This window comes from Oncorhynchus kisutch, linkage group LG24 (genome assembly GCF_002021735.2).
Source record: "Oncorhynchus kisutch isolate 150728-3 linkage group LG24, Okis_V2, whole genome shotgun sequence".
Taxonomy (NCBI): Eukaryota; Metazoa; Chordata; class Actinopteri; order Salmoniformes; family Salmonidae; genus Oncorhynchus; species Oncorhynchus kisutch.
In genome coordinates this window covers 11,746,435-11,890,613 of record NC_034197.2, presented here as the reverse complement: position 1 = coordinate 11,890,613, position 144,179 = coordinate 11,746,435, and the positions used below count along the sequence as shown (strand labels likewise).

At 43.6% G+C, this 144,179-nt stretch overlaps 4 protein-coding genes across 17 annotated transcripts; 3 read left to right on the top strand and 1 right to left on the bottom strand.

Annotated features, from left to right (window-relative positions):
* The first annotated feature begins 30,152 nt into the window (after positions 1-30,152).
* On the top strand, positions 30,153-48,202 carry LOC109869220 (kelch-like protein 21). 3 transcript variants are annotated; one of them, XM_020459203.2, is made up of 5 exons: positions 30,153-30,338; positions 39,119-40,243; positions 44,926-45,337; positions 45,602-45,674; positions 45,851-48,202. In XM_020459203.2, exons 2-5 carry the CDS (start codon positions 39,169-39,171, stop codon positions 46,175-46,177), a joined length of 1,887 nt encoding a protein of 628 aa, XP_020314792.1. In that variant the 5' UTR covers positions 30,153-30,338; positions 39,119-39,168; the 3' UTR covers positions 46,178-48,202. The 3 variants fall into 3 exon arrangements, with proteins under 3 accessions (XP_020314792.1, XP_020314793.1, XP_020314791.1); XM_020459204.2 differs by lacking the exon at positions 30,153-30,338 and adding an exon at positions 33,863-33,954; XM_020459202.2 differs by lacking the exon at positions 30,153-30,338 and adding an exon at positions 38,743-38,937.
* A 1,849-nt stretch (positions 48,203-50,051) lies between these two features.
* On the bottom strand, positions 50,052-57,124 carry LOC109869123 (telomere zinc finger-associated protein-like). Of its 2 annotated transcripts, none has more exons than XM_020459009.2 (11): positions 56,978-57,124; positions 55,747-56,559; positions 54,818-55,128; positions 54,508-54,625; positions 54,203-54,295; positions 53,275-53,361; positions 52,978-53,132; positions 52,688-52,824; positions 52,255-52,419; positions 51,959-52,047; positions 50,052-51,819 (listed from the first exon to the last, which is right to left on the bottom strand). In XM_020459009.2, exons 2-11 carry the CDS (start codon positions 56,494-56,496, stop codon positions 51,178-51,180), a joined length of 2,547 nt encoding a protein of 848 aa, XP_020314598.1. In that variant the 5' UTR covers positions 56,497-56,559; positions 56,978-57,124; the 3' UTR covers positions 50,052-51,177. The 2 variants fall into 2 exon arrangements, with proteins under 2 accessions (XP_020314598.1, XP_020314601.1); XM_020459012.2 differs by having other exon boundaries at positions 54,818-55,065; positions 56,978-57,090.
* nol9 (nucleolar protein 9) lies at positions 56,971-67,210 on the top strand. Of its 5 annotated transcripts, none has more exons than XM_020459017.2 (13): positions 56,971-57,188; positions 58,131-58,685; positions 58,881-59,103; positions 59,302-59,432; positions 59,607-59,748; positions 60,774-60,870; positions 60,970-61,067; positions 61,257-61,418; positions 61,612-61,867; positions 62,092-62,206; positions 62,404-62,578; positions 62,774-62,907; positions 63,193-67,210. In XM_020459017.2, exons 2-13 carry the CDS (start codon positions 58,179-58,181, stop codon positions 63,313-63,315), a joined length of 2,163 nt encoding a protein of 720 aa, XP_020314606.1. In that variant the 5' UTR covers positions 56,971-57,188; positions 58,131-58,178; the 3' UTR covers positions 63,316-67,210. The 5 variants fall into 5 exon arrangements, with proteins under 5 accessions (XP_020314606.1, XP_020314605.1, XP_020314602.1 ...); XM_020459016.2 differs by having other exon boundaries at positions 56,986-57,369; XM_020459013.2 differs by lacking the exon at positions 56,971-57,188 and adding an exon at positions 57,400-57,517.
* Positions 67,211-73,373: 6,163 nt separating this feature from the next.
* Positions 73,374-143,623, top strand: LOC109869296 (pleckstrin homology domain-containing family G member 5). Of its 7 annotated transcripts, none has more exons than XM_031804128.1 (18): positions 73,374-74,243; positions 96,202-96,278; positions 117,416-117,557; positions 118,513-118,612; positions 118,901-118,961; positions 119,466-119,557; positions 119,995-120,131; positions 122,503-122,693; positions 134,745-134,936; positions 135,932-136,102; positions 136,947-137,042; positions 137,798-138,109; positions 138,527-138,814; positions 138,973-139,092; positions 139,323-139,455; positions 139,660-139,930; positions 140,111-141,232; positions 141,487-143,623. In XM_031804128.1, the coding sequence occupies exons 1-18, from the start codon at positions 74,159-74,161 to the stop codon at positions 141,494-141,496; spliced, it is 3,600 nt and encodes a 1,199-aa protein (XP_031659988.1). In that variant the 5' UTR covers positions 73,374-74,158; the 3' UTR covers positions 141,497-143,623. The 7 variants fall into 7 exon arrangements, with proteins under 7 accessions (XP_031659988.1, XP_031659991.1, XP_031659986.1 ...); XM_031804127.1 differs by lacking the exon at positions 73,374-74,243 and adding an exon at positions 87,470-88,505 and having other exon boundaries at positions 122,503-122,675; XM_031804125.1 differs by lacking the exon at positions 73,374-74,243 and adding an exon at positions 87,470-88,505.
* Positions 143,624-144,179: the final 556 nt, after the last annotated feature.

Sequence of the window (144,179 nt, the reverse complement as noted above, 5' to 3'; positions counted from 1 at the left end):
AAGTGGCTGCATCTTAATAGCCGTTTAAGTGTTTTCGCCTGCACATGTGTGTATTGGTAAACGAGACGATCTTGTGAGTGTGTCTGTATGCGCAGGTGTACGTTTAGATGCTTTATCGATATGTTACATTAGAACACTGCCCTTAATACTATAATAAATGTGTGATATTTGCGGTGTTAGGATTCCTTTGAAACTAACAGCTACATTCTCTTGGTAATATTTGATTCAACTGTTGAGTGAACACAATACTGGGTTTATTTTCAGATCATTGTTATGATAAGGGTTGGACCCTCGAGATATATTTTATATGAATCATTCATTTGCATGAATCTACAGTCAGTAGAAACGTGTTTAAATTGACTTGACTTAGTCTCCACACAATCATAGTAAAACTCTTCATGAACTTCCCTGACGCTGAGCCTTAATTACATTGATACTGACTTGAACATTATAAAATTGGGATTAAATCAACCTAATGAAGAATGGGATGGAGCAAACAATTCCTCTAGCCTACATACAAAATCATATTGAGGCCGGACCGGCCTAGATTCCCTTTTGATTCCCTTACTTGACGGAGCCGAGACAAAGCCGCTGTGTTGAAAGAGTCGTGTCCATTTTTGGCAGGTGTTTCTTCAGATGGTTGCTAGGATAATAGCACGCTTATCTCTGTCATTGTTCGCCCCCTCGTCTCCTCCGGTCCTGGTTGGATACATGGGTTACTCCCAGGTAATGAGGATTGGATCTGCTCAGACAACAAATCATTTCCGGGCGGCACCTCTTCAAAGGAGTCAATTACTTTCTCCATCTGCTCAAGCTGATCCGGTCATCTTTATTTACCTGTGGTGTATGTTGCTAATACTGGAGGGTCACTCACCAGCCACCTGTTGCCCAAGCCATACGGTCGCTATTACTGTATATGGGAGCAGTGGGCAACCCTGGAAAGTGGCATAAACTAAAGCGTAATGGTGTAATGCATCAGACTGTTGTTTATACACTGTATCAATGGGGAGACAGTTGTGTCTGTCCCTACTTAATTAAAAGATTACAATGCTTATATATAAATAATGTACCATTATTACTATCGGGACAGAGCAGCCTCATGTCTGCCACTGCTGAAAACCATTCATTTAAGCATGGTGATAGACTGGTGTGACGGCGCTGTATTTTGCTAATGCGCTTGAGAGAGAAATAGACTTGTGGACGTGACAGTTTTGTTTGCCCTACAGCCTTGCTGACTGGTAGTATCCAGACTTAATATAAACAAATAGTGCCAATGCAATATATATATATATTTTTTAAATCCATGTATACCCATATTTAATCATTCTGTGACAGCTGACTGTGAAGTAATATGCTTCACCGAGGTGAAAGGGACACAACACAAACAGCTATGCCACCCTATTCATTAGGCGTACTACCTAGAATACAGTGCAGCATGGCATTTATAACATATGGGCTGTTCACGGGGGCATTTCGGTCCACAAATAGTGTGGGTGCAAATTGTTCTTAAAGTGATACACAAAGTTAGCTTGGGCCCCGAAACAAACTACTAACAACTTAAGTGTCATTTACCTACATTTCTAACCACGTTCTCCCCATTTCCTCTCCATCTCCTGTCAACCACCAGCCCTGTAAGGACCATCCATCCCCCATCTGTTAAACAGAATACAACATTGATTAAACATAACAGATTTAATGTATAACCCAGCTTCTTCAATATTCATCACAATATTGCATTGTATAGCAACTGACTGAATTGAAATACTATATTCTACTCTCTGAATTATTTAGAACTACTTAGCATTAAAGGAAACTTTGCTGTATGGTAATGACAAATTCAAGTGTTAATCAAGGTTCCATGCCACTGCTAAGAGCACTCAAAGCTAATCCAGTCAGCCTCAGCATTAAACCTTCCCATCCTTGTATTCAAAAGCTGCATCCCAAATGGAACCCTATTCCCTAGTGTATTACTATGCGCCCTGGTCAAAAGTAGTGCACTATATAGGGAAATAGATACCATTTGGGACACACACACACACACACCACATCTCTTACGTTTCTGGCCAAGATGTCAGGCTAGGCTATCTATAAATAATGAGGACTGGTTACTAATACTGATCACTGTGTAGCAGGTGTGCTTGGGCATTATTCTTCTCAGTAAATGAGGGAGTTTGCTGCACGAGGTCCTTACTTTGATATGTAAATGGGGTTTTGTGTCAACATCATGCGTGGTAAATCTCTGTGCTCTGACAGGTCTGTGGCGGTAGGTGTTGAACTTGATTCAGAGTGGCAAATGCATGACAAAGGGGCCGCTCAGTCAAAGCTATGCTAATCAGCATCAGCACTCCTATGAACTTGACCTGAGGGATAGCCATGTGATGATTTTTGTATGTGGTGTGTGTGGGGGGGGGAGATTGGTTCTTCTATCCTTGTGGGGACCTATAATCCCCATAAGTCCCCACAAGGACAGTAAAACAAGGAAAATTCTCCCTCATGGGGACATATCCCACATCCCCATGAGGACAAAGGCTATTTTAAGCTTAGGAGTTACTGTAGGTCTAGGGTTAGAATTAGGGTTAGAATTCGGGTAATGGTAAAGGGTTAGTGGTTAGGTTTGGGGTTAAGGCGTCCACATGCTTCCCAGCCGATACAGTTCGGAAGAGTTTGTGCACATACTTTGATGATGTTTTTGTTAGTTTTGGACTTGGGTAAGAGTTTTTTAAGCTGATCAGGTGCACAACTTTTTTTCTTGAGGCAAGCCAAAGTCTGTCGTCGAAGCCTATGCCCCTTCGTTGGTGATTGGTCAACAGTTGGGATTCTTGAATAAAGTCTTTGTTGTCATTCAATGAGAGAAGACTCATTTTCATGCACATTTTTTCATTAAGAAATACTGCACCAAACATCTTTAATGACAGATTTCTTGAGTTATCTTAAATTCATAAATTAATTTTGAGGAAAAATACTGAAAACGGCTTCTCAAAATGGACAAACAGTACTATTGCTGCTTTTTTCTTGTTTTTCAAGCAAATGTCTTCTAAGGGAGTATGCGAGCACACTCGTTCGGTTCAACTAGCCGAGCAGGCCGAACTGAAGCATGCTGACCCCTTAGGATAGGAATTAGGTTTAGGTTTAGATTTAGGGTTTGGGTTAGGGTTACTGGTTAAGATTAGGGTTAGGGTTAAGTTTAGGGTTATGATAAGGGTTAGGATTAGGTTTAGGGTTAGGGAAAACTTTAGGTCCCCACGACGATAGAACATAACACGTGTGTGTGTCGGTCGGTCTGTGTTTTTGGTTTTACTATCCTTGTGGGGACCAGAAGTCCTCACAAGGATAGTAAAAAGAATTCAGACAAAAAATTCTGACAAGTCCCCACAAGGAAAATGGCTAATTAAGGTTTATGGGTAAGGTTTAGGATTAGGGTTACAATTAGGTTTAGGGATATAATTAGGGGTTAGGTTTTGGATTAGGTTAAGGGGTTTGGGGTTAAGGTTAGGGTTAGGTTAAGGGGCGAGGGAAAATAGGATATTGAATGGGAATTAATTATTTGAGTGAGTATTCGCATGTACGGCACTCTGTCACAGTATGTTAGTCACACGTTTTGGACTTTGGCTTTAGTGGAATCAGAAGATATTTCAATTTTGACTCACAGTTAAGCTCATTATTGACACCCCCAAGACTGTATGTTAGAGTTCCCTGGCTACTAGCTACTAGTAAATAGGTCAAATGAGAGGGGGAAATGATCTATGAACACATTAACCTGTCATTGAAGATTACATAAACTCGTAGGATTTGCAGTTGAATACAGACATACTGTTTCAGTGAACTGCTCAGGGTGACTTACGTACTCATAAAATATAATTAATTACATGTAGGCTACTATACATGTGGGTCTAAGACTGTATACAGTGATGTATGGGGGATGCATTACATCCTGGTGTAGAGAGAGACATAACATTAGTCACAGCAACATGAGGCGTCTCAGTCCGCGAGACGTTCACAGTATTACTTCATAGTACCTCTACCAACGTGTCCTACATGCCATCGGAGGGAAGATTATTATGGTGTGGTCGATTGTTGACAATTGACACACAATAATGTCTTAATTCAGGAATAGAAGGATGTTACATTAAACATTTTCCAGGATTGGTAACCCAGAACAGAATTACATTATCTACACATCATGGTGTAAGAAGAATGATAATGGCAGTATTGTCTGTTTTAAAAGGAATAATTTGAGTTCTCAACTTTAATGATATGACTGTGCAGCTCCACTGCAGGAAGTAAGTCTACTTTTATTGAAAGCTTGTGTTGTGTTGTTTGTACTAAGACAAAATGTATTTGATTATAGCGTATATCAGGAGATTTGCATTGATTAGAATGATCATAAACCTTCTACCCGTATTGGTTCGAGGACCAAGAATCATGATCTGTCTGGTAAGGAGCTATTCCCTACTCCCTCTAAATGTCAACTCAATATGAACATTATCAGCCATATCACAATACCAAGTCCTCATTACAGCATATAACAATCTATTTGTCATTCTAACCATCATCTCTGGTGTATTGAACACAGGATGCTGAAGAAACCTGAAGGTGATAAATAAAGGTTTTTACATTTTTATAATAACAATTGCCACCAAAACACACGTCTGTATACAAAACGGAATATCCTATATTCACAAAACCCTTTATCTACTGTACATACAAGTCAGTTAAGAACAAATTCGTATTTACAATGGTGGTCTAGGAACAGTGGGTTAACTGCCTTGTTCAGGGGCAAAACGACAGATTTTTACCTTGTCAGCTCGAGGATTCGATCTAGCAACCTTTCGGTTACGAGTCCAACGCTCTAACCTATAGGCTACCTGCCGACCCAAAAAATAAATGGTGAATCAATAAATAAATAATAATAATAAATAATTCAGTGGTTTGATGACTGTCGTCCTTGAACATTGACTGTAAAGAGCAGACATAGGTAAAGACACAAAAGTCCTACAAAACATTGTATGTGCCTATGTATTGTCAGCAGCCATTACGTAAAGAGCGCAAGGACGACGTCATTGGCAGCCGTTACAACAATCTGTTCGAACAAAGTAGATTTTCGTAAAATTACGTCATGATTTAATGTGGTTACTAAAATCCCATTTCAATAATTATGAGCAAAGATTAGCAAAAATCACTGTATAAAATACATAATTAAAATACTAAGCTATGTTGTTTGCTGGTCCAACTCGTCCCCAACGTATAAAATATGTTTTACATGACCCTCAGCTTGTACTGTAAAAAAACAAAATTGCACAGCCTCCCCCCTCAAAATAATGTTCACGACCACAAATAACAATAACTGTAGTGATCCTGTGTTTATAAATGTGGACTTTGCCACTTCAGCATGCTTTTGTGGCACAGTTGATACAATGCAGGACTATGGGCCAGAAGGGTTTGTCGACCACCACGGATGAGTTCACTCTCCCTGCCTGTTTCATTTACACCATGACCAGAGCCAGCTGCAGACAATGATCAGCCTATGCAATTCATTTTCCACCAATGCACCACATAACCAATAAGCAAAGCATACAGACTTTGGGCGCTTCAATATCACGGTTTGCGTTTTCAACACCATGATCAAATAGACTATGTCAATATCGACAAACAGAAAATACATCCCTCCCTCCCTTGCACAACTACCCAGTATCCAAGCTTGTCTTGACAATCTCCAAATGATAAACTTTTTGGTGTGATGTAACACATGTCTTTTTCCATTCATTAAATGGCTGCTGCACAGTTTGGATGCTGGAATTATAATTATAATGTGATCCCTGGCTTCTGGTTGGGCTATGTACGTACGGTCACTGTGGGGACGACGTCATCGATGCACTTATTGATAAAGCCAGTGACTGATATGGTGTACTCCTCAATGCCATCGGAGGAATCCCGGATCATATTATAGTCTGTGTTAGCAAAACAGTCCTGTAGTTTAGCATCGGCTTCATCTGACCACTTTTTTTATTGATCTAGCCACGGGTGCTTCCTGCTTTAATTTTTGCTTGTAAGCAGAGAATCAGGAGGATAGAATTATGACAGATTTGCCAAATGGAAGCAGAGGGAGAGCATTGTATGCGTCTCTGTGTGTGGAGTAAATAGGTGGTCCAGGGTTTTTTTCCTTCTGGTTGCACATTTAACATGCTGATAGAAATTTGGTCAATCTGATTTAAGTTTCTCTGAATTAAAGTCCCCGGCTACTAGTCGCTTATGGTCAGAATACAGCTCATTCAATTCTGTCTTAGTGCCAGCCTCAGTCTGTGGTGGTATGTAAAAAGCAACGAAAAATACAGATGAAAACCCTCTAGGTAGATAGTGTGGTCTACAGCTTATCATGAGATACTCTACCTCGGGTGAGCAATAGCTTGAGACTTCCTTAGATATCGTGCACCAGCTGTTATTTACAAAAATACGTAGTCCGCCGCCCCTTGTCTTACCAGACTGTCTTACCTGCTGTTCTATCTTGCCGGTACAGTGAATAAACAGACAGCTGTTTGATGATAGTGTTGTACTTCAGCCACGTCTCCGGGAAGCGTAAGATATTACAGTTTTGAATGTCTCGTTGGTAGTTTAATCTTCCGCATATGTCATCGATTTTATTCTCCAAATATTGCACGTTTGCTAGCAGAATGGAAGGAAGTGGGGGTTTATTCGATCGAATTCTCATTAGGCAGCTTGCCCTCTGGCCCCTTTTTCCTCTTCACGCAAGCCACGGGATCTAGGCCTGTTCCCGAGAAAGCAGTATATAATTGGCGTCAGGCTCACCAGACTCGTTAAAGGAAAAAAATGATTCTGCCAGTCCGTGGTGAGTAATCGCAGAAGTTATTTTTGGTCAGTAAACATGTACAAAATAAGTTGGAAAATGAAGTTACAAACAATGGAAATAAACTAACAAAAACACACAATCGGTTGGGGACACGTAAAGCTGATCCAAATGAAGTGAATGGAATGGAGCATTTTGTGCAGTTATTCAAATTACAGTTTCACTGCAGCCTAGAGTAGAATCTTGTCCCTAAACAAGATCATTAGGGGAGACTTTTGAGCTGCGTGTCTCATGTCTTCACTGTTCTTTCATGTGACGCACCTGGCCTCTGCCAATCAGTTATTCCTATTTGTTCTGCATGAGTGGCATTTCTGTGGCATTTCCATTGTTTTGGTCGAATTCCATTGATCACTTTATCGCATCTATATGCACAGAAACATTGTGCGACTACCACAACCACTTAAAAAGATTGCTTTAAACCAGTTAGTGAAAATGTACACAATTGAAAAAAAGCTCAAGCTAAATAATTGTTATAATTATTAACAATTAAAGTACTCCAGTCAGCGACCCCAGTCAGCACCCTTTTAGGCTTAGCCCTAATTTATGTGCTCTCTGTCACCACTGGCCGCATGGCAAATTGCCCAAGACAATGCCTAAGGGTTAGTATGACCTTCCCCTCTCTGAGGGGCCAAAATGTATTTCTCTCTCTCTACAGTATCCAGAGGGTTGATTACTGGAATGTGCGATAGAATAATACTATAGCAGTCATGTCTGGTATCTGTCTAAAACCTGTCCTCTGAGGAGAACTTTTATGCCATCTATATAGATGTATGATATCGGTGGAAAGTTGTATATGTGCAGGGTGAACTCTAAATGACTCTATGCAAAGGGTTTATTGTCCTCTCAGGAATTCTCTTATTTAAATGAGTCTCATCCAAAGCCTTTAGATGCTGTGACACCCTGTGGATATCGAGCATGGGTGATCAGGTTACTGTAAACTTGATATTGTTTATAGGTCAATGGTGTTTAGTTTTGGTTTGAAAAGTTACACCTTCAGATGTTATAAATGGAACGAAATCCCTAATGCTGTATCCTGTCCATTGGAGAATGGTTGTATGGTTTTCTAATTTCCTAGGATTCTAGGCCTCTGGACTAGTAGGCATCTCTTTGCTCATGCTTTGTCTTGTAAGTGATTTAAGATGCATGGACCAGCAGCTACAACAGGAAATGAGAGGCTAAATTCCACATTCCTCAGGATAAAATGCTTATAGACATCACCATGGCAACAGATCCCAAAGGGAGAGGAGGGAGGGGTGAGGGGTTCTATATTCCAAGAATTCAACAAGAAAAAAATTCCTCTAAGATAACAGCAAAGAATAGATAACAATGATGATTCCAAATAAGTGATTGACAGCTGAGAGTTCATACCTTTCTAGAGTCACAGGGAAAAACAATGTTCATCATACCCTCTTCATGAAAGAGGAAATGCAGGTTATTCTAAATGTGCTGTTTTCTTTCAAATGGAACGAAACCACCCGATGTCACAGGAAGGCCATAAAGATCATCAAGGACAACAACCACCCGAGCCACTGCCTGTTCACCCCGCTATCGTCCAGAAGGCGAGGTCAGTACAGGTGCATCAAAGCTGGGACCGAGAGACAGAAAAACAGCTTCTATCTCAAGGCCATCAGACTGTTAAACAGCCACCACTAACATTGAGTGGCTGCTGCTAACAAACTGACTCAACTCCAGCCACTTTAATAATGGGAATTGATAGGAATTGATGTAAAATATATCACTAGCCACTTTAAACAATGCTACTTAATATAATGTTTACATACCCTACATTATTCATCTCATATGTATACGTATATACTGTACTCTATATCATCTACTGCATCTTTATGTAATACATGTATCACTAGCCACTTTAAACTATGCCACTTTGTTTACATACTCATCTCATATGTATATACTGTACTCGATACCATCTACTGCATCTTGCCTATGCCGCTCTGTACCATCACTCATTCATATATCTTTATGTACATATTCTTTATCCCTTTACACTTATGTGTATAAGGCAGTAGTTTTGGAATTGTTAGCTAGATTACTCGTTGGTTATTACTGCATTGTCGGAACTAGAAGCACAAGCATTTCGCTACACTCGCATTAACATCTGCTAACCATGTGTATGTGACAAATCAAATTTGATTTGATTTGATTTAAATGACTCATGAGATAAGCCTACTTACTATCCATTGAGAGATTCAAATGTAATATCTTGTGAGGAAAAAACGTCAAAACCTTTTCAGTCCAATTCTTTCTCACAGCAGACTCCATTCCACTTCATGAAAACATCTGATTCAAACAATTATAAGTCTGAGCCAATTCAGACACTCCTCAGAGTTTACGTACATTTATTTATTTGTTTAACCTTTATTTAACTAAGCAAGTCAGTTAAGAACAAATTCTAATGTACAATGTTGGCCTGCACCGGCCAAACCCTCCCCTAACCCGGACGACGTTGGGCCAATTGTGCGCCGCCCTATGGAACTCCCAATCACGGCCGGTTGTGATACAGCCTGGGATCGAACCAGGGTCTGTAGTGACACCTTTAGCAATGCGATGCAGTGCCTTAGACCGCTCTGCCACTTGGGAGTCAAATGGATATGGGATTCATTGAAGTATCCCATTGGGAGTGTGGTGATGACATTGGACACAACTAAGCAGCAATGAAGAGCACACTGTGCAGAGAATTAAGCACTAGGGTGTTTGTAAGCTGAAGAAACCTTTAGGGTTCTAGGAAGAACCCTTTTTGGAAAAGTGCAGACCCTGCTCTCCCTACCTCTACCTGATGCATTGTGTCTAATTTCACATTTTCAGTGTGTGAAATTACTGGGGCAGAATGATCTGATAGTCGGCTCTGAGGCAGAAGTATGAGATTTCTTTCTGTGTGGATAAACACAACCCTCACTGTTCTCTGAGACTGTCGCAAACACTTATATTTCAATTTTAAAGTGTGTTTGGCAGGAAATAATCACATCTTCTACTGGATGAAAACATCTCACCAAGTCATCTTGTTTTGATGTAACTTTTTCATTACAATATGAGGTCATGTTTTTTTTGTGCCTAGCCAGTTAATTCTTTAATATTGTTGTGTTATGAATCTGCTCCACTCAAACATAATATACAATGTTTTGCCATGAGCAACATTTTACAATACGGCACAAGGCAGGCAGTAAGCTCGCATGAGAGCCATTGAAATCTAAATGCACCCATGCAGCAGATAATCATCACACCAAACACACCAGTAGTTAGTGCTGCAGGGTTCTTTTATTCCTAGCTAATGACCAGTTGAGTCACTCTCCAGCCCACCAAGACTCAACAAGCGCCATCCACCGTCCTAATAACACAGCTGCCTCTACAATATGGCAGGAGCCACTATGGTAAGTGTCAAGTGTCTTCGGGGGGTGTGTGTGTGTGTGTGTGTGTGTGTGTGTGTGTGTGTGTGAGAGACTGTGTGAGACTGTGTGTGTGTGTGTGTGTGTGTGTGTGTGTGTGTGTGTGTGTGTGTGTGTGTGTGTGTGTGTGTGTGTGTGTGTGTGTGTGTGTGTGTGTGTGTGTGTGTGTATATATATATATCTCTCTAGTGATGAGAGGCAAAGCTGCACTCCATAGACAGTCTGTGAAGCAGAAACATCCAGCTCTCGACGCCTCCTGGAGTTTAATGTCTTGTTATTTTCCACAAACTGAACCAGAATGAACACTTTAGCAGCAGGGCCACTGTCATGTCGGTGTCATTTCATTCCACATGCAGGGAATTAGTCTGTTGGGAGGAACGCAGGGAACACATTTCCCTCGTGATTATGAGCTGTTCACATGGTTGACGTAGCATAACATGCCGTCCAGCAGTGTTGTGGTTTTGCATAATAAGTAAACCAGTGAGAACCTTCCGCCAACATAGTAGCTTTCACCCAATGATTTCCAAGTTTAATACAATATGCAATGGTAGTTTCTAATGCTCCTGTAGGAATTTAAACCGGTGCTTGACATATAATGTCACTGTGACATTTTGCTATGTCTGCTCCACCGACACTGATTATTTGACCTCTTGACCTTTAGCTGAAGCCCTGTGTTTGGCCGGCTCAGTCAGTCAGTGAGTCAGTGAACCTTGTTGTGGACATACATTATTCTGCATCCGGTGAGTCACAGCAGCAGCCATGACATGGCCTGGAGCTAAGCACATGCACCACTGCACCCTACTGAGTCGGTTTAACATGGTGAGTACAAGACGTTCAGACATCTCTCAGTGATTCCTTTCATGTCTCTCTTTTCGGCAAACTTCCTTCTCATCATACAGTCACTTGACTTCTTCGTGGAGTTTATAAAAAATATATTGACTTTCTTTCACTTTGACTGTTGAGAGTGTTCAGAGTGTTCCGTGTTCTGAATTCTGCAAGTTCCACATTCCGAGATGGGTCAAAGAGAGTGTCTCCATTTATAAATCTCCTCCCTCATTATCTCTCATTAAGGCAAAACGTATAAATCTTTCAGTACATTGGAAGTAATTATGAAAATGATGATGACTGACTTCATAAACTGCATAACACTACACAAGAGTGTATTAGATTTGAATTCTAAAAGTCACAGTCAATACACAAACATTCGTAATCCAGAGTTAAAGCAATAGCAAAGCGTAATCCTCACCACTGTTTCGGGTATAAAGCTGAGTAATGGGTCTGGAGAAATGTAACCACTCTCAAATTCAGACAGTGCCATAGATGCAAGGTGTTAAAATGAACATTTTAATCATGTTTTGAGGCGATGCCGTGTTTGTTTACTTTTAATTTGTTTACAAACATTGGAGTAAAAAAAATGTGTGGTGGGGACATGTTCAGTTCATGTTCATGTGGCAGTTAAACCTACTCTATGTTGTTTAAATATGTCATTCTGAGCTAGGTTTACCCTGGGCCATCCTCTACAGTTGCATACATTATGTGACATGGATGATTGATTGTGCAGTGTTAATGGAGAGGAGATAGGGATAATGTAAGGGATGAACGTCTGCTGAGTTTCTGCAGTGGGTGGGAGGCCTCGATGGACGCAGCAGTGGCTCTTTATTCCCCATGTCTGAAGTAGACAAGACAGAAATATGATGAATGTGTGTATAAAAAAATATATATATTTTTGCTGACGTTACGAAGTTAAGGGACTGGACATAATGTAAAGACTTCTAATGTTCTGTTGGAGCTCGTTGATGGTGTTCGGAATAGGCAGTATAAACTTCAAAATGTAATTTCAAAGACAGAGGGACATTTTCCCTAATTCCATCCATGTTTATTCCTTTATTTTCCTGCAGTGGGACTCGGTGGCTGCAGATGTTATGCACATCACCATGCTCTCATTCAGTTACTGATTATGACGCGTACACCATCAGCAAATCTGACATCAGACGTGATTTATCAGGATAATAAAGCAGACTTGTGTGCTTTTTTTCATGACAAACTACATGAGACTAGACTGTTCAGGCAAGCGTTGAATGGTTGTATTGAGAGGAAGAATACCATCCCGTGTGTGTGTGTAATTTGGATTTAAACATGTATTGCATATGGGAATAAGGGGCGTTAAATCAAATCAAATCTAATTTTATTTGTCACATACACATGGTTAGCAGATGTTAATGTTCGTGTAGCGAAATGCTTGTGCTTCTAGTTCCGACAATGCGAGTAACCTAACCTAACAATTTCACAACAGCTACCTTATACACACAAGTGAAGAATATACACACAAGTGAAGGATATGTACATAAAGATAGATGAATGAGTGATGATACAGAACGGCATAGGCAAGATGCAGTAGATGGTATCGAGTACAGTATACATATGAGATGAGTAATGTAGGGTATGTAAACAAAGTGGTTTAAAGTGGCTAGTGATACATGTATTACATAAAGATGCAGTAGATGATATAGAGTACACTATATACATATGAGATGGGTAATGTAGGGTATGTAAACATTATATTAAGTGGCATTGTTAAAAGTGGTTAGTGATACATGTATTACATAAAGATGGCAAGATGCAGTAGGTGGTATAGAGTACAGTATATACATATGAGATGAGTAATGTCGCAGTTGCAAATGAGGTCGCAGTTGCAAATGAGAACTTGTTCTCAACTAGCCTACCTGGTAAAAAAATTTTAAATGTAGGGTATGTAAACATTATATTAAGTGGCATTGATTAATGTGGCTAGTGATAAATATTTTACATTTTACATGTACTCAATGTTAGTGGTGGCTGTTTAACAGTCTGACGGCCTTGAGATAGAAGCTGTTTTTCAGTCTCTCGGTCCCTGCTTTGATGCACCTGTACTGACCTCGCCTTCTGGATGATAACGGGGTGAACAGGCAGTGGCTCGGGTGGTTGTTGTCCTTGATCTTTATGGCCTTCCTGTGACATTGGGTGGTGTAGGTGTCGTGGAGGGCAGGTAATTTGCCCCCGGTGATGCGTTGTGCAGACCTGAGAGCCTTATGGTTGTGGCCGAAGCAGTTGCCGTACCAGGCGGTGAAACAGCCCGACAGGATGCTCTCGATTGTGAATCTGTAAAAGTTTGTGAGTGCTTTTGGTGACAAGCCAAATTTCTTCAGCCTCCTGAGGTTGAAAAGGCATAGCTGCACCTTCTTCACCACGCTGTCTGTGTGGGTGGACCAATTCAGTTTGTCCGTGATGTGTATGCCGAGGAACTTAAAACTTTCTACCCTCTCAACTACTGTCCCGTCGATGTGGACAGGGGGTGCTCCCTCTGCTGTTTCCTGAAATTCACGATCATCTCCTTTGTTTTGTTGACGTAGGTGATAATGAGTACCAAATCTTTAAAACAAGGGCTGACAGACAGCAATCGACCACAAGGGTACAGATCGTTGGCTTTTGATTGCCATCCAATGAGGCATCAGGAAACAAAAGCAGTTGTTTTTGTCCTCTAAATGAAAAACATCCTTTTATGACATGGTTGACAAAGAACTAACTGTATGGGCTCAGGCTGCATGGAACAACAAACAACCAAGTGAGCACACGGGTCACCCACCTGACACTAAAATTATGTAGGGAGGCCCAGCCCCCGAAAGGAATCTTATCAACTGTATTGTGTTAGGAATTCAGCATTCTCTGTGTTGCTCTTGCCAACCCCTATTGTCACACCTCTGAGAAGCAAGGGTTCTGTGTCTTTACAGGACTGTATGTCGGATATCTGATTAGAGGTTCACTTTGCAGTAATACTATTGGTCAACAACTCAGATTTTGAATCCAAACAACTGTTACAAAGGGTCTTAAATTCATTGTCTCTTTCTTTTTTTGTTCCTGACCTGCGCTGGTGAGATATAATCTGCCTTGAAGGGAATTACGTATTAATTAAAATATGAATGTTATCTTAATAACAGGTTTGCTTAGGTGACACTGTATGCATAAAAGAAGGAACCACTGTTTAGTGAAAGCGGTGTTTCCATGTCAAAGACAACACTATTATACTGTATGTTTGGTCTTCCACCCGATGAAACTTCTCTCCGGCATGTCTACCCAGATTATGTCAATGTGTTTATAGCAGACCTGGATTGAAATACTATTTCAGTATAATATTGGAATGTATTTGGATATACACTTGGAAAGTATTTGAAAATACTTAAATACACTCCCATGCATTTAACCCAGGTATTTATGATTATAGTATTTGAAATATGTATTTTAAAATACTTTAAAATACAATTTTATGTATTTTTTTAAACCAAATAACCTTTCCAATAAAAGTACTTGTTTTGGGCTGTGTATTTTAAAATACTCAAATACACAGAATGTATTTTTTTATAACAAATATTCATATACACGTATTTAAACTCGGGTCTGGTTTGCAGAGGGTGCTGAAGCAGTGTGGTGTAAATCCACATACTGCTTATTCCTCTTTATTGAACTAAGACATCAAGTGCATCTACAATGGCAGGTTTAAAATGACCAAATCAACAAGGTGTTGTTCGGTATTGATGAATAGTGAAAATGTTCCCTTGGTGCTCCACTTGGATGGGGAGCTCATAGAAGAAACCACCTACATTCCAGTTGGCAGCCATAAAATCCACCCCACATGAGCTCATACATAACAAGCATTTCCTTGGAGATTCACAGGAATTCACACTTTTTGTCTGCCTGATAGAGGAAAGCCAAGGTGTGTTATTACAAACTCCCTAAAGCTTCCACCCCATGGAAGAGCAATACTATGAAACAATTAGCATGGCATTTAATTAAGCAAAGCACATCAGAGCACGGGGAGATGATTACTATTGTCTGAAATTAAAGTGTACTAGCTCAGCAGGTTCTGATTATCTGTTCCTACCCCATACTGGGTTTTTCCTAGTCCCTCCCTCTCTCTGTCCATCTTTTTCTCTTCCCCCCCCCCCTCTCTACCACCTCTCCCTCCAGAGGTGTGTATTGATATTCAGTCCCACACTTGCAATGTCATATTAATAATAATTAACAATTCGACTGTGCTGAATTCTTAAATGTCTGGAGTCAACGTCATGGGAACAACGTCATTAGGACTGATGTCTAGCAAGACTTACATTAATCAGTCCTGCTGTACCATCCCACTACCAACTGGAATTATGTGTGGTTTACAGATGTGTGTGTGTGTGTATAATCACTCTTTTGACGTCGCGTCCATTCGGCTGATTCACGACCACAGTCTAATGTGCATCTTTATAAATGCATAATTATATGTCAATGACAACACCACACATAAAGCACCCAAAAAATGCTCAGTCTTTTTATTTTTTACATTTGACAAAATGTTAACTGAATAGGGAATAATCTATTTTCATGACATGCCCTTTAATTGAGGTATTCTCGTACATTTCCATCAAGCAGAGACATATTGCAGTGTGTCTAGTGATGTCAGGAGGCCATCAGTCAAAGTTCTTAACGATGGGCTTTTTACCTCTGGTAATATCCTGCTACCAGAATAAATTATTATCATCTACTCTATGTAGAATGTGATGAATGCAAGCTAAGAATATATCTTTTTTTACAGATACAATTAATATCATTGGCAGTGCACTTAGAAGCCATACGTTTGAAAGAGAAATGTAAACGTGTGATCTTGGGGCTTGTGAGTTTTGGACACTGGCTACAAAATATTGCACTACAATATGAGCCATTTTAAAAAGAGGCAAGCAAAAGATCTGCCTGGGAATTGTTTTTGTTCACTGAACACAGCCTTATGTAATTTCTGCTGGAAATAAATCATTTTACCTTCCAATGCTTATCCTACAGCTCTTGATTCAATCTTGAGCAGTCAAGATGCCAAAAAACTAAAAGTGAAGAATATCTCCATCTAGTGTCTCAAAGGAGGAACATTTTACATGTAAAAAATAAAATGCTAATTTTCATAAGTTTAAGGTGTATTGCTGCCACTACGATTTTTTGTTGTTGTTGATTTAATTATTACGAGATAAGATTACATTATTACGAAATAATCAGTTGCACATTTTTATGATACATAGCCTTTTATTATACTGAAACACTAGCATAGGCTACTCTGCAAGCTTGGCTCCCTTTCATGCACAGGTTGACCTATTGGTGGTTCGCTTGAGTTGATTAAATTTGATTTGCTCCTCGGTTTGTGACATTGGGAGATAAGGAGTTTCATTGAGCAATATAGATGGTGTTGTCATTAGTTTGTGTACATTGCAGAGATTTCTGAGTTGTCATTCATTTTGTAACGGGGTCGCCAAACGCCCTAATGGAACTCTTTCCCCTTCACGCGATTGAGATGCTTAAAAACCTCTTAGGGATAGGCGTCCCATCAACCACCAACCAACGTCGGTACATACTGTATACCGTGCGGACAACAAGTAAATGCAAATGAATTACTTAAAAATCATACAATGTGATTTTCTGGATTTTTGTTTTAGATTCCGTCTCTCACAGTTGAGTGTACCTATGATAAAAATTACAGACCTCTATATGCTTTGTAAGTAGGAAAACCTGCAAAATCGGCAGTGTATCAAATATTTGTGCTCCCCACATAGTCTTATATCGGCTGAAAGCTTAAATTCTTGTTAATATAACTGCACTGTCCAATTTACAGTAGCAATTACTGCAAAAAAATGCCATGCTATTTTTTGAGGAGAGCTCCTAACAACAAAACACTTTTTTTTCACCGCAATAGGTTTGATAAATTCACCTCTGAAGGTGAAATGTGTACTTACATTCCGAAATCCTGCTCTGATTTATCATCCCAAGGGTCTCAGGCTCATGCTGCCAAAGGAATGCCTGACCGCTTGAAAGACATTTTGGACACTACAGTGAAAATGGTTCACTTTGTTAAAGCAAGGCCACTGAACTCTCGTGTATTTTCTGCACTATGTAATGATATGAGCAGCGACCATGAAATGCTTTTGCAACATACAGAAGTGCGCTGGTTATCAAGGGGCAAAGTACTGACAAATTTAAAAAATTGAGAACGAGTTAAAGTTCTCTTTACTGACCAGAATTGGCAGAATTTGCCTGACCGCTTGCATGATGGCAAGTTTCTCACATGCCTGGCCTATCTGGGTGATGTTTTTTCTCGCCTGAATGTTCTGAATCTAGGATTACAGGGACTCAACGCAACTATATTCAATGTGTGGGATAAAACTGAGGCTATGATTAAGAGGTTGGAGCTATTCTCTGTCTGCATTTACAAGGACAACACACAAGAACACATCATTGTATGATTATTTGTGTGCAAATGAACTCAAGCTTACAGACAATGTCCAATGTGATATAGTGAAGCACCTGAGTGAGTTGTGTGTGCAATTATGCAGGTACTTTCCAGAAACGGGTGACACAAACAACTGGATTCGTTATCCCTTTCATGCCCTGCCTCCAGTCCACTTACCGATATCTGAACAAGAGATCCTCATCAAAATTGCGACAAGCGGTCCTGTGAAAATTAAATTTAATCAGAAGCTACTGCCTGTCACGTTTGTTGAAAGGAGTAGACCAAGGCGCAGCGGGAGTAGAGTTCCACATATTTTAATAAACTGAAACTCACCAAAAACAAAACAATAAAACACAAACGAAACGTGACACTACTGGTGTGCACTCAGGCAACTAAATGTAGACAAGATCCCACAAACACAAATGCGGAAATGGCTACCTAAATATGATCCCCAATCAGAGACCATGAAAAACAGCTGCCTCTGATTGGGAACCATATCAGGCCACAATATCACCTAGATGACCCACCCAAGTCACTATCACGCCCCAACCAGCACAGAGAATAAACAGCTTACTATGGTCAGGGCGTGACAGTACCTCCCCCCTTCAATACACCCCCCCCCCCCCCCCCAGTGCAGGGGGAATTACCCACTACGCTCGCAGATATGTCTTCCTCCATGGTGGCTCTGGTGCGGGGATCATCACCGGAATCTCCGGACCGTGGATCGTCGCCGGAGGCTCCGGACCGTGGATCGTCGCCAGAGGCTCCGGACTGAGAACCCCTGCTGAAGGCTCTGTCACTGGAGGCTCCTCCACACCATCACACCTCCTCTTCCATGCTTCATGGTGGGAACCACACATGCGGAGATCATCTGTTCACGTACTCTGCGTCTCACAAAGACACAGTAAAAAATAATCAGACCAAAGGACAGATTTCCACCATTCTAGTGTCCATTGCTTGTGTTTCATGGCCCAAGCAAGTCTCTTCTTATTGTTGGTGACCTTTGGTAGTGGTTTCTTTGCAGCAATTTGACCATGAAGGCCTGATTCACACAGTCTCCTCTGAACAGTTGAGATGTGTCTGTTACTTTATCTCTGTGAAGCATTTATTTGGGCTGCAATCTGGGGTGCAGTTAACTCTAATGAACATATCCTCTGCAGCAGAAGTAACTCTGGGTCATCCTTTCCTGTGGTGGTCCTCATGAGAGCCAGTTTCATCAAAGCGCTTGATGGTTTTGCGACTGAATTTGAAGAAACTTTCAAAGTTCTTGAAATTTTGTGGATTAACTGACCTTCATGTCTTAAAGTAGTGATGGACTGTCATTTCTCTTTGCTTATTTGAGCTGTTCTTGCCATAATATGGACAAATATGGCTATCTTCTGTTTACCACTCTTACCTTGTCACAACACAACTGATTGGCTCAAACGCGTTAAAGAAAGAAATTCCACAAATGAACAAGGCATACCTGTTAATTGAAATGCATTCCTGGTGAATACCTCATGAAGCTGGTTGAGAAAATGCCAAATGTGTGGAAAGCTGTCATCAAGGCAAAGGGTGGCTACTTTGAAGAATCTCAAATAACACTTTTTTTGGTTACTACATGATTCCATATGTGTTATTTCATGGTTTTGATGTCTTCACTATTATTCTACAATGTAGAAAATAGTAAAAATAAAGAAAAACCCATGGAATGAGTAGCTGTGTCCAAACCTTTGACTGGTACTGTATGTTTCTACTGTTTTCTTCCCCAATGAAAAGTTGTTTGTGTTGGAGATGAGAGAATACAAACATCTGAGCCTCGTGCCACCACAAAGAGGAACTTTAATCCCTTCAGTGAACAGGCTCTCTTTTTTTTACATGATCTTTATTTTAATGACCTTGATTGTATTTCATCTATCCCTGAACCTGATTTAGCTTTGAGCCTATTGGCAGATTTCTTCAACACTATTGTGGATAATTGCCACACTGTATAATGATAGGAGACAGGAGCAGGAATGCGTAATAGTTTTTTTTATTTCTCCACCCAAAATAAAGTACATAATGAAAACGACAGGGACGAAGCCAAAAACAAACACATGTGTGTACATATATATATATATATATATAACACAGGAATGTAACCCAAACAAAAGAGCGAGGTGTAAACCTATAAATAACACATGTGACGAGATCCGTAATAACAAGTGCACAGTAGCACGAAAGCCAATACAACAGGTACTCACAAGGTCAACGGACATGGGACAATAATCGACAAGGACAATGGGGAACAGAGGGCACATATATACACATACTAATCAGGGGGAATATAGGAACCAAGTGTGCGCAATGAGACAAGACAGTCCGGGGTTGGTGGTAATGAATCCAGTTCAGTGATGCCTAGAAGGCCGGTGACGTAGACCTCGGAGCTGGTGAACGGAATGAGCAGCAGTACCGGGATCCGTGACAATAATCATGTTCCCTTCAAAAAAATGAAGGGTTAAAGGTAGATCGAATGCCTGGTACACTCTGGAATTATCAAAGTCATTCATAAAAGAGATGATGCTTGGGTTAAGGCCAGGAACACAGGCTTAGGTCCGGACTGGCATGCTTTTAAACTCTCAAGGATCTCTACAGATCGGTGTCCCACCCTCGGGAAGGTTGAGCTAATGTGCGCTAATTTGATTAGCATGACGTTGTAAGAAACAAGAACATTTCACCGGACATAAACATATCTAATATTGGCAGAAAGCTTAAATTCTTGTTCATCTAACGGCAATGTCCAATTTACAGTACCTATTACAGTGAAATAATATAATGCTATTGTTTGAGGAGAGTGCACAGTTATGAAAAGTTAATAATAAACCAATTAGGCACATTTGGGCAGTCTTGATACAAAATGTTGAACAGAAATAAAATGGTTCATTGGATCAGTCTAAAACTGTGCACATACACTGCTGCCATCTAGTGTCCAAAATAAAGATTACACCTGGGCTGGAATAATACATTATGGCCTTCCTTTTGCATGTCAAAGATGGTACATAAAAAATACATTTTTTCTATGTATTATCTTTTACCAGATCTATTGTGTTATATTCTCCTATATTCATGTCACATTTCCACAAACTTCAAAATGTTTCTTTGCAAATGGTATCAAGAATATGCATATCCTTGCTTCAGGTCCTGAGCTACAGGCAGTTAGATTTGGGTATGTGTTATATTCTCCTATATTCATGTCACATTTCCACAAACTTCAAAATGTTTCTTTGCAAATGGTATCAAGAATATGCATATCCTTGCTTTAGGTCCTGAGCTACAGGCAGTTAGATTTGGGTATGTAATTTTAGTCGAAAATTGAAAGAAAAGGGGAAAGTTGTCATGCCCTGGCCTTAGTTATCTTTGTTTTCTTTATTATTTTGGTTAGGTCAGGGTGTGACATGGGGGATTTATGTGTTTTGTCTGGTCTAGGGGTTTTGTATGTTTATGGGGCTATTTCCTTTCTAGGTAGTTTTGTGTGTCTATGGTTGCCTAGATTGGTTCTCAATTAGAGGCAGCTGTCTGTCGTTGTCTCTAATTGGGAACCATATTTAGGCAGCCATGTTCCTTGGGTATTTTGTGGGTGATTGTCTTCTGTCTTTGTGTCATTGCACAAGATAGGACTGTTTCGGTTTTCACTTTTGTTGTTTTGTATTTTGTAGTGTTCTCGTTTATCGTCGCTATTAAAGATGTTGAACACTAACCACGCTGCATTTTGGTCCTCCTCTCCTTCAACGGAAGAAAACCGTTACAAAAGTACTGAGTAAAGGGTCTGAATTGTAATGTACAGTGGGGCAAAAAAGTATTTAGTCAGCCACCAATTGTGCAAGTTCTACCACTTAAAAAGATGAGAGGCCTGTAATTTTCATCATAGGTACACTTCAACTATGACAGACAAAATGAGGGAGAAAAAAATCCAGAAAATCACATTGTAGGATTTTTTATGAATTTATTTGCAAATTATGGTGGAAAATAAGTATTTGGTCACCTACAAACAAGCAAGATTTCTGACACTCACAGACCTGTAACTTCTTCTTTAAGAGGCTCCTCTGTCCTCCACTCGTTACCTGTATTAATGGCACCTGTTTGAACTTGTTATCAGTATAAAAGACCTGTCCACAACCTCAAACAGTCACACTCCAAACTCCACTATGGCCAAGACAAAGAGCTGTCAAAGGACAAGCTGTCAAATTGTAGACCTGCACCAGGCTGGGAAGACTGAATCTGCAATAGGTAAGCAGCTTGGTTTGAAGAAATCAACTGTGGGAGCAATTATTAGGAAATGGAAAACATACAAGACCACCGATAATCTCCCTCGATCTGGGGCTCCATGCAAGATCTCACCCCGTGGGGTCAAAATGATCACAAGAACGGTGAGCAAAAATCCCAGAACCACACGGGGGGACCTAGTGAATGACCTGCAGAGAGCTGGGACAAAGCCTACCATCAGTAACACACTACGCCGCCAGGGACTCAAATCCTGCAGTGCCAGACGTGTCCCCCTGCTGAAGCCAGTACATGTCCAGGCCCGTCTGAAGTTTGCTAGAGAGCATTTGGATAATCCAGAAGAAGATTGGGAGAATGTCATATGTCATATGGTCAGATGAAACCAAAATATAACTTTTTGGTAAAAACTCAACTTGTCGAGTTTCATCCATTCATACCTACTATGAAGCATGGGGGTGGAAACATCATGCTTTGGGGCTGTTTTTCTGCAAAGGGACCAGGACGACTGATCCGTGTAAAGGAAAGAATGAATGGGGCTATGTATCGTGAGATTTTGAGTGAAAACCTCCTTCCATCAGCAAGGGCATTGAAGATGAAACGTGGCTGGGTCTTTCAGCGTGACAATGATCCCAGACACACCGCCCGGGCAACGAAGGAGTGGCTTCGTAAGAAGCATTTCAAGGTCCTGGAGTGGCCTAGCCAGTCTCCAGATCTCAACCCCATAGAAAATCTTTGGAGGGAGTTGAAAGTCCCAACAGCCCCAAAACATCACTGCTCTAGAGGAGATCTGCATGGAGGAATGGGGCAAAATACCAGCAACAGTGTGTGAAAACCTTGTGAAGACTTACAGAAAACATTTGAACTCTGTCATTGCCAACAAAGGGTATATAACAAATTATTGAGAAACTTTGTTATTGACCAAATACTTATTTTCCACCATCATTTGCAAATAAATTCATTAAAAATCCTACAATGTGATTTTCTGGATTTTTTTTCTCATTTTGTCTGTCATCGTTGAAAATTACAGGCCTCTCTCATCTTTTTAAGTGGGAGAACTTGCACAATTGGTGGCTTGACTAAATACTTTTTTGCCCCACTGTAAATGTGATATCTGCATTGTTTTATTTGTTTAAAATGTGCTAATATTTCTTAAAGTCTGTATTTGCTTCGTCATTATTGGGTATTGGTGTGTAGCTTGATGAGGGGAAAAAAACTATTTAATCCGTTTTAGTATACGGCTGTAACATAACAAAATTTGAGCAGACGTGACAGGAGCAGACGTGACCGGTGTTCAATGACTATGTACGCAAGTGCCCTGCGAAAGTATTCAGCCCCCTTGAACTTTGCGACCTTTTGCCACATTTCAGGCTTCAAACATAAAGATATAAAACTGTATTTTTCTGTGAAGAATTAACAACAAGTGGGACACAATCATGAAGTGGAACGACATTTATTGGATATTTCAAACATTTTTAACAAATCAAAAACTGAAAAATTGGGCGTGCAAAATTATTCTGCCCCTTTACTTTCAGTGCAGCAAACTCTCTCCAGAAGTTCAGTGAGGATCTCTGAATGATCCAATGTTGACCTAAATGACTAATGATGATAAATACAATCCACCTGTGTGTAATCAAGTCTCCGTATAAATGCACCTGCACTGTGATAGTCTCAGAGGTCCGTTAAAAGCGCAGAGAGCATCATGAAGAACAAGGAACACACTAGGCAGGTCCGAGATACTGTTGTGAAGAAGTTTAAAGCTGGATTTAGATACAAAAAGATTTCCCAAGCTTCAAACATCCCAAGGAGCACTGTGCAAGCGATAATATTGAAATGGAAGGAGTATCAGACCACTGCAAATCTACCAAGACCTGGCCGTCCCTCTAAACTTTCAGCTCATACAAGGAGAAGACTGATCAGAGATGCAGCCAAGAGGCCCATGATCACTCTGGATGAACTGCAGAGATCTACAGCTGAGGTGGGAGACTCTGTCCATAGGACAACAATCAGTCGTATATTGCACAAATCTGGCCTTTATGGAAGAGTGGCAAGAAGAAAGCCATTTCTTAAAGATATCCATAAAAAGTGTTGTTTAAAGTTTGCCACAAGCCACCTGGGAGACACACCAAACATGTGGAAGAAGGTGCTCTGGTCAGATGAAACCAAAATTGAACTTTTTGGCAACAATGCAAAACGTTATGTTTGGCGTAAAAGCAACACCGCTCATCACCCTGAACCCACATCCCCACTGTCAAACATGGTGGTGGCAGCATCATGGTTTGGGCCTGCTTTTCTTCAGCAGGGACAGGGAAGATGGTTAAAATTGATGGGAAGATGGATGGAGCCAAATACAGGACCATTCTTGAAGAAAACCTGATGGAGTCTGCAAAAGACCTGAGACTGGGACGGAGATTTGTCTTCCAACAAGACAATGATCCAAAACATAAAGCAAAATCTACAATGGAATGGTTCAAAAATAAACATATCCAGGTGTTAGAATGGCCAAGTCAAAGTCCAGACCTGAATCCAATCGAGAATCTGTGGAAAGAACTGAAAACTGCTGTTCACAAATGCTCTCCATCCAACCTCACTGAGCTCGAGCTGTTTTGCAAGGAGGAATGGGAAAAAAATTCAGTCTCTCGATGTGCAAAACTGATAGAGACATACCCCAAGCGACTTACAGCTGTAATCGCAGCAAAAGGTGGCGCTACAAAGTATTAACTTAAGGGGGCTGAATAATTTTGCACGCCCAATTTTTCAGTTTTTGATTTGTTAAAAAGTTTGAAATATCCAATAAACGTCGTTCCACTTCATGATTGTGTCCCACTTGTTGTTGATTCTTCACAAAAAATACAGTTTTATACCTTTATGTTTGAAGCCTGAAATGTGGCAAAAGGTCGCAAAGTTCAAGGGGGCCGAATACTTTCGCAAGGCACTGTAGTGCAGCAGTCTCGAGTGCAGGGTAGGGTACAGGGTGGTAGCTGGCTAGAAAAGTGACTAAGGTTTAGGGCAGGGTACTGGGCTAGTGGTGACTTTTTAACAGTATAATAGATGAACTTCATGACGATGAGCTCCTACATATGCTCCAGTGTTAAAGTTGCCCTCCAGTGGCCACCACCACTCCTACAGCTGCATCTGCTGATCAATAAGGAATAACCCTGTGTCAAGGAGGTCTGAATGTTTTTTATGCCTGTAGAGCCTTAGAGAACACAGAATTCTCCACAATATACATAAACTAATGACAACACCATCTATATTGCTCAATGACACCAATATATCCAAATGCTTCAAACCGAGGAGCAAATAAAAGTTGATCGACTCAAGCAAACCAGCCATAAGGTCAACCTGTGCAGGAGAGGAAGCCAAGCAATAATGTGCAACTGGATTATTTCATAATAATGACATCTTTCTTGTTATAACGTTTTCTTTCTCGTTATAATGAGTTATTCAATTATTTCGTAGTAGCGTGATCTCATCTCGGAATAATGACATCAAAAAATATTTTTCTGAGTGGCAGCAATACGCTACCGACCGTACATTTACTATTATTCTATTTTGTTTCATATATTCTCTGGGCAGTTTTCAGTCATTATACAAGTCGTCCTGCCGTCCTGTACCGGTCATGGCACTCAGCCAACATTTGGACCCCCTCCATAAGACCACAAAGTAATTACTTGTGCCTACCAATGGAGGCTCCTTGGGAGGAGATGGCATTGCACCGCTGGCTCGGGTCTGCTGGGTCAGTCATGGCCAGTTCGTACTATCAGGTATGAAGGTAAGACCCAGATGCAGACTGTTGAAGTAACCATGTTTAATACAGCAACAGGGGCAGGCAAATGACAGGTCAAGGCAGGCAGGGGTCAATAATCCAGAGTAGTGGGGCAAAGGTACAGGACAGCAGGCAGGCTCAGGCAGAGTGGGCAGGCAGGCGGGTTCAGACGCAGGACAGGGTCAAAACCAGGAGGATTAGAAACTGAGCGACTGGGGGAAAGGCAGGAGCTGAGACAAACCGCTGGTTGACTAGACAAACAAGACGAACTGGCAACATACCAACAGAGAACACAGGTATAAATACACAGGGGATAATGGGGAAGATGGGTGACACCTGGAGAGGGGTGGAGACAATCACAAAGACATGTGAAACAGATCCTGGTGTGACAATGATACATGATAATAGACATATATTGAGGTAAGTTATACAGAAATAAGGATTACGCAAAAGCTTTTAACAAATAGGATTTGGATAATATTTTTCAAGGGCAAATCTAAACTAGGAATTTAATGAAGAATCCTACAAATTGAACAATAGCAATAAACAAAGATAATAAAGTTATCAACTCCAATCTCTTGCCTGTATCCTCAGATTCATAAGTAATGAATTGAGGACTGCAGTGATAGTGCAATCAATGTTCCTTCTATAAGTAGAGCCTGTACTGTGCTGTCAGCATTTCCCTGGCCTAAACAGCCCGAGGGAACCTCAAGTGAGCCCAGAGAAAGTTCATGGAGAGGCCAGTTTTAATTGCACTACAAGGGGTAATTTAACCCTTATTTTACATTCAAGACTCCCTTTTCTTTGCTCATTATCTTATTATTGTTCACTTACGAACAAGTGGTACAAAGAATGGTCTGAATTATAAGCAGTTCTGTAAATTAAGCATGAAGGTCATGTGTACCATTGTTTTCCTTCATATGCTTCAAAATGGTTATTGAGTGACTAGTGATGAGTGACTAAGCTGCATTTCCTGTGTACTGAGACCTTTGCAAAGAGGATTATCTTTGATTGACTATCACCAGCATCTATCAGTCTCAAGACATTCAATTAATTGTAATGTGAAGAAAAAAAATCATACTATAACATTTTTTATTTGATTTTGTTATTATGTATTGAGGATATGGTAACACAAATAGCTGTAAGGATATCACTCTGTCCACTCAAAACCAGTTGGTCTTTGGATCAAGACAGCCAGCATATTCCAAGACAAATAAAAAGACAAATCAAACAGCAAGGCACATCATTAAATGCCATACCACTATCTAAAAATAGACGCCTCACGCATCAGAAGCTTTTAAGTGGATTAACAGTGGGAAGTGGGCATGAATATATGCACACATGTTCTACCGACATCAAGATAAGGTTTGACAAGCCTTGAGGCAGAGACTTTATCTAAATAAATATGTATTTCCAAGCTGGGCCCTGGCTAGGAGAAAGCCCATTATAATGAGGCCTGGTTTGGTTGCAAGCCAGGTATTCATTAGACAATGTGAGACTTTGACCACCCACCCAAAGACATGATGGAGGAGGCTGGAATGATTCACTGAATACATCCAGAAGACGAGACAATACACCATCTTGATGAAATAATTCTTAAAGGCCCACTGCAGTCAAAAACATGATTTGCCTGTGTTTTATATATTGCCTGTGTTTTATAAACCGTTCAAAAGTTTGGGGACACTTAGAAATGTCCTTGTTTTTGAAAGAAAAGCAATATTTTGTCAATTGAAAGAGCATCAGATTGATCAGAAATACAGTGTAGACATTGTTAATGTTGTAAATGACTATTCATTTGGAAATGGCAAGTTTTTAAAGGAATATCTAAATAGGTGTACAGAGGCCCATTATCAGCAACCATCACTCCTGTGTTCCAATTGCACGTTGTGTTAGCTAATCCAAGTTTATAATTTTAAAAGGCTAATTGATCATTAGAAAACACTTTTGCAATTATGTTAGCACAGCTGAAAACTGTTGTCCTGATTTAAAACTGGCCTTTAGACTAGTTGAGTATCTTAATAATATATATATATATATATATATATATGATATATTTTGTGACTCCCAACCCCGCATGCGGGAGCGTAATCATCGCCTGAAACTAATTAGCATAACGCAACGGACATAAATATCCCTAGAAAATATTCCTATTCATGAAAATCACAAATGAAATATATTGAGACACAGCTTAGCCTTTTGTTAATCACCCTGTCATCTCAGATTGTCAAAATATGCTTTACAGCCAACGTTAGACAAGCATTTGTGTAAGTTTATCGATAGCATAGCATTATGCCTTGCTAGCAGCAGGCAACCTTGTCACGGAAATCAGAAAAGCAATCAAATTAAATCGTTTACGAAATAGCTCCATTTGTTCTTCAGTTTGGCTGAGAAATTGCCTGGAAATTGCGGTCCCCACAATGCCGAAAAATATTCAAAATTAGCTCCATAATATCGACAGAAACATGGCAAACATTGTTTATAATCAATCCTCAATGTGTTTTTCTAATATCTATTTGATAATATATCCGTCGGGACAATTAGTTTTTCAGGAGGACCGATTGGAGTAATGGCTACATATTTTACGCGAGAATCTCTCTCGGAGCCACCATGTTACCACTTACGCAATGTGGCTGCCTACGGCTATTCTTCAACAGAAATGCGTAAAACTACGTCACAATTCTGTAGACACCTTGGGGAATATGTAGAAAGCGTAAGCTCGTTGATGGTACATTCACAGCTGAATAGGGAGTCATTGGAACGCAGCGCTTTCAAAACCTGGGGCACTTCCGGATTGGATTTTTCTCACGCTTTCGCCTGCAACATCAGTTCTGTTATACTCACAGACAATATCTTTACAGTTTTGGAAACGTTGGAGTGTTTTCTATCCAAAGCTGTCAATTATATGCATATTCTAGCATCTTTTCCTGACAGAATATCCTGTTTAAAACGGGAATGTTTTTTTTTTCAAAAATGAAAATACTGCCCCCTAGTACCAAGAGGTTTTTAAGTATTTGTGGGTTTGCAAAACACCAGTGTCAACAGTGAAGAAGCGACTCTGGGATGCTGGCCTTCTTGGCAGAGTTCCTCTGTCCAGTGTCTGTGTTCTTTTGCCCATTTTAATCTTTTATTTTTATTGACCAGTCTGAGATATGGCTTTTTCTTTGCAACTCTGCCTAGAAGGCCAGCATCCCAGAGTCGCCTCTTCACTGTTGACGTTGAGACTGGTGTTTTGCAGGTACTATTTAATGAAGCTGCCAGTTGAGGACTTGTGAGGTGTCTGTTTCGCAAACTAGACACTAATGTACTTGTCCTCTTGCTCAGTTGTGCACCGGGGCCTCCCACTCCTCTTTCTATTCTGGTTAGGGCCAGTTTGCACTGTTCTGTGAAGGGAGTAGTACACAGTGTTGTATGAGATTTTCAGTTTCTTGGCTATTTCTCGCCCCCTCCCTTTCCAGAGGTAGGGGGCGCTTCTAATAAATAAAATGTATATTTTATAACAAAAGCATAACTAAATGTTGACAATTCATGCGTGCAATATGGTTTAATTTGCAACATATTTTCTCAATTTAAATAAGAAAGAATAGCCCATAACTGCATGATGCAGATTCAAGCAACAGCATGAAGATGACACCAAAAAAATTGATTGTTAAGGATAAATATGGTGTTTAAAAAAAAAATATCCAGTAGTTTTAGGTTTTAGCTACATTGTATGTAACCACAAGTTGTGAATGTCACACTGTGCCAACTACTGTATCCAATGAGGAAAATTTGGCACAGGGTGAATGCAATATTTGTTACTTGGGACGTCCATACCCTAAAACGTAACCCTAACCCATACCCTGACCCTAAAAGTAACCATTACCTAATCCGAACCCTTACCGTAATCCTTTTAAATGTTAGCTTCAATGGGGTAGGGACTTTCAAAGGATCCCAGATAGCACAGGCCTTTGGCACAGTAGGTGGCAGCATGCACCCTTAACGTTTGTTTGTGTGGACTGTCACTATACCGAAGAAGAAGAAGAAGAAGAAGAAGAAGAAGAAGCACGTTTGTAGGCTGTACCAGAGAGGAAGAGTCGAAGCGAGAGGGATAACTGGGGCCAAAATGTATCATCTCCAGCAGGTGGCGGTTTTTCGTTATTTTCACTCACCAAGCGAGGAGTTTTTGTGTGGTCAATGTGTGTCGAATTTGATGAACAACACATGTAATGGCTTATTTGCTACGTGTGGCTTATTTGATCAAATATACGTAATGATTAGGTTGTTACGAGTGTACTGATATAAGTAGGAGAGGTGATATTTTATTTGGGAGTTGTGCCTGGTCGTCACTAGTTACCATAGCCACAAAGTCATCTTCCTAACATGTATCACGCTGCTGACCTTATGCCTAACTTTAAATGAAGACGAAAAAGTAAATTTATTTTATTTTATTCATCTTTACAATATAGCCAATTTTGACTATGTGGCTTTGGTTACCAGTGGAAACAGTTGTACCTGTTGTTCACATGCTTCTGCCCTCTCATTGGCTAGAAGGATCCCACCTGATCTCGCCTCCTGCCTTCCATTTTTGAACACATTTATTTTCATGGTTAAGAGCGGCCACTAGAGTATCTGGGAAATACAATGGATAAACTGTGGCTGTCCCAATTCTTCACACGACGCGGAATCATGGCGCAGATAACTGGAGAAGAGAAGCAACAACAAAGTTTATTTTCAGATAGGAAATGTAAACAAATGTAAAGCTTTTAAAACTATAACCCATACGTTGACTAGAATACGTTTCATTTGGTAAGTGTATTTACTTAATGTTTTATATATTTTATGTCTGCGAAGAAGATTTTTCCTCGATGGAAAGGAGACCGTCGTGATTGGACTGTACACTGACATTAAATAATAATGGAGTTCTACATGATATAGGAGGTGGTATATGTTGTTATATCGCATAAACAAAGACACGGGTAACTCGTAGGATACCTGTCCATCTTTAATAGTTTTCCTTGTTTATAATGAACAGAATCAAATGCGGATTAGGCCTACTCAGGGGTGACATGTACCCCCAAATTCGGAGGGGGCACAAAGTGAATGCCTGTGGTAGCCCCCGTCCATAAATTTGATAATTTTTCATTCAAACACCTGAAACAGCTTTTTCTTGCAATGTAGAGCAATAATCATTATGCCCAATTCTATGCCTGTATCCTGGTTTTTTTTATTTAAAGAAACTAAATATGCATATCTGCATCTCTGCTAAAAATTGGGTAAAATATTTAAAGGAATTTCAGTGTTTTTCAGTAACGTTACACTTAGCAGGGTTCGCGTTAAAACAATTCTGCGTTTTTCACTCACAAAAAAATATAAAACACACAATATCTTATACAATATTCTTCTTATTGTAATTTCTGCTCGGCATCAGACTCATTTTGTGTTTCAGTTACACTTCTCCACTCTGAGAATTCACCAACAGGCATTCTATCAGCAGACAGAGCTCTGATTGATGTGTAGCTACTTTTCTCTCAGTATAGCCTGCATTTCTTTGGTAAAATGCAAGATTGATTTCAACCAAAATACTAGGAAATGTAGCTGGCTACATTTTTTCTAGGATGCACATTAGAAAATGTGCATCGTTTTTTTGCAAAAGATACCCTGCCTTTTCATTGTAAACTCATGTGTGGCTACTAGCCAACAGCGTTGCACATCTGTTGTCATCTGATGAAAATTAAGCTATTTTCAGCCGAATGTGTTCTACTAATGTATTATCTGTGATGAAAACTATAGTTGCACGCCCATGATCACTATTGAAGCAAAAAAAAAATACTTTTGACTTTCAATATAGAACACAGGAGAAATGGTTTAAAACACCATTTGTTTTTTGAAGGTCTGAGTTTTGAAAATGCAGATTTCTGAACTTTTAACGCGACCCCTGCGTTTTAGTTATTGCTTGCCTTTCAAAAGTCTACCAACCTTGCCAGCAGGCATGCCAGCTGAGATAGTTAGACAAGCTAGTTGCCTAAAGTTCAGACTGTTACCGTGGTTACTCTGGATTTTCAGTCTAACTAAAGTCACCTTACAAAAGATGCTATAGTCTCTATGAGGCAGAATGTTGAATAACATGTATTATTATTATTGGCGGTAGGAGGTGGAGACAAGTGTTTACCCCACTTTTTGTGACGCCGGTAGGTTCTGTCGCTTGTATTTTCAATCTCTTGACGCATTGCACCTGGTGCACAATATTACACTTTTCAAACCAAGACGTTTTTCCGCCAACTGTTGCATCCCGCCATCTTTTTGTCAACTTTTCTTTATAAATTAAAAGGTATTGCCGGAGGCAAAGCCTTTACTTTTATTTCTGCCAACCGATCTAGTCATTATTGCGGTAAAGTTCTGCCTACGGTTTAGTATGAAATGCAGCCTTAATGCTTAATTGGTATGTACTACGTTCTTAAGCTCTGAATGGTTGCTAAGGCATGTTACTTCATCCATCTCTTCACATAGCCCACCCCAAGCACTGTTTTCTTAACCACAACTGGATGGATCCATAAATAATTACTGTGTGGAATACATTTCACAGAATTATGAAAATATTGGAATGAAGTAGGCTATAGCAATTGAAGGCATCAAATTGTTGTTTACTGAAACTCCCAAAGTCATCCAATTGCTATAGTACATTTGAAGCAATAGCCTACCTGCGTGTGGTCAACTATTCCAACACCGTTTCACGCTGCTTTGAGACAAGCATGGGGACTCTTCTTGATCAATCAATCAATGTCAGGTTTTATTTTCACTGATTCTGTTTGAATATTTGTTAGCTAGCATTTCTACAGCCTAATTGTAGCCTAAGTTGAAGTGAGTGCTGCTCATGATCATCTTGTCTAGTTGGCTCGTTTATTATTACTGATCAGAAAATTTTGCCAGCATGTTATGTAGCTTAACAAGTGGATTATTTTGCTCTTCACTTGCAGTAGTTTAGTAGCCTAGGCCTTCTCCCGACCAAAAGCCTGTGACTTGTCTTAAGCAATCCAATGTGATTTTAACTGAATCGCGGTCTGTATATTTGGTTAATTCTCTGAGTGGGCAAATAAGGGGAGGTGGTATTGCTAGTCTTTTTTTATCACTGATCAGAAACATTTACCATGGAATAACATAGTCTAAATCAAGTGAAGGCCTATTATTTTACTTGATCGCGTAAAGGCAACTCCAAAAGCCTGCAGAGGTTGTGAAATATGAATACCAGACTCGCATGCTTTTGAAAATATAGATTGATATTATTTTATTTCGGTATCATGATGAAGGTACTTTCAATGTAACACCCTATGCTTGCTCCCTAACAAAGTGGAGTGAGAGTATAATTTAAAAAAATGTATTTAACCTTTATTTAACTAGGCAAGTCAGTTAAGAACAAATTCTTATTTATAATGACAACCCACTATTCCCTGGTAGGCTAACTGCCATCTTCAGAGGCAGAACGACAGATTTTTATCTTGTCAGCTCAAGGATTTGATCCAGCAACCTTTCGGTTACTAGCCCAACACTCGAACCACTAGGCTACCTGCCGTCCTTAAGAGAGTAGGAAAGCGATGAAACGTGGCTCAAAGAACATGGGCTTGCCTTGGGCTCTATTTCCAAATATCACAACGGTTCTACACGTTGACATGACGCAAGTTGTTTGGGAAAAATATTTGTATTTTACTCTGTTGTATTTCATTATATAATATAGCCTACTATTAAATGCTGTGTGTGTGACTGTGATCAGGGTAGCCTAAGTGTGTCTTGTCTGTTTTAAAGAACAAAATAACTTGTGATTTCATGCGCTTGGGGCACAGACCAGTAACATAATTCATTTCAAAATATCCCATTCTTTTCTTTTGAAAATAAATATAATGTTATAATGTTTCTTAGGACCTGCCTAAAACTAATCAAAAATGTATTTCCTTGTGATGGTGTATATTCAATGGATTTATTCAAATGGATGTTCACCTACATCGGCCCACGCCTACTCCCATTCCTGAACTTGCGGGCATGTGCACGGGACATATAAAAGGCTTATCCCGGCAAGAATGTGGTAAAAATGGGACTGTTAAGAATTGGGCCATAATGTCTGTAATGTCTGTCTGTAACGAGTATATGTTAACAATAGCCGAATGTAACCAAGCGTAGTCGACCGACGCACGCGTCCTCGCAATCAGATGGAAGTGTTTGACGTTCGGTCTGTGGTTCAGTTAGGCTCGGCCATATTGTGCAAGTGTTTGTCACGTGTGAATTGCATCAATATTGAAAATAAAAAACCGTAAATACAAAGCGCTATACAGACCAGCATACTGACGGTTGGGCTGATAACACTTCCCTGTAGATATTTTGGATCGGATTACCTCCGTGATGATAGAGTCAAAATTGTCGGACAACGGGTAAAGTAAGTTTAAATGAAGTTTGTTCAACATTCTGACTTGTAATGGGTCTGTTCGTGAATGTTGAGCCTACATGTTAGAGACAAGTGTGTAGTATTTCACTCTCAAATTCTAAAAGAGGCTAACAAGCTAGCTACTCTAACCTGATTGATAGCCTGAAATGGCTTCTTGGTAGCTAGTTATGAGATTGGGAACCTATCTGGACTAGCTAAAGCCAACTTCATAAAATTGCTAAGTGACTAGGAGCTAGTATTTCATTGAGAGAGAAAAAAGTCATAATAAAGAAATGTATGTTTATTTTCTTTAACAGGACAAATCTGATTGGGCATGATACCTCTGGGCCTACTGTCTTTACTGCTAGAAAGAAAGAAAAAAATATGAATGCCGGTTATGATATTGTAGTAATGTGGTCTTGATACATTTCTTTGTATCATAAATTGAAACACTTGCATGGATTTGGCTTTTACTATGGATTTGGGTTGGTGAACTACATTGTAAACAGAGAGGATCACTGAAGTCTGAACTGAAAGCAGGGAATTGATCTGTGCTAAAGTATTTTTGTTGCACGTACTGTACATGTGCATTTAGGAGGAACCATTAGCTGTAGATATGACTGACTGTGAACATTATTCTAATCCATCACCCACACACTTACATACACAATCTCACCACGCACGCACACACCACTTATCCCGCTGCCATACTATGTATTATTATTTATCCTGCTACCAGTCTCCTAATCCCTGCCTATATCTACCTTAATACTCTAGTATCCCTGCACATTGTAAATTTGGTTCTGGCACAGACCCTGTATGTACTGTAGCTTCTCTCTTATTTCATGTGTTTTTTTAAATTAATTCTATTTGGTTATTAGTTAGACTTTTTTTATATTGAGTACTGCACTGTTGGGTACGGCTTGCCAATTAAGCATTTCACTGTACTTGCATGTGATGTGGTGCATGTGACAAATAGATCATGAACTTGAACTCGCCTTTTATGTGAAAGTACTTTAAGGTTATAGGTTGGTGAGCAAAGACAATGTGCTATCAGTCAGCATACAAGGCTTTGCCCTCCACCACTCCACCCAGTGTTACTTTTATCTAAGTAGCCCCACCACATTCAGGGCTCAAACTGTTCCCTCTTCTCTCCAGATGGAATGTGAAAAGTGCTTGACTGGGTTTGTTGCCTTTTTAAAGCCAGGCTGCACGGGGATCAGCTGTGGAGAACCCGGCTCTTTAGCTCGCTCCACTCTGTTGGTTCTCAAGGCCCCTAGTATGCAGGCCCTGGAGCATCTGTGTTGTCATGGACATTTACCTACCAGGTGCAATATTAGCCTGGTCCCAGCTCAGTTAGTGCCGTCTTGCCAAACCATATGATGTGGCAATTAGAGAGTACTAACAGATCTGCGACCAGGCTTATATTGGCCTGCTGGTGGCTAGTACTTTTTCAAATGTATCCTGGGTTTCTAATCACTGTTCTTTCTTTTTTAAATATTATTTATAGCTCAGTTTAAGTGATGACTAGGCACTTTATGGATCCATGATTTTGGTGTTGGTTTTGAACTGAGAGAAATTAGGTTTTGGATTTTGCTTCTTTGGTGTTTACCAGGGCCTACCAGCAGGAGGCCAACAGAATATGTTGTTGTTTTGGCTGCATAGTAAAGTCGGACCCACTGGAAGGAAAACAGTTCAGTCTGGTTTTGATTTACCCCAACCGTGTACACAGAATAGGCCTAGCTTCCAAATAAACATTTCATAGCTGGATTCGAAGACTTTCTGAAACCACACTTCATAACATAATGACTCTTTTGGCTGTAGGCACACATTCATGGAGATCAATGTACTTCAATCCAGGATCACTGGGGAGGATTTTTTTTTTAAACATTTTGTTTACGATTTCACTCTGCGGCTTCAGGATGCGTGCCATATTATGTTTCTAGGAAAATAACCTAAAGAAGACTTTTAGGCTGAAAGTGAGGCCTTGTTCTTCTATGTTCTTAACAAATTGTTTGTGACCATGTGGTCTGACATTTACCTCTTGGTATTTTGAACTGTCAACCCTACAGTCATTGGTGTGAACAAGTGTATTTTTAGAAGAAAATGACACCTATAGATTCATCTATTACCACTATATTACCAAGCTTAGCTCATCAGCCATTACCCATTTCCACCCAAGAAAAATAGTCCAGGAACTTATTAGATGACGACTGGCTTTTTATTGAGAACTATGACTGACCGTGTTGACTCTATCTTAGGGGGTTTCGCCAAGGAGGTCATACTTCCTAACTATAGAGCATGATTCAAGTTCCTGGCCACACAGGCCACTACTGTTATGAAACGTGGTGAGGGTGGTGGCATGTATCGTCCACGTTTGCCAATAAACATAAAATGCTTCCTGTGTGGGTTGGTGGGTAGGTTCTAGTCACATGGTGCCTGATGGTCACAATACTTTCTCTGTATTCCTCTCCTGGTCCTGACATACCAGCCAGTTAGTCCACCGACCTCTGCTCTTTCCTTCCACCCACCTCTGCTCTCTCCCTCGGTCTGAGTGAAGGCTATCGCTTTCACTCTGCTATTCTAGGTTGGTAAACACTACTCGTAAATTGCTTAATACCCCTCTCGGGACTTTGGAAATCACTTAACCTTACTCTCTATGTGTCCCACAGATATAGTTCTAACATGTATGTTTGTCAAAAAGCAGTGTTGTTAATGTACATTTACAGAGTGCCCAGCTAGCACATAACATTCAGAGAACCATATCTTTCTTAGAGCTTGGTGAGAGCGTGGTTGTCCTATGTCTATTTTGCATTCAACCTTCCCACAACTTTCTGGGAATGGTGCAGGATAGTTGCTTGGCTTTTGAACATTCTCAGCACATTTAAGATTGTAAACAAAACAACTTTATTTTCTTGACATTTCATTACTTTACCAGACTAATTCCAGGGATAGAGAACAGAAAATCATAGGTTTGAATCTCACTGATACCGTGTCACAATCACAAAAAAAGTATTCACATGATTGTCTAAGCAAATTCATTTCCATGTGTCCTACAGTATCTGTGCTTGAAGTTCAAAACAGTTAACCCAAACTAAGCTAGCAGTGTTATTAAAAGTCTTATTGAAACATGTTCTCAGAACATTATTGAATTACCTTCAAATAACCTATCATTTCAGTTTTTAGATCATTCAAAAAATGTTCTCAGAACCTCCCTGCAAACTAAAAATGTACGTTCTCAAAACTGGCAAAATGTTTACTTCTGTTCTCAGAATGATAAAAAAAAGAAGTTCAGTTTTACCGGTCAGGAAACGTATGGCTTCGTTCCCAGAACCAATAGGAAACCAAAAATGTATGTTCCCACAACTTCCATGGAACCAAATGTGCTAGCTGGGTAGGCTATCATACTTACTTGCACACCAAGATGGGGGCGAGAAGGAATAGTAGTGTGGATTTATATTGTCTAATTGAATGTACTATAATATCCAATTTAATATATGACCAGAAAGGCAGTAGCTGGCTTGTATAATGCTGTACTATAGGAGTTATAGCCTAACACATTGACTTCATAGAAGTATGTGGAATTGGTGAACCAGACCCTAGCACAGTACAAGGAAATGCAATTATCCCATTCAACCTGAAACAATCACTTACCCAGAAGTTTTAAAGAGCAGAGCTAGGAAGACTCTAGAGCAGGTTTCAGACCTTTGTAGAGTATGCTAACCTTTAGGGGGCCCACTCTGTCCTTGGTGGTGGGGGACTGCTGGCTGCATTGTTGAATCCTGGTGTGGAATGTGAGCTGTGTGCTCCGCTGAGGTTCTACGCACTGCGTCTTTCTTTCTGGCCACGGAAGGCCTTTATGAAGCTCATCTCTGTAAAGACCTGTGTATTTTATTTAAGTAGGCATGGTTTTCCTGTAATCCCACCTGGAATCATGTTGGATACTAATAACCATGAATCCATCCCAAAGTTTTTACTGAGCCTTCAAATGATTGGTTGCTGTTGAAGCTCCCCAATGACATAACATGTAGAATAGCATTGATGGCGAGTCGACTTCCGTGTCGATGTTCAATATGAATTGTACAATTTGGCCTGATAATCGTCTTACAAATAGGCTACGTCTAGAAGATTACAGATTTAAAGGCAACATTAGCGAGAAATAACCTTTCAAGTAAGAAACCAGGGGCTTCTATTTGGATGTGTGAGTCTTGTGACACGACCGACACAGTGACTCACAGTTTTAAACCAGCTCCTAAAACGTTGTAACATTTTCTTTTGAGACTCCCTCCTTGTCATGGATGTTCTCCTTATTAGAGCAGACTTGTTATAACTTTTCAGTGCGAAACCAGGGAGCTCTCCTTATGCTGTGGCACGCTAGGTGATTTAATAGTTTTACAACAGTTTTCAGAGAACTGTGAGACTCTCTTTTTTTTTTTTTTTTGTCAAGTAGGTATTTCTTGTGTTTGGCCTGGTTAGAACACATGGTAGTTTTAGTCTGTCCTGTGTTTTTAACAAGCTGATTTGTGGGTATTATGACAGGAAGTGCAATGTTTGGGTCTGAGGGTGACTGTCAGCAGGCTAGTGGCAGGCTGGCTGGCTCTAGTTTGACAACTAACTTCGGGGGGGCTGATAGGAGGATGTACATTAGGCAGACAGAGATATGGGAATGGGAGTTGAGGTAATCCACAACGTATTAGGTGTACTCCACACACACACACACACACACACCCCTCCCCACACAGTGGAAATGGACACTGCCTGTTGGTGTATTTATAGACCCAGAGCTCTCTTTCTTAAACACGGACAGGGAGCTGCTCATAGTCACTGGAGCTGTCCAAATTGCAGTGGTACCTTCTAGAACACAGGCAACTTTATTCACAGTGTTGTTTTCCTGTTTTAATTTGCCCAGTAGGTCTCATCAGGCAGGGGGCTCCTCATCATTTATTTTACTCTAATTTAGCTGGTTCTTATGTGTTGAAAATACCACCGGTTTCTGTAAGTAGCTTGCCTTGCTAACGCCAACTCTTTTGAATTTTTACAGTGTTGCTTCTTTATTTAGTGTGTTTTTCGTTTGTAGGATATGTATTAAGAGTATGGTACAGTGAGTGAATCTGTGAATCTGAACCCGTTTAGAAGTGATTGTAAGAGAAATGCTAATGCTGTTTCTGTTTTTCAGATTAACCCAATCTTCTGAGTACAACCTCTTTGAGATATCCAAACAGAGAGATGGAGGGAGGAGTGATGAACAGAGGGGGGTTAGAGGGAGGAGTGATATCTGAGAAGCCAGTGATCCAGACGCAGCCGTCCACGCTGCCCTTCTTCGACACGGCCCACGCCTTCAACCTTCTCCGGGGGATCCACGAGCTCCGTGCCGAGCGCAAGTTCTTCGACATCACTCTGTGCGCCGAGGGCCAGGAGTTCCACTGCCACCGCACCGTGTTGGCCGCAGCCAGCACCTACTTCAGGGCCATGTTCGCCGGGACATTGAGAGAGAGCGCCATGGACCGTGTGGTCCTTCACGAGGTGTCTGCTGAACTGCTGGGCCTGCTGGTGGATTTCTGTTATACAGGCCGAGTCACAGTCACCCAGGATAATGTAGATCTTCTGCTGAAGACTGCCGACCTGTTCCAGTTCCCCTCGGTCAAAGAGGCCTGCTGTGCCTTCCTTGAGCAGAGGTTAGACGTCTCCAACTGCCTGGAGATCCAGGACTTTGCCGAGGCCTACGCTTGCCGCGATCTAGCCGTCAGCGCACGCCGCTTTGTCCTCAAGAACATTGTGGATCTGGCCAAAGGCAAGGACTTTGAGCGGTTGCCCTGGAAACGTTTGCTGGAGTTTGTGTCGGACGACGCGCTGTGTGTGGACAAGGAGGAGACGGCCTATCAGATTGCGGTGCTCTGGATCAAAGCAGACCTACAGAGGCGGCTCCACTACTGGCCCGAGCTGCTGCAGCAGGTGAGACTACCCTTCGTGCGCCGGTTTTATCTACTCGCCCACGTGGAGAGTGACCCACTGGTCTACCTCTCCCCCTCCTGCCTGAGAATGGTGAGTGAGGCCCGGAGCTTCCAGTCGTGTGAATACGACCGCCACGACAGACCCTGCCAGCGCATGCGGCCACGGCCCTCAACCGGACTGGCTGAGATCCTGGTTGTGGTGGGAGGCTGTGACCAGGACTGCGATGAGCTGGTCACTGTGGACTGTTACAACCCTCAGACTGGACAGTGGCGCTATCTGGCTGAGTTCCCTGATCACCTGGGAGGGGGCTACAGTATAGCTGCCCTGGGCAACGATATGTATGTCACAGGTAAGTTGACAATGACCTGATCATTCAGGTATACTTTATAATGGATTTATGAAAGGTAATAAGTAGTTTTACATGTGACAAAGTATAAAAGGTATTGATTTTACTGGATATAGCAGCATAACATCTTTCTTTTAAGATTTAACACAGGCTAAATGTTCAAACACATTATTGTATCCAGCTATAATCTACATTGAGTTTAACTTTACAATGGACTGCTGTGTACATAAGTGGTTATAGTTGCTGTGTGGTGTCTTAGTCACTCTGTTACCAGAATGCTCTGCAGCTTTCCAGCCATTTTGCATCTTGTGAAATAGCAGGCAGGCAGTGTGAGTATAAATAAAACACAGCAGCCAGCTACTCTTGCTATATTTGAGAGAGAAGAGAGTTACGGTGAGTTAGCTAGGCGGGAGGGGTATGGTGTCCTGCTAAGACTGCAGCAGTGGTCCATGGGCTCATCACTGATAGACAGACCTGGATTCACATCAAATATTTATATATACACAAGCTGACTGACACTCTTTAGAGCCACTGTTCCCCCATCTTGGCACTCCCCCACTATTGTAAAAAGTATTTTGGAAGATATAGAAATGCAGTTATTAATGTCTACATTTGTTTTTCCACATTTATACTATGATTACCTTAATGCATAATTTTGAAATTATACTGAGCAGAAATATAAAACGCAACATGCAACATTTTCAACGAAATTCAATGAAAGGAAATCAGTTAATTGAAATAAATAAATTAGGCCCTAGTCTATGGATTTCACATGACTGGGCAGGGGTGCAGCCATGGGTAGGCCTGGCTCTCAAGTGGGGAGCCAGGCCCAGCCTATCAGAATGAGTTTTTTCCCCCACAAAAATAGCTTTATTAGACAGAAATACTCTTCCGCAAAACACCAGTCTCAACATCAACAGTGAAGAGGCGACTCCAGGATGCTGGCCTTCTAGGCAGAGTTGCAAAGAAAAAGCAACATCTCAGACTGGCCCATATAAATAAGATGGGCAAAATAACACAGCATCCTGGTGTCGCTTCTTCACTTTTGACGTTGAGGCGGGTGTTTTGCGGGTACTATTTAATGAAGCTGCCAGTTGAGGACTTGTGAGAGGCGTCTGTTTTTCAAACTAGACACTCTTGTCCTCTTGCTCAGTGGGCACCGGGGCCTCCCACTCCTCTTTCTATTCTAGTTAGAGACAGTTTGCTCTGTTCTGTGAAGGGAGTAGTACACAGATTGTACGAGATTTTCTGTTTCTTGGCAATTTCTCGCATGGAATAGCCTTCATTTATCAGAACAAGAATAGACTGATGAGTTTCAGAAGAAAGTTCTTTGTTTCTGGCCATTTTTTGAGCCTGTAATCGAACCCACGAATGCTGATGTTCCAGATACTCAACTAGTCTAAGAAGGCCAGTTTTATTGCTTTAATCAGGACAACAGTTTTCAGCTGTGCTAAAATAATTGCAAAAGTGTTTTCTAATGATCAATTAGTGTTTTAAAATTATGAGCTTGGATTAGCTAACACAACGTGCCATTTGGAACACAGGAGTGATGGTTGCTGATAATGGGCCTATGTACGCCTATGTAGATATTCCATTTAAAAATCCAGCTGTGTCCAGCTACAATAGTCATTTACAACATTAACAATGTCTACACTGTATTTCTGATCAATTTGATGTTATTTTATGGGAATAAAACAGTGTTTTTCTTTCAAAAACAATGACATTTCTAAGTGACCCCAAACTTTTGAACGGTAGTGTACATCATTGGTTCAAATACAATTTGAAATCTGTATTATACTTTGAGTATGTATTTGAAGCTGCCTGTAGTGCTAGACATGCAGGGTTTGCTATTTTGGGACTATTGTTTTGTTAAGCCAGACAAGCTCAATCAAGCACAGATAACATATTGGAAGTGATTTTAAATAGTAGGCTACTTGAACCCAGGTCTAAATGAGGGGCAATCATCATTACCGAGTGGCCTTCAGGTTCAGGAAAAGACAGTGTTTCCACTGAGAAAACATCCCAAGCCCTCTAACGCTGCCTGTAATGCTGGTCAGTGATAGGGGTCATAAATCATTAGCAGTACCATCGCTGGCACACATGGTTGGGAAATGGGCTGGTTTTATGAAAGGTGTCTTCAGGTTGATTTAGTAGGGTACCTTTGATTCAATGCCCTTGTGGCAATATTGTCATTACATCTACAAGGTGAAACTACATAAGGACACAGAATGTGAGTAGAGCACATGGCCAGCAAACTGAAAGAAGATATTGCATTTGATTAAACTATTCAAATTGCATATCCCCATTTAGCTGTTGCGAAAGCAGCAGCTGCTCTTCTTGGGGTCCACACAAAACATGAAACATGACATAATACAGAACATCAATAGACAAGAACAGCTCAAGGACAGAACTACATACATTTTTAGTAAGTCACACATAGCCTATATATCAATACGTACACGTATTGTGTATACATCATGGTCAAATTGTTGTGCCATGAGGCGTTGCTTTATCTGTTTTTTGAAACCAGGTTTGCTGTCATTTAAAATATGAGATGGAACGGAGTTTCATGCAATAATGGCTCTGTATAATACTGTACGCTTTCTTGAATTGGTTCTGGATTTGTGAAAAGACCCCTGGTAGGATGTCTGGTGGACTCGTAGCATCAGTTTCCAAGTTAATCATCATGTCAAAAAAATGCAAATATTGTGGAGGGCCACTTCCACATAAAGCTGTTACTGTCACGCCCTGACCATAGAGGCTTTTTATTCTGTATTTTGGTTAGGTCAGGGTGTGACTAAGGTGGGTAAATCTAGTTAGTTTATTTCTATGTTGGCCTGGTATGGTTCCCAATCAGAGGCAGCTGTTTCTCGTTGTTTCTGATTTAGGGATCATATTTAGGCAGCCATTTCCCCACTGTGTTTTGTGGGATCTTGTTTTGAGTCGGTGCATGTTGCACCTCAGTACTGCACGGTCGTTGTTGGTTTCTTGTTTTAAGTTTTACATAATAAAGATGTGGAACTCCAATCACACTGCGCCTTGGTCCGTCTACACACGATCGTGACAGATACCCAGATCTCATGTCAGGTTGACCTCTGCTCAAACAGCAAAGGGTTTTCAATAAGCACCACAGTGCATTCGGGAAAGTATTCCGACCCCATTACTTTTTCCACATTTTGTTACGTTAAAGCCTTGTTCTAAAATTTATGAAATTGTTTTTCTCATCAATCTACACACAATACTCCATAATGACGATGCAAAAACAGACTTGACATTTTTGCAAATTTATATAAAAAAAAAATGAAATGACATTTACATTGTCATCAGACTCAGTACTTTGTTAGAGTGCCTTTGGCAGCAATTACAGCTTCAAGTCTTTTTGGGTATGATGCTACAAACTTGGCATACCTGTATTTGGAGAGTTTCTCACATTCTTCTCTGCGGATTCTCTCAACTCTGTCAGGTTGGATGGGGAGCGTCACTGCACAGCTATTTTCAGGTCTCTCCAGAGATGTTTGATCGGGTTCAAGTCCGGGCTCTGGCTGGGCCACTCAAGGACATTCAGAGACTTGTCCCGAAGCCATTCATGTGTTGTCTTGGCTGTGTGCTTTGGTCATTGTCCTGTTGGAAGGTGAACCCTCGCCCCAGTCTGAGGTCCTGAGTGCACTGGAGCAGGTTTTCTTCAAGGATCTCTCTCTGTACTTTGCTCCGTTCATCTTTCCCCTAGTCTCCCAGTCCCTGCCGCTGAAAAACATCCACACGGCATGATGCTACCACCACCATGATTCACTGTAGTGATGGTGTCACGTAGTGATATGACGTTTGGCATTTAGGCCACAGGGTCAATCTTGGTTTCATCAGAGCAGAGAATCTTGTTTCTCATAGTCTGAGAGTCTTTAGGTGCCTTTTGGCAAACTCCAACCGGGCTGCCATGTGCATTTTTACTATGGAGTGGCTTCCATAAAGGCCTGACTGGTAGAGTGCTGCAGAGATGGTTGTCCTTCTGGAAGGTTCTCTCATCTCCACAGAGGAACTCTGGAGCTCTGTCAGTGTCTATCGGGTTCTTGTTCACCTCCCTGACTTGTTCACCTCCCTGACTCTAGGAAGAGTCTTGATGGTTCCAAACTTCTTCCATTTAAGAATGATGGATGCCACTGTGTTCTTGGGGACCTTCAATGCTGCAGAATTGTTTTTGTACCCTTCCCCAGATCTGGGCCTCGACACTATCCTGTCTAGGAGCTCTACGGACAATTCCGTCGACCTCATGGCTTGGTTTTTGTTCTGACATGCACTGTCAACTGTTGGACCTTTTTTATATATGCAGGTGTCTGCCTTTCCAAATCATGTCCAATCAATTGAATTTACCACAGGTGGACTCCTAGTTGTAGAAACATCTCAAGGATGATCAATGGAAACTGGATGCACCTGAGCTCAATTTCGAGTCTCATAGCAAAGTGTCTGAATACTTATGTAAATAAGTTATTCATTTTTTTTGCACGACTTTCTAAAGACTTAAAGACATCATGGGGTATTGTGTGTAGATTGAGGGAAATGTTTTATTTAGTTTATTTTAGCACAAGGCTGTACAAAATATGGATGGGTCTTAGTACTTTCCAAATGCACTGTAGCTACTTGTATTTTTGTGGATCTCTTCCATCGCTGACACCTTTCTCTCCTGTCCTTAGGAGGATCTGACGGTTCGCGACTCTACGACGGCGTGTGGCGCTACAACTCCAGCGTCAATGAGTGGACCGAGGTGTCGCCCATGCTGAAAGCCCGGGAGTACCACAGTTCCTGTGTCCTCAAGGGCCAGCTGTATGTGGTGGCGCCAGACAGCACGGAGCGCTACGACCACGCGCTGGACTGCTGGGAGGCCCTGCCCCCCATGCTGCACGCCATGGACAACTGTTCCACCACCACCTGCAGGGGGCGCCTTTACGCCATTGGCTCCATGACCACCACTGGGGAGGATAACATGGCCATCCAGTGCTATGATTCGGAAGCCAATCGATGGACCCTAGTCAACTGTGGCGAGCTGCCGCCGTGGTCCTTCGCTCCCAAAACGGTCACTCTCAATGGGCTCATATACTTTGTCAGGTGAGGAGAATATAGACAGGAATGTGCGACTTTATAAAAAAATGTTTTTAATCTCAATGGGATCAACTTTATAACAGTTGGATGAGATAAAAAAATTAAAATAAAAATGTAAAACTCTACATAATGTGGTATTACATACAGGTCAATTATTCTGTTCTAATGTTGAAAAAACTGCCCATCATCAGCAAACAGACAAAAGGAGGATGAATGCTATATGATTTTGGCTAGGCGTGACATTTCTCACTGTAGATTCTTGCGTTCTAGGGATGACTCGGCAGAGGTCGACGTCTATAACCCTCAGAAGAATGGATGGGACAAGATTAGCCCCATGACACAGGTATGTGACACACTCAAGGTGTTAAGTCTTATGGCTTGACACACTTTTTCCATCAGCCTTGACAATAGTATTTCTTATCAAAAAATGTAATACATGTGTATCTGTAGTTGCAGACAACACAAGTTTAGTTTTAAGATCGGCGTATTCTCAACTGATGATCACATTTTTTCCTTCAGGTCCATGTAGGAGGCAGTGTGGCAGCCCTGGGCGGTCGTCTCTTTGTGTCTGGTGGCTATGACAACACGTTTGAGCTGTCTGATGTGGTGGAAGCTTATGACCCCTCAACCCGTACCTGGACCCCCACGGGCCGCTTGCCCCAGCCCACCTTCTGGCATGGCAGTGTCAGTATCTTCCGCCAGTTCATGCCCGCCGTATCCAACACTTTCGAACCCATTGACCTGCCCGAGGCCAACTCCATCCACCTGCACCGACACCACCGCAACCAGGCCCTGCACAACCACAACCTCAATCTCAACCAGAACCACGACGTCAACCCAGTGTAACACACTACATGGACTAATGGTTCAGGGGATATCATCCTGACTGTTTCAGCCATTAGTGCCATTTTAGGTTTACTGTGAAAACATACACCTCATTATGATACTACAGATAGACAGTAGAAAAATGATATAGTGCACTCTGCTTATAGTGAATGCGGTTATAGAGATTAACTGCTTATAATGATCAAATTGTCCTGCATGGATGAGATCACTATAGGACTGTCATTACATTACACTGTGTCACTTCTGTGACAGAGCATGTGTGCAGTTGTGTCATCCCCTTGTTATTTACTTGCCTGCCACTCTGTCATAGCTGACGATCAGTTTGCCTATTATTGACTGGACTAATAGACTGGCTGGGTATGAAGGTCTCATGTTGGGGAAAGCACAAGCTGCCCATACATGGGCAGGCAGTAGTAGTGTTTTGTCTTGATTATGCTTGTCATTTTTCTTTTTTACATAATCAAGTAACTATGGAGCTGTTTTCCACTTTTCGGTTGTTTCGAGTGAGAGCCAACATCATCCTTCAGAATCAATGGCATGAGCCCATACATTCCAAAAGCCAACACCACCACAAAAAGGTTTTTGAGCACTAAACCAGATTTGATCATCGTTGAGAGATGTATCTGGAGATTTGTCCAGAGCTATACTGCTAGGAACCTGTTATGGAACCATAGGGTGGAATCAGAACATGGTTGCATATGATGCAACTGGGACTGGGCTGATCGATTCCCTAGATGAGTTCTCATTCTATTTCTATATCCCTGTTTTATACCTGGTGCTAACATGGGTCCTTTGTCCTAATCTTGTCTACATTCTGATTGTGCAAACATTTCAAGAAACGTGTCTACACATGGTTTTAAAATGTCTGTTATTTGTCCAGGGCAGCAGGTAGCCTAGAGGTTAAGAGCGTTGGACCAGTAACTGAAAGGTCACTTTTTCAAATCCCCGAGCTGGCAAAGTGGGAAAATCTGCTTTTCTGCCCTTGAGCAAGGCACCAACAATAACAACTGCTCCCCAGGCGCCTTGAACGTTAAAGCAGCCCCCCAAACCTCTCAGATTCAGAGAAATGCGTACGACACATTTCGGTTGAATGCATTCAGTTGTGTGACTGTCTAGGTGTCAACTTTCCCACTGTGTCGGCATTGTGACCAGATTTCCTGGTCCCTTCCTTTTTATACAAATGATTTCATAGCTATTCTTTCAAAATAATATAGATTTATTGTAAGACATGTTGATCTAATCAGTTAATGGTCCCACCTGTCAATGATTTTAGAGGGCGGAATAATTATTATATAAATGGTTTCTCTGTCCAGATCTGTCTAGACTTGTCGTCAGACACGCATTGTGTCTGAATATCTTACACCTGGAAGTGGGCAGGATGATCTGATCACAATCAGATCACAATGTGTCTTTTAATTATCTACACCTGTCTAAAAATGTGGTCACAATCAGAATATGGACAAGATCAGGGCAAAGGATGCAGGTATAAATGGGGCTAATGACAATGTTCTATCAGATGCTGATCACAATTTTCCTCTCCCTCATCTGGACTGACTCTGTTTCAGACTTTGTTGGCATGACTACCAATCTAGCCTGCATGAATTACTGGTTATATATTTTCTTTGAAGATTGCCTTCATTATAGATGCTTTATTTTATTAGAATGGTTTCATTTTATTTATGAAAATGTATATGTTTTTATAGTGTTATTTCTGATAATGTTAGTTTTTTCCATTGCAACAAGAGGCACAAGGTACATATGAAAATAGATTGTGGTAAAACGACCACTGTCAACTGGAAGTAATAACACATTCTCAGCTTATTTCTGTAACATTGTTTGACTAAAGTCATTTTTAGTATTGTGTACTTACATTAATGCTATTATGTTTTTTTGTGTTTTCTTAGTTTTCATACAAGTTGTTTGTGTTCAAACATTTTTGTGTTGTAGTGATGTCCTTTACAGTGAGTATTATCACAATAAAACTGCAGGCAGGACTGTTACTTAATTCTGTTTACTGCTTGACTTGATTGATGCAAGACAATCCCATTCATTTACATTCACTTCTCACAAACTGACCTATTGGCTCGATTTGTCTCATCACTGATGTACAGTGTAAAAACGCAAACTTAATAACCTGAAGTAATTTATGTATTTTAAGTACTACATGTAACCTTTTATTTATCAAGGTGAGGACCAGAACAAATTCTAATTTACAATGATGGCCTGGCCAGTGACGACTGGAAGCAGCTTAAGACGAGTTGAAGCTCATTGTCAGACCCCAATGCACAGGCAAAATGAATATGAAGTCCACAGAGTAGGGAAATGTCTTGAGGGGTTTCATAGTCTACTGGGCTGAGTAGGGGCTTCCACTGGGTGAGGTTCTTCTGTACTGTGCAACTCTCCAAGTGTGCCATTCATTTAGACAAACATGGCTACTGCAATACCCACCGGGCCGGGCACACCACGTCATTTCAACGCAGATAATTGTATAATTGGTTGATAACGTTGATCAATGACATTACAACCTATATTCACCCAGTCTAAAAGACTGGTGGAAAAGTTTTAGTTGGAATTTCCAATGTGTTATCACTATGCTTTCATCCATCTACAAACACCACCAAATTCCAATGGAAAAACGTCTGATTTTTGGTTTAGTTGTCACCCAAATGTCCATCACTATGCTTTCAACCATTTAAAAGCACATGTCAGATGTTCTGTTTATTTATACAACAGATTGGGTTATCATCGAATAGCAGAACCAAATTACCTAGATTGCGGTTGAGATTACATTAAAAGTACATGGCGCAAGTGATCAATGCTGGTCCAAGATTCTGGCAGATTATTACAGCAATTGTGAACATCCCCACAGACCTGTGACTGGCCATTGCATGCTACAGGTAACTGCCAAAAGCAACACCAACATAAAGTGTCTTAATAGGGTGTTGGGACACCACGAGCCAGAACAGCTTCAATGCACCATGGCAGAGATTCTTCAAGTGTCTGGAACTCTATTGGAGGGAAGCGACACCATTCTTCCATGAAAATACCGTAATTTGGTGTTTTGTTCATGGTGGTGGAAAACACTTTCTCAGGCGCCAATTCAGAATCTCCCAAAATTGTTCAATTGGGTTGAGATCTGGTGACTTGAGACACCTCATGGTACATGGTTTACATAGTTTTCATGTTCATCAAACCGTTCAGTGACCACTCGTGCCCTGTGGATGGTGCCCTTGTCATGCTGTGGGGGCGTAGCCATGGGAGCCAAAATAATAACCTGCCCAGTATTTTTATACATGACTCTAAGCATGATGGCATGTTAAGTGCTTAATTAACTCAGGAAGCACACTTACCTTCATTTCCTCAAGTGTTTCCATTAGTTTGGCAGTTATCTGTATCTTGAAAATGCATGCTTTATATGTTTACATAAGTAATGTAAAGTTACAGTAAACTCAAAATGTGGCCATGGATGTGTTACTAATTTGAATGTTACATTCATTTGTAAAATGGCCTTAACTTTAGGCTATTTACTGTATTAGAAAAGTAATATTGAATAGTGTTTGGTTGAAAACGCAACAAAATGTCAACATTTGAAGGAGATGTGTCTTCTGCTTGGATAGTTCCATCTGTGCTGACTTAGTCTGGCTTTAATTCCAGTTTGTCTACAAATGAATGAATGACTTTGATAGCAACAGTGAATCTATTTAGATCTCTCAACAATAATTCTCTAGATAGCGCATTGGTAATAGACAGTGACAAATATCATAGCTAAGCAGCACTAGGCTTGGTTTAAAACCCTGGATGGGAGACTAAAGGGTAGCTGTAGTTCAGGGGTCCTCAAACTTTTGGGCTTGGTGTGCCAAAGTATAATCTGGGCTGTGGGCTGAACAAATAGGCATTTATTTAAAAATATAACAATTTAAACAATCGCTTTTTTGTAATTATATAAATACATTTCAAGCATTAACCAAATTGTAGCCATATAACTTGACACCAAACAACACATTCTGATTGCCAGCATTAAAGATGTATTCCTTTCTATGTTCATAACGCTAATACCTTGCAAATGTGCAGGGCCCTAGCATTTTGGGGGCCCCAATAAATATTTTTACCCATCTCAAAGGCAAAACATTTTAGTGGCCCCCCTCTTGGCGGGCAGAGAGAAAAACGTGCTACTTTGAAGTTAATGTCCTGCAATTCGACACATTTTCCTTGGGGCGTGGAGAAAATGTTGCAGTTTTAAATCAGACTTTCTGCAATTCTACACATTTTTCCATGGGGCAGAAAGAATAGTTTGTAGTTTTAAAACGAAATGAATGCAAAACTAATTGAATGCAATTCTACTCATTTTGCCATGGGAAGGAGAGAAAATGTAGCAATTTGTATGTGAATTCCCTGCATGTTCTTATGATATCTGTGTGAGAGTGACTAACAAAATCAATGGGGGGCCCCTTGGAGGTCAGGGCACGTGCCTTGGGTGTCCGGTCAGTAACTCGGCCATGATTACAACAAGATTTAGATAGCTAGCTAGACTAACTTACCTAGCAATCTATAAAATGTTAGCTGACATGGGCTAATTGATTGACTGTCAGTGACTGACATAACAAGAGGAAAACTATTGAAATTGCACATTTTGTATTCTACTATGCTATCTCTAAACAGTAGGTTGAGACCCCGACTGACTTCGTAAAAAATAAATAAATAAATTCCACACAAAAAAACAACAAGCCCCAGTCAGCTCTGCTGTAGATACATTCTCCACTAGGTGCTGCCCCAGCCTGTTGTGTTCTTTTTCCTGATAGTGAACAGAACGTTGAAGATCTGACGTTGTTTTAATTCAACATATTTTATACAAGGGTTTGTCTATGTTGAAATTGAGTTACTATGATGACATAATCCTGTGGTTGAAATGTCACCCTCAAAACAACAGTTAATAACGTTTTTCAAATCCCATGTATTTTCCCAAGTAGATTCCACGTCACAATACGTTGCCTGTCCCGTCCTCAGGCCTTGCTCTTAGCAGGAGGATCCTCCCGTATGTCCTTCAGATCCACCGTGGTCTCAGAGATGGGGTAGTCTCCTGCCACCAGGAGAGTCTGGTCCATCACATCTGTCACAATGAAACCATGCCCCACCACACCCAAACCCTGGGAGGAGAGCACCTCCACCTGGCCATGTCCCTGTCCCACCCCAACCTGGGGAAAGCCGACCTGGCCATGAGTAAGGCCCACCTCTACCTGGCCTTGGCCTACCACACCTTGGCTCTGGGTTAAGCCTACCTCCAACTGGCCAGGCCCATGCCCCACCACAGCCTGGTTAAAGCCCACCACCACCTGCCCTTGGCTGGACACCACCTCCTCCACCAGGGGCTGAATAACCACCCTGAGGATGTCACTGGCTCCTGGTACAGTTCCAGGTCCAGACACACTGAGTCCAAGTCCAAAGACAGGAAGAGGGACACTGGGTCCAGAGACAGGTGCCAGCCCCTCAGGTGTCCCCTTCTCAGTGGGTGGTGTTGGTGAGGGGCTAGTCTCATCCTCCTCCTGCGACCCCTCATCCTTTACTATCAGGTTCCGTAGCTTCCTCTCCCGCGGGTTGTAGTTCTCGGTGCGGTTGTGGACCTGAATATGACGTCGTAAGTGGGCCTGGAGGAAAAGAGGAGAGACTTCAGTATTCAATTCAAATTTTATACAGCTTCATTTATCCCCTCAGTGGCTGGGTGAGCATTAAACATGCATGGACATTTGAGGAACCAAGCTAGCACATTGGAAATGCATGGCTTACCTGTCTGGTGAACTTGTAGCCACACTTTTCGCACTCAAACTTCCTCATGCCCTGATGGCGACGCACATGGACCCGGAGCTGCTCGATGGCTGGAGGATTTAACAAACAGGGCCATAAGAAAACATACAGTAAACGTGCTTTGCTGCATTTTGTTCAACTAAAGTCGGGATTGAATCTTTTCAGGACGAAATCTACTGATTAGATTAAAACATGACAGAAAATATTATTTCAACAGAAAAGATAGTATCATCAGTGACGCCACAATCTCTTGTCAACCATGACAGTTCCTCTCTCACCCTTGAAGGTCTTGCCACATATCTTACAGCAGTGAGGGCGGTCGTCCTGGTGCTTGCTGGCGACATGGCGGAGCATCGGGCCCTTCTCTGTGAAGCGCTGGTTACAGAACTCACAGCTGTAAGGCCGCTCTCCCGTGTGGGTGCGATGGTGCTTGTCAAGACTGGCTGGAATGACATACAAACACACACATAGGCATCGGCACAAGCACAATGTTCAAGCGTTGGAATAGGCCATGTGAGAGCTCAGTGGATGTTAATGTGATAGTGTATTTGTTAGTATGAGCATGAGACAGAGAGTGTGTTTTAGTCTAGCTAAATGATAACTATGAGACTAAACCATACTGTAGGACCTATGCAACTATGTTCATTGTTAGCAATGGGTCTGTCCTGCTATGGTATATGCAGGGCCTAGAGAGAGGACGGTGGTTCTTACCCTGTGTCCGGAAGGTCTTCCCACAGAGGTGGCACTGATAGGGCTTCTCTCCAGTGTGAACGCGCAGGTGCATGTTGAGGTTGGCCTTCTGGGTAAACGCATGGTTGCAGTACTCACAGACAAATGGACGCTCGTTTCTGAGAAAGTGAGACAAACAAACAGGGACATCACATTATTTGATACATTACGTCACATTATACGACAGTAGGCTATATCGGCTCAGTCAAACAGTCTAGCTCCCCCACGGTAACAAACTCCTCACCCACTACCATGCCCAGACGCAGCCCCACCTGTGAATGGCTTTGATGTGCATCTGCAGGCCGTTTCGGCTGGAGGCTCGATGGCCACACTCTTCACACACAAAGAGCTTCTCGCCTCGATGCTTGGACGCCTCATGCAGACGCACCTCCGTTTTAGACAGGTAGGCTTTGCTGCACAGAGAGCACTGTGGGAAATATTCATCACAGGTTAGACGGTGATCAGCAAGCAAGCAGTCATACATCTTGACAATAATGCAGAAGCAAAAAAAAGGATTGAATACAGGAAAAGGCCGACCAATTAACGCAAAGGAAAGAGAGAAGACTTACTGCATGTGGTTTGGGTGCGCCGTGGATTTTGATTTCGTGGTTTCTCAAATCTTTTTTACGCATAAACTGTTCCGAGCATGACGTACACTGAAATAGATACAAGATCAAGCGATAATATGTCAATATGAGTTTGATACAAAGCACACCAGAGAGAGAAGTCTTCAAATGTAAATGAATGACGTGTTCACCAGGGTTGGGGTCAATTTGGAATATATTAATTCAATTCAAACAATTCATTTTAAATTGGCCACACCCCAAAGGAAGCAGAATTTGAATTGAATTTGAATTGAATTTGAATTGGGGGAAGTCAAATTTTATTCAAAGCAATTCAAACTAATTCAACTGAGATGTGAAACATGAGCCTAATTCATTTGATAAATGTTTTATCAGAAGGATATGCCACTTAAATAATGCGAAGAATACATATACCATTTAAAATATTAATTTGATTATTTTTCTTTGGCATGAGTTGTTAGATTGTTCCCTTCCATATTGCAGTGTTTGATCTAATTTATTTTTGTTCATATATTGAAAAACAAATTCATGAATTATTATAGACAACCTGATCTTAGAATATTTCCAAATCACTGTAATGATTTCCAATCGTTTTATGAGAATGAGTTTTACAAATGGAAATGTTTCAACCTTATGCTACATGGTTTTGGTAAACATACAGTACATGATGTCAAAATAATCATTACTATGGTGACGTCTAGAATAAATAATTAGAATTTCATTGAATAAAATTATACTTCCTTTAATTCAAATTCAATTCAAATGATGCTTCCTGTGGTGTGTGGCCAATTCAAATTCAAGAATTGGGTTGGAGTTAAAGAGCAATTCGCAACTCAATTCAGACTTGACCCCAACCCTGATGTTCACTGTCCTGTGGGCGTGTTCAAAGGGTGTGAGGTGGTAGGTGCTAGACCTTATTGGGCATTTCCCCTGTATGGGAGACAGTGTGCAGACGTAGATCCACCACTCTGTCAAATGACATGGGGCATTGAAGACAGTTGTGCACCTGTAGTAACAACAAGAATACACACATACAGTGCATGAGGGAAATGTAAAGTATTGCATAATTTAGGGAACACAGTGTCAAAATGTTTTACAACTGAAAACAAAAATAAGCATTTCTTATTGGACAAGTCATGGTAATCCCTCCCCTTTATGCTCACTTTTCTTCCTTTTGATGACTAAGCGGACATGACTTTAGTCCTGCTGATCACTCACCGCTTTTACTTTTTCACCACATTTGCAGTTCCGGGCCTGGTGGTCCATCAGATTCTCCTTCCTGTAGTACCTCTTCCCACACTTAGAGCATGCAAAGGGCTTCTCACCCGTATGACGCCTGGTGAACAGTGGGAGAACATAAATAACACACCAACACTAGTCACTCGAATATAGCAGTCTTTGTCATTATTCAGGTCTCTCTTGCAATATATTTTTATCTCAACAGGACCAACCTTTAAAAACAAAGATTGTATAATAAAGACAGAATCAATGCAAAGTCAATGCAATGTGATAGCAGTGAGTTGCATACCTGTTGTGTACTTTGAGATAATATTTGCTGAGGAAGGTCTTATTGCAGGTGGGGCACTGAACAGAGCCCTTTTTGGAGCCCTTGGCCGCCTCCTCACTGTTCTCTTTATTGACAGCTTTGCCTGGTCCTTTACGTCTGCCTTTGGGGCTGGAGGTGGTAGTCGGTAGGGCATGGGGCACATACTCTTCATCCGTGTCCTCATCCACCCCCTCCATCAAACCATCATCATCGTCATCATCATCGTGAGGCTGCAAATGAGAATTAGCTTTATAGCTAACATCTGGTACAATGCCAGTGACCATGTCTGTTACCTGCGAAATAGACGAACACAATGAATCATCATCTCTATTGTCATTCATCACATCTTCTGGCCCATCCACCTGTAACTGGGAAACACAATATTTCATGCATTATCCATCATATTGTAGTTATAGCCTAAGCATGGGTAGTTATAGCCTAAGCACTGGCAGGTATAGGCCTACTGCAGGGGTCGGCAACAGGCAGCCCGCGGGCCAAAACCGGCTCATGAGTGATTTTCTTTGTTCCCCCAAAGTTTTTAGTAAATTATTATTATAAAAACCTTTTTGGGGGAAAACACCAGGAATTCAGCTAAAAAAATATGCCTAATTTAGGAAATCTGTTCCCAAGTATTCCCACGAATAAATAAAAAAGAGACGTGATCGTGTCTTAACAGAAATAAGGTATGAAATTATTTTCAAATACAATCTCTTTTTGGGCATAGTTGTGGCCAATTTGCAGTGTACAAATTCTTATATGTTCCGGCCCCCCGACCATTTGCTCTGACAAAGTAGGCCTATCCCTGGCCTACTTTATAGTTCTAGTATAAAATCTACAAATCTGTAGGAACATACCCTCCTAATCTATTCTTACATTAACACTTTAGGATAATGTTATGTATTCTAGCCTACCTCTGTTGTATCTGTAGGCTGAGGGAGGCTTTGTCCCTCGTCCTCAGCCCCATCACTTCTATCCATTAGGCTGATAACTAGTTGTGGTGTTCCCCTGCTGGTGGTTCCCTGGGGCAGGAGCTGCGGCCTGGGGCCCTCTCCAAGCAGCCTTCTGGAGATCTTCACCTTACGCCCAGAGCGAGTTGTGGTGGCGGTTGCTTCTGGAGGATCCTTCTTACTTGAGCTGCTACTAGGGGTTTGGGATTTTTTGGGTCTCCCTCTTTTTTGGGGGGGCCTCCCCCTTTTTAGGGGGACCTTGGTTTCCGTAGACGTTACAGGTGGGATTAGGCCATCATCTTCACCCAGAAGATCTGCAGACGGAGGTTCTTCTGGAGAGATGGTCCCTTCTGTGGTGAACTGCTGACAGAGGGCGAGCGCATCTGGTACACATAGGCTGTCTGCAGCCTGTTGCACATTGTCCAGATTCAGAGAGTCAAGCTTCAAATCCCCTGTGTAGAAAAAGTCTAGAAGTAGTTCCAGGCCGTCAGTGGGGCACTCCTTTGGGAGGGAGACCTTCTTAACCATGGTAGTGGTTGGCTCAGATTCCTGGAAAATCTTACTAAAACAGGCCAGGATGTTGCGATGGGCATTGTACGCCCTCCCATCTCCTCCTACAGTCAGCTTGGCATCACAGAACCAGCCAAGACCCCTCTGCTCATTCAGAAAAGACAACACCCGTTGGGCATGGGTGCTGCTCACCTGTGTAAGCATCTCTCACCCTTGACAGTAGATTGCTGCTTCTCAAGGTACACTGGATTCAGTGTCATGGAGTTGCTTGAAAGAGTCAGAAAACAGATGACAATTGAAGAAATGAATAGAAAATGGGCTACTGTCTGTAAGTTCTATTAATATCATTAGGCTATTAGTATTCTTGCAATCTTAAGTCTTAACTACACCATCATCAGTCATTTGTCATGCATAGTCCAGACTTCAGATGCATTATTAGCTAGATATTCACTTAAACCTGGTATGGGACATTTGCACAATGGGTTGAGTAGTACTAAATATGCCAACACATATGAGATAATAAAACTGAAATAAATAGAATTTGTTTAAGATTAGACAAATGTATTACCCAGAAATGATTAGTAGGTAGGCCCCTAACTAGCTACGCACCTCGACGTTTTCGACATTATACAGACGCTCCCTAAGCTTTCATCTGTCCAGTACAAACAACAGAGACGCGATTTACCTTTGCAGGATGCTGGCAATCGTGTCACTGCTATCGGTTGTTGGAATGGTGCATTGCATTTAATATAATTTATAAACAGTAATTTTGACTAACGTATCAGGAACATGTATTGCGTTATGTCTCGTCCAGGCCAGGCGGTAGGGACCGGATGTGACGGTTAGGCTAGCATATTGAGCTAGCTAACCGTAAATACACGCTTTGCAATTGAATGGTGGGTAGCATGTTAACATCACGTTCAAATTACACGATCGTGTAGTTATATAATTGCATTATTTGGGGATCGACTAACTAATGATATTTCGAGCTGATGTTCTCTTTGGTGGATGCATGGTTAGCTGTCTACGCTATCAGCTAGCTACGCGAACAACTGAGCATGCGTGAACCCCGTGAAGGTATTTACTGTCCATCCTATTTTATCGATAACCCCACCCCCCCACCCAAAATAATTGGGCAGTCTAGCCTGACCTATAGTTAATTTTTTGTATCCAGATTGCGTTAATTTAATAAATGCCTATTTTAGGTATCTGTAACTAATATAAGGTAGGTAACTGCAAAACGAGCTTGCTAACTGCTAAACGCTGTAACCGTCGCTGTGGGATACTGGTTGGCCAATTATTACTCAGAATGGCGTCTGGCTGGCTCACATGGTGAAACCACTACGCTAATAGTAACGTTATACTGTAGCAATGTGCCAACACGATTTTTATTCGTTCGCTATAGAGGTCCTCCAAGCATATTTTTGAGAAGCTACGGAGAGGTACTGCTTGGTATCCCACCTTCGTCTTGCCGATCGTGGTATATGCTCACCAATAGAACACCAGTAACGTTTGTTAGCTTTTGTTACATTAGTTAGCTAGCCATCTTAGCTAACTAACCAGAGATTCATTGACATCACTGTAGTATTGGGCAGCAACTGTGTTCATTCACTTTAGCGAAGATAAGTTCAATTTGTTACTACTAGTAGTTAGGTGAGCTGAGTTAGATAGGTAAATTATATGTAGCTAGCTAACGTGTTATCTATTTACACCAACGTTAGCTAGCTAGCTAACAACAATCAATCTTAACTTGCCTGCTAGTATAGTATGTACAGATAGCTAAATCGATGCTTGCCCATTGCATTAGTTGTGTTCATTTTGTACTATTCTCTCTCCAGGGTTCCCCACCTTACATCTTACTTGCAAAGGGAAAGCCATAAGAAACCATGAAAGTGCAGAAATCTCTCCCCAAAACCAAGCAGACGTCCAAGAGGCAACAATGTAATGACAAGTGGTTCAAGTCCAACAGAATTGCCAAAAACTCAGACTCTTCAAACCTCAGCCCAAGCACAGCCATGGCCAAGCTAGAGCACCGCGCATCTAACCTTAGAAAGGACAAGCCTAACCTGAAGAGACTGAAGAAGGGCGCCAAGGCTGTGTCCTTCAGACCGGTCAAGACTCCGGCTGCCACGGAGAGGACCCCCTCTCGTCCCCTGACCAACGGGGGAGCAGGTGGACCAGAGCAGGGCAGTGACTCAGACGAGTCCCAGGACTGGAGCTCCTTTGCCAAGTCTGTTTTACATCAAAATGGTGGTGGAGAGAGTATGGAGGGCCAGGAGAGTTGTGTCTCAGCCAAAGCTGCGCCTGGCAGGATAGAGGAGGAGGCTTTTGTTCACTGTGCAGAGCGAGACTACATCCATAATCGCACAGTGCTGGTCATGCAACAGGGTCAGGTACTTACGCAGTATTTTCAGCTACACTTTTTACTTTTCAGTGGCAACTACACTCCCTGCTATAAGCTACTTCCTGTGTGCTTTCACTAATGCCTCCTGCTAGTGTTTTGTCTCTTATAAATTGTATTATTAATTTTGTCCATGCTGTGTGGATTAAAGTTATTCTAAGTCACCCTGATCTCTTTTTTCCTGCAGACCCTGTGTTTTAGGGGGAAGTGCCTTCTGTCATGTCTGTACGGTCGGGTGGAGGTGCATGGTTTCACCCTTGAGGAGGGTCAGCAGTCCTACCCACTTTTTTCCCCTTCCTCACATTGCCCCCTCACCGTCACAGCACTGGGGGATTCCCCTAACCCCAGCAAGACAAAGAAAGCGGGCCGTCTAGAGGCCAAAGCCATTGTCCGCAAGTACCTCTCTACAGGTAAGGAGAGCCTTTGAATGAGACCGTCCACCCTTTAAATAATTTTCATGACACTATCCTCAGCTGCCTTCTTTTTGTGATTTGTTTCCAGTTATAGGCCTGTTTAGATCACCCTTGAGGGAGTAAATGGTTGGTTTGAGTTTGAAGCAACCTTACAAACAAGCAGCATTTAATCTTTATTTTCTGTGTTCTGTTTAGAGACACGTAGAAGGTTGTTGAGTGAAGTAGATTCAGACTCCTGTGTGATCCTGCTGGAGCCCCTGGACACCCCTCTGACGCGGTTCCTCAACAGTTTCCCAGACCTCAAAGAGGTGTTTGGACTCAGTTCGGTGGGTTGACTCTGATAATCCGATGTTGTCTATCTACAGCATGTTACTACTGGCCTTTTCATACAGACTTTGATTGTACCGACCTCTTCTTTGTAGAGTTACTGTAAAGCACGTTTTGACAACTACTGATGTAAAAATGGCTTTATAAATACATTTGATTTATTTGAATGATAGAGGGACATCCGAGAGAGTTCAGCTATGCTGGACACTCCGCTCTCTGGCCTTGGCATAACCCCACTGCGGAAAACAGCTAGAGGCATGGTTATGTCACAGACCTACAGGGAGGCTCTCAACGGCCTGGTTAACGCCTGTGCAGGTAAACACACACACAGCCCTGCTATCTCAAAGAGGAACCCCAAAAAATGACTTATTTGGTCGAAAAAGATCTAGGTGGAAACACTTTTTCTAGTGCCAACATTGACTACAAAGTGGAAATAGTATACTTTTGGTTATAAAGTCAGTATCTTCCAAATGGGAGATTTGTGACATTTGGGGAAAACTATTACATGCCTAAATCCTTGGATATTGGAGGGTTGTGTTTTGATTTCAATCACGCCCAGTCTTGCCCATGAACACGGGATAGTAATGCCTAGGGAGTATTGTCATGCACGGCGAACCGGTTGCGCCAAGTGCGCTCTATCCAATCGTAGCAGCGCAATCGACCTAAAGTAAACCCGTTAGCATGCAGCGCCTCGGACTTGTTTACATGAGAGAACAATACATAAATCTTTGCCACTGTTATGTTGAAAGAACGAGACTGGTTGTTTATCAAGGTAATTTTTTTTTTTCAACTCAAACATCCTCACATTCGTGCGCTAACGTTAGCATCACAAACACAACTGTCATCAAAGACACTGATACCAGTGATGGTACAGAAAACAGGAAATCCTCTGAGCTTGGTATTCTTGACCAATCACCTTCACATGCTGTGTCACCAGGCCGTGTTCAGCAGGACACAGTCTTTGGGAACGATCAAATAGAAATATGTAATCTAGAACAAAACATACCTCTGACATGTAGATCAAGCAATCATGAACCAGGTTGCTAAGCCTATTCGTCACGTGTACGGTGGCTGTTTGGGATATTTCAAGTAAACGGCACACAACTGTAGAGAACATAACACACCCACTTCAAACTCTCATTGCTCCTGGCATTTCTTAATGGGGATGTGGGAAAGTGAGGCGACATGAGTGAGTTCAGCCCCTCTTTAACATGGCAAACAGGTCCCCTTCAGTTCTTTTCTACAGACAAGCATGTCATGTTTCTGTTGTATTCCACATGATGGAAGCGGAGATATTTCAACCTGATGACCTATGGACTGTTGTTGTTCTTCATCTACAGAGGAGCTAGATGGCTGTCCAGTTATTCTTGTATGTGGTGCTAAGAATGTTGGAAAGTCCACCTTCAACCGTCACCTCATCAATACCTTACTTAACCAGTGAGTAATGTGTTTTTGATTTATGTTTGTTTGTTTGGAAGGTTCTTCAGTGAGGCAATGCTTACAGCAATAACCCTCCCTGTGTGTCTGTATGTGCAGCACTGCAAGTGTAGAATACCTGGAGTGTGACCTGGGCCAGACAGAGTTCACTCCCTCAGGTTGTCTCTCCCTGTCTACTGTCAGAGAGCCACTGCTGGGTATGTATCGTAACTGTTTCCTTTATCATGTGTACAATACATTATAGTGCAGTGAGTGAGTTTTCATTACACATGCCAAATACACTGTAACTACCTGTATTTCCCAATATTTTCAAAGGTCCTATAAATGTTTGGAGGTCTTAACTAATCCAAACTAACCCTGGTTTGTCTGTCTCATATTGTTTCCAGGTCCCCCCTTTACACACCAGTGGGCCCCAGAGCACATGATCTTCTATGGCCAGTCGTCCTGTGAAACGGACCTGGACCGCTATCTGGAGTCCCTCAAGTCCCTGTGGCGCTTGTACAACCGAGAGACGCCCATTGTCATCAACACCATGGGCTGGGTCAAAGGTCAGTAACACAGTATTCTTGGCAACCCGGGGGCAAAATTAGTCTCAAATGCCATGTTCGTGTATAGCCCAATCTTTAAAAAGTAGGGGAAAGCAAGCACACATTTGAACAGAAGTAATGCATAGTAATTCATACTTGTATTATTTACAAATGTTTTTCATACTGCCATTTTAACATGTGCCTGCTTCTTCAGGTTTTGGCTTTCAGTTGTTGGTGGACATCATTCGCCTCTTCTCCATTTCTCACGTGGTGCAGCTCAGTAGTGGGGATAAAGTCATGTGCCCCCAACTCACCCCTGAGTTCCTGAGGTCATCCCACGGCTGGCAGACACACCCTCCTGTCCAGTCAGCTTTGGGGGAGGACAACTCTGGAACTCATCCTGCCCAGCGGAGTTACACTCTATTCCGTATTCACTCAGAGTTTGAAGGAGCAGGCCGCCCGGGAGAAATGTAAGAGTCCTAACAACACAACAGCTTTCTTGGTTGCCATGGGATATACATTTTTTTTTGCTGATGGAAGATACTTTCCCTTTACTTTTAGAGAAAAGACAAACCCACCCTGCACTTCTTGCCAGGAACACTTGTCCATTAAGCTGACGTGTCAGCCTTCGTCTGCCCTACTTCTCTGACTTCACCTCTCTCTCCTCTGCGGTGTGTGTATTATTCTTCCAAAGGAGACACCAGCGCAGCAACGAGCAGCGTGACCTGGCTCTGCTGGGCTACTTCAGCCAGCTGCAGTCCCCTGAACCAGGCCCTGTCAGACCCCTACACTGCTTCACCCCCTACCAGGTAAGAAATCGTCACCACTTTTTGAAAGAAGAATGTTGCCACAATCTGAAGCTTCGACGCGACCCATTCTGAAGTGTCCTGTTCTGCCAGCCTGCTTGCACCAAATCATGTTTATTTATGATAAGCATAGGATTCAAGTCTGTTTTGATTGTTAAATGCTAATTCCACTACGCCCATCTCTTGTCCTCTCCCTGCAGGTTCCCCATTCGGCAGTGGCTGTGGGTGTGACACACTGTGAGGTGGCACCAACTCATGTGCTCTACACTGCCAATGCCAGTCTGGTGGGGCTGTGCTGTCTGAATGAGAAGGTATCAGGCAGGGGAAGCCCAGTACTGCTCTCCCAAACCCCTGTCTGTCCCTGTGTGGGCTTTGGTACGTGTATATACACTATATTAACCATAAACACATCATCTTTCAGTCTTCCGATGTGTGGTAACAACAGTAATACATGTATATCAAGCCTAGAACAATACAAAGTTTGGCATCTCCACATGGATGACTACCTCTTGGATGGATGACAAGGTTGTGAGCGTAATCTATTAAGTAGTGTTTATCTCTCTTCCGCAGGTGTCCTTCGAGGTGTGGACATGGCACGGGGCCTGTACTTCCTTGTTACACCTGTAGCTCCCTCCATCCTCCGTCAGGTCAACTGTCTTCTGCTGGGGGCTGTCACACTGCCCAACACCCTCCTCACAGGCCAGGTAAGACGAGATGATACCTCCCACACACTAAGCACTCTAAACACTTCACCGATGTACTCTCTGCTCCTCAAACCTCTGTTCAATGTCTTTGTTTGACTTTCACACTTGAATATCAGCTATAATAAAACGTGAAAAATCACAACTGCCCCAAACTATTAAATGTTTCTTTCGGACTGATTTGTTGTCCTGTTCCTCTCCATCGGTGTAAGCTTTTACCTTTCAAAGTGTTTTGGTTCAGTCACTCATGCTTGCGTCATCTTAGCCCATATCCTCTTTCTGTTACAGACAGGAATTCTGGGAGATCCTCCCTACGTCACAATGGACTACAGCTTTGAGCTAACCGGGGCCGGCAAGCTTCACGTCTTCAAGGGGCTTGTAAGACCTGGCCAGATGAAAAACGCAAAGTGATTGTTTTTATGGTTTCACAGCAAGAAATCAGTTGTTTTTTTTTTCTTCTTCTTTCTCCCCCGCCTTGTTTATTGACTTTAAACACCAAGGCCAGAGTTAAGGTCGTTGAATGTACACAAGTGAAGGTTCAGGAGAGGGTGTACCGTAGAGTTTGTGTGAGTGACTCGAGGGCGTACTCGCACTCCAGATCAGTGCTGAAGACGGCCCAGGCTGTGGAGGTCAACTCCCTCTTGTTGGCGTCAATTGGGTTTACCTTGGTCTACAATCATGAGAGAATTTTTTTTTTTTGGGGGGGGGGTTGCTGTATTAAATAGTTTAGGATGTTTGAATGTGTTTCTATCACATGGACAATATCTAGACATGCAGTTAAACTTCTGTCTGCATCTGAAATGGCACCGTATTCCATGGCGCACTGGTCAAAAGTAGTGCAGTATATAAGGAAGAGGGTGCCATTTGGGACACATACTGGGTTTGATGTCTATTCCTCATGGGTCACATTCCAAAGCCAAGATTGTACACATTATCAAATGTAAACAAATTGATATACTTTTTGTTGTTGAAAATGTGAGCTTTTCTTGTCACTGTCAGGAATTTCTAAATCTGTTGACCTTTGGTCTTTTTAAGTGGCCCATCATGACATGTCCCTAGCAGATGTGATATCATGGTTAGAATGTTCAAAGTTCCATGTCATAATATACAGTACCAGTCAAAAGTTTGGACACACCTACTCATTCAAGGGTTTCTTTGTTTACTATTTTCTACATTGTAAAATAATAGTGAGGACAAACTATGAAATGACACACATAACCAAAAAAAGTGTTAAAACAAATCAAAATATAAGTAGCCACCCTTTGCCTTGATGACAGCTTTGTGCACTCTTGGACATTCTCTCAACCAGCTTTGCCTGAAATGCATTTCCAACAGTTTTGAAGGAGTTCCTACATATGCTGATATGGCTGCTTTTCCTTCCCTCTGCGGTCCAACTCATCCCAAACCATCTCAATTGGGTCGAAGTCGGGTGATTGTGGAGGCCAAGTCATCTGATGCAAGCATTCCATCACTCTCCTTGGTCAAATAGCCCTTACACAGCCTGGAGGTGTGTTGGGTCATTGTCCTGTTGAAATACAAATGATAGTACCACTAAGAGCAAACCAGATGAGATGGCGTATCACTGCAGAATGCTGCGGTAGCCATGCTGGTTGAGTGTGCCTTGAATTCTAAATAAATCACTGACAGTGTCACCAGCAAAGCACCATCACACCACCACCTCCATGCATCACGGTGGGAACCACACATGCAGAGATCAATGTCTTGCTCACCTGCTCTGCGTCTCACAAAGACACAGCAGCTGGAACCAAAAATCTCAAATTTGGACTTATCAGACCAAAGGGCAGATTTCCACCGGTCTAATGTCCATTGTGTTTCTTGGCCCAAGCAAGTCTTTTCTTATTATTGGTGTTCTTTAGTAGTGGTTTCTTTCCAGCAATTTGACCATGAATAGTGGATGTTGAGATGTCTGTTACTTGAACTCCGTAAAGCATTTATTTGGCTGCAATCTGAGGTGCAGTTAGCTGCTGATTTCTGAGGCTGGTAACCCTAATGAACTTATCCTCTGCGGCAGAGGTAACTCTGGGTCTTCCTTTCCTGTGGCACTCCTCATGAGAGCCAGTTTCATCATAGAGCTCGATGGTTTTTGTGACGGTACTTAAAGAAACTTTCGAACTTCTTGAAGTTTTGGGAATTGACTGACCTCCATGTCTAATTAATGATGGACTGCTCTTTGCTTTGAGCTGTTCTTGTAATAATATGAACTTGGTATTTTACCAAATAGGGCTATCTTCTGTATACCATCCCTAACTTGTCACAACACAACTGATTGTCTCACATGCATTAACTTTTAACAAGGCACACCTGTTAATTGAAATGCATTCCAGGTGACTACCTCATGAAGCTGGTTGAGAGAATGCCAAGATTGTGATAAAGTTGTCATCGAGGCAAAGGGTGGCTACTTTGAAGAATCTCACGTAGAACACTTTTTTCAGTTACTACATGATTCCATGTGTGTTATTTCATAGTTTTAATGTCTTCACTATTTTTCCACACTGTGGAATGTACATTGTCTTGAAAAGAGGTTGTACATTTGGACCATGTTACAGCTTAAGATTCACTCTACAAGTGATATTCATGAAAAGCCTGGATGGAGTAGGACATGAAAGTGCTTGCAGGGGTCTTCTCTGACAATGAAACCCATTAAAACAAAAGAAAACATAATGTCACTTGCTCAACAATCCATCTATAGAGCTATTGGATAACACCTGTCAAAAAAAAGGAGAAACCTGTACACACATTGTACCTGAATAGTAGTTCACTACGAATTGTTACAGTTTTTTGTCCATGTTTTAAATTTTTATATTTTTATTACCATAGTAATGGATGTAAATGCTTCAAGTAACATCTCTGTTGCATTTCTGAGAGTACTGGATTACTGAACATTGATTGGCCTATTTATTCATCTGACCTTGGGACAAAATATTAACTATGGCATTGATGGTGCGATATGAGAACTACAGGCGAGAACTGTTACCGGTCCTCTATTCTTTTTCCCCCATTTTGTTTCTCTCTTTCTCTTTTATCCCTCCTGTTCCATCAGGAGTTTTGTTTGACAGAAGTTGGTAATAGTAGGCCTAAGTAAAACTTCCTTTAATTTCTTTGTTACTTGGGTGTGTAGGATTTTTTTGTGTCCTGAAAAGGACAGTGATTAACAGGTTCATGTTTATTTTCCTTTTTTTGGGGGGGGGGGGGGGGTTACATTCTCATACATTCGTACCAGAGTGGATCATACAGTAAAAGGGGATAAGAAGTCACACAAGTATTACGAGGTGTTGTCTTTGTGTCCTGAAGAGGGAAGTGTTGTTCAGGTTTATTTTTCTAATGTATCAACCTTAAACCCACAGTCCTAGTAGATTTCAATGGGAAACCACACAAGAGTTTTATGAGTATATATGGACACAGTTTAGGAGCCTAATGACAAACACACACAGATTGAGTGAACCCAATCATTTCAAGTGATTAGACAGGTGGGACTCTAAATTAGTCTCCCACCCCCTACACTTATGCAAGCATGTCTCTTTACAAGGAAGGCTCTTGTCTGATATGGCTTTGTGGTCATTGATTGTTTTGACTTGGAAGAGAGAACAAGGACTCATTGTGAGCATACTCTACATTCACATACAACTGTGGAGACTTGCTAATTTGTTGTGGGCCATTTATATAATCTCCCTATTTCCCAGATTGCTTTGTTTACCATTTCCCTCCCCTTTGTTGGGGAGGGGAGCATACAAACAACTGGAGCTGCATTGTGGTCACGTAATTCTTTTAGCTTTGTCAGGGCAGACATCTTTCCTGAGAGTCCCCATGCAACCCAATGAGAAATCTCCCAAATTGGAGGTCCCACTCAAGACAGTCCAAATAGAGCCTAAACCCCGGGAATAAACACATAGGATTTATCTGATGAAATCCCCTGCTCACACTGTAGTAGACTAAACCATTGGGCCATTTTTCATGATTCGTGCACAATGGAGATTGGTGTTAATGTAGAAATAGAGGAATGCATTTACTATGAGGGCATGTTCTTCTTGCCCAGTGGTCAATCCATCACAGTTCAGCCAAAAAAAAATGTTTTATCCTTCTTGTCTTGTAATGCTGGTAGGATTGGCACTGTTAGAAGTCAACCGTTTACAGTAAGCTGGAGATTTGTCATCTGATTCTATCATTTCCCACCACTCACAAAGGGACACGGGCTGCCTTTGCTTTAATTGAAACAACTGACCAATCCTTCTGCGTGGAATCCCTATACAACCACTAATATGAATAAAATGCTGAGGACTGAAAGGGCTTCTTGCGTCTCGAATGTCATCTAAGAGAAGTGTAAAGACATTACAGGTTAGATCGTGCAGTTTCTAGGATTTTTTTTGCCTGTGAACTATTGGTCAATCTTGGGAATAACCTTTCCCTAAACCAATCTGCCTAAATCAGAATGGCTTGTGACTGTGTGAACTACTGGCTTTCAATACAAACATCCAAGCACAACAAGAAATTTTTGTTAGTTTCAAAGTGTGCATAATAAACATAGAGACAATGGGTTTGTAAAGGGGGGAGGGCATAGCCCACAATGGCAACTTCTGCCCCAAAAGTAACAGAGTCCATGGGAATCAAATATAATATTTAGCTAAAACTAAATGAGGCATTTTTTTCAATGTAATTTCCGAGGCCAATCAATCAAGAGACAATTTCAAGCATCAAATGTATCCATTGTTAGCTAAAGCAGGGGCCTTCAAACGTTTTCTTGCCACGGACCCCCTTTCAGGCAAACCGGCGACCCCATCATACACTAGCAAAATATTTTGTCTTGTCTTATCATCAGGTGAATGATAATGGCAAGGATAAGTAATCAGAATCTATAGATACGGTAAATATATTGTCATTAGTTTGACCTCCCCACGTTATAATTGGAAGAGGAAGTGTAAACTCTAACATAGTCTATTAGATAAGAAAGAAAGGAGATATTCTCATCTCTTTTATGGTAGGTAATTCAAAAGGATTTATTCTGTTGTTGCTAGCAATATTCAAAAACATTTTTGGGGGAAAAGTTCCACTTTCTTCTTTTCACACACATATACAGTGGGGGAAAAAAGTATTTAGTCAGCCACCAATTGTGCAAGTTCTCCCACTTAAAAAGATGAGAGCGGCCTGTAATTTTCATCATAGGTACACTTCAACTATGACAGAAAAAATGAGGGGAAAAAATCCAGAAAATTACATTGTAGGATTTTTTATGAATTTATTTGCAAATTATGGTGGAAAATAAGTATTTGGTCACCTACAAACAAGCAAGATTTCTGGTTCTCACAGACCTGTAACTTCTTCTTTAAGAGGCTACTCTGTCCTCCACTCGTTTCCTGTATTAATGGCACCTGTTTGAACTTGTTATCAGTATAAAAGACACCTGACCACAACCATCCAGAAGGCGCAGACAGTACAGGTGCATCAAAGCTAGGACCGAGAGATTGAAAAACAACTTATATCTCCAGGCTATTAGACTGTTACATAGTCACCACTAGCCGGCCTCCGCCCAGTCAGTACCTTGCCCTGAACTTAGTCACTGTTACTAGCCGGCTACCACCCTGTACTCTATCCCAGCATTTCCCAAACTCGGTCCTGCATCTTCAAAATATGTGTAGGCTGTGCTACCAATACAATTTGATTTATCGAAGTTTAAATGTAGAGTCACAAGAGGATCTTGTGTGCTCCTCCCACTACGACTCCGGAAAGCATGCAGTTTATTAGGCTACAGATGAATTAAGTTATGATGAAATTCCCAGGGTGGTGAAAGTGCACGGTGATGAGATTGATGTTTCTTTCCAATAAATATCTAGGGTCTTATTCTGATGACATAATGATCGATGCTTGGCTGCCGTTTGACAAATACAAATAATCTCACTCTTTTGCCCATAATAATCTCATAATGTCGACCAGGTTTTCCCAGACTTGGTTCTGGCCAGGGTTAGAACTAAATTTGAAACGTCTGGGGGTCCCCAAGGAGAGGTTTGAGAACCATTGGGCTAGATTGCAGGTGCCAAGACCAGAGTGGCACATTCGCTATATAACGCAACATTTTTATTGACAAAACCATCAGTAGAGTTGAAAATGTATGGAATCTCATTCCCGCCACCAAAATACCACAACAATTTCAATACTATCTCAACATTTCTAGAAGTGTAATTCAAACTTTCAAGATACAGTACTGTCTACGATTTCAGGATATAATCTCAAAATGTTGAGATACTAAGTCAAAACGTTGAGATACTACATATAGGATAGGGTTTCTTCATTTGTAGCATTATGTGGAATTTCCATCTATGCACATTGCAGAGATCAGCACAGCAGGGCCGGCTGGCAAGCTGACATTTGCCCCAGCATTTTTGATTTGATTTAATAGAAAATATTAACACAACAGCGTTGAAAAGAGAAACAAAGTACTGTTGTTTAGACTGATTTGCCTCATAATTTCTCAACTCATGCACAATGAATCTGTGCTTGAGTCTGATAAACTGTAGTCTACTGATAGCTGCAGGTTGTGTAGAGATGCCTATGCACTCTGATCTCCTCTGGCCAAGGGAAAAGAAGCAGTAAAGTCATTTATTTATTGCCTAAGCTATGTATGTATAGCCTAAAATAAAGAAGCATACATGATGCAACCCAAAACAGGAAAACGCTCATCCAGAGGCGGCCGGGGACTTTAATGCAGGGAAACTTAAATCAGTTTGACCTAATTTCCTTCAGCATATTAAATGTGCAACCAGAGGGAAGAAAACTCTAGACCACCTTTACTCCATTTGGCGAATCTGACCATAATTCTATCCTCCTGATTCCTGCTTACAAGCAAAAATGAAAGCAGGAAGCACCAGTAGTCAGGTGAAGCAGATACTAAGCAACAGGACTGTTTTGCTAGCACAGACTGGAATATGTTCTGGGATTCTTCCAATTGCATTAAGGAGGACATCACATCAGTCACTGGCTTCATCAATAAGTGCATCAATGATGTCGTCCCCACAGTGACTGTTCGTACATACCCCAACCAGAAGCCATGGATTACAGGCAACATTCGCACTGAGCTAAAGGGTATAGCTGCCGCTTTCAAGGAGAGGGACTCTAACTTGGAAGCTTATAAGAAATCCCGCTATGCCCTCTGATGATCCATCAAACAGGCAAAGCATCAATACAGGACTAAGATTGCATCGTACTACACCTGTTCTGAGGCATGACGGATGGGCAGGGCTTGCAAACTATTACAGACTACAAAGGTAAGCACAGCCGAGAGCTGCCCAGTGACACGAGCCTAACAGACGAGCTAAATAACTTATATGCTCGCTTCGAGGAAAATAGCACTGAAACATGCATGAGAGCATCAGCTGTTCCGGGCGACTGTGTGATCACGCTCTCCGCAGCCGATGTGAGTCAGACCTTTAAACCTTTGAAGGTCAACATTCACAAGGCCGCAGGGCCAGACTAATTACCATGACGCGTACTCCGAGCATGCGCTGACCAACTGGCAAGTCTCTTCACTGACATTTTCAACCTCTCCCTGTCTTAGTCAGTAATACCAACATGTTTCAAGCAGACCACCATAGTCTCTGTGCCCAAGAACACTAAGGTAACCTGCCTAAATGACTACCGACCCGTAGCATTCACGTCTGTAGCCATGAAATGCTTTCAAAGGCTGGTTATGGCTCACATCAACACCATTATTCCAGAAACCCTAGACCGCCCTAACAGATCCACAGATGATGAAATATCTATTGCACTCCACACTGCCCTTTCCCACCTGGACAAAAGGAACACCTATGTGAGAATGCTATCCATTGAATACAGCTCAGCGTTCAACACCATAGTGTCCTCAAAGCTCATCACTGAGCTAAAGACCCTGGGACTAAGCACCTCCCTCTGCAACTGGATCCTGGACTTCGTGACCGGATTCCCCCAGGTGGTAAGGGTAGGTAACAACACATCCGCTATGCTGATCCTCAACACGGGCTCCACTCAGGGGTGCATGTCCCCTCTTCTGCTCCCTGTTCACTGATGACTGCACGGCCAGGCACGACTCCAACACCATCATTAAGTTTCCCGATGCAAGGACAACAACCTCTCCCTCAATGTTATGAAGACAAAAATAGATGATTGTGGACTACAGGAAAAGGAGGACCGAACACGCCCCATTCTCCTCGACGGGGCTGCAGTGGAGCAGATTGAGAAGTTCAAGTTTCTTGGCGTCCACATCACCAACAAACTAACATGGTCCAAGCACACCAAGACAGTCGTGAAGAGGGCACAACAAAACCTATTCTGCCTCAGGAGACTGAAAAGATTTAGCATGGGTCTTCAGATCCTCAAAAGGTTTTACAGCTGCACCATCGAGAGCATCCTGACGGGTTGGAAACAGCAGAGGGAACACCCCCCCATCCACATCGATGGAACAGTAGTGGAGAGGGTAGCAAGTTTTAAGTTCCTCGGCATACACATCACAGACAAACTGAATTGGTCCACTCACACAGACAGCATCGTGAGGAAGGCGTAGCAGCGCCTCTTCAACCTCAGGAGGCTGAAGAAATTCGGCTTGTCACCAAAAGCACTCACAAACTTCTATAGATGCACAATCGAGAGCATCCTGGCGGGCTGTATCACCGCCTGGTATGGCAACTGCACCGCCCTCAACCGTAAGGCTCTCCAGAGGGTAGTGAGGTCTGCACAACGCATCACCGGGGGCAAACTACCTGCCCTCCAGGACACCTACACCACCCGATGCTACAGGAAGGCCATAAAGATCATCAAGGACATCAACCACCCGAGCCACTGCCTGTTCACCCCGCTGTCATCCAGAAGGCGAGGTCAGTACAGGTGCATCAAAGCTGGGACCGAGAGACTGAAAAACAGCTTCTATCTCAAGGCCATCAGACTGTTAAACAGCCACCACTAACATTGAGTGGCTACTGCCAACACACTGTCAATGCCACTGACTCTACTCCAGCCACTTTAATCATGGGAATTGATGGGAAATGATGTAAATATATCACTAGCCACTTTAAACAATGCTACCTTATATAATGTTACTTACCCTACATTATTCATCTCATATGCATACGTAGATACTGTACTCTATATCATCGACTGCATCCTTATGTAATACATGTATCACTAGCCACTTTAACTATGCCACTTGGTTTACATACTCATCTCATATGTATATACTGTACTCGATATCATCTACTGTATCTTGCCTATGCTGCTCTGTACCATCACTCATTCATATATCCTTATGTACATATTCTTTATCCCCTTACACTGTGTATAAGACAGTAGGTTTTTTTTGAATTGTTAGTTAGATCACTTGTTCGTTATTACTGCATTGTCGGAACTAGAAGCACAAGCATTTCGCTACACTCGCATTAACATCTGCTAACCATGTGTATGTGACAAATAAATTTGATTTGATTTGATTTGATTTGGGGGTTGCATCATTGCCTGGTATGGCAACTGCTCAGCCTCCGACAACAAGGCATTACAGAGGGTAGTGCATACGGCCCAGTACATCACCGGGGCCAAGCTTCCTACCATTCAGGACCTCTATACCAGGCGGTGTCAGAGGAAGGCCCTCCACGCTGCTGCTACTCTCTGTTATTATCTGTGCATTGTCACTTTAATAACTCTACCTACATGTGCATATTACCTCAATTACCTCGACACTGGCACATTGACTCCGGAACCCCCTGTATATAGCCCCGCTATTGTTATTTACTGCTGCTCTTTAATTCATTATTTGCTATTCTTATTTCTGACTTTTTTTGTATTTTCTTAAAACTGCATTGTTGGCTGAGGGCTTGTAAGTAAGCATTTCACTGTAAGGTCTACACCTGTTGTATTCGGCGCACGTGACAAATACAATTAGATTTAATTTAGTCGCCCCATTTGAAGATGTCATAAGTATTTGGACAAATTCACTTATAGTGTATTACATTTTGTCAAAAGTTTAGTATTTGATCCCATATTCCGATCTCACAATGACTACATCAAGCTTGTGACTCTACAAACTTTGATTTGATTCATTATTTATATACATATGACCTGATTAGAACAAATCTGTTCCCATCATAGCCCATATACAACGGTTTTACAGCTGATTTATTTTATGTCATAGGTTGGTTATTCAATGTCACCAGATCATGAGAAACTCTGGGCACCAGGAAAACAACTCTCTCCCCAATTCTGGGACTTGTGGTGCCACCTCTGAAATCATGGCACAAAGTTACAAATGAAGAAACATTTCCTATAATTACGGTATACTATATAAAAAAACATGTTTTGTTCGTTTCTGCTAATTTTGACTTAACCGTATCTAAAACATGTCGACTTATTATCTCGACATTTTCACCTATGTATCTAAAAATCTCGATTTAGTACCTTTGCATTTTGAGATGGTTTTATGGGCTTCCATACTATGGCGCCCCTAGCTGCAACATAATGCCAACTTGTAACTGGAAAGAAAAGAAGGTAGACTGAATGAATGGAAAAGGCTTTTAATGGTTGAAAAGTGGAGGGACAGACGACGATACTTGGCGGGGAATTATGTTTCCGACTTTAATGTGCTTTGCCGAAAGCATCGAAGAAGTCAGTGGCCAAAATTGCAACAGAGTAGCCCGCGTGCTTCACCCGTGCAATAACCGGCGATTAAAACAAAGTGTATCGTGAGGGAGGGACTAACGCTACGGTGGTGATTGGGCAAATAGGATATTTCGGACCTGGACGACGAAGATAATGCTTTTTGTGAAGCAACAGGTTACTGCTGCATAGCGGAGTAAACAAAAACAGAGGCGTCCTATTTGCCATATTGGAGAATTGACCTTTTATTATGCGGTGTTTATTACCTTGAATGAGACATATTCTGCACCAGTCAGCCAATCGTGTGACAGGTTAGTTAGTCACGAAAGGTTGGATTATTATTTCAATGGATTGTTTTTAACAGGTTGTTTTGCTCTCAAACTGATCTACAAATAACGTCGAGCACGGGGAGCGCTCCAATATAGAACAATATTATGCGGTTTACGGGAGCGATCATAAATATGATGCCACCTAGGCGAAACGGAGAGTGATAAAATGGCACATTCAAGTTAGATTCAAACTTCAAGACAGGACCATCGGAATCTACCACCATTCGTTGAGAATAGACATGAAGACGACCAACCATTGATATTGGGGTATTTTCAGCATAAGAACCAAGAATAGGACCTAAATGGTTCCAAGCAAGTGGACCATGAATTCAGTTCTACAGCACAAGTCACCTCAAAGGAGTTGGCTTGGTCTCCGACTTCGACTCAGTAAGTAGATCCTATATTCAGTCACGTTTCTCTTCGCTCTTAAATAAGTCATTCTTAATAACATGTATTATCCTTCAACGTTTCATGCATGTACTCATATGATTTGATGTTAAAGGATGGCCTTGCCTGCTATGCCCATTTGAGATGCACTTGGCTTTTTTTTCACAGTCGTCTAGGCTATTCCCTTGTGGAATTCTTTCCGTGCACTGGTCAGGAGTCCTCCGTTAGCGTGTTTTATGTTAATTATAATTGATGTAAGATATGTGCATTACAGAGTATATCCCTAGTAAGTATGACTAGTGCTTACAGAGGATGGATGCTGTTTAGTTGGTCTGAGAATACATTAATTTGACCAGACTCTGATAGAGCTTTGGCCAAGAAAGTCGAAAGTACGTTTAGCCTACGTGAACAAGAACACCTTGTGACTTTGAACCCAGGGCACCAAGTTGACACAGTTTAGTTTTGAGTTGACCAGAACCAGTTTACTGAGGCAAGAAGCCAACACCTCCCAATGTTGATGCCTTTCCTTGGCAAATGACCAGAGGGGGGAATCATCACAGTTGGTGGCTGATGGCTGAAGTATTTTGGTCTCAGATTTGAGCTAAAGATGACTTGACATCACCCACGATTATAGTCTACTGGGAAACAATGCTGTTGAAAGAAGAGGAATTAGATTCACCTGTTTGTAGATATCTCTCTAATATTATTGATTGAATTTTCCCAAAATGTTTGTTTTGGCCTGCCAGCACACAATCTCCCAAGCACATGTCAGAGCGTTTGCATTGGAAAACGTTCATGACTTCAACGTCTACTAGATATTCTTTCATTTATACAATTCTGCAAAAAGCTGATTCTTACAATACTGCAATGCAAGTATTCTGCTTTTTCCTAATGCCCTCTTGTACACCTTTTGTCCTATATGATGTACAGTCAGTATATGATGGTGACTGTGGGTTTGAAGTTGAGTAGCCTAATCGGTTGTCTCAACCATCCGTGTTCCAGGCTCTTAAGCCTCTGCATTTAAACACACTGGTCTAATCTGGTACCAGATGTCTTGTCTGGTCGCTCTGTGGACAAGTGCAACAAGAAATATACATGGCTAAATATGGATAGAATTATGAATGTACACAGGCTAAACAATATTATGGACAAAGGGACATAATTATGATACCTGTGTGTGCGATTGAATGTAGTTTGCTCGACAAGTGAAGTCACCAACAGTGTGTGGTGTTAGTGGATGATATAGAGCCTAGAGGGGACATTGGCATGTTCTGTCAGTGTTCCACGCACGGGAGGTTGGTGGCACCTTAATTGGGGAGGTTGGGCTCGGGGGTAATGGCTGGAGTGAAATTGTTGGAATGGTATCAAACACATTGTTTCCTTGTGTTTGATGCCATTCCATTGGCTCGGTTCTGGCCATTATTATGAGCCGTCCTCCACTCCGCAGCCTCCACTGGTTCCATGCCATGGGACTTAAAGTGATACATAGGGATTTTGGCATTGAATCCATTTATCTACTTCCCCAGAGTCCAATGAATTCATGGATACATTTAGTATGTCTCTGCATTAAGTATGAAGGGAGTTAGAGATAGTTTTGCGAGCCAATGCTAACTAGCGTTATCTACTATTATGCTAGCAGCAATGCAAATGTTTTATCTCAATTTCAAATCATTTTTGGGTGTCAATTAAGTACCAAACCAAATAGAGCAAGTTTGGGATGAGATGGAATGGGCTGTTCGCGGCATGAATGTACCATCTGCAGCAACTGTGTGATGCCATCGCGTCAGCATGGACTAACATCCCTGTGGAATGTTTCCGACACCTTGTAGAATCCATACCTCAACGATTCAGGCTGTTCTGGAGGCAAAGGGTGGTCCTACCCGATCCTAGATGGGTGTACCTAATAAACTGTCCAGTGAGTGTAAATCGAACACAGGAAAATTATTTTTTGACTGCACTGGGCCTTTAAGCTTGTTTTTAACACACTCTCTGGTGTAATCTGGGAGCAGATGTCTGGTCTCCTTTGTCTGGTGTGTTTAGGGGTCACTGGCTCTTGGCTCGTTCTGGTTTCAACATCCTTCTTTGGGTGCATGTATGTCTATATTGTTCCACTTTTTCTCCAGTGATTTCCTTTTTATTCTCCTCCTTTTATATTCCTGACATTTCCTGCTGCTCTCTCTGGTCTTCAAATCAAATTTTATTTGTCCCATGCTCCGAATACAACAGGTGACCTTATAGTAAATGCTTACTTACAAGTCTGCAACCAACAATGCAGTTAAAAGAAATGGCAACAAAAATGTATAAGAATAAGAAATAAAAGTAACAAATAATTTAAAGAGCAGCAGTAAAATAACAATAGCGAGGCTACATACAAGGTGTACCTGTGCAGAGTCAACGTGCGGGGGCACCGGTTAGTCGAGGTAATATGTACATGTAGGTAGAGTCATTAAAGTGACTATGCGTACATAATAACAAGGAGTAGCAGCAGCGTAAAGGGGGGAGGGTCAATGTAAATAGTCTGGGAAGCCATTTGGTTTTATGTTCAGGAGTCTTATGGTTGGGGTAGAAGCTGTTTAGAAGCCTCTTGGAACTAGATTTGCTCTCCGGTACCGCTTGCCATGTGGTAGCAAAGAGAACAGTCTATGACTAGGGTGGCTGGAGTCTTTGACAATTTTTATGGCCGGCCTCAGACACCGCCTGGTATAGAGGTCCTGGTTGGCAGGAAGTTTGGCCCCGGTGATGTACTGGGCCATATATGCACTACCCTCTGTAGTGCCTTGCACTACCCTCTGTACCCTCTGTAGTGCCTTGGTGGCTGAGCAGTTGCCATACCAGGCAATGATGCAACCCGTCAGGGATGCTCTCGATGGTGCAGCTGTAAAACCTTTTGAGGATCTGAGGACCCATGCCAAATCTTTTCAATATCCTGAGGGGGAATAGGTTTTGTTGTGCCCTCTTCACGACTGTCTTGGTGTGCCTGGACCTTGTTAGTTTGTTGGTGATGTCGACACCAAGGAACTTGAAGCTCTCAACCTGCTCCACTGCTGCCCAGTCGATGAGAATGGGGGCGTGCTCGGTCCTCCTTTTCCTGTAGTCCACAATCATCTCCTTTGTCTTGATCACGTTGAGGGAGAGGTTGTTGTCCTGGCACCACACGGCCAGGTCTCTGACCTCCTCCTTAGGCTGTCTCGTCGTTGTCTGTCATCAGGCTTACCACTGTTGTGTCATCTGCAAACTTAATGATGGTGTTAGAGTCGTGCCTGGCCGTGCAGTCATGAGTGAAAAGGGAGTTCTGGAGGGGACTGAGCACTCACCCGTGAGGGGCCCCCGTGTTGAGGATCAGCGTGGCGGATGTTGTTACCTACCCTTACCACCTGGGGGTGGCCCGTCACGAAGTCCAGGATCCAGTTGCAGAGGGAGGTGTTTAGTCCCAGGGTCCTTAGCTTAGTGATGAGCTTTGAGGGCACTATGGTGTTGAAAGCTGAGCTGTAGTCAATGAATAGCATTCTTACATAGGTGTTTCTTTTGTCCAGGTGTGAAAAGGCAGTGTGGAGTGCAATAGAGATTGCATCATTTGTGGATCTGTTGGGGCGGTATGTAAATTGGAGTGGGTCTAGGGTTTCTGGGATAATGGTGTTGATGTGAGCCATGACCAGCCTTTCAAAGGTCCTCATGGCTACAGACGTGAGTGCTCGGGTTGGGGTTGGTACTCATTTAGGCAGGTTACTTTAGTGTTCATGGGCACAGGGACTATGGTGGTCTGCTTGAAACATGTTGGTATTACAGACTCCGACAGGGAGAGGTTGAAAATGGCACTGAAGACACTTGCTAGTTTGTCAGTGCATGCTTGGAGTACACATCATGGTAATCCGTCTGTTCCTGCGGCCTTGTGAATATTAACCTGTTTAAAGGTCTTACTCACGTGTGATCACGCTCTCCGCAGCCGACATCATCCGGAACAGCTGATGCTCTCATGCATGTTTCAGTGCTACTTGCCTTAAATTGTGGGATACATGACAATTCTTGGGCTTGCGGCATATTCTGGTTAAACTATCCCCAATTGAATGGATTTGTAACCCTCAGCATGTACAGGGTATTCTTCCATCACATGTACAGGTGATTCTCAAGATCTTGCACACTAATGAGATGCTATTGAGCCCACACTACTATACTGTCTGAGCCAAGGACTACATGCTTTCTGGTAAGTTCTGATTACAGTACTGAGTGGGATGAATATATTTGATATGACCTGATTTTTTTTGTTAACTAGTAAATAGTAGCCTACAGCAAAGTGTGTTTAAATCATTTCTAACTTGTTAACAATTTTTGCTAGTTAGTCTTTGCTACCATGTGGGTTTTAGCTTGTTTGAGCCTGCTAACTGAGTGTTAATTCACCTGTTTCCATACATGTTTTGTTTGAAATAATTTAGATTAAACAACTCCTTTGTAAGATAACTGCTTAACTATTTATCTGTACATGGAATTGTATTATTTATTTTTTTACCATTTGTTTTCTGATCGTTACAGGAAAATTCCATGGGCACTATCTGATGTGGGGAGACATTTCACTGCAGCTAATGTAGAAGGAAAAGCTGTGTACATTTGCAAATACTGTGCCAAATCATATGTGAAGAATGCAACAAAGATGCAGAATCATCTGGCCAAGTGCATAACGTTCCCTCAGCGCTCACAACGAGCAACCTCTGACAAAATCCCTCTACTTCTATTCAAGGTGAAAATTATGAATCAGACACCTTATCAATAGCAACAGCTCATGGTCCTCCTGGAATCAGAAGTGGTTGTTTTTTACTCAATGGAGGAACGTAGTCAGAGAAATGCTGATGAATGTCTTGCTTGAGCTGTGTATGCAACTGGTTCACCTCTGATGCTCACTGGCAATGTGTATTGGAAGTAATTTCTGAATGTTCTTCACCTAGCGTACACCCCTACAACCAGACATGCTTTATCTACTCATTTGTTGGATGCAGAGTTCAACAGAGTTCAAGTGAAGATCAAGCAAATCATAGAGAAAGCAGACTGTATTGCAATAATCTCTGATGGGTGGTTGAATGTTTGTGGGCAAGGAATAATTAACTACATCTCCACCCCTCAACCAGTATTCTACAAGAGCACAGACACAAGGGAGAACAGACACACAGGTCTCTACATTGCAGATGAGCTGAAGGCAGTCATCAATGACCTTGGACTACAGAAGGTATTTGCACTGGTGACAGACAATACTGCGAACATGAAGGTTGCTTGGTCTAAAGTGGAGTTCTACCCTCAAATCGCACCCATTGGCTGTGCTGCTCATGCATTGAATCTGTTCCTCAAGGACATCATGGCACTGAAAATAATGAATACACTACAAGAGAGTGAAGGAAATGGTTAGGTATGTGAAGAGTCATCAAGTTATAGCAGCAATCTACGTCACCAAGCAAAGTGAGAAGAATAAGCGCATCACATTGAAGCTGCCCAGCAACACCCGTGGGGGGTGGTGTTGTCATCATGGTTGACTGTCTTCTGGAGAAGGAGTCTTTCCAAGAAATGTCCTTATCACAGTCTGCTGATATGATATTTTGGGAGAGACTGGTAAGCAGCCTGAAACTCCTGAAACCTATAACAGTAGCCATTGCACGGATTGAGAGAGACAATGCCATCCTGTCTGATGTTCAGACTGCTTGCGGATGTAAGAGAAGAAATCCATACTGCCCTGCCCACTTCACTGTTTCTCCAAGCAGAGGAAACTGCAGTTCTGAAATACATTAAAAAGTGTGAAGACTTCTGCCTGAAGCCCATACACACTGCAGCGTACATGTTGGACCCCAAGTATGGCAGGAGCATGCTGTCTCGTGCAGAGATCAACAAGGCCTATGGTGTCATCATTACCATGTCTTGGCACCTTGGCCTGGATGAGGGCAAGGTTCTTGGTAGTCTGGCGAAGTACACTTCCAAGCAAGGGCTTTAGGTTGGCACGACTGCCATATTGCATCTCCATCCCATCTCATCAGCAACCTGGTGGAAGGTACTTTGTGGATCTGAGGCTCTTTCCCCTGTTGGCTCATCATCCTCCAAATCCCACCAACATCAGCCGCCTCAGAGCCTAACTGGTCCTTGTTTGGGAACACACACACAAAAGCATGCAACAGGCTGACCAATACAAGGGTTGAAAAATTGGTGGCTATCCGAGCAAATTTTAGGCTTTTTGAGCCTGACAACGAGCCATCCTCAACAAGGTTGGAAAGTGACAGTGAAGATAAAGCCTCAGAGTCTGATGTTCAAGAGGTGGACATTGAGGAGGTCCAGGGAGAAGACATGGAAGGTTGAGAGGAAGACAACCAAAGCTTTAGTTTCTAGACTATCATTTTACAGAAAATGTTTTTGGAAGATGCGATGGATCATTGGGGATCATTCAATATTCCCTTTTGTTGTTCAGTGAAATCATCCCATGTGAAGAGTCAACTCATTTAAATAAAGTTCCATTCGTAACTACATTTGTATTTATTTATTTCTATTGGAAGGATTTAATCATTTGCAATTATGTCTACTTATGATAAGGTAAAAGGTTTCTGTTTCTGTCTCCATATGACATGCTAAATATATCCAATGCAAAAAACATCTACATTTAAATGGTATTAATATTAATTAGCATACATTTCCATTAAGTCCCATATATTCCCACAGAAAGTTTCCACCTCTGAATATTCTCCAAAATGTGCAACCCTAGTGGTGAGTAATCGCTGTTCTGATGTCCAGAAGTTATTTTTGGTCATAAGAGACAGTTGCAGCAACATTATGTACAAAAATAAGTGAAAAGATAAGATACAAACAACATCAGCCATCCTCTCCGGCGCCATCTTTTTTTCTTTCTTGTGGTGCTTTGTTCTGTTATTTATTTATTTTTTATCTCTTTTCTTCCACTGCAGAAAAGGATTGACCATGGATATGTGACTGTTTTAAACCCATTGCTTTCTCTTTGCATGATACCCATCTGTTCCAGAGCCTCCAAAGTATGTGACTACCAGTGTGTCCATTTCCTACTCAACAGGTCTGTGTAGAGGAACCCTAGAGAATGTTTTGACAGTTGAAATTGATGTGTTCAGTTTAGATTGCCATCTAGGTGCATTGACAGTCACCCACTAATGTGATGAAAAACAACATATGAAACAATTTATTAACAATTCAATGTTGATGAAATGACTGATGTAGCCTGCCTACCAAATGTTGTGGCAAAGGTGGTATGGTTTTACACTGCAAACCAGCCCTTTACCTCGCTTCATCTGAACGTGTTATCATTCCCAGATGTGTCATGTCCACCAATGAAGTCATAGACATAAACCTGCTCTCACAGCTGGAGGTCATTCCCCCCCTCCTCCTCCCTCAGCCCTCGCACATATTTTTTTCCCATCATCCCACTCTCTTTTACAAAGGGCTCTTTAAAACACATGGGAGGCCAGGGCAACCAAAAATGATTACATTGTTCTGTCGTTGTTCTGTTGTCAGGTCTCACCCAGATTGTGGGGCTATTTAGTCGTTAAGTTTGATTTCAATCATTTTTTTAACCGGACCCCTTTTATTTGAACAAAACTTGCCATACATATTTGCCTGTGGTAGAAGTTGTCAGAAAGTTACTTTTTGGAACTGAATGCCAAACGTTTAGGAGATGGAGGTACTCAAAGTTGCCCCATTTTGCATACCACACTCTACCATGAGACATCCATGTAGAGGTCTTCACGGATCCACTGGTACCGGAACACCCGAGACTCGATCTGGTACCTGAGCGGATCCAGAATTCAAAATGATGTCACAGGTCTGGGTTAGATCTGATATGATTGTCTCGGGTATGTGTCATTTTAACTGACTTGTCCGGATGGGCCCGTACAGAGCAAAATGCGACAGCTGCAGTTGAGAGAGACATTTTTATCATTTATGGTGTTGCTCTTGCTTTTCACGAGAGTGGAGCGTGGCGCTTGTTGTTGGCCGTCAAAGTGGCAATAGACTACAGTCAGAGAGCCTCTGTGTGTGTCAAAATGTAAGCAACTATCTAATCGATGGCAGATGGAATTAAAATGACTGAATTAAAAGTTCATTCAAATGAGAAGGAGAGACTACAACAATAGGCTGCTACTTAATATTCTGAATGGAGTTATTTGTAACTGTAGGATGAGAGCGCATGCACTGCAGCCTCAATTAGCCTAGCTAGCTAACATTAGCTAGTTTAACTAGCTTTTCCCAGGTTGACTCAGTCAAGACTATGAGATCAATATCATGCTAAATGTATTCACAAATGTAAATCACCGATCCACAACTGTAAATCACTTTCCCAAAAATGTAACTCACCGATCCACAACTGTAAATCACTTTCCCAAAAATTTTAATCGCTATCCACAAATGTAAATTACCAATCCACAAATGTAAATTACCAATCCACAAATGTAAATTACCAATCCACAAATGTAAATTACCAATCCACAAACAAACAGCTTTTTGATTTGTATTTGTAAGTAAACTTACTGCCATAAAGATTTGCACATAGGAGAGAGATGCGCATGACAGATATGGCAAGCCTGCAACTTCATATTTGGAAGTGCATAGGTCACCTGACTTTTGGCAGTAATTTGATGACAACAAAAAGTTCTCACACAGAAAAGAAGTTATCACGGTGGAAAGCGTTTTTTTTTTTTGTATGTCCAATGTAAATAATCGAAACCCTAGCCCAAGATTACTCTATATTTGCAACACTATTGCGGTGTACACCCGTTCATCAGCCAAATAGTTGAATTAGCTGGCCAGTGTGATAGTGATTATAATCCATCCGCTGTCTCATGTTGCACAGACGATGAGCATTAAGGAGACACAAGTATTCCTGAGGCCTCTAACCGTTTCCCCAGGAGAGTCCTATAAAAGGTAAAGGGGAGGTGTAGGATATGGGATCAGACTTTGTAACAGTATTGCTTCCGTCCCTCTCCTCGCTCCAACCTGGGCTTGAACGGGTTGGGGTTGGATGCGCGCTGTGTTAAGAAGCAGTGCGGCTTGGTTGGGTTGTGTATCGGAGCCCGTACGGGAGTTGTAGCGAGACAAGATAGTAGCTACTAAAAACAATTGGATACCACAAAATTGGGGAGAAAAAGGGGTAAATAAAATAAAAAATTGATAAAGATGTTAAGGATGTTCTGTTACCATTTGAATTGTCCATTCCCATTTTAGTACAGGACAGCTAGCCTGGACGGCTAGCCTGTATTCAAGAGCATCTGATAGTGGGCACGACACAAACACCTCAGATGATGTAAAATAGGGTCTAAACTACAATGTATGCTAAAATAAATAAATATAGAATTTTACGTGCTTTTAGATCATTTATGTTGAAGTTTAAAAAAATGTAAAAAATTTATTAAACGTTTTTCAGGAAATGTATAATATACTTTGTCAACCCTGTTAATATTTTAAATGATATCAATCATTTATATTTTGCATGGATGTGTCATGGTGGGGTATGCAAAACTTTGAGCACCTCCTATCTCCTAAAATGTTTTTGCATTCAGGTCCAAAAAGTTACTTTCTGACCCCTTCGACCTTTGGCAAATATGTATAGAAAGAATCATTCAAATCAAAAGGGGTGCGATCAAAAAGTAATTGAAATCAAATGGAATGACCCTATTAGCCTCGTTTTAGCTGGGATGTTCTTCAGAGACCCAGACCTGTGACTGGGGGATCTCGGGTTGGAGTTACAGGGGGACACAGTGACACAGCCTTTTACCCTCAGGGAGGTAGAGACACTCAACCTTTCAGTCAGATGGGACATGCGTTATTCGATAGCAGAGGCTATTGTGTGTTACGATGCAGTTTGTTATCAGATTCTCTCGTCGGAGTTGTAGTTTTGTGCCAGATCATCCTGATTTTTAAGTCTATTAATTCAGTAATGGAGCAATCCACATTTAATATGTGGATTTGAGTCCTATAGGTCCTGTTCTGTGCTCAATCTGTCCAGCTGAGCATTTCGTATTGTTTTGGTTCAGGCTCATTAAGGACGCACATAAAAAGTTGTTTAATTACTACACTTTGTGTAATGCATTTAAAATGAGTCGATGGTCACTATTAATTCTAAACCGTCATTCTCTACGGCTCTTGGAGAGAACCACACCCTGTTAAATTGGACCTGTGGCTTCCCTGCTCTTCAGAAACGAGTGGATAATTACAAGGGGCTAGCCTAAGGCCATACACATGGTGCTTCATTAAGTTAGTAGATATTGGAGGTAATGTTTACCTCTGAGAGTGTCCCTCTATAAACAAACACACACACACACACACGCCCAAATGACTGTTTATAAACATTCGAGCCCTCTTGACAATAACTGTATTTTCACTCTGAGAATGAGTGTTTTGATTTCTGCGAGGATTTCAGAGGGTAGACCCACTGCAATTTCAGCCATGCCGTTTCAATGAAAGGATTCTTCATATCAACAAGCTGAAGGAAGCAATACCAGTTGTTTGTCCCTCTTAACTGGTGGTTTCAAGATGGACTTTTTAAATTGCATGTCTGATAGCAATTTTCTCTGCGGGAATGAACACACAATCACACCCTTTTATTTTTGCGGCACATGAATAGTGGGGTAGCTGATGTACTGGTGTCTTTGATTGGGATGAATGTATTTTGAATATATTTACGTTTACAAATTAAGTCATTTTTGGCGCGTTTGCGTGTCTATGGGAGGGTTGCTCTCTATAGCGTATCCATTGGAAAGGGCTGCCTCGCCATGCCTGTGCCAAAGCCCTGTTGCATTGTCTCTGAACGGCACAGCACATGCTCATTGATGTAGAAGCACAACAAAGACCAGGATGCAAAGTTTTTATCTGCATCACTAGTTCTGCGTGTGGAGTCAGTGGATGCGCTGCTGCTCTTTATGAGCAGAGTCAATAGAAGGCAACACAGGCCTGTCTCTGCACGCAGCAGTCTGAATGCGTTCTCCTGGACAGACAAGCTTCCTGTTTCTTAGTGTATCTGAGTTCAGCACACTTTTTGTTTGTTGTTGGTCCGAATGTTAATCTTAATACTAGACGTCAAAACACATTTTTTTCCCCCTGAAGGACGAAACCATTGGATGTACTATTTACTGTTGTTTGTTCCGTGGTGTTCAGATGCTCGGATAGGATAGGCCTCTCTTCGATTCCCTGGCGCTTGCTCTTTGCAGCTGGCCTGGGTGGTGAAGAGTTAACCAGTCCCTTTATGATGGGCCACCTTTCTAAATATAACCCCAAACCTCCTCAACATGGGCACGCACAAGTCCTTCGGCTCGACTGCACTCCCTCTGTCAACACTCTCACTCACACACACACTCCTCCTCCGACACACACACACACACACACACACTCACACACACACACACACTCCTCCTCCAGCGCACTCACACACACACACACACACACTCCTCCTCCAGCGCACACACACACACACACTCCTCCTCCAGCGCACACACACACACACACACACACACTCCTCCTCCAGCGCACACACACACACACACACACACTCCTCCTCCGGCACACACACACACACACACACACACTCCTCCTCCGGCACACACACACACACACACACACACACTCCTCCGACACACACACACACACACACACACACACACACACACACACACACACACACACACACACACACTCCTCCTCCAGCACACACACACACACACACTCCTCCTCCAGCACACACACACACACACACACACACACACACACACACTCCTCCTCCAGCACACACACACACACACACACACACACTCCTCCTCCAGCACACACACACACACACACACACACACACACACTCCTCCTCCAGCACACACACACACACACACTCCTCCTCCAGCGCGCACACACACACACACACTCCTCCTCCAGCGCGCACACACACACACACTCCCCCAGTTACAGTTTTGTACACACACTCAATCAAACTCATTCCTCCTCAAACTCCCCATTTTTAATACTTCAAAGTTTACAGAGGAGATGATTCATATAGACTATATACCTGGTAGTTAGTATGAGTGATTTTCATTTTACTCCCCTGGACCAAGCTACTATTCAATAATGTGTGTTTCTCAACTACAAGACTGGATGGGCAATCTGATTGGATGTAATTTGCAGAGTAATGACATGTCCCCTTCAAAAGACAGTTTTCTTTGTATAGGTTGTTTGGGAGATGATGAAAGGGATGGGAGACTACTTGTCTAAATGCCTCCTCTAGTAGTTCCGTTTGTTTCTGCAGGAGGCGGCTGAAAATAGGCCCTTATGCTGCAGCAGGCACTAGTTGTCATGCTGTAGCCCATGACTGGTCTCATCATTAAATAGCAAGCAGCAGTGCACTCAAAGCTGTTCCAGATGATTACCACATGTCTGCAAAGCCCCGAGCGGCAGAGCAGATCGGCTCCCATCCTACCCTCTAATTTGTCATCCCAAAATTGGACATTTGGGTCTTTGTGTGACATTGTCCCTCCCTTCCATGGCTAGCACAGTGCGCTCTCACGGTATTTCATTCCATTTTCCTATTACAGAGGTATAATAACAGCGAATCAACCTTTTTGAGCGACGTTGAGAAAATGTTTTGTCAATGGATTTGATGACTTACGGGTGTGGTTTTAAACCATCCTCGATTTGCAGAGCGGAAATGTTCCATCTTCTGTCTGTGGCCTTTTTTTGTTGTTGCAAAAGGGCCTTGGTTTTTACTATGTCTGTCTTCTCTCTCTGAGAAACAGTTCCCCAATGTCTCTGTATTGTACTACTGTACCTCCGCAGAAATAGCTGAACATAGCCATCACAGACTTGTTGCATTCATAAAGAAAATAATCAATCTTTCCAGAGACAGACAGAACAAGGTTCTAGCCAGCCTAATTAATGCAGAAATATTTCAGGCTTTTACAGTTTGCCCAAAACATAAAGAAAGTTCTGCTCTCTGTGTAGGAGTAAATTTAAAAGAGATCTTTGTGTTGTCCAGTGAGAAAGCCATTGGCCCCAGACTGCCAATCCCAGCATGCATAGCAATGCACCTCTGTATGAATACATTGCTTGTCTGACGGAGTGGAGTGGGTCGAATGCCCCCCCCCCCCCCCCCCCCCCCTTATCATCCATACATCCTACACAGGCTATGACACTCAACAGCTTGTCGGCTTGTCGCACAGGAGAAGTTTTTGAAGGTTGGGGAGGAAGGGAGGATAATGACAACATAATTATCACTAGGTTGCAGTAACAAAGCACCTTTACCTTGGGAAGATGGAACTGCGGGAGATTTTAGGAGAAGTGATTTGTTTTGACATCGACAGTAAAGTCAGGAGCTCAAACGAATGGCTTTGAAGGGGATGACGGAAGGGGACTTCTCTTTGTTTGGATGCTTATATAACACCTTGACTTCAGGAGGGCTGAAGGAGCAACCGGAAGAGACAAGTTACCAAGACCAAAGAGAGAACATTTTAGTTGGCGTTTTTTGGGGGGATTATGAGGATACGTTAGGTTCTTCAAGGTGTTGAAACCAGAGCACAGTTCTAGTGGAGGGTTTAGACCTGTCTTCTTCTGCTGGGTTGTATCTACAATCCAGATCCTGGAGGGTGTTGATGAGTCAGGTGTCAGAGCTGTCTGTTTTAATGTTAGGGATCTGAAGAACAGACTGTTTCAAACCAAGACGGTGGTTTGGTTTCTTCAGAGAGCTAATGAAAAACCCAGTTAAAATGGAAATCTTGACTCATTTATGCCTAGTTGGACATGAAGTGAGGAGCTCTCGTGCATGGCTTGGAGAGAAGGTTCAAAGCAAGTGTTTAGTGGTTGAGCGGGATGAGGTAATATAGCCTAGTTTTGCAGGTGCAGTTTTTTTGAATGAAGTTGAATGAGCTGTTGGCAGATTTGAAGAGTTGGACTACATTGGAGAGTTGGAGTCTGAAGATGGATTCAGAGATGAGTTTGATGTAGCAAGGAAGGGAAGATGTAGGTAGTTGTGGGTAAAATAATGCATAATGTCGGTGTGGCATTAGTGTCAGTCGAGTACAGTGATCGGGGGACAGGATTTGTAGGTTGTTTAGGTAAGGTTGAAGAGTTAAGGTCCATAGTTAGGGTTGAGAGTGAGGGAGACTCTGGGGTTGGTTACCATGTTCCTGTATTGGAAGAAGAGGGGGGCGTATGAGCTGGAGACCCTCCCCTCCTACCTCACCGAGCAGGTGGCAGAGCACTACTCCTGGTCTTCCTCTCTGGACGTCATCCATGATCTGTGCGGTAAGCATTAGGATCGAGCGAACGGGATAAGTACACGCATCCGATTATATATTCAAGGGCTGGACCATTGACCTAGCTGATTGTGTGGTATGTGAGTAATAACATGTTCATTGCATGCTTACTTCCATTTAGACTGAATGGCACTGGCAGGGGGAATTTGATTCCATTGGAAGATGATCATGGTAACTGACTCCATGAAGCCTAGCATTTGACATTTACTATTAGGCCTATGATGTTGTATAATTGATCTGAATCAGCCACGTTGTCATATGACACTGACCAACTTGAAGAATCAAATGTAGCCGGTTGCTCTGCTAGCAGATGGCGATGCCATGTGGTTATACATCAGAGATCTGACCTCCAGAATTTCAGCACCATCATGGAAAGCTTTTTCTTTTCTTTCCATTGCTCTCTTCTTCCGTTCAGTCCGTGGAAAGCACTCGACACTCAGTGACCTGGCATAGAGAGCACCTCAAATGAGAGTAGCCGAGAAGCGAATGGGGATAGGAACAGCTGCTGCTGTGGAGATGAAATATTTACCACAGAAGAAGGAGTAAGTGCATACTGTCGGTCGACGTTCCAAATGACACACTATTTTGTTATAAGGTGTACTACTTTTGACTAGGCTCTGGTCGAAAGTAGTGCACTATATAGGGAATAGGGTGCCTTTTGGGACTGACACTAGGACAGCTGAATTGCGTTACTGTCTTTCTCCACTCAGTGCTTCTGCTTTCCCCCATCCACTGCCCTCTATGCCATTAGTGAAAGGGAAAAGGGATGTAATAACTTTGGGCTAGAGCTGGCTACAGGAATGCTCTTATCCAATCCTCCCAGACCCAGCCAGGCCAGCAGTTTCTTGGAGGTTTGCCTCTGCTCGGTCTGCTGACTCGCTGGGCAGCTTCAGGTGTCTGCAGAGTAGACCTTTGTGTTCTAGAAGAAGTGGAATGTCTGACTGCCACAGATAGAACTGAACGGCAGGTCTTTGATCCCTACCTGGTCCCACAGTCCTTGTAATTAAGCCTCAACTCTACTGCTACTGAAAACATTTTTCAACTAGGCTGGGGTAAGGGTTGCCTAGGGGACTGCGCGCTCTTAAAAAATCTAATAAATATTTATTGCAAAAAAAAGTCTCTACCTGGAACCAAAAATGGTTCTACTACAGGGTCAGCTGAGGGACACTTAAAGGAGAGAATTTTAGGTAGCCATTTTGTTTTCTAAGACTGGGGTTGTAGCTTGGGCAGTCATTTCCATCTCCCCTTATCCCCTGAATGTAGTGCACACTACTGTAGCATTCTTTAACCTATAATCAGGACGCAGGCCCCAATAACGGAGGAACATACCTCTCCACCCTTTCGCTCTGTGCCATTTCATCCCATAGCACTTGCCCCGACACGGGATCAAATTACATTTAAATAATCAACTGAAATGACCTGATGTTGTATGGTGCTGCTCAGTTAGACATATAGGCATTCAAACATTCTGCTTATGTAATGAATGATCCCCACATGACACTCTTAAATATGGTTATAAGAGTATTATAAGCTGGTGCACTAATACTCTTACTTTGGACAGAATTATGCTTTCAGTTTTGTGGTGTTTTTGGCACTTTTTTAAAATGTTTATTTGTTAAAAAAATGTTTATTTAAGAGTTATGTCTCTTTCAACATTCGATTGAACTAAAAATGTATTTCCCCTTTTCAACTACGCTGTTATCCAGGCACAGCCTGAAACTCAAACAAATCGGTGAAATATTTTTTTTTCTTCCTGCATCCAAATAGTGATCCACCCTCCACTATCTGCCTCTCTTCTGTTCTAAATAGTTTCTCATTGTTGTGCTCTGCTGGGGACTTTGGTAGTGGAGGAAGCACTGTGTGGCCTTGTTTTTAGATGTGTGTGCCACTACAGGGGTAAAACAACATCAACAGGATGACTTTGTTCAGGCCCCACTGACTGCCACTGAATATGCTGCTCCATTAATAACAGCTGGTCCGTCGTTTGCTGTTCTGGAATAACAAGGCCCAGCCAGGCAGCCCCGGCTGCTCCGCTCAGGCCACCATTTCTGCCGAGTGTACAAGAGTACTTGCCTGGTCCCAGATCTGTTTGTGCGGTTTTGCCAACTTCTATGAAATTGTCAAGACACCACAAACAAATCTGGACCAGGCTACAAGAGTGCCAGGGTTTCAATAATGGTGGCGGTCTAATTAATCAAATCTAATTTTATTTGTCACATGCGCTGAATACAACCGGTCTAGAAGGTGAAATGCTTACCTACGAACCCTTTCTCAACAATCCAGAATTATTTTTATTTTTTTAAATATTAAAAAAGAAAATTTTAACACAATAAATAACAATAACGAGACCATATACAAGGAGTACCAGTACCGAGTCATTGTGCAGGGGTAAGGAGTGCAGGGGTGAGATAATTGAGGTAATGTTTTATTAAATTTTTATGTAACTAGACAAGTCCGTTAAGAACAAACTTTTATTTACAATGACAACCTACCCTGGCCAAACCCGGACGACGCTGGGGCCAATTGTGCCCCGCCCATGGGACTCCCAATCACGGCCGGTTGTGATACAGCCTGGAATCGAACCAGGGTCTATATTGACGCCTCTAGCACTGAGGTGCAGTGCCTTAGATTGCTGTGCCACTCGGGAGCCCTGTACATGTGGGTAGGGGTAAAAGTGACTAGGCAATCAAGATATATAATAAACAGAGTAGTAGCAGCAGTGTGTGTCAGTGTAGTATGTGAGTGTAGTATGTGTGTGGGTAAAATCCAATGAGTGTGCAAGAGAGTCAATGCAAATAGAAAGGGTAGCCATTTTGTTAACTGTTCAGCAGTCTTATAGCTTGGGGGTAGAAGCTGTTCAAGAGACTTTTGGTCCCAGACTTCAGGTACCGCTTGCTGTGCGGTAGCAGAGAGAACAGTCTATGACTTGAGTGGCTGGAGTCTTTAACAATTTTTAGGGCCTTCCTCTAACACTGCCTAGTATAGAGGTCCTGGATGGCATGAAGCTTGGCCCCAGTGATGTACTGGGCCGTACGCACTACCCTTAGGGTCGGATGCCAAGCATTTGCCATACCAAGCGGTGATGCAGCCAGTCAAGATGCTCTCAATGGTGCAGCTGTAGAACTATTTCAGGATCTGAGGGCCCATGCCAAATCTTTTCAGCCCCCTGAGGGGGAAGAGTCATTGTCATGCCCTCTTCAGAACTGTGTTGGTGTGTTTGAATTATGATTGGTCCTTAGTGATGTGGATACTAAGGAACTCGAAGCTCTCAAACCGCTCCACTGCAGCCCCGTTGATGTGAATGGAGGCGTGCTCAGGCCTCCCTTTCCGGTTGGCTACAGTCAGGTCCTTTGTCTTGCTGATGTTGAGGGAGAGGTAGTTGTCCCGGCACCACACTGCCAGGTCTCTGACCTCCTCCCTAATAGGCTGTCTCATCATCGTCGGTGATCAGGCCTACCAGTCATGTCGTCGGAAAACTTAATGATGGTGTTGGAGTCGTGTGTGGCCACACAGTCATGGGTGAACAGGGAGTACCGAAGGGGACTAAGCACGCACTCCTGAGGGGCCCACGTATTGAGGGTCAGCGTGGCGGATGTGTTGTTGCCTACCCTTACCATCACGTTTCCCATCCTCCTCTTTGCCTCCCCAGTTACATCACACAGTGGTAGCGCCGGGAAAAGGTGTTTGTTTTTATAGCAGATGCTCTTTAGTGTTAAGACATCTTAACAATGAATCTCTTTTGTAATGGGGCTTCTTGCTGGGACAATTTGGCGCAGATGCAGAGTTCCTTCCCAGTGCCTTCCAGCCCGCCTCTGACACTGAAATAAGCTATGCTGACACATGCAGCGCAATAGAGTGCAACACATCTCTGCCAGCCCCAGGCCTAGGAAACACCTTGTTCCCTGGCAGGGCAGCAAGCTCTCCATCTGCCATCTGTCTTTTGTCTTCTAGGAGATGGTCGACGGCGGCCATTGCATAATAATCCTCTTCCTGGCCTGTGTGCAACCGGCTCAGACAATCGCCCTCCCTCAATCCCCTTTCAAATGAGAGAGGGGGGAATAAAACGGAACAAACAGAGAATAGCTCAGCCTCAGACGCCCGATGTGCCACGGCAAAGCTCAGCAAATTGAATGCAGGACTGAGGCATTCTTAACATTCCGTATAAAAGTGTGCTCAAGGCTTGCGGCGAAACGTACTCTTGGCTCTGCCTCGCTCTGCCTAAACATGGAGCTGTGCTGGTGAGGCTGTGCGGGTCTGAGGGAGAATGAGGTGATGTGATGTAAGGTTTATGGGTGAACGAGGGAGTGAGGTAGAGTTAGTAGCCTGGTGGTCTACTCGAAGGGCTTTTTCCAATTCCTTTTGACCATGATGTTGGCCTTTGACTTGACAATGATGGAAGAGTTGATTACAGCACACAGGATCAGACTGGGCTACGGGGGTCTTCAGCCAGTTGTGGCCATGGTACAAAATATCCCGTTTTCATTATCATGGCCTTACACATCCCTTTTCTATTTATTGCTGTATGAAAGTGACTTGCTTGCCACTCAATGCTGTGTCTTGTTTATTGACGTTATGCCTCCGACTTGAGGCACTGGGAAGCTGTAGAGAGAGCAAGGGAAAGGCTGTGCAGGCTGAACGCTCTGCTGTCTCTTTGGTGTGCATCAACTCATTGTCTGCTGTCACATGTGGCCTTGTGTTTGTTTGTTTTTGGCTTAATCAGCAGTGCTGAGTTCAGGAATTCCTGTTCATCAGAGAGAGAGAGAGACACACACGCGGTGAGGGGAAATAGGCAGAGAAAGGGAAAAGTGGAGTGCGAGGGTACAAAGTGATCCAAAGCAGGCGAGACGGTGATGGGAGGCGAGTGAGCTGGAGAGACAAAAGGGGGGGAAGACCGAGGGCGGGAGGAAGAGTCCCATAGTAAAGGTATGGTACACAGAGGTACAGGCAGCTAGCTATACGAGAGACAGAATATCATGAACTTCACAGGTGAGAGAGTGTTGCTACAGGGTCAGGAGTCAGAGATCAAGAAGCAGACCCCTGGTCGGCCATTACCTGGAGCTTGGGTCACCTCTGTGGCTGGAGCTTTTCCATTTCCTCTGCACTGGCCGAAAACAGTTCTGCAGTGCAAAATTGTTGCCTTTAGGACTAGACAAGTGTCATAAAGACTTGTAGTTTGAGGAAAAGTGCCCTTGAAGGAAGGAAAAAATTTGAATAAAAATGTGTTTCTCCCTGTGCAGTGTGCTGCCTGTAAACCTAGAAGGAGTCATTAACAGAGGTGGTGTTGGCAGAGGCCCAGGATGAGTGAGAGCACGTCTCGGCCTGCTCCCAGGCAAGGCAGGAGGGACAGACTCTGGGAGGGATTGCCCCTGCCCTGCTGCTATCCCTGCCTTGTGCCATGCCTGTAGTGGAAGAGCAACAGGTGTGTTTTGGGGGATTTTAGTAAGTTGTATCGCAGCCCTTGATCCAGACCTTTTTCTTGGCGTGAGTGGGGTTTAAGACTTGTTTTGTCTCATTTAAGAAGGTTAATAGGTACTTTTGAGGTCCTCTCTCTGTAGCTCATGTACAAACAGAGAGTTAACTTTTGGGCTCAGAACTGGGTATGTTTTAGTTTCTGGTTGCTCCTGTGTTTTTGTGAAGGAATCAGTTTTGATATTGAGATTTCTGTAGTCTGTGTGCTTCTTATTCAAAACCGCTTTTGGCTGGCACTAGCCACTCACCACTTTGTCTTTACATGGATTCTAGTTGGCTAGATAGGATGATCGTCATTGATCCTGGAGCCTGTTGTTTAACATATTATATACTCAAGATGGAGTATAAGAAAGAGTGGGAGAGACACAGTCGTCATTGTGGACAGGTCTGCTATTCCAAGGTTCTTGGAAAGTTATTGCAGTACAGCTCTGTCATGTCTAACACTTTTGGCAACAATGCTGTTTTCTCTGTCTTTCAATTGAACTCTTACACCCTATATATAGAGCATTCTCAGGCCTGATGGGTTTACAGTATGTTTTCAAGTCAAATTTTATTGGTCACATGGTTAGCAGATGTTAATGTGAGTGTAGCGAAATGCTTGCGCTTCTAGTTCTGACAGTGCAGTAATGTCTAACAAGTAATCTAACAATTTCCCCAACAACTACCCAAAACACACAAATCTAAAGGGGTGAATGAGAATATGTACATGTACGTATATGGATGAGCGGCATAGGCAAGGTGCAGTAGATGGTATAAAATACAGTATATACATGTGATATGAGTAATGTAAGATATGTAAACATTATTAAAGTGGCATTATTTAGAGTGCATTGTATAAAGTGACTAGTGATCCATTTATTAAAGTGTCCAGTCATTGGGTCTCAATGTGGGCAGCAGCCTCTGAGTTAGTAATTGCTGTTTAACAGTCTGATGGCCTTGAGATAGAAGCTGTTTTTCAGTCTCTCGGTCCCTGCTTTGATGCACCTGTACTGACCTCGCCTTCTGGATGATAGCGGGGTGAACAGGCAGTGGCTCGGGTGGTTGTTGTCTTTGATTTATCTTTTTGGCCTTTCTGTGACATCGGGTGGTGTAGGTGTCTTGGAGGGCAGGTAGTTTGCCCCCGGTGATGCGTTGTGCAGACCGCACCACCCACTGGAGAGCCTTGCGGTTGAGGGTGGTGCAGTTGCCGTACCAGGCTATGATACAGCCCGACAGGATGCTCTCGATGGTGCATCTGTAAAAGTTAGTCTGGGTTTTGGTTGACAAGCAAAATGTTTTAGGCCTCCTGTGGTTGAAGAGGCACTGTTGCGCCTTGTTCCCCACACTGTCTGCGTGAGTGGACCATTTCAGTTTGTCTGTGATATGCAGAGGAACTTAACTTTCCACCTTCTCCACTGCTGTCCCTTTGATGTGGATAGGGAGGTGCACCCTCTGCTGTTTCCTGAAGTTCACGATCATCTACTTTGTTTTGTTGACGTTGAGTGAGAGGTTATTTTCCTGACACCACACTCTGAGTGCCCTCACATCCTCCCTGCAGGTTTTCTCGTCATTGTTGGTAATCAAGCCCACTACTGTTGTGTCGTCTGCAAACCTGTGGACCTATTGGGGCTGTATGTAAACTGAAGTGGATCTAGGGTGACCGGTAAGGTGGAGTTGATATGATCCTTGACTGAATGACTCACGTCAGCCATGGAGAGGGGGTGGTGCTGTCCTTGATAGCAGGCCGCGACAGTGGCAATGTATTTTCCTCGAAGCGGGCAAAGAAGGTGTTTAGTTTGTCTGGAAGCATGACGTCGGTGTCCGTGAAGTGGCTGGATTCCTTTTAATAGTCACAGTGGGTACAACATCTCCAATGCACTTCTTTATAAATGCACTTACCGAGTCAGCGTTTAGGTCGATGTTTTTCTCGGAGGCTGACCGGAACATTTTCCAGTCCGCGTGATCAAAACATTCTTAAAGCGTGGCTTCCGATTGGTCGGACCAGCGTTTGATGGTTCTCGTCACTGGTACATCCTGTTTGGGTTTCTGCCTATAAGACGGAAGGAGCAAGATGGCATCGTGGTCAGATTTGCCGAAGGGAGGGCGGGGAGGACTTTGTATGCATCGCAGAAGTGAGAGTAGCAGTGGTCGAGGGTGACATATTTATTAGGTCTGTGTGTGTGCTCTTCTACAGAGGTGTGTGTTTCTCATGGTCTTTCCTCTGCTGTGTGTTCCAGACGAGAAGCCTGTTCAGGAGGAGGACTGGGTGGTGTGCCAGCATCCTGAGTGCCCTGACCGTCGACAGGCCTCGAAGGTAAGACTCACATCCTGGGATGGGCCAGTCAGTTAGGGATTATCCCTTTGAGCCTGATTCATTGAGCCCAAATCATTATCAAATAAATCCACAGTGAGGAGAGATCAGTGTGTAACTTTATTTCATTTGGATTGTCCGTTTGGACAGAACTCGTATGCTACACGAGGTCCAGCTTGACCCCTTAAGACCTTTACCCTCGTAAAGGTATCTAGAATATTGAAGCTCTATGGTGAGGTCCCGCTACATACAACCTGATTAGGGAGAGACTCCTTTTCTTCTGTTAGGTGTTAAAAGGGTACGAGGCGTGAGGCAGTGTGTCTGGCCACTAGACTGTGAAAGGAATTATTCCTTTGAAGCGGCTGCTTTCTGAAAACAGGACCATAGCCAGAAGGCCAGATGAACCAAAGCAGTCTCTGTCTGGTCGCTCGGCTCTCCCCCAACGGTCCACTTCACAGGAGCCCTTTCTCTCAATCTGGATAAGATGTGTTTCACCCTCAGTTTCCGTGACAGAGCAACCGGTCCCTTTCTTTAACAAAAAATGCCTCTCTTCGGCTTCACACGTTATTGGGCAGATCCGTCCCTCCCCTCCTTTCCCTGGGTGATAGAAACACTACTACTGTACATCGCTTTTCTCCTGCCCTGCTCGTGTTATAACAGGCAACAAGGATCTTCTACAGGCCTTTTAGGATTTTGTTTGTAAAATTTGAGCAAGAGCCAGTGAACGTACACAGTGGGTGAAGTGTCTACATCACGTGTCAAACTCCAGTCCTGCAGGCCCATTCAGGCCCCCCGGGTGGTTTGAGTAAACTTTTTTTATTGTATCATTTTTTTCTACCAGGGGAAAACAACCCTCTGTCTACATTGAAAGAGACTAAAACCATATCAAAACTGTGTAGAAATGATAATGGACCTATATTATACAGTGTCTTCACTTTTTCCACGTTACTAAGAATCACCGAAACCAAAGCTGGATGGTCATGGAGCATCGAAAATTCCAAAAGCGATGGATAGAGGACTATTGTTTATATATTTGTTCTAATCAGTGCATCCCTCTGGACCTTGGCGAAGACCGAAATACGACCCACAGACAAAATTTGTTTGACATCCCTGGTCTACATCGTGTGTGTGTTGATCTGTGCACCGGTGGGAGGAGGGGAGTTCATTTGGGACAAAGCCTGTCCGACTGACTCAACCCGTCTCCTTGGCCGAGGTCACGGGCTGACGTTATGTAAGGAGATTAAGACGAGGCCTGTTAGTTATGGGGACTGGACTGGGATAGGAGCAGGGGAGGATTGAGAAGCTCGCTGGTGACTGGACTGGGATGGACGGGAGGGAGGGAAGCCTTGTTTTCAACTGCAAGCAACAGCCCTGTCCCAGCCTCAAATCTCTCCCCCACTCTTCTTCTTTGCTGCCTTTTTCTGTCTGATTTCCATTTAATCATCTACATCTCTCCAGTCGGTTGACAAACTCGTATATTTCAGAGGATGGCACAGCAAAGCCTTGTTCCCTCACTTGTGCTAATGTTGTCTTCAGTTGGCAGACAGAGCAGCAGGGAAATGTCCATGTCTCCTGTCTGTGACATTTCTGGTCTTAGTCAGCAGGGGGCGCTAAATGAAGCAGGCCAGTTACGCAGCAGTCCCATCTCTTCTTATTACCTCTTGTTGCGTTTCACTCCGATTGCCTGCATTGCATAAACGTTTTAGACATGATTAGAGCTTTTTAAAAATACACTTTGTATTATATCCCATGTGGTTTTAAATGAACTCATCAAAGAAGCCATTTGACTCCGAACAGAAACGTTCAACTTTTTACATTTCATTTTAAGAGTATTTTTAAGGAGTTGAACAAACCCTTTGAACTGAGCTGCTTTTGGCAACAGGGAGATAGAGAAGGGGAGATAGAGAGAGTCAGTCAACTGGACTGCAGTCTCTTTCCTCACGTTATTTCTCCATTTTTATTTGAAAGTGCTTGGTCTTTATAGCTTTTCCTTTGGTCCTACTTCATAGTATTATAACCGTTCCATTCTGCGGTAACTCAGTGCCCCAGAGGCATTTGTGAGTCTGTTCCAGCCACCGCATGAGACATGCGCCCTGGCGTAGCATTAGTCAAGTTCACCTGTCCAATAATTCACTGAGTACATCCAGGTGTCCCATGAAAGTCTGGTACTGACACTACCTACTATAGCTGTCTACGAGTAGAGTCATCATCACATTACTTAACACTACCTGTACTGAGGTTAGGCTTAGATAACAATTTCATGTGTTTTCCAAAGGGTTTGTACCATAGTCGTATGAAGCTAATTTAAACCTTTGTTGTAGGTCTGGGACTGTTCAGGCGGATAGCTAGGCCTTTAGTTGTGAGTTAATATTGGACTGCCTGACCGTGCTGTGGCGGTTAGCAGCAGGGCCGTGCATGGACCTTTTCAGGGGGCAGGTGCTCAAAATGAGTTATGATTGACAGTTACAGATATGATTGGTAGTTAGACATGATTGACATCAGGAAAAGCGGGTAAACTGTCAGCTGATCATTGATGTTGATGATGGCTGTAAATCTGCTAGTTAGCTAGCTTGATTGTTTCTACTGATTGTGATACATCTTCAATGCTTTTAAATAATAACTTCATAATAAATAATATAGATAATATTGATCATCTTTTAATTCATGATGTGTGGCTTGTGTGGATATTTTTGTATATGGAGGTTAGCTAGAGTCTAGACTACCTGTTCAGTGCTTAATATGTCATTTGTGCCGTTATTGTGCCGAAAATCTCCCCCTGCAAGAATCCCCCCTCCCCCCGTCTCGTGAACATGCACACACTCAATTCTTCATTGCTGCGACTTGCTTGCTAGTTGAGATTTCACTAGTATTGTCTGCAGCTTTCGGTTTGGCTATTTGAAAAGTGTATTAGTCTATAAATAAATCTCTTTGCCAAAATTCTTAATCTCCCCCATGTCTTATTCGACTAGTAGTTGTTTTGAAATGTTTATTGCGGGGGGGGGGGCATTGTATTGCCTGCCCAAAGCTCCCCCTTCTATCTTGGGACTGCAAGGCCTGGCACACTTCAGAATCATTTTGGTAGCTCATGTTGACTAGTAGTGTGTGTCACAGAAAGTATTTGACTCTGGCCACAAAATGTAAGGAAATTAGAAGGGTGGAGAGAGGATTTCGGCAAGGCCATTTTCTTGCCTGCCAAAATTCTCCCCCCCTCCCTTCTAAATTCCTTAATTTTGTCACTAGAGTCATAAACTTTCTGTGGCACACACGACTAGTCAACAGTGTGGAGACGAATGGATTCGGTTCAGTCCGTTGTCCTGATAGCTGGCAACAACAGCAGCATGGCGCTAGTTACAACTCGTAAAAGAAAGTGATGTTTATTTTGATGGGCCAGGGAGAAATAACTTGTAGTATCGATCACCCTCTGGATGTCACCGTGACATGCCAATGAACTAACCTAGAGACAAGCCTGTGCCAATGAATGTTGTATCAAGGTGCTTGCCAACGGGAGAGGTGATTTTATTTTGAATAGGATAACAGCCTACACAAGAAATAACTTGTAAAATTGGTAGTAGCCATCTGAATGGCATTATCCGAGATACAGTCTACTGCTCAATGGGGAGAGTTTGCGCTGCAAGCGGGCAACACTACAATACGGGAACAGTGTCCTTCTCTCCCGCTTGCGTGTAACCAATAACAGCCCACAAGCTTAAACTAGCTAGCTGGGAAGGGCTCATCAGGATCACTGACTGAACCGAATCGGTTTATCTTCACTTGACTCTTGCTGTGAGACATATGTCATCAACTTGGACATGTGGAGTGTCCGTATAGTCTCCCCCTTTCCGGTTTCACTGACTCACGCAATGATGCGCAGCTCACTCGCCAGTAATGGCCGACGTGTTTGTGCCAAAAACACACTGTAGCGACCCGCACAGACAGCTGTGCGTTATGTGTTATGCTGTTAGTTGTTTGTGTTGTACGTACCGGTACCCAGTGTTCGCGGGGTCCGCCATGCCAATCAACCTGCTCTCTGCCAATCACGGGAATGCCTGGAATGTTCTGATGCCGGGCATCCTGGCGGAGTGGCGTGGAAGGGGGTTGGGCAGGGGGATGGAGCACTGGAAGTTAAGACCAGGTTTAGCCATTGTTCTCTCTCTTACTTCTGGCCTTGACAAGAGAAGGTTACGGTTGTTTTTATAGGGTATCCTTCATTTATTTGGCGTGGGCTACGGCCAAACGGTAGCCTGTGAGAAGATGGGTTAATAAACCGTCAATTCGTAAACTCAATTCTCTATCTGGACAATTGTTCCTTTTGTGATCTAGTCAGGTCATTACAATACCTTACTCTGTAAAACAATGTTCGCCCAATAGGCATATTTGGAAGTTGATCAAATATTTTAGTAGCTTACAGCAGATAGATTCCGACTTGTTTTCCCGCGATTGGATTTGAAATATTATGAAAGGCCTCTCTTCGCTGCATGCTGTTCACCTTCAGATGTGCTGCTTGTTCCCGACTTCAGGCTTATGCCTTGTTATTGGGCTACACACAATCTGCAGCTATTGGTCTTTTGTGGCTAAATTATAGGCCTAGTCGTGGTGGAGAAGGCTATTCTGAATGATTTAATGTATTTCGGAACAGACAGCAGTAATTTATATTTATTTGGCAAATGTATTTACATTTGTCAGGGGTGCTGCAGCCCCTCCAGGACCCTTACCGCGGCTATGGTTCTAAAAGGAACTGGTGATCAGCCAACCAGACTGAATGTTAACGATGATGCTAACCAAGTGTTACTCTACTGTGGCAGCTCTGTTGATATTTAAACTAGGTAGATGGCTACACACTCGACCGGTGAAGCCATGTATTTTTGGATCCCGGGCGGGTGTGCCAAACTCCATACAGGACAGACTGGGAGAAAGGCACAAGCGTCGCACATGAGCTCCGTATAGGGCAGATCAGCGGTCGGGGTGGGGGGGGGTGTCGAACTTGACGAAGTCACAACGACTTGGGGGCAGTGGGCTCAGAACAACAAAAACTGTTTACAAAAAAAAAAAAGAACACAAATTATACCACCCAAAAGGGAACTGGGTGGGATGGCAAAGGGGCAGGTGTTTGGGCACAAGAATACCCCTACTTGTGCACCTGACTGCAGCTGCAGCATTCTTGGCACAGGAAGGAGAAGAGGCCAGTCTGAGCTCGCTCTGTAACAGGTCTCCCACATATATAGTTAATTACACCCCCCCCCCCCCCCCCCCCCCCCCCCTGTCTCTACGGGAACGGGACAGGACCAGACAGGCCCCGAAAGGTGTGGGTTCTCACGGCAACGCGCCCCTCCTAGTACAAACAGCTGCAGGGACGGTGACGGAATGGAAGGGTGGATGGATGGAAGGGGAGAGGTTTCAACCAGCTGACTGACTTCTATTTCTCTCTTTTGGTTTCATTGGTTTCACTTGGATGGTTTTAACCTTTTTATTCCTGCCCCTTTATATATTCATTTGATGACTAATATCTCTCTGATGTTATTGGTTTTTTGGAAGTAGTGACACTTTTTGGAAGTAATATTATCCTCCCTTTTAAAGCGAGTCACGAACGAAACAGTCCCTTGAACTTCCAGCGTGGTGAATAATTGTCTGAACAAATGCAAAAACAACACACAACATCACGCCGTCAGCTATTCAACAATCATCTATAGGGTGACTGAAACCCAGGTATTGAGGTACAGTGGTAAGCCTTAATTCCTTACCGAGTTGCCTAATGATGCTTCCCTTCCCTGCTTGGCTCTCCTCCGGCATGAGCCTGGCTCTAGCTGCCTCTTGGCACGGACAGATCAGAGGACTATTTAAAGCAGCTGTGCACATCCTTTTAATTTTCATACGGCTCTTTCTCCCTTCCCCCCCCCCTCTTTTTTTGTCCTGGTCTAATGAGGAACAGTCTGTTTTGAAAAGGTCTTAGGCATGAGGGCGGCCAACACTGGAGCACGATTTATAGATGTACTGTCAATAATTCGAGGTAAAATGATCTAGCTGTCTCTCTGTCTGTGTGCGCGCTCGTGGGAGAGAGAGTGTGCGTGTGTGCTTGTGCGTGCGCGTGTGCGTGCGCGTGTGTGTGCGTGTGTTTATGGATATACCTTTTAATTTGCATTGAAAGTAGACCCATATTCTACGTGCTCAGAGCCCTGTGTCCTGGTTGTCTTTGGCTGTTGATTTGTGAAGACACATACTTCTACCATCCAGTAAGTGATTTAATATTGCTTGAAGCAGGAAAATATGTACATAACTCATAACATGCTTGATTGTCATCCAAATATTCCTCACAACTTGTATGACCTTTTATATAACAAGCACCAAAATAAATATAGCTTAAGTAGACCCGTTATGAGTCGTAAGGAGAATTAAGAGAGCACAGAGTCTCCGATTGGGGTTTCTTAGCAGGAAAAGGAAGGAAGGAAGGATTACCTAATTTTCTGTGTAAGGAAAGTTTTCCCTGTATGAGAAGTCAAATGCTTTTGTCACTAATGGCACCCTATTACCTATGTAGTGCTACGTTTGACTAGGGCCCATAGGAGTCTGTTCCAAAGTGGCGCACTACACATAGGGAATAGGGTGCCATTTGAGACGGAGCCAGAACCACTCCGGCTGGCATGGGTGGGATTTCTGCTGTGGTGGTACTGTGATGTTAGACTACTAAGCAGGATTTGGGCATTGGGATTGCTCAGGGAAAAGTAAGATAATGGGTTTTCAATGTGAAGTACATAGTGGAAGTTAAGAGCAGTGTCTTTTGATATGCCTGGTAAAGACTGGAACTCCTTCTTCACACAGAAACCAATAATGCTTATGATAGTGTTTTAAATATTCATTTCAAGCATTTTCTTTTTTTCTCTGGACATGATTTATGGAAAAGTACCTTTTTTTTATAGAGCAACAGAATTGAAGTATTTCTACGGCATAGGCTACATCTCACTTCTGCGATCGCGTGGTTGAATTGGCCGAGGACATGAAAGCATTTGCGATCTGGAAAGTGATTTCACCCCATAAAGCACAGGCCTACTGTAATCTCAATGACACACAGAGCACATTTGAAATACTTTAACGATCAAATTTTCCATTCCAGTGGATGTTCTACGGCAGGTAGTATGACTATGTAATATTCCACTTCCCGGTAATCGTACGTGACGTCTACAGGCACACACACACACACACACACAGAGGGTGATTGGGTAAAGACACAGTCTCTGCTGGTGGCTATAGCCAAGCAGGAAGCCGTGGGTGACGTACAGACCTATTCCTAGAGTCACAGTTGGCCTCATGCAAGCTACAACATGCTTTTGACTCCACAGAACTCCCAACGCACCGCCGTCATCGTCTATTAGCCAATCGACCTCTTTCTTCCCATACTGTATGTTTCTACCATTCTCTTGACATTCAAACAAGGGGTTGTTTCCGAAGTTCTCACGTACGCAAATCGCTTAGGCGGTATTCCGATGGTAAATCGTTCTCAATGACAGTGGCAGATTTGATCGCCGTTGTGTTTTTTTACTTGGGTTTCCTTGAAATAAGTTTAGTAGTGACCCCCATCAGTCTTGGGTCATTCATTTTTCAATCGTGATTGGCGACACAATGAATGATGCAAATGAAGGCAGTCATCAGATTAAATAGTGCTCTCCGTGGAGATACTTACCTTGCTGGGTAGTAGGCTTGCATCAAAAAAACACGACCGATTTCACAGCAAAACACACATGTCATTGAAATGCGGAAAAGAAAGGGGATACCCCCTGTATGTATGGAAATTAGGCCTAAGGATTTGACACGCGGCCAACTGTGTGTGTGTGTGAGAGACGTGAGCCGATCTGTCGATTGTCTTATCAGGAAGGTATTCAAAGCCAGGAGGAGGTACTCATGAGATGGTGACACCAACCCCAAACCATGTGAGCCTCTTTTAACTGGGAGCAGGCAGTGGAATAACAGGAAGAGGGCATCTGACTGGGCAACACCAACGACCAACCGACACTCCAATGGAAATGGCCTTGGGACGACAGGGAGTCAGGGACGACCAATGTAACTGGCTGGTTTTTCAAAGTCTTATAACGAGGCTCGCCGTGGCGTAGATGGTGGGTTGAAACGACATAACAACATTCAAATCCCTCCTCACACGTGAAGCTCTGCTCTTCTTCATGGCAAACCAAACTAAAGCCTTCATGTGTAATTACTGGTTAGGGCTAATTTCTAATTTCTGAGGGAGGGAGTCAGCAGGATGGTTGAAGCTAATTAACGGTTTAAGAATGACGGTCTTGTCTGAGCCTTCAATTAGGAAAAAGGACCCGTGTTCTCGAGAAAATCTCCCCAAAATCCAAAACATGTTATTATCGCGGATACGACGAGTAATAGTAGGCAACTTTTTTTTTTTTTATCAGTCGAATGAACTCCCAAACCAGACTCCAGCCCCTGGAACTTCCAACATAATTTATGGTGAAATAATTAGGCTACATGTATCCTTTTTTTTATTGCCCTTCTCGCCCGCTCTTTACGCTCTACACACTTATCTTCCTCTCTGTTTTATCTCTTTGTCTCCTGAACACACCTTGTGAAACGATATCTGGACTTATCGGTCCGGGAGGGATTAATGCCAAGGTCCGGCATCAAGGGAGGGTCACCTCTTTACACAAAATACATTCCCCTTCTCCTCCCCAACAATGACACTGCCACCACAAACTAATCCTTCAGGGTAATTGCGTGGCTGCCGCCCCATCTTTTAAACACAGACTGCTGTAATTGAGGTTGGCAACGGCGGATGGTGGGTTGGGCAGGGGGACCCGTATGTTGACTTGTTTTGAAGAGGAGAGATTAGTTTGGGCTTCCCATCCCGAACAGAACTGACCTCTCCCCTCCCCAGGAAGTCTCTCCAGCCTCCCTGCAGCCATGGGACCCCTGAATCGTTTTTCAGAGTTGGCTAATTGTAGACTCCTCTAGGCTTAGGTTGAATGACAAAAGAACAGAGAGCAGTGTACTGGCCCATGTTTGTGGACAGGTTAGCACAGTAGACTGTGCAAAGACATGGGGTCATGAGGGAGGCAGTCATTTTGATATTTCAGCCACCAGAAGTTTCAACAATATTAAGGTTAACTTCCGTGCCGGTATGATTAGAATATTCCAATATCTTGTCATCAAGATTGAAATCATATACGCAAGTGACTTATTTTAATCTGATATTGAAAGACGTAAGCAAGTGCAGTTCTCTAGCACTGCTTCTTACACTGTTTCCTCCCATTGACAACTTTTACTATGTAGGAAAGAACCACTAAAACGCTGCCTCTTTTTCCTGTCAGCTCTTTTTAAAGCACAAATACACCGTCCTGCGTGCTACTCTCTGACCTTGTGCCACTGAGGGGTCAGGGGTCAAACACAGGGAGAAATGGGAGGGAGAGGTGAATACGGAGCAAGATATACATGAGTAGGGAGAAGCATAGAAATTGTGGGTAAATCCAGTTTTAGTCATTCAATTTCTGTGAAGACAGGGGGGGGGGGGAGAACATGAGATGTTTAGAATAAGGACTGGTTTCTATACAAGTCAGTGAGTCAGTCCAGGATGTGTGTATGCTGGTAGGTCTTTGTGTGGAGGGAGAGGTTGATGGTGTAGATGGGGGCGGGGTATCGCAAACACAGAGGCAGCTCACATGTTCATGCTCAATCTAGTCTCGTCTGTCAGGTTGTCCTGTGGCGTTCTACTACCTTGGAGCTCTTCCTGCTCATAGAGCTCTAGGGACTTTAAAACACTTTCTCTCACGCTCCCTTACTGACAGATGAACGAGATTAGAGAGAAGCTTCCATCGAGGGTGGGATTTTAACTTCTGGTCTGCCTGCCACCGAGCTACCGACAGTTGTGACCTTGGAAGTATTTTGTCACTTACCCATCGAAACTGAGAGATTATTTTCGGGGAACCCTTTTTCCCAGCACATTTTGTTTGCAAACTGGAGGTGAGTGATCGAACATCCTTACTCCTCTCACAACCTCTCCCGCTGTGTGCATTAGTACGGAGGTTCAGTGAAAGGAACCCAGCATGTGTGTGTTATTGTCTGCCTAGGGTTGTGTGGTTTTAGGGTTGATCTTACATTTTGGTTCACAGCTAGGTGTAATCTATAGGAACAGGTGGGAGAATGGTCTGGCAAAGGGATATCATACCTGAACTGAGTAGATCCACAGCCAGAGTGAAGCTGAGTGATATGTTGTTCCTCAGTGAGAATGCTAGTGACATGCACCCTCTCTTTATGTCTTGACTTTTAAACCCTTTTGTTCCTCGGGGCGCATAGGCCACCTACAAACTTCCTGGAGCCTTTTCAGTCAGCCCCCATGTTCTCCCTATCTCTACACTGTTCCTGCCTGCTAGTGATGACGGCGTACACACAGACATCAATTGCAACGTTTGGGGGCCTTTTTTAAGTCTCTCTTTTTTTTGTCAGACATCAGCATATTCTACATCTGCTTCTTATATCAACAACCCAAGATCCTCAACAGCACACGCCAGCCCAGCCAGTGCCCCCCCTCCTCCATTTTCTTCATACCAAATTTAAAGTGGCTTACCAACTATTCATTTCCAAGTCGAAATTGGAACTGCCTGTGTTCAAATCAGCAATTTGTCTCTAGGAGTTTCCAGCAGTTCCCAAAATTATTTTCTTTTTCATGCACTTCCTCTTTTTTTGGGGGGGGGGTCGTGCACATCTCCTTCCTGCCTATCGGTCTCTTTTCCTTCCCTGAAGCTATGGATAGGAAGCCTGGTTGCATCACAGTCCAGCAGTTGCAGCCTGAGAAAACACTCGCTCCGTCTCAGTGCACTTGACTGCGTTAGAGCGGAGACAGACCAGCTGCCGGTGAGTGGGTCTTCAGATTTCTCATGTGGTCACCCCAATAACTCTCGATGTTTGTGTGTAAGGAAAAAGTTGTCTCTCGTTTTGCCTTCGTTGACAGTTCAGTGTCCGACGAGGCCAACAGCAAATCTGCAGTTTTATGATTGTTTAAAAGTTTTTTTTTTTGAATGCCTCTGCGTATATATGGTATATCATATGGGTATAGGACAAAAGGCTTGGCTTCACCTTTTAGGGACAAAAGGCTTGATTTCAGGGTGGTCTGAGTCTCTTCCTCGTTGAAGTACGAGCCTATTTCTCAAGGTGTGGGTGTGAAATCATGCTACATGTTGAAACACACTTTTGGTGGAATGTTTCCTTTGTAAAAAGAGAGGCTATTTCCTGTAAAGTTCTGTGAGATGGATGTCCTTCAGTTTATCTCTGTCCTAGAACAGACAATTCCCAAACTCTACTGTACATCCACTGACCAAACACAGCTAATCAAATGGACCGTTGACTATTGACGATGAGCTGTTTTTTTTTCTTCTGTTTTTTTGCCACTGCGTAATCATGTGGTTTGTGTTGGAGACTGCTATATTCTGAACTGATGTCAGGTTCCCTCTCTCTAGTCCGGACCTGTTTCCCTAGCGTACTCTCTACGGTGTGTACATCTGGAAAAGTCAGTCCTCTCCTAAGACTTACAGTAGGAGATGTGTCATAGGTTTGTCATCATTACCACACTCCATGTGGTTTTCCCCCCCAGTCTGCCTGACAACTCCTTTTAAAATACATTTCATCAGATGACAAGTCACACAGTTTAGTTTGACTAATGACTTTCCCACTGATGGGATCAGATGTCAGGCCTGTTTGGTTGGGAGTGTTTAACCCAGCCTGGGAAAAATGCATCCGGTTGTACATCAACATTATTTGACCTAATTTAAACTGAAAAGCTGCAGGCATTTTATTACAACACTAGAGAAATGACCTAATCTACTTCACTAATACCTGTGGCATTGGCCTGAATGACATCATATCCTTTATCATATATACTGTAATATACATCAAGTACCACAAGCAAAGTAAAAATCTGAAACATTTAAAAATATTTTTTAAAGATATAACACCTCACGGCACAACGGGGCCTGTGAAGAGACGTGCGCACACACACACACATTGTAATTTTGTAGTGATGGAGAAGTGATGTTTTTGTTTATGATGTAGGCTGTGATGTTTTGTAGAGATGTGGTTGTTTTAATACTGTTTGGACCCCAGGAACAGTAGCTGCTGCCTTGGCAATAGATACAAATACACCAAAAAAATGTATCCTGTCAACCAGACACCAGTCACTCAGCCTCAGGTTTGGGCTTGGATGTTTCACTCTGCCAATCATCTCCTCATTACAGATCGAAAACAAGTCTCCCTACAGTACAAGCCTTTATACATGAATCATCCCATGCGTCCCAGAAACACATGCACGCTCACTCTGCCCTAGCTTTGAACGCTCCGATACAACAAGTGCCTCTGTTTTGAAGAGTTCCATATGTGTTTTGAAGAAAAGCAAACCCTTCCACAGTAGAGGGGGGGGGGGTTATTAGTAAGGAGACACGCCAGGCTAGCGTTGTGTAAGACCTCCTGCTTTAAAAGCTCCGGCCTGGTCCTGGCACTCTCTCAGAGCCCAGCTAGAGAACCGGACCGATGGCGGGAGAAGAAAGAGAGAGCGCGGAGTCACTGTTCTCCCCTGCCTCTTCTCACAGACTCACCCAAGTTTATTTATTGAAAAAGAAATGGTCAGATCTGGCCCAGTCCTGACCCGGGGCTCTGATCTATCCCTTTGATCTCATTTATCCCCCCCCCACCTCTCTGTTTCCACCCAGCCTACCAGTAGCAGCCAGAACTAAAAGGGTACAGTCAGTGGTGTAGTGGTGCCTGGAGAAGTGGGTTTACTCTGATTTGGCCCCAAAATGTCCCGTTTTAATGACATGCACTCCGAATGATCTAAAATGCTTAAACCACATCAGGAGACCACTTTTTTGGGGGGGGGTATTTAAACAAATCTGACTTAAAAAAAAAAAAAATTAAGTGTACTTACCCTTTAATTTAAGTGCCAGGCACCTAGCACTGTTGTTTTGATTAGTGGTGTTTCTGTAGCACATGAGATGGACTTTTCAAAACAAATGGCCAATGGATTGATGCAAGTGATCATGACATCATTCTGACAGGTAGGCATGGGCTACTTTGTAGCTAGTTAACATTTTGTTGAAGTATTTGGGAAAGCCTTTCCATCTATCAGAAGGCGGTTAGGCCTATAATTAGCATCACTATATATATTTTTCTGTTCCTTAACTGTTTGAAACCTAGACTTTTTACTTCATATATGAGGCGTGTCCTACCTTGCTTCAAAGTAGCCTATAGCCAAAGTCCCACCATAGAAACGTGGAGGCAATTATTTTACAAAGGACTTTCTTTCATTGTCTTCCAGCCAAAAGCGTGATCCTTGTCATATTAGCAACCCTTGATAGTCCTTAGATCTCCCCTCTCTTAATTTCTCATTCTCACATATGTGTGGGATTTAGTGGGGTTTTCCACAAATTGCATTTTGGAACATTTGCGCTGTTCTAGGCCTACTGCCGTGCGCACGTTGCTGCACTGAAGACGATTATTTCTTCACATTTATCGTCATTTTTTTAAAAGCTTAACATTCTAATCTGCCTTTTATTAATTGATACGGTGTATACCTCCACTACACTATTATGACACGTACCCCAGAAGTGAGTATACGCAACACCCACTGAAAAATAGCTGTGTGTGCGGCGTATACCTGCGTTTATCCTCCGCTACATCACTGGGTACACTGAGGCTACAGCGTGTGATGTTTAGGACACCAACCTCTACAGTGAACCGAGGGGCCCCCCCAGTCGCGTGCTCAACTCCCAAGAGGGGCATGAAAATGTGTTCTCAGAAAATGGTAACTAAAAGTAATGATGGCCTAGATGGCAGGCCTAAGAAGAAGTGATTTAACTGTCTTTTTGATGTAACGCAGACTCCCTGGGTATTTTAGTGTTTAGCATTTGCGTACCAATCCATCATTCTGAATTAAAACCATGATTGATACGATGTCCCAGTAGTACAGCTGTAGCATTACGGTGAGTGCTGGCCACCCAGGCTGAAGCTGTATATTTTCTTTTAAGTGGTGTGGAGAGAGTCTCTCCCACGCAGCTCATTGATAAGTTGTAAGGCATGCCGACGGAGTCAGAGTCTGAACACAGAGTCCCAGAACAGACCAGACCAGGATAGGAAGGACTGGGAAGGGTTAGAGAGCGGAGAAGCTTTTCAGTTCTGGGACATCTGCTGTGGCTTTACCGAGTTAAAGTTCATATAAGGAAATCAAATTGGGCTCCCGAGTGGCGCAGCGGTCTAAGGCACTGCATCTCAGTGCAAGAGGCGTCACTGGCGTCACGAATCCAGGCTGCATCACATCCGGACGTGATTGGGAGTCCCATAGGGCGGCGCACAATTGGCCCAGCGTCGTCCAGGTTTGGCCGGGGTAGGCCATCATTGTAAATAAGTTAAATACAAAATTAAAATCAATTCAAATCAATTAATTATGCCCTAATCTATGGATTTCACGAAACTGGGCAGAGCTGCAGCCATGGATGGGCCTTGGAGGGCATAGGTCCACCCAATGGGGAGCATTTTATTGTCCCCAGCACAAGGTGCACCTGTGTAATGATCATGCTGTTTAATCAGCTTCTTGATATGCCACACCTGTCAGGTGGATGGATTATCCTGGCTAAGGACAAATGCTCACTAACGGGGATGTAAACAAGTTTGCACAAAATTTGAGAGATATTAGCTTTTTGTACATATAGAACATTTCTAGGATTTTTGTATTTTTATTTCCGCTCATAAAACATGGGACCATCACTTTACATGTTGTGTTTATATTTTTGTTCAATGTATTTGATTAGTTAGACGGGAGTGAGTCTGACACCAGTGTATGAGGGAGTCTGAAGTCTCTACTGCCTGTCTTGTTTGAGGGTGTGTGAGTGCACACAGTCTTACTATTTGTACAAGACTGTACACGACTGAGTCAAACCAATCATTTGTGTGTCACTTTTGCGTGTGTTGTGATAACGTGTCATCCAAGGTCGGTAGACACCAGTCGAGCCTCATTTACGGTCCAAGCCGGGGGAGGGTGTGTCTGTGTGTGTGTGTGTGTGTGTGTGTGTGTGTGTGTGTGTGTGTGTGTGTGTGTGTGTGTGAGATTCAGTACGTCTTATGTATTTAATGACTGATTATGAGAAGGCATATCAGCTTTAAGGTAACTAATGCTAAAGGGTGAACTCTGCTTCAAGTTGCCAAATCAAAGATGTCTAACACGTTAGTGCCTGGCCCTGAAGTGATGGTTTAGTGTGGGGGTGGAGTGATGTTATTGTGGAATAGTTCACTGAAACACTCTGCAGCACACTATCAACTGACTGCAGTGTTAACAAGGCACACAGTAAATTACTGAAAGGAAGGCTTTATTAGAGGACTGTAGCCATATCCAAATGTCATCATGACTGTTTGGGCTGTGCTCGACCCAGCTAAACACAATCGTCTGTCTTGACTGAACGTTCGTCATAGCTGTTCAGTGGTGTGTGTGATGGCTGCTGGAGACTGACTGTATGTGGATGACCCAATGGAAGATGGGAAGGGAATTTAATTAGCTTTGGGTGTGGGCACCAACAACGTGTGTGTGTGTGTGTGGAGCAGTAAACTAAACACAACAAGGGCCCTATTTTCTCTTTCACATTGTCTCTCAATAATCAGTCTCCTTCCACCAATATCCCATCCTGACAATTTTGCTCCAGTGAGTGCTATTCCACCTTTCACTTACACACTATGACATTGTACAGGCACTCGTTGCAACGTTCACTGGAACTATCATCAACCTTATTGCAGGAAATGTGTAAACACACACATACACACACACACACAGAGGTTGGGATTAGGTGTGCTCTGGCAGGACAGGCTGTTTAGATTAAAGCCAGTCAGTCCGGGGGGGGGGGGGGGGGGGTTGGGAGAGAGACTGTTGTGATTGATGCAGTGCTGTTGGCGGCCTTGCATTTTATCAGTATTTTCCTAATGACGAGGGGGCTCAAACCTTATAATGCCGACCATTTTGTGTGTGTCGCTCGGGCCACAATCATTGTTCCTCCTCCAAACCCGCCGCTAATCCCGTTGAGTTGATAACACGATAACACACACACACACACACACACACACACACACACACACACACACACACACACACACACGCTCCTGATCCCCAGCCAGCTGTCATTTGACCATCATCCTCCTTCAAAGTCACAGTGCACTCTGTAATTGGCCCATTAGTACCAGTCATCACCAAGTGTGCTGTGCTCTCATCTTCACTCTCAGGTGACCTATTGTTGGGAAATACTATCACAACCCAGTATCAATCGCTAAGATGAAATGGTAACTTGAATAATTCAACGTTTCAGTGACAAAGCCTTTGAGTCTTGTCCTCTGAGTATGTTCAAATGTAGTCTGTCCCCCCCCCCCCCTTCTTTATAACAAAACTCTGACAGGTTTTGGGACTGAATGTGTGGCTTTTTGTCCCGGAGAGAAGAGTCATAGGAGAGTTTTCATCATCCGAGAGGTGACACGTTTATGTGTGTTGGGTCGCCCAGGCAGCAGATACGTTCAGCAGCTTCAGTCCCGACAGGAATGCGGCTGCCTGGACACCCGGCCCGTGCGTGAGTTGTTGGTTACCTTGCTGAGCCCGCCGCTGTCTAAATATGGCATCTGATTTGCTCCTGTTTCACCCGTCTGACACACACACACACACACACACACACACACACACACACACGTCTGTCTCCACATTTCATTAACACCATGTCACGTCCGTTATGTGGTTGTTGAGGGAGAGCTGTTGGGATACAGGGGGCTGTGTGTGAAATGACTTCTGAGGGGAAAGGTTTATTGTTATTTCCAGGAAAACAAATTGAAAGCAGTACACTTGAGATTTCCTGACATGCTCATGTTGTTACATAGCACAATGTTTTGTATTTTATTTAACAGCGAGAGAGAACAGAACGAAACATTCCAACTATGGATTAATATAACTAGCAATATACCATCATACCAATGTTTTGGAATGACTGGAGAAAGGCCTTTTCTTTTAAGTTGCATTTGAATCTCCCATCCAACAACATGCTTCATCTAAAAACTTCAAAGCACACTAAACTTAATTGTGCTTTTGGAGGGGAGCGTTTCATGTGCCTATTACAGTAAACAAGGGTCTCTCTTTCTCTCTCTCGGTCTTTCTCTCTCTCGGTCTCTCTCTCTCTCGGTCTCTCTGTCTCTCTCTCGGTCTCTCTGTCTCTCTCTCTCGGTCTCTCTGTCTCTCTCTCTCGGTCTCTCTCTCTCTCGGTCTCTCTGTCTCTCTCTCTCGGTCTCTCTGTCTCTCTCTCTCGGTCTCTCGGTCTCTCGGTCTCTCTCTCTCGGTCTCTCTGTCTCGGTCTCTCTCTCACACTCACACTCACACTCACTCGGTCTCTCTCTCTCGGTCTCTCTCTCTCGGTCTCTCTGTCTCTCTCTCTCTCGGTCTCTCTCTCTCGGTCTCTCTCTCTCTCGGTCTCTCTGTCTCTCTCGGTCTCTCTGTCTCTCTCGGTCTCTCGGTCTCTCTCTCTCGGTCTCTCTGTCTCTCTCTCTCTCGGTCCCTCTGTCTCTCTCTCTCGGTCTCTCTGTCTCTCTCTCTCGGTCCCTCTGTCTCTCTCTCTCGGTCCCTCTGTCTCTCTCTCTCGGTCCCTCTGTCTCTCTCTCTCGGTCTCTCTGTCTCTCTGTCTCGGTCTCTCTCTCTCTCACACTCACTCGGTCTCTCTGTCTCTCTCTCTCGGTCTCTCTCTCTGTCTCTCTCTCTCTCGGTCTCTCTGTCTCTCTTTCTCTGTCTCGGTCTCTCTGTCTCTCTCTCGGTCTCTCTCTCTGTCTCTCTCTCTCTCGGTCTCTCTCTCTGTCTCTCTCTCTCTCGGTCTCTCTGTCTCTCTTTCTCTGTCTCGGTCTCTCTCTCTCTCTCGGTCTCTCTGTCTCTCTTTCTCTGTCTCGGTCTCTCTCTCTCTCTCGGTCTCTCTGTCTCTCTTTCTCTGTCTCGGTCTCTCGGTCTCTCTCACACTGTCTCTCTTTCTCTGTCTCGGTCTCGGTCTCTCGGTCTCTCTCACACTGTCTCTCTTTCTCTGTCTCGGTCTCTCTGTCTCTCTCTCTCGGTCTCTCTGTCTCTCTCAGTCTCTCTGTCTTTCTCTCTCTCGGTCTCTCTGTCTCTGTCTCTCTCGGTCTCTCTCTCTCTCTCGGTCTCTCTCTCTCACACTCACACTCACTCGGTCTCTCTGTCTCTCTCTCTCGGTCTCTCTGTCTCTCTCTCTCGGTCTCTCTCTCTCGGTCTCTCTGTCTCTCTCTCTCGGTCTCTCTCTCTCTCTCGGTCTCTCTCTCTCGGTCTCTCTCTCTCTCACACTCACACTCACTCGGTCTCTCTGTCTCTCTCACTCGGTCTCTCTGTCTCTCTCTCTCGGTCTCTCTGTCTCTCTGTCTCTCTCTCTCGGTCTCTCTGTCTCTCTCTCTCGGTCTCTCTCTCTCTCGGTCTCTCTCTCTCTCGGTCTCTCTCTCTCTCACACTCACACTCTCTCGGTCTCTCTGTCTCTCTCTCTCGGTCTCTCTGTCTCTCTCTCTCTCTCACACTCACACTCTCTCTGTCTCTCTGTCTCTCTCTCTCGGTCTCTCTGTCTCTCTCTCTCTGTCTCTCTCGGTCTCTCTGTCTCGGTCTCTCTGTCTCGGTCTCTCTCTCTCGGTCTCTCTCTCTCTCAGACTCACACTCACTCGGTCTCTCTGTCTCTCTCTCTCGGTCTCTCTGTCTCTCTTTCTCTCTCTCGGTCTCTCGGTCTCTCTGTCTCTCTCTCTCGGTCTCTCTCTTTCTCTCTCTCGGTCTCTCTCTCTCGGTCTCTCTCTCTCGGTCTCTCTGTCTCTGTCTCTCTCGGTCTCTCTCTCTCTCACACTCACTCGGTCTCTCTTTCTCTCTCTCGGTCTCTCTGTCTCTGTCTCTCTCGGTCTCTCTCTCTCTCACACTCACACTCACTCGGTCTCTCTGTCTCTCTCTCTCGGTCTCTCTGTCTCTCTCTCTCGGTCTCTCTGTCTCTCTCTCTCGGTCTCTCTGTCTCTCTCTCTCGGTCTCTCTGTCTCTCTCTCTCGGTCTCTCTGTCTCTCTCTCTCGGTCTCTCTGTCTCTCTCTCTCGGTCTCTCTCTCTTGGTCTCTCTGTCTCTCTCTCTTGGTCTCTCTGTCTCTCTCTCTTTCTCTCTCTCGGTCTCTCTCTCTCGGTCTCTCGGTCTCTCTCGGTCTCTCTCTCTCTCACACTCACACTCACTCGGTCTCTCTGTCTCTCGGTCTCTCTGTCTCTCTCTCTCTCTCTCTTTCTCTCTCTCGGTCTCTCTCTCTCTCTTTCTCTCTCTCTCTTTCTCTTTCTCGGTCTCTCTCTCTCGGTTTCTCTGTCTCTCTCTCTCGGTCTCTCTGTCTCTCTCTCTCGGTCTCTCTCTCTCTCGGTCTCTCTCTCTCTCGGTCTCTCTCTCTCTCTCTCGGTCTCTCTGTCTCTCTCTCTCTCGGTCTCTCTCTCTCTCGGTCTCTCTCTCTCTCTCTCTCTCGGTCTCTCTGTCTCGGTCTCTCTCTCACTCACACTCACTCGGTCTCTCTCTAGAGAGCATGCTGTTAACCCTAGATATGTGTCTGGGTTAGGGTGTAGACTAGAGGTCCCGGGGAATAGAAAGGAGGAGCGTCAGAGGACCCTGCCTGGCTGTCTTGGAAATGAGGGAGGGGCCCCTGGTCTAATCTCAACCCTGCCTGCCTGTCGACGGAGCGTCAGATGGCTCTGCCAGAGCAAGATCAGCCCAGTCCACTGAGATTAGGGGGCTTTGGACTTCTTAAATCTGCGTATTATTATTATTTTTCTCCTCCTCCTTCACGTTTATCTCTATACTGGGACTCCTTCCTTGGCTTGGCCGGTCTTAACCTCACAGCTACGCCTCCCCCGGCCCCCAACCAGTTCCTCAAAATACTTACTGGTACTTAACCTGGCTAGACATTGAGAAGTATGGATTAATTAGGCAGCTTGTGGCTGTTTCCGGGGGGAGAGAAAGGAAAGGACTCTGTTAGTTATAGCGTACTGGAGAGGTGGTGGATTTTGTAGCTGAATGCCTGGGTGCTTATTGGCCTGGACATGGAGCCTGACTGTATGGCTGGCTGGGGGACAGTGCTGCTCTCATTCACTCAGCTGGAAGGTAGGTGGAGGGTGAGAGCACAACAGGGGCACATTCTTGTACGCCTCAATTCATTAAACCAAAGTGTTCTTGACTGTTTTCCAGGGATTTAAATTACAGCTTAATGGCCCTAGCAGAACATATGGTATTATCAATGTTTGTGGATAGCTGGAGTTGACATGCTGCATCTTTGTGTTGACAGGTACTTTATATCCATGCATGGAATACAAAGCCTACAGGTGTATTTATTGGCTTGTCAACGTAGTAAGAACATCCAACAGGGCTGTGTGATTGTTATTCGACCTGCGTGATTGGTAGCTTGTGGGAAAACACTTGTTGTGTGTGTGTGCTTGTTTACATGAAGCCCCCCCCCCCATACACGCATGCTGTGTGAAACTAACCTCCAGTCCTGAGCAGAGCACACCGAGACAATGACAGGAACTACATTACCAGGACCTAAATTGTCTCTCCCCAAACGTCCTCATTCCCTGTATAGGAGTCGGTCTGGGTTTTCGTGGTGCCCGGGGAGGAGAAGAGGCTGGAGAGGGGGAAACCCCTACCCATGTCCTCCACCCCCTGGGCCAGGGATTCCACCCCCTGGGGCTGCTGGTTGAGGGGGAGGTCTGTCTGGGTCTGGCCACAGGTGGAGAGGGCCTAATCCAGCTCCCTTCTGCTGTCTGTCTGCCTGACTGGATGGCTGGCTGGCTGGCTAACTCTAGTCAGAAGACCTCCTGTGCGCTGTGTGATATCAAACTGTGTCTGCTGCTTCCATGCCCCTGTGATGGTGTAAACAATGGCTTGGGTCCTGGAGCAGTAGTCTGTCTGTCCTGCTGATGTAAATGTGTCGTTATACTGTGACCTGTCTCTCTGTTAACCTACTTGACCTCCCCGGGCTAATTGCGAGCTTGGGGAGGAAGTGTCTGGCGCGCGAGACTACTGGCCTGTTTGATTGGCACATCTGCTGTGCAGACCAGACCCTCACCCCTCTCTCTCCCTCTCTCCAGGTGTGCCACCACCCAGAGTGCCTGGACCTGAACAACAAGAGCCCTCTTCACCTTTGTGAGTCATGTGACTCCCGCTGCCACCCGGAAGACACAGAAAACATGCACTTTGACCGACACCCCCGCTTTGACCTGCAAACCCAAGGTACACAGCACTACCCACCGCAACACATACACACCCAGACTTCCTCTCCATGACATTTAGTGCCCGATCCTACACTCAGGTCAGGTCATATGCAGGGGTGGGAGTAGTGAAATACATGTAGTTCAATTAGGAATTGAACTACATGTTGTCGTAGCTTGGTGGTAGTTTAATAAATTCAAATCTTTGTAGAGTTTTCAGTAGTTAGCTTCACCACTTACATGGCAGAAAAGTAACTAACTGCTTTTCTTTTCAAGTAGGCAGTCATGTCCTTTCTTTTTCGGCATCAGAACTGCCTAATTCTCACTTGAAACAGTTTTTTGTGTTTGACAGACTAAATGGCACATTCTGTCAGCATCTGGATCCAGACCGATCTGTTCTTGCGATTTTGTAGTCTATGACATTTAATAATTGGACATGATCATTTTTCACGATGTAGTCTCTTTTCGAAGTAACTATATTTTTCTTAAGAGTAGCTTAACTTCCTCCAGTGTGAAGTAATTGCTAGCTTGGTAAACAATTTTTTTCAGAGTAGCTTCCCCAACACCGGTCGTATGATAGGTCAGGTCAAGGTCCCCAGAGCTGCACTTGTATCGAAACTGTTGAGTCAAAGAAATGTATTTCCCCAAAACATATTACATGCATAAGAATATATTCTCGACCATCTTCCTGTTCAACCACTGACTTCCTCCACCCGGGATTCCATTATTATTATTTTCAACTGTGTTCATTGTAAGATATGAAGCTGTCTGACTTGTTCTGTGCTCATTGAACTCATGTGTTAGTCGCGACTGCCTTCCACAGAATTGACAAACGTTTAGAATGTCCTTTTAATATTTAGTCAGGCTAGATTAAACTGGAAGTACCTGTGTTATTATTAAAGAGTGTTATTAAAGATCTCTAACAGATATTCTGTGTACCCCCCCCCCCCCCCCCCCCCCCCCACCTCTCCTGAAAGGTTCCATCCTGGCCCGGAACGTTTCGACGCGCTCCTGTCCCCCCCGCACCAGCCCCCCCTCTGACCTGGAGGAGGAGGACGAAGGGGCCAACGACCGAGGGTATGTCACTTCCGTTATGTCAACGATCCAGACATCATCACTTTGTCTGTCTGTCTGTCTGAGCATGGCGCTCGTCATTTCGGTTTGAAGGAGAAAATGTACGCTAGACGAGTGAGGGGAGTCATCTTTGACGGCACTGCTCTAGTACTATACGATAGTTGTGCTTGTGTTTACGTTAGTGTTGACCTGTTATTCCATAGGTGTTTCATTACGGAGTTAATATGAGAATGATTTGTTCAATATTTGTGTCAATTAATGTGCAAATGACTGTTGTTCCCCCCCCCCCAGGGAACGTAAAGCTGGGGGGTTGAAGTTGGTGAAGAAGAAACCACGGCGACGGCACACTGACGTGAGTATTGATGCAGGCGGGCAGGGGTGCGACGTAGAAATACACCCCTTAGGAAACCACATCTCTCTACCTCAGTTCCTAATAGTATTGGGTCAAGTCTGTTGGTCTGAACAGAGCTGTCTTGGAAAGTTGTAGGTTGTATGATGATCACGGTGCCAACATGATTGCAGGCTTCATGCAGCAGCCAACATGTGTCTCTGAGGTCGCGTTAGTTCTCTGTGGCAGCCAGGGAGTGATATGTGTGTATATATATATATATATATATATATATATATATATATATATATATATATATATATATATATATATATATATATATATATATATATATATATATATATATATATATATATATATATATAATGGTCTCCGTCTTAGCCAGCCTGCTTGCTAGTAAAGGGCCTCCCTGTGCATCTACTGAGAAAGAGATCACTACGGGCGTTCTGACTGAGCTCTTCAGTTCGACGGCCCGTTAACTTCCAATGTGTCTGTCGCCCCCTGCAGGATCCCAGCAAGGAGTGCTTCAGCCTCAAGTTTGATCTGAACGTGGACATTGACACAGAGATCGTCCCCGCCGTGAAAAAGAAGACCCTGAGGTGAGAAAGAAGGCGGCTGGGGAGTGGTGGAGTCGTTATGAATGGTTTGACTAAGCCTGTAGGGCATGGATCGTCAACTAGATTCAGCCGCAGGCTTATGTCTTTTCTTGAGCGGAAGGTTAACATGGAACATAATTACAAATAATTTGTGGACTGCAAATTGACAGCATGAAGCCCAAATGGATATAATAGTTAAAACCTTGCTTGCTTTTGTATACTATCAAATTTATCGAGCTATTATCAGTGGGAGTATTTTTGGAACAGATTTCCAAAATAAAAATCACTTGGAACTGATTTTCTAGTGTTTTTAAGAGTAAAAAAAAAAGACAAAGTCCAACAATTAAACTTGGTGGGCCAAATACAGTCACGGGCAGGATGCCAGTTGGGAAACCCTGTTGGTCTGTTAACTCTGTTCTCTCTGTGTTCCTCTATTCCAGGGAGGTGCTTGGTCCTGTGTTTGAGCGTAAAGGTATTGAGTTATCCCGGGTAGATCTGTTCCTGGACCAGTCCAACACTCCCCTGTCCCTGAACTTTGAGGCTTACCGCTTCGGTGGCCACTACCTCAAAGTTAAAGGTAACTGCATCAGAGGACCAGTCAGCATCCATCAGAACACCACATCTTATTATGCTTCCCTCAAGTTTCACAATTAATAAAATAGAATATATGAATATATTAACAAGTGTTAATATTTGTTGGAACATAAGATTCAACAACTGAGACATACACTGAAGAAGTTACATAGACATGTGACTAACAGAAATGGAATAATGTGTCCCTAAACAAAGGGGGGGTTCAAAATCAAAAGTAACAGTCAGTATCTGGTGTGGCCACCAGCTGCATTAAGTACTCCAGTGCATCTCCTCATGGACTGTACCAGATTTGCCAGTACTTGCTGTGAGATGTTACCCCACTCTTCCACCAAGGCACCTGCAATTTCCGGGACACTTCTGGGGGGAATGGCCCTAGCCCTCAGCCTCCGATCCAACAGGTCCCAGGCATGCTCAATGGGATTGAGAACCGGGCCCTTTGCTGGCCATGGCAGAACACTGACATTCCTGTCTTGCAGGAAATCACACACAGAACGAGCAGTATGGCTGGTGGCGTTGTCATGCTGGAGGGTCATGTCAGGATGAGCCTGCAGGAAGGGTACCACATGAGGGAGGAGGATGTCTTTCCTGTAACGCACAGTGTTGAGATTGCCTGCAACGACAACAAGCTCAGTTCGATGATGCTGTAACACACCGCCCCAGACCATGGCGGACCCTCCACCTCCAAATTGATCCCACTCCAGAGTACAGGCCTCGGTGTAATGCTCATTCCTTTGACGATAAAGGCGAATCCGACCACCACCCCTGGTGAGACAAAACCGCGACTCGTCGGTGAAGAGCAGTTTTTGCCAGTCCTGTCTGGTCCAGCGACGGTGGGTTTGTTCCTACGTTGTTGCCGGTGAGGACCTGTCTTACAACAGGCCTACAAGCCCTCGGTCCAGCCTCTCTCAGCCTATTGCCGACAGTCTGAGCACTGATGGAGGGATTGTGCCTTCCTGGTGTACCTCGGGCAGTTGTTGTTGCCATCCTGTACCTGTCCCACAGGTGTGATGTTTGCATGTACCGATCCTGTGCAGGATGGTGATACATGTGCTCTGCCACTACGAGGATGATCAGCTGTCAATCCTGTCTCCCTGTAGTGCTGTCTTAGGCGTCTCACAGTACATGTCTTAGGCGTCTCACGAACATTGCAATTTATTTCCCTGGCCACATTTGCAGTCCTCATGTCTCCTTGCAGCATGCCTAAGGCACGTTCACACAGATGAGCAGGGACCTTGGGAATCTTTCTTTTGGTGTGTTTCAGAGTCTGTAGAAAGGCCTCTTTAGTGTCCTAAGTTTTCATAACTGTGACCTTAATTGTAAGCTGTTAGTGTCTTAGCGACCGTTCCACTGGTGCATGTTCATTAATTGTTGGGAAACTGTGTTTAATCCCTTTACAATGAAGAGCTGTGAAGTTATTTGGATGTTGACTAATTATCTTTGAAAGACAGGGTCCTGAAAAAGGGACGTTTCTGTTTTTTCTGAGTTTATATTTTCCCACGGAATCGACCTCTGTCTTTGGATATCGTTTTGATTCTAAACCAACCAAGGTACAATGCGTTTCAACTTTTGATTACTACCCTGCACTGACAACCAGATTTGTTGGGTTAACAAACCATGAAACAAACACTAATCTAATTGATTGTTCTATATTCGAGAATATTTGGCTTTTCTTTTTACCCACAAGCTTTAAAAATGCCTGGGTGGGACAGATGGCAGGGCCTTAGTTTCCTGTCTCTCCCTTGGTTCAGAGAGGAAACTGGACAGGGCGTCCCCCATCTTGGATCCCCGCACGAGACTATTATCTGTAGCAGCAAATCATCTAATCTATTTTTTAGTTGTTATTTGTCACATGCGCCGAATACAACCGGTGTAGACTTTACCGTTATGTAAGCATTTTAAGAGCCCTTTCCCAACAATACAGAGTGTAATATAGTTTATACAAGAAGTACCGAGTCAGTGTGCAAGGGGTACGAGGTAGTTGAGTTAATATGTACATGTAGGTAGGGGTAAAAATGACTAGGCAATCAGGATAGATCAGTGGAGGCTGCTGAGGGGGAGCACAGTTCTTAATAATGGCTGGAACAGAGCGAATGTAATGGCATCATATCATCTGCTTTGATGTATTTTTCTTTATACAATCCAATGTTTAAGAGGGATTTAAGGCTGCCCACTAGATTAGAGATCCTGTTTTTGAGCCCGCAGAGCGAGAACTTCAACAGGAAGCTAGAGCCAAAAAGAAAAGAATGTTGATACGTTTTTTTGGGCATGTACTTTTCTATTGCAAATATCGAGCTTCAATAAAGAGAATTTTAAAACCCAGGAAGCTAACCCTCCCATTGTTGGTTCCTCCTCAGCGCGGCCAGGTGATGAGCTGAAGGTGGAGCAGGGGGTGAAAGACCTGCGGTCGCTCAGTCTGCCCAACATGAAGCCCTCCTTGGGGGAGCAGAGTCCCTACATCCTTACCCTCTGTAGTGAGAGGGTGGAGCACGGATCCCTTGGACGCAAGGAGAGCAACGTCGATCTGCTGGTCAGTGCAGCCTCTACAGTATGTTCTCACTCGCACACTACACTAAATCTTCTTTCTCTTTTTCTCTCTCGCTCTCTCTCTCTCTCTCACACTAAACACATTCATGCCATCGCTAAATACATTCATACAGACACTTGTAAGCACAGTTAAACTATAAATCCTGTCTGACTTATACACAGCCACGGCCCACTCATCTCTAAAACCTCTTGAAACTTTTGTTGTGACTTCCTCCCACTTTCCATAATCTCACCCTTCATCCCGTGATGCCTTTTCTTCATGTAGTGGATCATTCTATGTAGTGATAATAAGCCAGTCAGTTACCATTACCTCATCCTCCATTACCTCATCCTCTATTTACCTCTATCTTTCCTCCCATCTGAACACTTAAACCCTGCTTATCGATTTCCTCATGACCTCTGTACTGTGCCAGCCTCCACTATGTTTCCGACTAGCCTGGGCTGTGCCAGCCTCCACTGCAGCCCTCTGAGCCTGCTGTGAGACTGGTGACCTCACGCAGGAAGAGGCGCTGGCTCTGGCCGCTCCCCCCCCCCCCCCCGACTGACAGGGAGGACCAAGAAGTGCTTCCTTTTGGCCTGGAGAAGAGGTGCTGAGAGAGAGTGGCTGGCTGCTCTTTTGGACAAGGGGTGAACTGGCACCCAGGTCCTCTGTGCTAAACACAGGCACGCTTTCCATAGCTGTGTGTCGCGTGAACTGGGCTGACTGATTTTGACACCGGACAAAGAGAGAGAGAGGCTGCAACCTTCCCTCAATATGATGTCTGTAGTTGGTTCTATGCTCTTGCACATTGCTTTGAAGCTTGTGTGGACTAGCCCTCTGTGGTTACAGAGTGAAAAACAAGTCCATGGGTGTGAACAGTGACGCGGTAGCGTTGCGTGCCACTGAAAACATGGACGTGATGTCATTGCGGCCGTGCCCCCGGGCCAGGAAGCGGGTAGCGGGTGGGGATAAAGCTGAGGTTGCTGTAATGTGACAGGGCTTTAGTGTCCGTCTGTCTGTCTGTGGATGGGTAAGTCGCCAGCCTCAGACATGGGCCTGTCTGATTTAGTCAGAAGCTTGGTCATACTGTTCATCTCCTCTCCTGTCTTTGTTTAGTTAGAAGTGCCTCATTCAGTCAACATTTAATGCTTGACAAGTCCCCTTCAGTAAAATTCATTGGCTCTTCTTGGCTACTAGAAATCCATCCGCTAAGTAATGTTGCCTGGTGCGACCGTTTTCTGTACATGTCATGAATTGTTGCGTCATCATCTCAAACCGACAGCTCTTGATACGATAACGATGCAATTCTCTTTGTTGCAATTCTCTCCGTGTCCTCAAGAGGGAGATAAAGAGTTGAGAAAGGCTACACACTTTTCATCCTGTAGGATAGGAGGTCAACACTGAGCCATGCATTTGCTTAATATAGCATTCCAGCAGAGCCCAGGGTCTGGTAGAGACTGAGGAAAAATGGAACATGCTGAACCTTATGGGTGTTGACTTCAGCCCTTTTAAATTACACACGGACCATTCCAAGCCTGGCTGGCTGCTCGACCGTACAGAAGACTTTGCTCCAGGTAGTTTAAATATTTATCTAGCGACAGGATACAGCCTGGCATAACAACGAATTGAGCCAGGCAGGCTTCAAATAGACCAGGCAAATTCTGCTACTCTTAAAGGAGCGTCCGTTGTGCACGAAAAGGGATATTACAAGTTTGTAATATTATGTGTGCCACAGAGCTTGGAAAGTTAAGAGGTGCAGGGCAACCGAGGATTTGCCTGTCGACTCGAGCCGAATTCTTCCGCTGCTCTATCGTTCGCTACATACTTCAGTCTGAATCTGCCAGCGTTGAATTCGTTTGTGGTGACGACGGGCCTTTGTACAAAACAAAGTCATCAGCGTTTGAATCGTCTCTAACCAATCAGAGTATCAAAGCCCAAAACGTTGCTTTGCCCACGTGTGTTCTGGCTCTTGTCCAACCCATCGGTTTCTGTTTCCACATTGACCTTAATCACGAATACACATTATGCCCGTTCACCCATTTCCACCTCCCCAATTACCACCGTTGACGTCTCTCACCAGACCAGAGAAGGCAAAGGCCTGGGATGGGCAGGGCTGTGTAGGGCTCATTGTCGTGTGACGGCACGTAGATACTAGATACTCAACCTCCCACCAAATTCTGTGCAATGCTCACACAGTCCCAATGCAATCCCCATGCCCAGCCAGAGCTTAGCACTAACCCTCTGCCTACCTACCTAGCTAGCTCTAAGGTAGAGGCTCCAGAGGTACTGAGCAAAGATTACTGGCACCTGGAAAAACCCATGGCACAAATGGTGGTAGACTGGCAGGACTGTGTCTGCTACCTGCCAAGAGGTTAAGGTATTAGGCACAGGCTAAAGTCCAAAATGTGTTTATAAACGTTTGACCAAAGGTGAAATTACTACTAGCATAATTGTGTCCCAAGAGTTGCAGTTTAATTTTGTACAGGCTTTGGAAAATGCTAGTCGCTGTGTAAGCCTAATGTAACTTCCGAATAGTACCATTTATTGATCATCTAAGCTGTTGGCGACCCCAGTCACCTGGTTAACAATAAGTACTTCAAACAGAATGCGGTGGATGCTTGGTGTCTTGTTGATTTACATTCCCTAGCTAGATCACATCTATAGCAGTGATCTTTGGACTTTCTTTAAGGCCTTTATGTCATTTGCACTATTTGGTTGCCATAGATAATAATACAACATTGTCATGGCCGGTTAACAGAACGGAGGATACGATTCACCTGCTCATGAAACTGCGTTTGACAGATATACAGACTCATTACAAAGCCTTGTCACTGTGAACTCATCTGACCTTGGGTAAGAGAGACTAATATCCTCCAAAAGATATATTCTCTTCTACCAGGTGATTCTTTTCAGTATGTCGTATCCCATAAAAGTATTGTATTGGATGAATGAAAATATGAATGAAAACCCATCTACCAATGACTGTTGTGGAATGTAATGGTGCACAAATTCCTGATTGAGAAAAAGCAGTCCAGTCCGGTACAATAGAGCACAGATGGAAATGTGATTTTAGATGGAAGACTCATGGCAGTCTCTCCACATCCTCCCACATGTCCATCCGTCCTTGTCTATGGTGTTAGGTGAGAGGACTCCCTTATCTAACAGAATTTCAGATGACCCCCCCCCCCCAATTCTAATCATTCAGTCACTCTGAGAATTAGATGCTGACATGGGCTCGTAATGATATAACCAGTGGAAGGAAAAAAAAGCTATATATATATATACACACACACAAACTAGGTCAACCAGGGCTTGTGTTCCACCCAAGGTTTATAGTAGAAGGTGAAATGATGGTCCACCCTAGAGATGTCTGAAGGTGTCTGTGGAACTGGAGTGGCCAGAGGGAGATGTGTAATGGATATGTAGTTAGACTGGGGGATGGGGATAAATATATGAACTGTTCTGCCTACGGCTATGGAGCCCTGACCTATTCACCGGATGTGCTACCTTGTCCCAGACCTGCTGTTTTCGACTCTCTCTCTACCGCACCTGCTGTCTCTAACTCTAAATGGTCGGCTATGAAAAGCCAACTGACATTTACTCCTGAGATGCTGACCTGTTGCCCCCTCTACAACCACTGTGATTATTATTATTATTTCACCCTGCTGGTCATCTATGAATGTTTGAACATCTTGGCCATGTTCTGTTGGCCATGTTCTGTTATAATCTCCACCCGGCACAGCCAGAAAAAGACTGGCCACCCCTCATAGCCTGGTTCCTCTCTAGGTTTCTTCCTAGGTTCCTGCCTTTCTAGGGAGTTTTTCCTAGCCACCAAACGGCAAGCAATGCACATCTGCATTGTTTGGGGTTTTCGGCTGGCTTTCTGTACAGCACTTTGTGACATCGGCTGATGTAAAAAGGGCTTTATAAATAAATCTGATTGATTGATATTACAGGAGTTGAATAGCTTGGAGGGTTCAGGGAACCATAACGCTGGCAGCCCTCATCTTTTAGAGGAAATAACATAGATGTGACTAGCGAGCATTCCACTGCAACACCCTCATCAGAGACCCTAAACAAACACACACACACTTAATGATACTTGCACACATAGACACTATTGGAATGAATCATTATAATTCAGACATGCATGTTTGGTTATATTTTACAGTATTCATTTAAATGCATTATCAAGTGACTTTAAATACTGTAGGACTGCAGTGTCCTGTGTATTGATGGTCCTTTGATGGTAGCAGGAAGACAGGTAAGGGGGAAAACAGTTGTCTTTATATGTTTCCCCTTGACCTCGGTGTCATTTTCCCCACTAAGCACAGTGCTTCCACGCATGTCTTTTCCCCCTAGACTACAGTAGTGATTGTTCTGCTCGGAATAGGCTAACAAAATGAACAGCTCACTCATTTCAGGCCGTCAAACCTCTGTGTGAAATACACAACGAGGACAATCCAGCCATTTTGCGCAAGAGTTGTTTGAAATAACAACGGGGAGGAGTCGCGTGCATTTGTGTGGGATCACATTTGACGATCTCCGAGAGCACTTCCACCCCTGTTCAGTGAAATGAATAACCATTAATTTACATTTTTGCCATTTAGCAGACGCTTTTATCCGGAGTGACGTACAAGAGCAATTAGGGTGAAGCACCTTTCTCAAGGGCACATTGACAGATTCTTCGCCTAGTCGACTCGGTGATTCGAACCAGCCACCGTTCGGTTACTGGTCCAACGCTCTCTACCGCCAGGCTACCGGCCACCCGATTCACACATCTCAGCTTAACTAAGAAGAAACAAATTGACATATGAGTTAACTTTCATGTTTTTGTTCTTCTCCTTTAATAGACAACTCCGCTGTGAAAATGCTGGATTTTGTTTGATATTTCATTGCTCTTGGATATTAGATGCTGAAGTATACATGCTGTAGTGTAGATGTGGTCCATCTTGGTGGTTCAACCAAGTACTGTAAAGCTGTGTCATTAAATAGTGCAATGCTGAACCATGTCTTCAATTGAAACCCAAGTTGTTTATCTAACTATCCCTGCCTGACATATGCATTTCTTATAGAAGTTTTGTTTATCCAGCATGAATGGGGATATTTCTGTCTACTAAGTGTGGTGTTGTGTGTAAAGTGTGCCTACTGTGTTTGTTGACTATGCTGAGCCAGGTGGGGACTGATGTCTATTGTTTGCGGCCTATCAGGGCTGGGAGCTCCGTTATGACTGGGAGGGGCTAGGAGCTAGTTCAACTGCTGCAGGAGCAGTAGCTGTGTGTTAATGTGTGAGACTTGGATAGTAGAGTGTGTTGAGGCTTCACGGGAGAAGACACAGCATTTTTATGATCTCAGTGTGATGGTTGACCTGCCAGGAGACAGAGAGATTCCGGGAACTACTGCTCTGGTGACCGACAGGAAGTAGCTCTAATCCTCCTCCACCTCAGCACTTTGGACACCCTCTCCTCTGTGGATTTTGGTTGGATTCTTCCTCTTTTTTTCCTGAGCTGTCATGTTTTTTGGATCTCGTAGAGACTTTGTTTTAAATTCCAGACCTTCCTAAATGAGTGGTGACATTTGGACTTTTGTTGGACTTGTTTGCATCTACAGTAAGTGAGGATTGAGAATGGTGCGTTTTAATCGCCTCTCGTCCTGGTATAGCTGGGACCTGCTGCATGTGGATGGTATTCCTGAGGGTCTGCCTGAATCAGCCCCTCTGCAGAGCCCAACGCCAACACAATGTCCGGTGAGAGACAGACAGACAGACAGACAGACACACCCACCGGGTCTCTGTACCTCTGTGCTTGTAGCGTTTAAGTTGATATCAGACAAGATGCCAGTGTAATGTATGCCACCTTAAATATAATGCTTAGGCAATGATTGCTGTAGTTTTGATTTGACACAACTTTACAGGGTAACTGCATGAGCAGAATTCTCAATCTGTAACCTTAGCCAAGGGGGAGATTTGTATCTGATTTATTGATCTTTTGGCCATGAGCATGATGGGGAAAACCCCAGCAGGGTAGAGTGTGTGTGTGAGATGAACAGTGGCGAATCCCGTCATGCTGGTGGGCCTCTTGTAGGGACACATTTGGAATCACATTCTGATCATTGGCCTGTATTATCAGTGATATCTGGTTTACCAGGTGATGGACGATTTCATCTCTTCCCATTTTTATGTCAGTGGTTCTTTGTATCCACCATGGCACTGGCTATGGTCATGTGTGTGCAAATGTGTGTTTTGTCTTTTTTCATGTATTTGAGTGTGTGTGTGTGGGTTTGTGTCCATGTGGCCAGGAAAGTTAATGTCACACTGTTTTCCAATCGTTAATCAGCCTGCCTGATCCTAGGGGCCTCTTATCGCTGAATAACAACAGACCTGAAAGGCTAGTAGAGTGTGGGGGGTGGGGGGGGGGGGGGGGGTTAGCTACTTTCAATACAATCTTCCACCCAAGGCCCCTCTGGGGTTTTGGCACCTGAAAGATTTTCCCCATCAAAACCAAGGTTAAGACCACAAACAGCAGAGATGAGATAAGGAGCCGACTCGACACGAGACTTGATATCATTAACCTGCTTGGAGCTGACCGTGACTGCAGACTGCCGAGGGCCACCAACCCCAGTTCCCAGACCTGTCAGTAGTGTTGTAGGTCAGGGTCCTCTCTGTTATTAATGGAGGGTGACCGAAAGGTCTACACAAGAGGCCAGATGAAACTCATGTCAACACCATCGTTTGGAGAGGGCTGGTTAGATAGACAGGGCCACACAGAGATGTTGGTTAAATAGTAAACACCATAGGTAAGATGGGGGGGGGGGGGGGGGGGGGGGCTGTTTAGTCAGGTGTAGACTGCTGCTCTTTTGAGTAGACGTGCTCTGTAATATCTGCTGTTTTTGTAAGGAGACTACCATTACAAATGGTTCATTTTAAGTAGCCTATGTTGAGAAACACAAGAGATGAATGCTAAAAGAAAGACTGCTACTCCAGTTGATTAGAGATGACCTGAATTTGATGGCTTGTAGTTGATCTGCCATGTTATGCGAAAGTATTTTCTTAGTCCTATCTGTGTAGAATAAGTAGGCACACTTTATTTGTTGCAACAGGCACTACAAGGGATTTTCCCCTTCAGGTCATTACTGGGCATTTGTTTCCTTGTTACAGTCAACCAGGAAAGCGTTGTGGAAAGTTGTGTCTAGACGTGCAAATCAAAACCGAGTTGATTGAGGAAAACATCAACCTATTGGGTTGGGAACTTTGATTCAAACTAGCGATGGGTCGTTCATGAACGAACAGCTCTATTTTCGGTGAATGTCGGGAATCGAATCCTATCTTTTTTTTTTTAGATCCCTGATTTGAATACTGCTTTTTGAGCTCCAGACTAGGGCTGTGACGGTCATGGAATTTTGGACGACAGTCATTGGTCAGCCAAGTGACCGCGGTTATCGTTATAATTGTGCGAATAGCAAAAATAAAAAACATTCTGATTCACATTTTCTCCTTTCCTTTGCTTTTGACTGCTGCTGCAAGGATGTGGGCATTGCCTAGGCAACTGAAGACTCCTTTGCTACAACAACTTGCTTGTTTTAGCAAGGAGCAACAAAGTTTAATTACATTTACGTCATTTAGCAGACACTCTTATCCAGATTAATTTACAGTGCAAATTACGGTTAAGTGCCTTGCTCAAGGGCACGTCGACAGATTTGTCACCTAGTCGGCTCAGGGATTTGAACCAGCGACTTTTCGGGTTACTAGCCCAAAACTCTTAACCGCTATGCTACCTGCTGCCCCTTCGTCACATTGTAGAGTCCATGTTGCCGCCAACATTAGTAGTTGTAGAGTCCGTGTTAGAGCATACAAATGCCCGCATCCGGTCTTCAGTCAGCTGTTCGTTCCACACAAAAAAACGTTTCATTTTTAATGACTATGACCAGGGCATAAAATTCACTTTTTGGTTCACCAGCCACTGTGGCAGGTAGATTTCAAAATATACTAGCCACTCAGATTTTTTTTTACCAGGCCAAAGATATTTGGCTTTGCCTTATTTACACCAACAAAACAAAAACATGGATGAGCATGCTTTGTTTCTAAAAACAATACATGTATTCCTAGTAAGAAGTAATGTGGTATGTTTCATTTCGTTTGGCTTTTAATCAAAATATCTTTTAACCAATATAAGATACAAAAATGTGTGTGTTCCTGCCCTTCAATGGCGGAAGGTTACGGTGGTAGCGCGATTTGAGTCATTTGAGATTGAGTCTGACTAGTAGCAGCTTGTCTTCTCTTCCCTAGCAGTTTAAACTCATGCATAGAAAAACAACCTAGCTTGTGAACAAAACAAAACAATGTAAATAGCCAAGAAACACAAGGACAAAGTCTCACTTCAGACTTTCATTTCAGATCTATCAGACCAAATTGTATGCCTGTGTGCAGAGCTTCTAAAACGGAATAGTTCACTCGGCTCTTCACGTGCGCACAGTCTGGCGGTGTTGTAGACCGAAGTAGAATAGGCTATATGGGATTCATAGTTCTTTGACTTTGTGCGACCAATTCACCAGCTATGAAACAAAACGGCAAAAACACTTTGAAAACAGCTACTGCAGCGTTTATTTTACTATAAATGTGATCATACTTTTTTTCTTCACAAATGTGAGTGGAATGCGCACACTGTGGAGCTCTGCCCACCTGCCAATGTGCCTGGTGAAATAGACATCTTACCACCAATGCCAGAATCTACCTGCGTTTGGCAGGTGGAGGGTGTTAATTTTAGCCCTGGTTATGATGGTAAAAAAATAATAATGACAGGCTTCATCCATAACCGTCGGTTACACGGTTATATGGTAATTATGCCAGCCCTACTCCAGACAACAATTATCTGTAGATGAGCTATAAAAACATGATCTGAAGATGGTAATTCCTCACTGCAGGAATAACCGGTAGTGAGGAGAGAGCCTCATTCTTTGAACACACAGCGTGTTAGAAATCTAGTTCTTGAATTTGAACTCTCGTTTTTCACGAGCTGACAAAATGGTAGTCAACCTTTTTTAGGCTTTACATTAGAAATGTACGGTTTTTCATACCTTTCTTTAATCAAGCACCACTGAATAAAGAGCTGTTTGTGAGCCAAATGAATGGCTCTTTTGAAAAAAAATTTTTTTTAAGGTGAACGGAGCCAAAAGATACGTCTCAATTTAAAAACTTGGAATGCCCATTCAAACCACAACAGAGCAAGACTTTGTGGTCATTTCACTGTGGTAAAGGCCTAACTAGAGTTCTCACCAATTCAGTAATACATGTTTTTGTTAGCTCACTCAATGCCTCTTTTTTTTTTCTCTCTCTTTACAACTGGAGACATTCCCAAATTAACTTGTATGTGACAATCTGCTTTGCTCCCAAAAGCAAAACTCTCCTTGTGAGTCTGTTTCTATATGCCTGGTACATGCGTCATACCAGTGACCGCCTGAATACATTTCTGTACAGCTGTACTGTAGACTAACACAGTTTTGTTTACGATCAGGAAGCATGGCAGATTTTTAATGATAAAGCTGTCAGTCAGTTTGGAGGGAAGTGCAGTGGTTTAAAAGGAAAGGAAAGGCACGGGGTGGGGCTCTGTGGGGGATTCCGAACAGTCAGAACAAGGAAATTGGACATCAGTTGCGGCTCTAAACAAAGGGCCAAAGAGCCACTATGAACAGTTGGCAAGTCTTCTGCAGCACCAGGATGTCTGTTCTCTTCTACCCTGCAAGCTGTTGCTCTGTCCACGCCCCCTTTATGTAGATAAGTGACACACTCCCACTTTTCCAGTAGCCCTGCCTCCTCTTCCTTTCCTCCTCAACACAATGGGCCAGGCAGGATCTTCCCGGTTGCTATGACTCCAGGACAGTGGCTGTGTGAAATGCTAGGCAGGCAGCAGGCTCAGTCAGCACAGCAGGCGTCACCTCTCAGTGTTAGAACAGCGGTACATGAAGGACTACCACAGAGACACACAGAGTTCAAAGATGAGTCCTGGGGTGGTGCTCATGGTGTATTCATGGAGATAGAGTGGCTCTTGTGTCCTTCCTATCAAACATCAAAACGTGGACTCTTTCAACTTGAGCAGGACATCTCAGCTCATAACTTGACTTCAAAAGCGCTTTTCTGATGGGGAACAACTTCTAGTTGTTGCAGCTGTCGCTCTCTGGGGCTTTCCCCTCTTAGTCTAAGGGCTCTGGCTCTGAAGTGCATGTATGCGGAGAAGGACGAAGAGAGGTTCAACTTGAGAGAACACTGCAGCTGCTTCCGATCCGGTATGGGCTGCAGTCAATGAGTCTCTAACCGAATGATGGTTTTTGTAATCTTTGACATGCCGCTGGTTTCAATGGTGAGTATTATACTACTTATATTGTGTGAAACGTCAGGGAGCCTTTCCCTTACTGTATCTCTGTTAGAATTAAAGACGTGTACATCTATTTGCCAGTTTAGACAGTAAGTCTTGAAGTCAGACTAGGGTATCGCAGTTGTTGGTAGCAAAGGCTAAGCCTACTTCTCTTTGGGTTGGTGGGCATAGTGCCGGGACTTCGTTTTGTACTGTAATGTATTGAAACTCATCATTTCAGAAATGTCCTGCAAAGGACTGATACTGTGTTATTTTTAGTTTTGGTCAAATGTTAGTTATCATGCACTAATCTAAAAAACCATGTTGCTAAAACTAGAATCACATTTTTCTCACCTACCGTGCTCTGTGTAGCTGTTGCCAGAGCATTACCACGCTAAGCTAATAGGAATTTAGCCTCTCTAGTCTAGCCCAATGAGATGCTGTCACTAGCACAGAGTCTCTCTCTCTCTCTGTCGGTCCACTTCCTGCACCTGTGTCCTTGTCCTCTTGGCCGAGATCCCCCAGAAATCCCCCCTGGTCAGAGCTAGATGAGAGACCACACTGTTTGCTCCACTGAAGCACTTAAATCTAAATATAGTGGATGGGAAATGATGCTTCAGTCATTTAAAACAGAGGAGGAAAACTTCCTCCGATATGAAGTAACCGTTTATATGACTTTGGATAGGAGGAGAAGGTTGTACTGTACTACAAAGATTGGTCGAAAAGGGGTTCTTGCATGAAAGCCTTTCAAGAATCCCGAAAGGTAATACATTTTGAGCAGTGTTGTTTATAGATGGGTACAGTAGATAATGTGCATCTAGAGAGAGAGAGTGGTTTGCTATTGCTCCTCTCCATCCGACAGTTTGTTTACCACACCACTGCTCAATGCCAACCAGCCTCGTTTGTGTGCATTCTCACTACGAATCGTGTACTGTAGGCGGAGACCTTATCCTCTGCCTATGATTTGTTAGCCACCCAGAATGACTTGACAGGGAAATAGTTGAGATTGAGAGCAGTGGATAAGAAAGCAGCAGTCAATACCATGGAATTGATGTTCCTTTCTACTGTGACTTGAACTGAACACGGGTCAATGGCCCAGCGACTCCCTAGTCCCCACTAGCAGATTACACTGCACTGACACACTGTCTCTCTCTGATGGCAAAAAAAACCAACTGTTTCCTCAGATACCGAGGCCTGAGGAGGCCCATGTTTGTTTTGGTTTACCAGCCGGACGATGCTCGTGAATTGGATTGAGATTGTATGTTTGAGGCGCGCAGGCCAGCGGGGTAGCGATGAATAGTGATGGAGCAATGCAGTGGATTGATTCCAGCCGTCCGCCGGTTCTTATGGAACAGCGTCTCCCCCCCCCCCCCCCCCCCCCCCCTGGCCTGCTCTCTTTCCTCTGAGGTAATTAGTGTTCCGTCTCAGGAAGTGGCATTCCTTCCCTGTGGTCCTGTTTGTGTCTGAACGACAGTTAGGATGTTAGGATTGCTTTAACAGCTCTCCTGCTGATGTCATCATCACTTTTAAAAAATCCCTCTGTTTCCTGTTTATTCTCCTCGTGTATTTGACTTTTTTTCCCCTCCCGTCTTTGCTCCTCTCCTTTCGCATGAGTTGCTATTCTTCTTACCGTCTCTTGTTTCTCTTTCTGTTTCGCTTTCTCTCGCTCTTCATGGTGACTTCATGTAAACTCGCTCTTAACACGGGTCTCTCCCGGTTCTTGCAGGGTCAGGCACGTCGCAGGAAGAACATAACGGAGTTCCTCGGGGACGCCAGCATCCCGTCTCCGGACTCCCTGACCGCACTGAGCAGCTCTCTGCCCAGTGTGGGGGCTGGACCGGACAGCTGGAAGAACCGCGCCGCCAGCCGCTTCTCCGGCTTCTTTAGCTCCAACACTGGAGCCGGGGCCTTTGGCAAGGTGAGGGGCAAAGGCCTGGTCCGGGCCGTCAGAGGGGAAACCTTATCAGCTAGTAGAGTGAGGGAGGTGGTGTGTTTGTGCGTGCAAAGCGTGTGCGTGGTACGGGGTTCAAAGGCCATATCCACTCAGCTCCCAGTGAGATCACATCCCTCCTCTCCAAAGCCTCTGAATAGGCTCACACAGCAACCTTCCACTAAACAAATACATTAAGTAGCTGTGGTGGAAGTGACTGGTAAGAACAAAGGATTAACATGTTTTGAGGAATGTCTATTCAAGACCCTACTACGATAATAACATTCCACACAAAAGAATGGGGAAAAAAATAAGATACAAAAATACGAAATGGCAATCATCCTTCACTTTTATCTGTTAAGGCTAACAAAGCACACACACACGCGTACATTGTCCGCGCTCCCCTGAGGTCATATCCTGCACAGTAGCAGATGTCAGAGGGAGACCGTGTCTGTCACTCACCTGTCAGCTCCCAGGTCATCTCTATTCACCGTGGCCAATGGCCATCATCTTTAACCCTGTCAGTGGCAGGGCTGGGTGGGGGACCGCGGAGACCTGCCCCCTCTCCACAAAGCAAGGGTGAACCAGGGTCAAACAACCAAATCCTGGATCCCCTTCAGGGGACAGGTCCCCAAAGCACAGTTAGCATCTCCCGCCCCCTTACCCAGCTCCTCTATTGTCCAAGTGATCTCAATGCACTGAGCTCATTTTCATATGTACACATAAGTCTGCCCTGGCAGGACAATAGTCTGGGTAGCTGTTAAGATTGAAGAATTCAGTGGACTATGCTTATGCAGGAGGTCAATCTGTCTTACAGTTTACTTATTGATTTTTGATTTGATTTAACCTTTGATTTAATACTGACCTTGTGATTTCCTCTAAAGGTGCTGTGCATGTGAATTACGTTCGAATGAAGCAGGAATACTTCATTTGCCCAGGAGCTGTGGTTAATGACACGTATGGGTTTTTGCCCATTCTATTAGGAGGTGGACCGCATGGAGCAGCTCCAGAATAAGCTGCAGTCGTACACTCTGTTTGGCCTTCCCAAGGTTCCTCCTCAGCTCTCCTTCCATCACGACTCCTGGGAGGAGGAGGAGGAGGAGACCAGCCTCACCCTGGAGGACAGCTGGACACAGCTACTCGACAACCATGAGGTACGGTAACATGAACACACACACACACACACGAATACAAGCACGCACCAAAACAAACTCACCGAAACACACACTCATTCACTGACATACAAAGACCTAATACCTATTTTTTTACTTAAAAATTGCACTTTTGGTTAGGGCCTGTAACTAAGCATTTCACTGAAAGGTCTACACCTGTTGTATTCGGCGCACGTGACAAATCAACTTTGATATGATCGCATGCATGTAGCTACTCCCGTATTAAGCCACAAACTGTTCACAATCTGTTCCTGTTTTGGCCTGACAATCTCCCGCCCATCCAGTCTGGTGTTTCCCAGCAACAGGGCAGCCAGTGTTGTACAGCAGTTTATTAAGGTTCATGTGGAGTTGTATAAACGTTACCAGATCAATCGCGTCCGTCTCTCTTTCCCGGGCAGAACTCACTCCCTTAGAGGATGGGCTCAGGCAAGATAGACCGATGTCTGTGTGTGATAAGATGCTGTGTGATTGGGGATCGGGATTTCAGTCACACTCCCAACTCAATCGGTGTTTGACTGAGCTCGGTCCTGATGGTGTCATTTGTTTGTGACCAGACATGTAGCAGTAAAGCTGTTACCTCATGAGTCTGTCTCATGCCGTATGTTCTTAGACATGGCTTATGGCTTTTACCCTATGAGTGTGTGTGTGTGTTGCTACTTTTATATGTTCAGACCTGTGCAAGGCTGTTAACTCATGAACGTGGGGTGGGGGGGGTGTATTGTGTTCTTATGTGTAACTCATGGATAAGGGAGTGTGTCATCTGTTCACATGGAGGTGTATGAGGCCATTACCTCATGAGTGTGTTTTTGGTTCTGTGTGCTTCCAGACGTTGACCAGACGCCAGTTCCATCAGCAGGAGGCGATCTGGGAGCTCCTGCACACTGAGGCCACCTACATCAAGAAGCTACGAGTCATCACTGACGTAAGTGCCCTTTTACAAAGTAATTGCTTCTCTCCCTTACACACGTGTACCTCCTAGATCATTTTTGGAAGAACAACATAACCCTCGATGTCAAGTCCAAAGGAACTACTTCAATGAATCGTGCTAAGAGTTTTAGTTTGGTTAGGTGTGCTCTCTGAGTGCTGTTAGTGGCACGTATGCAGCGAGTGTACAAAACGTGCTCTTTCCGTGACCGACTGACCAGGTGAAAGCGAGACTCTCGTATTGATCTCACTTCAGACAGTGTAGATGAAGGGGAGGAGACAGTTTTTTTTTAAAGCCCCGAGACATGAGTTGTGTATCTGTGCCATTCAGATGGTGAATGGGCAAGACCAAAGAGTTTAAGTGCCTTTTGAACGGGGTATGGTAGTAGGTGCCAGGCGCACCGGTTTGAGTGTGTCGGGCTGCAACGCTGCTGTGTTTTCGGGCTCAACAGTTTCCCGTGTGTATCTAGAATGGTCCACCACCCAAAGGACATCCAGCCAAATTAACACAACTGTGGGAAGCATTGGAGTCAACATGGGCCAGCATCCCTGTGGAATGTTTTCGACACCTTGTCCTCCATGCCCCATGACAAATTGAGGCTGTTCTCAGGGCAAAATGGGTTGCAACTCAATATTAGGAAGGTGTTCCTAATGTATTGTACACTCAGAGTAGGTTGTCTATCTCTAGTGCAGTACTTTCCTATCAGATGTCCCATATTGCAACCTGTTCTCCCATGTCCTCTCTTCCTCCAGTTGTTCCTGTGTGGGCTGTTGAACCTGCAGGAGAGTGGTCTGCTGACGGAGGTGGAGCCTGCGCGACTCTTCAGTAACATCCAGGACATTGTGCGTCTGCACACGGCCCTGTGGAACCAGGTGATGCTGCCTGCCCTGGAGATGGCCCGGCAGGCCAGAACCCTCCTCAACCCGACAGACCTTCACCAAGGCTTCAGGACGATTGGCTCCAGGTTTAAGCCCTACATCCGCTACTGTATGGAGGAGGAGGCCAGTATGGAGTACATGAGGTCACTGCTCAGGGACAACGAGCTCTTCAGGATCTATGTCACGGTGAGTCGCAGTCCTCCCGATCGCTCTCTCTCTCTCGCTCTCTCTCTCTCGCTCTCTCTCGCTCTCGCTCTCTCTCTCGCTCGCTCGCTCGCTCTCTCTCTCGCTCTCTCTCTCGCTCTCTCTCTCGCTCTCTCTCTCGCTCTCTCTCGCGCTCTCTCTCGCGCTCTCTCTCGCGCTCTCTCTCGCGCTCTCTCTCGCGCTCTCTCTCGCTCGCGCTCTCTGTGTGTTCACACTGATGGTGTCAAGTTAAACAACTGCCCACCAAATACCATTTACTCATCTCACAAATACAACACAGTCAACCAATATCAGATACCACTATTACGTTCTACATAGCACTTTTCAGTGTTGTTCATTTAAGTTCCTAGCCACATTTTCTTTAACCTCTAACTCCTGGTCTCTCTCTCCCCTGCGCAGTGGGCTGAGACCCATAAGCAGTGTAACCGGCTGAAGCTGGCTGACATGCTGGCCAAGCCCCACCAGAGACTCACCAAGTACCCCCTACTGCTGAAGGCTGTTCTCAAGAAGACGGACGACTCGTCGTCCCGCGACGCCGTCAGCGGCATGGTGGCGTGGGTGGAGGGCTTCATCAACAGCGTGGACTCTCAGATGCGCCAGCGGGAGGAGCAGCAGAAGCTAGCCGCCATCTCTGGGCGCATTGACTCCTACGAAGCAGTGGAGGGGAGCAGCGAGGAGTTGGAGAAGGTGGGCACTCACCACACTCAGGGCTGGCTTGCTGGGTATACCGGTGCAAGTCTACTGCTAGACGAGAATGTCTATTGAATTAGATTTTTAGTCCGGGTTGAAATTGTGTTTCTGCTTTGGTGTGTAACTCCTTCTTCTTCTTGTCTCTCTCTCCTTAGATCCTGCGTGAGTTTAACCGCTTCGACCTGATGGCTCCTATGAGAGGCACATCACCAGAGGAGACCAGACAGCTCCATTTGGAGGCGGCACTGCGCATGAAGGAGGGCAAAGACAGCAGGGTAAGTGTCTGGCTGGGCTACTTTGTAACTGCTTTTACCTCATTATTATAACTGTCGCAGGCTGAGAACTACCCACGGTCATTGTGATAGAATATGTCAATGACCAGGGTGATTGGGGAGCAAATTGCTTTCATAATATTTACTTATTTGATTTAGCCTAGTTTATTGTACTAGAATGATGACAAGTGACCTGAAATTGACCTGGAAGCAATTCCCCATCCTTCCAACAGATGGAGGTGTACTGCTTCCTGTTCACAGACCTGCTGCTCATCACCAAACCAGTGAAGAGGTTAGAGAAGGTCAAGGTGATCAGACAGCCCCTCCTCATCCACAATGTTGTCTGCAAGGAACTCAAGGACCCTGGTGAGTACCAGCATGCAGCTACATTTAAACCGGGGTATTTGTTTTCTTTCACATACTTCATCTGTGCTTAATTAAGCATATCTGGCACAGTGGAAACACTAAGAAAAGTCCTGAAAGAGATATTCCTTCCCACCTGCCACTGCAGACAGGCTCAAGCAAATGCTTGAGAAAGGTGTTTTGATTAGCTGTTCTCTCTTACTATAGGCTCCTTCATTCTCATCTACCTCAATGAGTTCAAGAGCGCGGTGGCGGCCTACACTTTCCAGGCCAACAGCGCCACCCAGGGGCGAAGCTGGGTTGACGCCATCTGCAACGTCCAGAACCAGCTCCAGAGAATGCGGACTGAGGAGGTTCTCAGGCAGCAGGTCATCCTACAGCGCCGTCTATGCGGAGAGGAAGAGGAGGAGGAAAACAAGAGCAGCAACTCCACTTCCAGCTCCCCCTGCATGAGGAACAAAGATCAGCAGGGACCAAGGTGCAAACCCAAACAACGACTTAGACATCGTAGAGCTTCATTCTTCTATAAGGACACTGTAGATGTTGATCGGATCTGTGCAAAGATTATTTCATGTAAACATTATCATTTATTGTTAGTGTTTTATATTACTAGAACCATTCTCATCAGTCTTAACATTTTGGTCTCTTTCTCTTCCAGTCATTCGGATTGCTCCACAGAGACCCTGTCAGTCATGGACATAGGAGAGGATTCAGGGGAGCACCAAAACCCCTCAGCCACAAGCACAGACTCAGGAGGACCCTTAGAGAAGAGCCTAGACTCGGGCACAGTTATCCCACCTACTGGGCCTGAGCCCCTGCACTGGAACCCTGCCAGCCCCCAGGACAACCTCGCCGACCTGGACCCTGAGCCAGAGCAGGAGGGTGTTATGGAGGGAGGGGAGGTTGAGCTGGAGCCTCAGTGTCGCTCTCTGTCCATGGACAGTGCCTACGGTACCCTCTCCCCAGAGTCCCTACTGAGAGAGCTGGACCTGCAGACACGACCAGGCCAGAGCAAGGGAGAGGAGACTGAAGAGGAGGGAGGGAAAGAGGGACACGAGGTGGGGGTGGGGGTTGAGGTGGAAATGGAGAGCGAAAAGGTGGTAATGAAACTGATGGATGAGGAAGTGGAGAAGGAAGAGGAGGAGGATTCAACCTCTGTTGGTTCCCAGCTGTCAGTGGTTCAGTCTTTGAAGCCTCGGCGACGCCCCCCGGTTACTGCCCGCCTCCGCAGCCTCCAGAGCCTGAACATCAAGTCAATTTCAGAGGACAACCTTCTGCAGCGTTTCCGTGACAACGCCCCTGTCTCCCGGATACAAACCCGCAGCCTTACAGCCCAGGACCAATCAGAACACAGGAGCGAGAGGGCGGAATGCCTGGTCCACAGTAAGAGCCTATCAGCCCAAGACCTTACTGGGCTGTTTAAGACTGACCAAGACTCAGAGCCTGAGTATGAGGACTTCCTGAGTATGAGCATGCCTTCTGGTAAGCTCTGTGACACCCTGAGGAAGGCGGAGGCCCGGCAGGTCCAGAGGGCTCTGGCTGCAGCTGAGGCCTGTGAAGGCAGCAATAGCCAGGCTGACGGCAGCAGCTCAGATGGGGAGACGGTGGGGGCGCCCTCTGGAGGACACGGGGGGAAGTGCAGTGAGTCGTTCTCAGCCGGTTGCCCAGAGAAGCAGTCATCGCCCAAAAGAAGGAAGACCCATCAGCACAAGAAGCTGACCCTAGCCCAGCTCTATAGGATACGCACCACCCTAGTGCTCAACTCTACTCTCACTGCATCGTAAGTCACAGCTCACTTTATACATGGGTATCATGTCTATATACCTGGATGTGCTCTTTGGGCTTCCATGTGTTCTATTCAATTCTGCCAAGTTGACACTATGCAAGCTATGGTTATTTACAGTAGAAACCACAGAGGAACTCTTTCAGCCAAAGTTCTAATAAAGAAATGATCTTCAGGATACTGCCTTTTACTCTATACAATATCAAAGGCCTTGTGGTAATCAATCTCTGTTGTGTGTGTTCTGTTTCTAGGGAGGTGTAACCACTCTGGCAGACAACCAACCAACTAGTGGCAACCTGATCACAAAGAGGAACCACACTCTATGGATTCTGCGTAGAGGGGACTGAATTCCTTGTGACACAAATGCACTCTCTCAAGCTGCCTTCTCCCTTTCCATTGCCTGTTGGACAGTGTCTGCTGCACGGTTTTTGCAATCGGACAATAAGAATATTCTTTGATGTTGCATTTGGTTTCAGTTTATTGTGTGGGATGGGAGGGAAAAGGCAAAGAGACATTTAACTGCTTGCACTTTGTAACGGACGGACAGAGCGTCGAGGGGAGCTGAGGCTGGGACCTTTGGGGGGACAGTGGACTGGACAGTTACTGGTGTAGGGTAACACCCTATCGGACTACCCTCTAAAAAGAGACTGAAAGAGGGGTCGTCCAGGCATAGATCTGCCTGCTTCTCTCTGCAATGGACCGGAGTGGATCAGAGAAGATCTAGGAAAGGCTTGGGTGGCCCAAACACTCTTTAACTCTTAAAGATGCACTCCGGGATCCAAATTCATAACATATTGCACAAATTGGGTTCATGACATATCACACGAATTGCAACATTCAAATGATATATAAATTGCAAAATGTGTAATATATCACAAGATGGATGACACAGTAGACAATTTGAATGACGTAGTACTCAAAACATGTGGAGCGCTTTTGGCTCATGAGCACCACTTTCAAAACTACTGGCTGAAATTATGCAAAAGTTGGAGAACGCACCTTTAAGTAACTAAAAGGGCACAATGTCTGAAAAAAATTGCTCTCTAAAATGTGTTTGGTGATTTGCAGCAACTAGGAAGGCCTGGTATATGTTCTACTCCTGGTTTGCTTTGATGAAAACAATTAAATGTTGCACAATTGTATCTTTTGTTCAATAGACTAATCACTAAGGGGGATGACTTTACATTCACAATGCACACTTAGAATGAGTTGTGCGTGTGAGTGTGTGTCTGTCTGGGTGTGTGTTGTGGGTGTGTCTGTATGTGAACGATACGTTGTCCTAAACTCCTGATTGAATCAACATGATTTCTGTCATGGTGTTCATCCTCTTTGAGTGACATACCCAATGATGTTAAGACCTAAGTACCAAGTAGATGTCAAACTGAAAGTACACATAACAAAATACTGTGTTCCAGCAACAAGTAACAGCCACATATTGCGTCATCAACTACTGTGTATTTTCAAACCTACAGAGCCGACAATTTATTTTCAAAATTGCCGCATCTAAGCATTAGAATAGACCGAGTAATTTTTTAATATTTTTTTTTTACATTTTCTACTATGCTGGTGCAATTTGTCAGTCAATAGTGGTGGTATGATTTAACTACAAAGACTAAGATAATGAAATGGCTTCCTGGTCTTCAGTGTTTAGGAGCAGAAAGATGAACCCTTGGTTATTAGGTGGAATGGAGTTGTTTTTGGAAACGTAACTACACTAAATGTAGAAAGATTTCAGCATGCACTTACAACCTGCAACCTCCATGGAACAAATGCACGGTAGAATGTGGTGATATGTAAAAGAGCAGTCTGTACGCACACAAAAAAAATCCTATTCCATGTAACAATGAGCTTGGAACACCTTTTGAGACGTTGCATATTTTGTGTTCCTTCAATGTAAACACATTAACGCAATACAGTGACTTAAAGAGACTGAACAACGGTTTTTGGGGGTTGCATATGATTTGTGAATCCGTTTTCTTTGAATGTCTTTCTGTCCACACTAACGGGAACAGTGATTTGGCGGGAGCATTGACCACCATAGTACATTGACATGGTCAAACTGACGTTCAGCTTGTGTTTTATTGATTGATTTAATATGCGTTCTCTCAACCCCTCCTTGTCAAATATTGCCCAAACCAAATAGTTTAACATTTGTTTACTTCACCAGTTTTTGTTTATTTGTAATATTTATTAAGCTTGCCATGTTTTATATATAAAATATTGTTTATATTGTTTGATTTCATGACTTGTACATTTTGTGTTGGTGTACACTTAATGTTTTTTTTGTATCAGGCATGATGAATCTGCTATGAACCAAAACTATTTGATCTCCCTTTCAGGAATGTCTCTTAAGTGTCTTACCAAATAAAATAAAAAGCATCAAACATTTTGCTTTAGAGTTCATTGTGTGTAGTGAAGTTCACCATGGATATGGCCTTTTGTTTTACAGGGTGGTAAAAGTATCCTAGCGGTTAGAGAGGTTGAGCAAGTAAGCAAAAGGTCAGTCGTTTGAATCCTGAGCTGACTAGGTGAACAATCTGTCTGTGCCTTTGAGCAAGGCACTTGACCCTAGTTGGTCCAGGGTCGCCGTTGATAATGGCAGTCCCGGGCCGTGACCCGAATCTCTGAAGGTGTCTCAGGGAGAGTGGGATATGCAAAAGCCACATTTCCAATTCCCATGTGTATGTAAAAAAAGGACAAATATAAACACCCACAAAATTATTATTATATCACTTAATAAATGTGCATTTTTAACCGCAAAATAGGAGTCTGACTTTTATGTTGTTAATGAACAGTAATGGGTGGGCTGTGTCTCAAATGTCTGAAATGGAGTCAAATCACAGCCTCGTGTACCTGGACTAGCAAGTAACTTCACGTGTATTTATTATAAACTGCCAGCAGATGGCATTAAGAATCTGTGTGGTGCTACGTTATGCAGTGCCTT

Coding starts and splice junctions, on each gene's coding strand:
- LOC109869220 (XM_020459203.2), top strand. CDS start 39,169: ATGGAGGGAGGAGTGATGAACAGAGGGGGGTTAGAGGGAGGAGTGATA. Junction 40,244..44,925: donor CAACGATATGTATGTCACAG/GTAAGTTGACAA, acceptor TCCTGTCCTTAG/GAGGATCTGACGGTTCGCGA. Junction 45,675..45,850: donor AGATTAGCCCCATGACACAG/GTATGTGACACA, acceptor TTTTTCCTTCAG/GTCCATGTAGGAGGCAGTGT.
- LOC109869123 (XM_020459009.2), bottom strand. CDS start 56,496: ATGCTTACACAGGTGAGCAGCACCCATGCCCAACGGGTGTTGTCTTTT. Junction 54,626..54,817: donor TATCTCAAAGTACACAACAG/GTATGCAACTCA, acceptor ACTGTTCACCAG/GCGTCATACGGGTGAGAAGC. Junction 52,420..52,687: donor GAAGACCTTCCGGACACAGG/GTAAGAACCACC, acceptor ATGTCATTCCAG/CCAGTCTTGACAAGCACCAT.
- nol9 (XM_020459017.2), top strand. CDS start 58,179: ATGAAAGTGCAGAAATCTCTCCCCAAAACCAAGCAGACGTCCAAGAGG. Junction 61,868..62,091: donor GCAGGCCGCCCGGGAGAAAT/GTAAGAGTCCTA, acceptor ATTCTTCCAAAG/GAGACACCAGCGCAGCAACG. Junction 62,908..63,192: donor ACACCCTCCTCACAGGCCAG/GTAAGACGAGAT, acceptor TTTCTGTTACAG/ACAGGAATTCTGGGAGATCC.
- LOC109869296 (XM_031804125.1), top strand. CDS start 88,382: ATGTTCCTGTATTGGAAGAAGAGGGGGGCGTATGAGCTGGAGACCCTC. Junction 120,132..122,502: donor CCACTACCTCAAAGTTAAAG/GTAACTGCATCA, acceptor GTTCCTCCTCAG/CGCGGCCAGGTGATGAGCTG. Junction 137,043..137,797: donor AGCTACGAGTCATCACTGAC/GTAAGTGCCCTT, acceptor CTCTTCCTCCAG/TTGTTCCTGTGTGGGCTGTT.